The sequence below is a fragment of the Anoplopoma fimbria genome, chromosome 5 (assembly GCF_027596085.1).
Source record: "Anoplopoma fimbria isolate UVic2021 breed Golden Eagle Sablefish chromosome 5, Afim_UVic_2022, whole genome shotgun sequence".
NCBI lineage: Eukaryota > Metazoa > Chordata > Actinopteri > Perciformes > Anoplopomatidae > Anoplopoma > Anoplopoma fimbria.
This window is the reverse complement of record NC_072453.1, coordinates 6,495,096-6,616,991: the sequence shown is the minus strand read 5'-3', so window position 1 is coordinate 6,616,991 and position 121,896 is coordinate 6,495,096. Positions and strand designations below refer to the sequence as shown.

Sequence of the window (121,896 nt, the reverse complement as noted above, 5' to 3'; positions counted from 1 at the left end):
CAATCCATCCAATAGCTGTAGAAACAAGTCATTAAAAAACAAAAATGTGAATCACATGGTGATTCTATCAGAAAAATCAAGGGATTACCAAAGTCAATAGGATTTGTACCCAGGGTACCATAAAAATCATCACAAAATGTCATCGCAATCCATCCAATACTTGTTGAGACATTTCAGTCTGGACCAAAGTGGTTGACAGACATTTGCCTACATTTCATCCTGTGCTAAAATCCATCTATAAAAAGAACTATTTGAAACACAATGATTCTTAAATTCTCTGTTTTACTTCCTCATGCGACTGACGTCATATTATTAAACCCAGACTGAGAGTCTGCTCACTACAAGGAAGCACACCTGTTTTTGGAAGGGCTCTCCAACCCTGCCAATTAAACACAAGGATTATGCTTTTCCTACAAAACCTGTCTGATTTTCTACACAAAGCAGAGAAACCCCCCTGGCAGATCAGTTCAGTTCTTCTCTTCCTACCTGCCAACCACCTCTGTGTTTCTCGCATCTAATCCTGAAAAACTGCCTCCCTTTTTTTTTTCTTCCTGTTATCTTGCTCCTCAGAGAAGTTGTCTTGGGTTACCTCCTCAGGGACATATTGCACTGTGCCTATTGTGCAAATTGTTTATTGAAAGAGGTAGGCTGGAACGAAACTGCCACTCACAGTGGTTTTGTTATGTTACTAGTATCTCTTTCCCATTTTTCTTCTGCAAAACACAGCTTCAAGGCTCGATTTGTCAACAGACACACATGGTGCGCTGTGAAAAACGTGATGTTTTTTAATGGCGCTCACATTATGACACTTGGAAAGATGTTATTTGTTAGTATTAAAGAAAAAGTAAAACATGTGATAAAGAAATGTTTTTATATGATCAATTGGAACACGTATATTGGATTCCTAGTTCTGTCCTGTTTCTCTCAAGCCACTAACTTCTACATAGATTAATAATTTCCTACATTTCCCAGAATTCAGCTGAACAATCGCCAGTGAAAAACAGTGATGTTATTGCTAATCATCAAAGGTAGTTAAATGGGCAAATGCGAAAGATACCAAGCAAACAAACTAACTCATCAACAATGATCCAAATCTTTTACCCAACATGTGTTTAGCTACATTGCATTCGACTCTATTGAGGCAGCTTTTGATGGAAAAAAAATGTCTTTTAGCCAAATGAAACTATTTCAAACTACTTCAAAACTGAACTGGAAATATCTTAAAGGGGCCCACCAGCTAAATAAAAAATTCCAATGTTATTTCTGCGGCCTAGTTAAGTTCAATCAATATTCATGAGGGTGAGTTACTCTCTCTCTCAAAGCCAGAAACCAAAAAAGTAAGTAGCAAACTCAAAAGTCTGGAGCTGCTCCATTTACAATAAATAGGACTGATTTTGTGGACCCACAGAATGTTTGTTTTCTTTTTATACCCAAATGAGTTTTAACTATCGCAGTGTTCTCAGTAGCGGAACTGAAAATGTACCCATATTCTTAACAAGCTGTAACCACTTTAGCATTTTGGGTGAACTGACCCTTAACCAGCGTGAGAGTGTTTAAGGTTGTTTTCTCCTTTTAACATTCTTGAAATAGAACCTTTAAGGAACATACTACTCAAACGGTACAATATGCCGGTGCAATGCCACGGCTTCTAAGAGCAGTTGATCTTGTTGGATCGAGTGAAAGGGAAAAAAAACAAAACAGAGAAACTTGTGAAGCCATTTATGCACCAGACGTGCTGACAGTCAGGCGGCATGTTTATATTCCAACAAAGTGCACTCACACATTGTGCATCAGCCCAGCCGCTGTGGTCTGTCTGATGTGTCAGAAGCTCCTGAGCCTTTCTCTCCCTTCGCTCTACGCTCATTCCAGTGGAACATGTGCGCTGGAATTCTCCCCCAATTAAGACAGGGATTAGCCAGGTCTGCTGTGGGAACCAGCAGAGTGTGGGAAAACAGAGGGTCCGGCCCTCTCTCCTTCCCTCGCTGACACTCAGCCTCATTCTCACTCGCTCTCGTTCAACAAGCTGCCTCCCTCCCCTGTCTTTCTCACCCTTACTGTAATTCTTCCTCCTCCAATTTCTCACCCTATATCCTGTCTTTCCTAAACTTTCTCATTTAATACCTCCCAATGTGTCTCTTTACAGCTCCCTCTGCTTAAGCCCCACTTCCAAAAATAATTTTTCTATTGTTTCCCCTCTCATCTTTATACTCATTTACAATTACCCCTTTTTTTTTTCTTCTTTTCAATCGTTTTCCCCCTCTTTCTAAGCCACCCAGAATCTCCATAGCTTTCAGTCCTGATTCTTCAAGGTTTCCTCAAGTGCACAGTTCTTCTGTGCTTCGCTCTCCTGCCCCTTCCCTCCTCCCTCTTAATGCCTCTCCAGCCTTCATACTGAAAGCTTGTCTGGGTGGGAGCTGGGGACTCTTGCATGAATAGTCTGAGACTGTCAGACTGAAAGAGGGGGTTCGAAAAGACAGCTCATCAGAAAAGAAAAGACAGGTGTCTCAGAAAACAGAGAGTTACATAGTTTATGTTGGCATTTTTGCAGTAGCTCATTAATATCCAGCAAAAAAAAAATGTATTGAACTATTCGTACTTTCGGTTCAGTGCATATACAATCTGCAGCAACCTGAAAAACTATCATGAATCTCATCAGTATCATGGGAGAATTCAAGAAACAATCCATAGAATTTAATTAAGCATTTACTAAATATCCATGGGAACATCCTGGTTGAGGTTCATGCTCAATTTTCCATTGTCGCTAAATTTCTTTCTCATGATCTTGCAATGCTCTCACTATCACACCGGATTCCTCTCCCACTGCCTCCACATTCCTCCTACCCGTTGTCACCTTTTCTTCCTCATTCCCACTCTGCCTCTACTTTCCTTGCGTTCCCATAAATCCTTTCCCTGTGCACTCCTCCACACAAGGCTTGTCCGTTCCAATTACGGCAGGGCCGTCCAGCCCCCCGGCTCACACACTCGGCACACACAGCCCGCTCTCATTAAGCCTGTATCAATTAGGCATTAACCTCCTAAAACAAAGGGCCTCTTGACGAGCGGCCCATCGCAGGCCATGTGAGGTACTTCCTCTGAATCCCTCCACCCTGCTTCCCATCCGCAGGACGAGACATTCATCCAACCTCTTTCCCACTGTGCTGCGCACAAAACAAAATCTGGGCCCAAAGCATCTTCAACAAAAAAGAACAGAGAAAGTGAATAATCAAACATTTACTTGCAGTTTTTGATGTTGAATAGTTGAGGATCTTCAAATAAACCAGAATGTTAATGTTCTATGTAGTTTTTGTTAAAACCGTTCACATTTTTTATGATTTTGTAGATAACAAAAGTATAATTATTGGTGGTTTCATGCGTTTCCTTAAATTTACAGCTCAGCGTTCCCGATGACTATTTTTGCTTTTACTGGACTATAGTATCAACAAGACCGACACTGTATTGTGTAGGTAAAGGTTTTCAATTGCTAATTGTATAACGTAAAACTTAGGTTTGAATTTTAAAAAGTCACATAGTTATTTTATTTCACATTACAAAAAGAGTCATCCATTTTTGTAGTAAAACTAAAAGACAGAAAAGACAATTAGGCAATTACAGCTACTTTTTATTTTTTTTGCCAATAAAAAGTTGATATGAAACAGTTTTGGAGCATTCCAGTGGTTGGAATGGTATCATGGATCCTTTTTGGAGAGTGCTGGACAAGCTCTTTAGAGGCAACATCTGAACATTATTACAGAATGCAATGCAAACATCCTGAAATAAAAACCATCTTTGTGCAGCGTTAAATGCTGCACAAAGTTTAAAATGAATTAAACTGAGGGATTAAAATGCAAAACAAGACATAAAAACATTAAACAATCATTAAATGGCAACTTCTGCAAATAGAAATATTTTATGATAATGTGCTTTTACTTTTACGCAAAATATGTCCACAGACAGACACATAAACACCTGGCAAAGTACTTAAAACAGCATCATCTGTGGTAGTTCTTGCTACAGTAGGTGTCTCCAGGCCCACAATTTTCCATGAAGACACACACAGAGACTCACAGTGCAAAAATGTGACCAGCGTCGCTGTTAGTAAGTAAAGTTCATTTTTGTTTTTAATAGACCAATTGAATACTATCTCATCATTGTAGTGATCAGTGTTTTCATCATAACACATAGTAGTTTAAAATTGAATTTTTCCCAAATGCCTCAAGTTGGGAAGAAAACTTGGCCCTTTGCCTTGGGGACCAGCTGTGCTGCCCCAGACTTCAACCTCTACTCTATGCATTTACAATGTCACAGTTTTTTTACTATTTATTTACTACTTTTCTTGCTTTTTGTTTACTCAGTGTAAACTTTATTTACACACATTTCCAGAAGCTTCTGCAGGCACATCAACTCTCTGTCTTTGTTGGCGAAGCAGCAAAGAGCCAACCTGGTTTTGGTTTTCCCACAGATCTGCCGGTGAGAGGAGTGGTCCCCCGGCACCCAGTGCTTTGGCACAGTGACTATGTTGGCACAGGCCCAAGCTGAACACCCCCAACCCCTTTTCCCAGGGCCCTGGGAGTGTAATACATTACTAACAAAATCCCACTTCCCATTCCTCTCAAACCTTCACACCCCTGCTCCCTCCCTCTCTGGGCTGGCATGCCCCCTGAAAAGGGGATTGGGGTGACATGCGTATGACTCTTTCCATCTCCTCTATGTTTCCCATCATTCCCTATAGTATTTCAGCTTCAAGTTTTATTGTTAAACAATAAACTCAACATACATCTTACTGACATTTTTTAATGAAACTTTTTCCACTTTTAAAGTATATTTCTAGTTTTCCAAAAATAATTTCCCAATGTTAAAGTTATGCCAGCTATGGCTCTATGGCAGGAAACCCAGCTACCAAAACCCACCAGAAAAAAATGCAGACCCTTTCACTGTTAAAGGGATTTAAAGGGAATAGATGACTATTCATGCCAACATTGAGGTTATAAATATGAACCCTCATTCTTGAAAAAAGCCTGGCTTGTTTGCACCACAGTTCCCAGCACGGCATTGAGGGAAAGTATTCACTGGTGTGTATGTGTCTGGGTAACATGTAATGACATTATTCTCACCAGGGTGACCCCTCATTGTCACCACGCTTTCTTCTCCAGAGCTCGTGAAATTGACATAAGCTTTACAAACATTCCAGGCATTTTTTTCTCAAGGCCGGATTTCTTTGGGGCCCTTTCATAGAGAAACCCACCAGTATGAGCAGCACCACCTAGTGATGGTGGAAGTGCACACCACTAGATTTGACCAGATTTATAATAAGTATCCACTTAAAAAATAAATTTGAAGGAACCCAGCTTATAATCATTGGGTTGTGTATGATAACACTTAAATACATGTTTAAAACAACATTTTCATGTTTCATTTTTAGAATTTAAAGTATAAGGTTTAACTTAAAAACTGTGCAATTTGATATTTACTTAAACATGAATAGGGTTTAGAATTTGTTGACATTTTCTTTCAATGGAGTGATGAATTAGCACTTTGGGAGCGCCCAGCCTCCTGGTTCCCATGCAGTCTGCAGAGCTGTGAGATCTCCTCTTTATACCTGCAGGTAGTGGTAAAGCTCAATGTAACTCTATTCAGACAGTGAACAATGTCTGACTTACGAATCCAGTGACTTCCTGACCTGCCCAGGTGGCTGTCGATATAGTCCTGCAACTCCAACACCTGCGCCTCTGCAACTGTTGCCCTGGTGAGGAGAAGGGCGCGCTCCTTCTCAAAGCCCACCTTTTTTCAAAAGGAGATAAAAATCATTTTTATCGAAAAAAAGACTTTAGTTGTTTTTAAGTATTGAATGTTTTTTGTGTGAGGGATGTAATTTGACAATCCAAAGTTTAAGGAGTGAGAGAGTTTTGTTTACCAGTGTTGAGTCTGCGATCTCCCTCAGCTGTTTTCTCATGTCTGACCAGGATTCCTCGCATGCCGGCCTGATAACGATACATTTTTCATACATTTTTATGACACATTCCACAGCTGACCACATTTGTCATTTTTGGAAAATGCAAAAATGACACTCACTCCTGATGGCTTAAATTCTGAAAAGGCATTTTGAGGACTTCCACCTGCAGAAGAAAAGTCAGGGTGAAGGTCTACAATCACCATAAATACATAAATGTATGTAAAACAATGAGGCAATATAAATGAAGATTTGAAGTGTTTGGTAGGACCTGCAGTCCACCTCTGTAGCAGTAAAGCTTTTTGTTGTCATAGGACACAGACTTTGATGCCATTTTGTCCAGTTCACCACCACATACCAAATGTTGTTTGGCTTTATACAGGAAGAACGGACACAAAGAAGAATCCCTACAGGCCAAATACAGGACAAACACCAGACAAAACAAAAGCAGATCATCTTACTTCAAAACAGCCATCTTTCTTTTGCACTACCTGCTCCTGGGCCGCATGCAGCTGACACTCCAGCTTCGCCTTGTCCTGGCGAAGGTGATGGATCTCCTTCTCAGTTTCATCTCTGAGCTCAGTGGGCTCCAGGCTGAAGCTGGCTTCTGGGGGTCCAGGGTCAAGACCGCACTCCATTTTGGCCAAGATCTGGTCCCTCTGAACCCTTAAGATCACAGTGTATCAATGTGGCCAGTTACTCATTATGGATTAACTGGGAATTTGATACTGATGTTTTTTGGATTGAATCACAATAATTTCATTAAAGAAATGAAAAAGAAAATCCTCCTCAGGCCCATAAATTAGATAATCTGAAAAAGTTAAATCACTCTCTTGTTCTCAACTCTTAGATATGCACCGTGTTATGACGGGTCACATGTACAGGGTCAGCAAAAACGGTCGGGTACCACTGTAGCAAGTTTCAGCAGCATGTTTTATGGAATAGGTGTAAACACTGAAAAGCAGGACATAGAAGACACAAACCCATGTCTACACAAACACAAGTCTCACCTGTATGCAATAAGGAGAGCATGATGGGTCTTGGTGATCTTCTGAAGTCTCTTCTTATATGAGCGAGCAGCAGAGGCTAGCTGTTCCTCCCTCACCCTGTAGGATGAACGGACATCCTGGAGCATGCGGTCCACATGTGCCCTCATCTTAGAAGTCTCTGAAGGGTTTCTACTTTCTCCAAGTCCATCAATGTACTCCTAAACAAAAGAGATGAAGATAGATGTTGTGTTAGGACATTGTGTCGCATTACTTTGTAGACATGATTGTGAAACTACTGCAACTCACGGCTAAGTCCTGTAAATAAGACACAAGCCTCGCCCGGTATTGCTCATTCAGCTCTTTGACTTGAAGCTGCAGCTTTGAGTTCTCTTCTTCTACCTCCTTCACTTGGCTCTGAGAGAACATCAGGGCCTTGGACAGAAGAAGAAAGACCAAAAGGATTTGACACATGTTCACCACGTGAACATTAAAGGTCGCAAAACAGGATAATATCAACAATCATTTAAGGATGTTCTTTGAATCAGTATGGGGTATGTTGAATGCTCACCGCACTCTGCTCAGATAGTTCCTGCTGGCGATTATGGATGGCTCTCTTGTTCTCTTGATGCTCTTTACCCATTGCCACCCTGATAACCAAACACAGGCTTAACAACGAAAGAGGAGAGACCAAAACCCACAGACAGCCACATCACAGGGGCAATGCAAAGAGACCACATCACACGGTTTAGAACAAAACTCAAACAGTGGACCACAAGGCAGATGTGTGTGTGGGATGAACACTGGGCCATACATTCTGAGATGGGTTTGGCTGTTTGATGACTGGAAATGGAAAGATAATTATGTTTCATTGTAATCAAGCTTGTGCACGAGTAAATGACAAACATTCACTGGCCCTCACACTTTCTCCTCCAGCGTCTTCTGCTGCTCCTCGTAGCTGTTCTTCATTTTCTCCAGCATGTATTTGATCTCATCTTGGTTTCCAAGTAGCTATGTGAGAGCATATGAACCAAAAGTAAGTTAACTGATGACCATAAAACATATGTGTTGGCCACTGCTACAAAGAATACAATACTTACAGTTTTTTCCATAGTTTTTTGCTCCTTGTCCAAAGCTGCCAGATCCTCAAGCTGTACATGCAATGTTATACAGTTGGAATAAACATTTAACATATAATAATATAAATACAAACAGAAACAATGGCAAGTATAATATTTCAAATGGTTTAACACAAAATTAAAAGGTTTTAGAAGTCAAAAGAAGACATGTTTTATAAATATGGTCTTTCTTTGCCTTCAAAAACACAGTTTGTTGCACGATCAAAGCTTTGTCTTTGTCTGAGAATTACATGGCAAATTATGTGGGAAATATTAGTCTTGCTTACCTAACAGTACAGTTAATCATGTTGCAATGTAAGATGCATGAAATGTTTGAAGAAATGTGAAAAAAAGTATCCTCACAAGGAAATTCTATTTTATAATTTTTTAATCATCAAAAACATAAAGAAGTTCTGCTTATGTCGGAGCTTAAATTATTTTTTTATTTTGGATAACCCAGATGGGACCAACATCATCTGTGTTTGGTTATCCCAAAAAATCTGAGTATTTTCAATAATGACAAAATTTTGATTTTGATGTGGGCATCTACAACAAAAGGCCCAGAAGTTGCAGGAAATCAAACTAGGAACTAAAAGTCTCTTTCACCCGTTCCTATTTGCATTTCCTCCGCATCTGAAGATGAACTGACACACTGTCTCACCTTGACTCTGTTGCGTGTCATGCTGCTGATCAAGGCCCTCACCCGGTCCAGCTCACCATGCAGACCCTGGGTGGTTGTCTTTACACTCTGCTGCTGCTCCTCCAGCTGCTTACGGAGGTCGTCCTGGGCCTGGGCCAGGGCCAGCAGCTCAGTACTCAACTTTTCACTCTGGCTGAGCTCCTCATCATGGGCCTCAGCCAGAGCTAGGTAGTTCTTCTTCAGTGCGGCGTACTCCTCGGTCAGGTCTTGGCCGCTTTTTTCTCCAGTTTTTAGAAGAGCCTCAGCAGACTGGAGTTCCCTGAATAAGTTGTCTCGTTCCATCCCAAGCTGTGTTATTACACCGGCTTGGTTCAATATCTAGAAAGAAGAAAGTGCAGTGCAGACAGCCTCAGTGATTCAGGGTCACACTGAATGCAAAAAATAAGTAATATAAGAAATAAGAAGTAAAATAATAAAAAATAAAACTCAATTTTAACCCATAAAAAAAGGCTTTCCCCAACCTTTTATTTATTATTTTGAATTAAATCTTCTTATCTTAAAGCTTCACTGATGAAATAAAGGATACGTTGCACCCATTTTTTCACAACTATCCCTTTAACCCTCACCTTGTTTTTCAGCTCAAACTTCTCTTCCTCAAACTGCTCTCTGATCTTGTTGGTCTGGATTTTCTCCTCCACAAACTCCTTAGATATCTGAAAGTTCAGACAGATAAATGACATTGATCATTGAACTTGTAGTTCATATATGCTTCACATATCTTATGAACTCTACCTTGAGTTTCTCCTCTTCGCTCCGGACCAGCCTGCAGGACAGATCAGTGTTGGAGCTGGCCAGGTGGCCCAGTCTGCTCTCCAGGTAGCCCACTTTGGTGAAAATGCGTTCATTTTTGTCAAGCAGCTGCAACTACAGTGAACATTATCCACCATCAGTATCTCCCACATTGGCTCCATTGTAGCTCGAGTTGCATCTAAAGGAGTTTAGAGGAGTTATAATCCCTGCATATAAAGACTGACCAGAGGAATGTACTTACATTTTCTGCAGTCAGGGCTTGAAGTTGCTCCTGAAGTTCATCTGTAGTTTTGTGGTGGTCCTGTGTGTCCATTTTAATCACTGCCAACCACTGCGTACAGTAACGCACACACTGTATCCACCAACAATGTTGCCATGGCTCGTCAACACAGATACAAACTTGTGGACACAGTTTTTTTTTTTTTGCATACTTTATTTTAATCAAGGAATAGCACCACAACGGCCATTGTAGAAATGTCAACGAGGAAAAAAAAAGATAGCTCTGTTGTCTTTGACTTTCACCATTATTTTCTTTCACCAACTGTATCGGAACCTCTAACAGATACATTCACTTATTGCTTGAATGATTTTGCCGTTTACTGTTAAAACAAGTCAGCCTCTTAAGTTTGAGCCTCTACCACTTTTGGCTTCAGAGGCCGTGTTGGTATATTGTCATTGATAGCAGTGCCATCTTGTGGCTACAGTTAGAAACGACAAGTTGATTGGCCAATATGTCACTCAATAATTCAATAATTGCATCAGTGGTAATAATGAATTCATTTTTAAATTTAAATAATGGGTATTTATTGTCTGACCTGGGAGTTACAGGTTTACATGCTAGGAGATCTTAATAAAAACTGATCAGTAAGCCTTTTTCAGGGAAGACATTTGACTTGTCACTGTGGAAAAGGTCTATCTTGGCCAGCTTCAACTATCTGCATGGTCTATTGCAGTTCAAAACAAATAAATAAATATGAATACCACTACTGGTATAAAACCTTTCAAGCCATAGAGTGCAATTTAATCAGATTTTTGTTTTTATTATAGTAACTTTTCAATAGTATAGGAACAATGAATTGTATTGTAAACCATATTAATTTGCATGTTGGAGTTATCAAAAATAGCTGAAAAATGCTTTACAAAGATATGAATTTTGACACTGAGGGGACATTATTATGATACATTATTTTAGTAAAAAATACATTTCTCTAAATGTATTAAACCACATTATCAGATCTATAACAAACAGCACATTCAGACCCAAACTTAGATTTAAAATTCAGCACAAAGGCGATAATCTGTTTTCATCAATTCTGCAGCTGTAAAATAAATCCAGGATGGCAGGTAGAATAGAAGAGCTGCGTTCAATAATTATATATTTTTTTTACAGATCATACAGGCTAAGGATTACTTGAGTTCACATTTTGAAAAATTGTGTGAAGATTCAGTAGAAGTTTGTAGCGTGTATCTGGATGCACTACCTCTGCATTAGATGTAAAGATTGTACAAATGTATGTGAACATGGCCATTAATAGATCAAAGCTCTACAATAAGAGCCTCCTGTGTTGATTCCTTCACCTCATCCTCAGTCACACTGGAAACCTGAATGTATTGCAGGTAAAAAATATTGTTTTTTAGAGGTAGGGGACATCATCTCATGTCTCAATGATTGTGGAAGATTTTAAATAACCTCATGTGGTCTTGGTTTAGCGTTCTCTCCTCCCATCTCTTGTCTTTGCTCCACAGTGCTGGTCCACTTTGTGTTGATGATGATCAACACACCAATTACTGGGCTCCTTTTTACAAACCTGACTTGTGTTGGTAACTCTGACGCCAACTGCACAGTCGTTCCCGGTCTGAGAAAGTGCAGACTCTTGCATATTCATGTGCTTGAAAATATGAATTCTTCATACACATAAATAGAGAATCCAAATATATGAAAATATATTATATTGTTTCACAAAATAAAAAATAAAATCATCAGTGGGACTTAAGAAACAGTTAAGTCCTCCTCCACTTCATCCTCTTCCTTCACACTGTGCCTGCTGTCACCTCGATCCATGGGTACACCCATCTCTCTTTGCAGGGCCTCAAGGCTGGCCTGGCTCACATAGTACTTGATGTTCTGGGATGGCAGAAGCTTCTGGAGCTCCTCCAGCTTACGGTAGGCCTGGAGAAGAAAGATGGAAAGGAGAGCCTTAAATGTGGAGACATCAACCTAAAATCAATATGAATCGACATTTAACACTATCTTTGACAGAATGCATATTTTTTTCCTATACTAAAGTGTCATTTCTATTAATAAAGAAAAGAAAAAATGATAGTCACCACTTGGTAGTTGCCTTGCTGACAGTGGTGCTCCACCAGAAAACCAAATGCATCTCCTATCCTGACAGCAGGGTCCAACTCTGGCTCCTCCAGCAAGGATTCACATAACCGCACCGCCTCACCAGCATCCTCCGTATACAACCTGCAGACCAAAGTTCACAGTCAGACAATTGACAAAACCTCCAACAAGAAAATGTCTGTTTTGGAATAAAAACAGGAAAAAAAAAGAACAGATATGGGTAATTTTCTTACTGGCGAGCGTTGACGAACTTCTTGATCAGCGTTACTCTATGCTGCAGGTCAGCCAGTCTTACTTCCTGTTGTCCAGATGAAGAGTCCTTTGCTTTGGAGAGGCACTTGAAAGCCTCGGTCAAAGCATCTAGAGCTTTTTCATAGTTCTGGTAATCATCAATCTCCACCTTAACAATGGTAAACATTGTTATTGTAAAATATATATATTTTTTGTCTATATTATTCTCAAATGATTTTACAACTTTAACAAATAACATATCACCAGAAGTAGAATTTCCATATTAAAACTTGATAATTGATTTTCTTGAGGTAACATTTATCCTACAGAATTTATGTTATTTAAGACCACATCTCTAAATCTAACAGATTTCTTCCAAAATATTTGTAGTCAATTCATAACCAGACCAATAAGTACCAATAATAAACATCATGAAATGGCAGATTGCTTTACCTGTGCACAGGCTTCATAGAAGCCAGCCAGCAATTCTGGTGCCCTGCCTTTAGTGTAGAAACCAATGATTGTCTTCAGGATCTCTGGATGTTTGCGCCAGTCCAGAGACTGGAGGTAGTTGGCGGCCATGATGAAAAGATCCTTCTGACGGCAAACATTGGCGAAGAACACTATTTTCTCTGTGTCCCCAGACTTGAGGAGGGCCCTCATGGCCTGAAAAGAAAAGAATACACCCAAACATTAAGGTTTAACACTGCATATTAACTTGCATGTGCATGTGTTTGTGTATGTATTGCTCATGTGCTGACGCCACATGACATCATGACCGGATGGAGATTGTCCTCTCACAGATACCTGTAAGATGTTCTAAGCTTGCAGAGAATATATACAGTGTTTACTACACCCCAAAGTATTACCTTCAGCTTGTTGCCCGCCTGTGTGTATTTCTTGGTGGCCAGGTGATAATTGCCCTGACGCATGCAGCAGTCCGCTATCCTCTCCAGCAGCTCCTTTCGGGCATCTTCAGACAAGTCTTTTGAATCAGTTACAGCCATTCTCTCTACCAGCTCATCTGTGATGGTCAAGCTCTGGTTCACACACAACTCCAGGGCTTCATGGTGCTTTGTTCATGTACATAAAGAAATTAAAGAATGATACATATAAGTACGGGCTCATGAACTGAAATTTCCATGTATGGGTGATGATGTGCCACAAACAGTCACCTTCTTGGCTGCTACCAGTAACTCCACTGCCTTTTCATACTGGGAATGTGTGATGAAGAAGTCAGAGCAGCGTGCCAGGAGGGCTGGGTCAGAGTACTCATTCAGATCCTCAGCGATCAATTGAAGTGCAGAGAACTGCTGGGTGGCAAAGGCCAACTCCAGAGCTTTGGAGACATAACCAGCCTACAGCGGAGGAATCAGCAAAAAAAATAATTAACTGCTATAACAAAAATTGCCCCTGTTCTTTTCGGCCTTCAACATTTTTCAGATTAAATATATGTTACAGTACTGCCCCCTTGTGGAATGATTTAGAATGCATCAACCTGAACATAACCTAAGCCATTCAGAAAAAGCAGGCATTCATGAGGGGACCTTGTGATAGAGTGCGACAGCTCGGTCCATGTGGGTGCCTTTCTCCTCGTAGTAGCAGGCAGCCTCCATCATGTCCTCTGCGTTACTGAGCAGAGCCAGGTTCATCAGCTGGTCATCCAGACTATTCTCCTGTTAAGATATATGTGAAAAACGTGTAGCGTTTAAAGTGCAGCAGCAACAATTAATGAATAAACAATAATATAGAATGTACAGCTTATCTGCCACTGATTTTTATGATCAATAAAAGTCTTGAATCGTAAATACCTGTATTCGGGTATCTACTGAGATTTTATAACTAAGAACGGGCAGAAAAGTACACTGTGGAGTACTTTACCTTACAAAGTCGTATGGCGTTGTTGTAGGCCTGGGCTCGTGTGTAGAAGTGGACAGCCTGTTTGATATCATCATGGCCCTCATAGTGTCTAGCCAAGTGGTATGACGCTGCCCTGTCACCTGTGTCATTGGCTATCTCAGATGCCTGCAAATAATTACATTCTCACATTTATGGACAGCTCACTATTTCAATATTATTATCAAAAAAGCTCCTATTATATATAATATAATAAGATGTGTGCAATACCCAAAATGAGTGAAATGTAATTATTTTCAATAAAATATGATAAATGGTACGTGACACCCGTAATACAAACTGAGTCACCTTCTGAATGTTCCCCATGTAGCAGTGGACTCGAACCAGAGAGAGGTAATCTTGAGCGCATTCATAGAAACGCAGCGCTGAATCCATGTCTGACTGGCTCTCCAGGTACTGGGCCCACCACTTATAGATGTTCCTAGATAGATAAGATGATAGGACTGATGTTAAAATGTTACTTAGTGTCTGCGTACTGTATGAAATGTATTTACCGCCAAGAGAAGCTCTGGACTTACTTGTCTTTCATTTTGTTAACGTAGATCTCTAGAGATGGTGTGTCATCCTGGAGCATTCTGGGTACTTCGACCCTGTGTGTGTCTGATTTCTCATAACTGTAACAACAAGGCTTTCAATCACACTTTGTAATACTTACTACTACAATTAAAAACCACTGTATCTTTGACATAAAACTACAACATATATACTGTCTTACTATGCGAGGGCCAGGGTCTTGTCGCCCATGGACTCCAGGTATTTGGCATAATTGTAATATGTGGTGCGCAGATGTATGCGATCGTGGTTCTCGGCTGTTTCCAAAGCTTGCTGCCATTGGCCAGAAGCCTGGTAGAAATAGTTCAGCAGGTCGTAGCGTTGACAGCCCTTGTACAACTTTTCAGCATCTTCCTATTGAACGACAGGAAAAGATGAGGGAGAGATAAATGCCTTTGGTTCGGAAAGTCCCATGGTCTTTATGTGGTGCACTGTTTCAACCTAAAAAGAGGACATGTTATTTGTAGCCAAAGGATGTGGCATTAGGTTGGATTACAGTTTAGGGGATTTTTTTATAAAGCGAAAAAATATCCTTTGGATTTGTTTTTAGGATCTGGAGTGAGGTGATGGCCTTTCTGATTTTATTGATGACATTGTTTTCTACTGCATTGTCTATATTTTACCCTTTTTCTGTTTTTACTATACGTTTTTAAATTTTCTTACAGAATGCAAATTCCTAAATAAACATTTCATGTCTTTATCCGACATATTTTCAATTTCAAAAGCTGCAATTTAAAATGAAAGAATACCTTATGGCCAAACAAAGAAGAATGAAAAAATTGCATTCCCTTTAAAGTACATGGGGCAGAGAAAAATATGCATGAGCTAATCTATTAGCCTGATCGTGAGTGAGACATGTCTCATATACACTCTTCTTGAATATCTTACCAGCATGCCGAGCTGAATGGCCAACATAGCCACTTGGGCCTCTGGCTCAGGCTCAGTCTCCGCCTCCTTTAGTGCTTTTGCTGCTCTGGCATTTCCCATATTCCCAAGGCACACGCGTGCCACATCCAGCCGGCGGGTTTTCACACACATCCGTGCCATGTTTTCCCATACCGCTTTACTACAGAGGAAAGAGAAATGGCTTGTTTGTAAGGGGAATGTGTTCTCACTGCATTGGTATTTTATTATTCAACTATGAAAACAGTTACCTACGGTTAAATTAGGCTTACATTTGAAGTCATAAACTCTTAGTATGCATGTAAATATAGTGACAAAGCTTTCCAGAAAATGTATAAACCCTTTTTCTCACTGGCCAGACCTCTAGTACAGTAGTCTTATCACAACATATATCAGGATCACAAGAAATGTCCATAAAAGACCTCCTGCACACTCAAAAGCTTATAGCAATAAACATAGAGACACAAGAATGTTTTCAGGACTTTAACACAAAGCGAGAGGAGTGCTTTTCTACCTCTGTCTTCCCTTTGTTTTCCTTTGGTCTTGCTGACGTAAATCAGCCCCTATACCCCCTACGCTTTTGCTTCTATTCCAAATTTAAGATTCCACAGCCATCTGGTCTCTATTTGCGTCCACCTCCCTCCTCCTTTCTTTAGCTGATACAGATGTCGGCTGTTTATTAAAGTTAGGCAACAGGAAATACCCCAAATCTTTAGGGGCCCTGCTATAAGCGAGGGAATGGAGGGAATGGAGAGCAGTAACTGTAACTGCCAAAATCTATCTCTATATGGTCACAGAAAACCAACCCTGGAAATGAAATGTGAGATACTTGGACTGCTAGAATACTACAGAGCTAGCTGCACACAGGGCGGCAAGATCTAGAGAGACAGAAAAGGAAAGACAAGAGAAGGAACAGGTCCACATTTGGCCCCTCTTCCCATCCTCTTTTCCTCTCAGGAAACACATCCTGTTGCTGGCTGACTGCGGCGGCCAATATGTTTGTTGCACACGAGAGAGAGGACTTTAGCGAACGCCCCCTGGGCTCCAGACAAAAGAATACACAACAGTGACGTCTAAGAGGGGGTCTTTGGGACATTCTCTCACACAAACACACTGACACACACACATTTAAAGTGGCCATGAAGGAGGGAGCTGTCTGTTTGAAGCTTGCTACAGTTGCGAACTGATGTCTTGGATTATGCCGAACAGCAACTCCCCCACATATCAACTCTGACCTCAAGGATTTGCAGGGAATCAGTGAGCAAGGGAGAGAGGGAAAGACAGAAAGAAGCAAAAGGAGGTGGGTTAAAGGACTTCATGTTCCAGTCAGGCAGTGTGGGATTTTCTAGTCGAGAGACAGTACTGGTAAAGCCACTGACGAGTCAGCTCCGAGCAACTCTGTTAGAGTCTATACTTTTTTGCATTTGTACTCTTCCAAAGGCTATGTGAAGTGCTGAAGAAAAAAGAAATCTTCTGCCTACACAGAGAATCCAGCTGCACACACAGAAGTCAGACCAGTGCAATAAGCAACGCACTGTAGAAGGAAAAGGAGAAGATAAAAGTAGAAAGGGAAAAAAGGGAGAAAAGGGAGAAAATCAAGCAAGGAGCAAGATCTAAGAGTCAAGCTGCAGCCAGCCGGAGCCAGTGGAATGGACCAAGGTGCCAGTTGGATTAATCCCAGCGTACCCGCAGTGCTGTCTGAGGAAGAGGGCTGAGGGTCTGCTGCATCAACAACCAAGTCCTGAATGAGGATGAATGGAGATGTTCTTTAGCCAAGCCTCAAGATAAAACTCTTGCCGATTCCACCTCCGTGTGAGCTGGGACAACACTCGCTAACAGCTGGAGGAGGAGGCGGTGGTGGTGACGGAGGAGGTGGAGAGGAGCCAGGGGGCCCAGAGCACTGCTGGTGCTGCTGCCCCAGAGGAGAGGCAAGGGAGCGGGCAGGACACCGCGGAGGATCAAGGGTCGGTGGGGGAACACGAGGGAGGGGGAGAGGTGGCGGGCGTCCGGCGCCGCATGGCCGTGCAGAGGCTAGTGGCGGCAGCGGTGGCAGTAGCCCTGCTGTCACTGGTCCTAAACAATGTTGCAGCCTTCACCCCCAGCTGGGTCCTGCAGGCCCTGGAGGACGGACGCAAAAGGAGTGTGGGACTATGGAGGATGTGTCCCACGGGTGGGGAACGGGGCCGCGAATATCTGCAGGCTGGGAGAAGGGGACAGGGGACACAGAGGCAGTGCGAAGGCCTGGGATGGGGCTCTGATTATGCAGGTTACCAAGAATCCCGCAGCACTGTCAGATGTAAGTTTTTACGCTAGTTTTGATTTAAAGTAAACAATGTCATAACAATGTGTCAAAGTGACTCATCTCTTTCTCATCAGACTGGCTGATTAATTGGTTGGTATCCTAGATGTAACAGTTGTTCTGCAGTTTTCAGTAATTCTGTGACTGGTGTCGGGTTGTAGTAGATATTTTGTTATTTTACAGATGAAACAAAACTGCAGAAGGAGAAGAGAGCTTACGATTGGTCAGAGATGATTAACTAGATGTCAAAACCCATAACCACCCCTTTAACTCACTGGGTTACAAATGATGTACATTAGGAATAAACCCAATCCAAGCACTTTGCTTTCGGACAATGGCAGTCTGATGTATTAGTGTAAACAGCAGCACATGGCAGCCAGCCATTCATTTATAGTATGTAATTCATTTTAAAGCCAATTCCATCTCTTTAATGGGCAATCCTGTTGCTGGCATGATTGAGAATAAACACTATCTGGATGAGTTTTCAGTCAGAGTCCAAGATGCGCTGCTTTTCTAAAATAAGCTCCATTGAGAAATTTCCATTCAAGAAAAAGTTTGGGCACAATGGGCAGCGCTGCCAACTAACGTTAGACAAAGACGTGGTGACCATTCATGATAAAACTTTAATCGTTTCAATGTCACCATGCTGCAGATGTATACTGTATTACCCCATAAAGATCAAGACCTCTGATTTAGACCAACCTAACTTTATCATGCAGGTCCAGTTAATGCAGGAAAAATGACACGGCTCTTCTTCTTCTCTCTTAAGTGCAGTTTGACATGATGCGGGCATGTAACCTGATGGCTACGGTGGCCTTGACTGCCGGTCAGCTAATCTTCCTTCTTGGCCTGATGGAGCTGCCCTTCATCTCACAGGAATCCCAGTGGTGGGAGGAGGCCATTGCTGCACTCTTCCAGCTAGCCAGTGAGTACCAGCGTTTCTACAACTTGTCCGTTTGCATCAACAGGAAAACAAACCTCAGAAAAGCACGCCTGATGGTAATGCTAAATATCATTCTATGCAACAAACTATGCACACAACATCACAATGAAAGAGAGAAATCCAGATGCTGCAGGGCAAGGTTCACTTTCTTTCTGGTAGAGTGCCAAAGAGAGGGGACAAAAGCACAGGGGGAGCTAGACTGGCTGACTGTCTAACGCTAAAGACCAGCAGAAAGACACTGTGAAAACTTTCAGACAAAAGCAAAAGGCAGCACACCTCTTGCTTTGAGTTTACTCATTAAAAAATAAACCATGGATTTTAGCGGAAATGGCTGCTCGACAATCTGTTTACTTAATGTAAGTCCACATCCATGGTAAATGTAGATAATGTGGGTAAAATGTGACAGCAGGGTTTCTGATTTAGGTGCACAGAGAAAGAAGTATAAATAAACTAAATAAAACAACTGACCAGCAGAAGGATGTTAGAAAATAGATAGGGGAAACTAGGAAACCAGAGAACAGAAAGGGGGCCCATCCTCACAATTAATTATCATGGGAAATAACTTAACGCAGTCATGGCAACAAACCCCCTCCTCCCCACCCAGTACCCATCTATCCTTCCAACTGTGCCACATCAAGATCTGGCTGGTATGGCCTGTACCAGTGCCCCTGCTGAGGAAGAGTGTTGTTTTGTGTGCAGTGATCGCTCAGCTGGTTGGTAGCTTTATGGCAGAGTGGCATGAAGGGGGTCTGGGTCTAAATTTAGTCCTAGTCCCGGAGTCCATGGGCCAGAGCTGCAGTGAGCCAGGGAGCGACTGTCGGGCGCCAGGATATCCCTGCTCAGGACGAGGAAATGTCTGTGACTACCTGTTATGCAAACCCCAGAGCCGAAGAAGGAAAACGAGGGGAGGGGGGAATGGACGGGAAAGACAGTTTCAACAGGGACTGCGTGTTTGTGTGTGCACTGGCAGGAGGGATTGTGTGCATGTAGGTCTGTGTGTTGGTGGTGTGATTGTGTGTTTATAGTGTGTTTTGGTACAGAAATGTCCTATGGTACACACGACAGCAGGGTGGGAATTGCCTCTGTCTAGATAAGCTGGCCTGGCTTTTATGTCGGTGTTTACAAAATGTCTTAGATCAGCGGCAAATAAAGAATCTCCTCTTTATAGTTAGCGTCTTCGGCACACGTGACAGCAGGGTTGAGGGCTTTTATCTGAAGACCTTGGCAAGAGGATTGAAACCCACCCAGCTTTGCAGTATTTTCCAATATTAGACAAGACCACCACCCAAATCTCAGGGACCGGTGATCTCACCAAATCTTGATTAGCTAAGACAATGGCAAATTAAACATAAATCATTATCACCAACATGTTTCTAGCTGTTAAGATAACATGACCTATGATTACCTTTGAGACTGTCTGAAAATCTTGGCGTTAGTAACAATAGTGACAAAGTCTAAAAAGCAATACACAGAACACTCCTATTTCCCTGACATCTAAAAATAGTAAAGTTCCCTGGAAAAGCGGCATCAAACAAATCTTACTCTCTTTTACCATATATGGCCAATAAAGCTTATGAGTCATAAGATGACATGTATCACCAACAGAATACTCAGGAGACGAGTATAATTAGGAGTTCAAAAGATAAAAAAATATATTCGGCAATATGTGGACAATCTGAGAGGAATGAGTGAAAATAAGTCTTATGTCATTTCGTTCCTATGCTTGTCATTGTGGTGTCTCTATATATTTAACTTTGATATTATTTGGGAGTTTTAATAAAATACAGACGTATGCAAGAATAGAGAAAACTATTTATACTCAAGGGCCATTAACTAGGACTTTTTACCATAACAGGCAGTTTTCATCAGAAATGAGCACATATTTTTTTCTAAAGGCAAGACTGACAAACTAAGGTAAACATGAATTTAGAAGATTAATTTAAAACTATTAGTGAATTATTCAATTAAGTCAATCATCAAAATAATAATTTGCAACTGTTTTAATAACTGATGATTCTAAAGTCACACTAACGGCTTTGAGAGAAAACCAAAGAATTGGACAAATACATTTTTACCCTGGTGATTGAAGTAGATGATAAGTTATTACACATCATATATGCCTGGGTTAGTTTCTTGGCAAATAATCCCATAGATTTTAAGACATTTCTCTCAAAAAAAGGTCAACTCCATGGTGGTGCTAGATGAAAAGTCAGGGGATCACAAAAGGCATCGCAATTAATTCTTTGGACACCATGAATAACTATATAAAATTTTATGGAATTCTATCCAATAGTTATAATGGATAGATATTTATTTCTAGGAGAAAGTGGTGGACTAACAGACTGACATTGCCGTCTCTAGAGACAAATCTAGATTGGTTAATAACACTGCCAGCTTCTCACATGTGCTGTTTTCTTTGTCTCATGTCTTTCTTTGTCTTTGACTGATAGTAAACTGAATATTTTGTTGTCGGACAATACAACATGACTTAGGCTTTTGAAAAAAATATTTTACTATTTAAAAATGTATCGATTAATAGAACAAATAATGTCACTTTCATCAATAATTGAAGTTAGTAGTCGTCTTAAATAAGGAAAAAATGATTTTTAAAAGAACCTGGGCTGCAGAAATAAGTTAATAATGCCTTTCCTTTACTAAATATCCAAGTAAAGGAGCCTCATTTTCCAAATGTAGACAGTTTCTTTTCACCATTCAGTCAATTTATACCCCATTCCTACTTTCAACCTCCCCCACGGAGTCAGTGAATGGGCTTTAGCTCTGAATGAATGGAGATATTTTACCAATCCATCTCTTTCTCTTTCTCAGGAATGTTTTCATTTCAGACGTGCCAAAATTCTCAGCTATTGCAAGCAGACTGTGGAATAACGAAATCCAGCTCCATTCACTTTGGAATGTGTTTTCTGAATGGACACAGCTCTAACATGTCAAAAGTCATGGCAGCAGGTCATGTCCCTCTGAGACACACATTATCATTTCTTTTGATTTTGAGGAATGGCAACTGTTGGGCTCATTTCGGATCTTGTTAAATCAGGAAGAAATCACACCTTTCCCTGAAATTTGTGTCTCAATAGACTCATGATGATAAGGGAGTGATAAAGGTTTGAGCAAGACTCACAGGCAGACTAATAGCTTTAATCAAGTATGTCCCTTTAAGAATAAACCAAGACATGTCTATATGGATGGAAAGCAAACCAGCTAAATGAATGTCCACAACCTGGCCTTAAGATAAGACTTTCTCTGTGACAGATCATGTCAAATGTCTAGCAAATATATCAACCGCGAAGCTTCGGGTGTGGAGAGGAGGGAAGGAAGGAAGGATGGAAAGAGGAAGAAGGGGAAGGAAGTTTGAGAGATAAGTCTCTGCCAAAAAAAGAGGTTCACACAGCCCACCCTGGCTGGAACCTGGACAGGAGATTATTCATTTTCTTGGATCCAGACGGGTTGAACATGAACACATTGAGCAAACAGTTGCATTCTTATGTGTATATGCGGTGGTAGACACGCAATGATACACAGACACCATTATCCACATCCTGAAAATAAAACAATGACAGCCATCTCACCGTAGACGTAGAACAAGAAATACAAATGAACTCCCCCCTTTGTGCTGCTGATTCTTTCAGGAAACTGACTGATTCATATCCTAAAGCACCAACATCCATATTTCCAGTGATTATTTTTGGTGCCTGTATTTATACCACTGTGAATGGGGCAGGTTTTCAGATACCTATTATTGTTGAACTATTGGATCATGGCTTCAGACCATACTTGAATGCGGTAAATGAGGGATTGACTTAAGGATACTTGAATAGCACCGATTGTTGTGGGCTTTCATACACACCTTTAAAGAATGAGAAAAAGGTGTGGGCTTTAGAGACAATGAATACCTTTCCAAAGATAACGCTGATAAAAAACAAAGTAAAGAACAATGAAACAGCATGGAATTGAAGGCTGTGGCTTTTTTACCTTCGCATGCAAACAGCAGTTCCTCATTGCATGAGTCACTGTGAATCAAAGAAATCAGGAGATAAAACATCTCAAAGGCTTTTCCGCACATATATTCATGCTCTGATATTTTTAAGCCATTGAGAACTTTGATCTCGAGATCTCAGAAGTTCTTCCTTGGAGGAAGCAGATTTTCAAATTCAAAGGCCCCACACAGAGCTCCCGCTGAACTGTGAAATACAAGGCTACAGGGATGGAAGTCCACATTTGAGCATGTGGGATTTCAAAAAGACACTTTAGGTTTACCGTCCACACACTCTTTCCGAATATCAAAAAAATACTAAATTAAAACGAGTTAAGTACATACATAGTGAAAGAAAAGAGATTATTATTCAGAACATTTTATACTTGCTCTGCCTAAGAGTGCCTGAGGAACATTTTCTTTTCTGTGGCCAAACATTCAATAAATACATTTAACTGGAACCCCACTTTAAAACGACATGTTGCTAAATGAGAATGGGAGTGCGTTTTTACTAACCGAAGCCTTTTTTCTCGATGCTACAGGTTTTGTGCTGGTGATTGGACTTGTGACCTTCTACAGGATCGGGCCCTACACACACCTGTCCTACTCCTGCTACTTGGATATTGCTGCTTGCCTGCTGGCCACGATGGCTGCAGCCATGCTCATCTGGAACATTTTACATCGCCGCGATGACTGCCTTGCACCTCGAGTTATAATCATCAGTCGCTCACTGGCATCACCTTTCCATCCACGCCTGGACAACGACTACGTGGAGTCACCTTGTTGAGCCACTACAAAGACTGTGCTCTAAACTTTTTCATGTTTTACTCCAGCTAGGAGCCTCCAGTGGGACTCTCAAGAAAGAAGGGCATTCCTGTGGCTCTAAAAGCTGGACTAACATGTACTGCAATTGTAAAACTATTTTTCTCCAAACATAAACAATGATATCAGAATTATAATGCTGCTCAGGGCACAAAGTCAAATTGATGTATTAAGTCAACCCTAAGCTTCCAAACATATTCAAAAATGTATGATGATTCATTTATTCATGCTAGAGTGAGCTCATTTGTGGCGAAATATGAATTTTGGACGAGGGATGTCTTAAATCAAACAACCTGCTCATGAAAAGATCAAGCTGGAACTTGACCTATTTTATTATATGTGCACTTATTAAATGGCCTCCTGTATAATTATAAATTGGAAATTATGAAAGATGTTGAAAATGTATTACCGGAATACCTCATATTTGTTTTCATCCTTTTAAAGCTTATTATAGATTTAATACATATGAATATTAATGATATATGTTGCAAGTAAGTAGGTAAACTAACAAGGTAAAAGCAGAAGAGTCTGTCAAACATTTTTGATTTGGCTTACCCAAATCAGTGACAATATTTAATTTTAAAACAGACAATGTGGTGAGGTAATATTCTTACTCTCTCTGAATGTGTCACATTCAAATTTTTACGTTTGAAGAATGGAAGATATAAAAATACAAACTAACTCCCAATGAATCTATTGAAGTGATTTTTTTAAGCAGTATTTGTTAAATTGATGGTAACCAATGTTTTGGCAAAGTGCACTGCATTTTGAAATGACATGCAGATATCAAAGCGCATTTTGAAATGATGCCTTCCATACAAAACTCTGCTCGCTTGTGGTACATACTGTATACTAAAATTAATATAATATGTTGGTATAAGGAATAGTGCTATCATTAGTAGTAGTATTATTGTGACCATATCATACTTCTGCAAAGAGCTCCAGGCTATCAGCGGGTCTTCCATATCGCCATACATAGGGGCACATTAAAATAGTAATATATCATTTAAATTCAATAAATTTATTGGTAAATATTCAAACACATTGGTTGTTGTTGTTTCTGCTGTTTGGTGTCCAACACCACACCTGACAAATGGACAACACAGAACTTAATTAATTTGAAAATTTGTAATGACAGATATTTAATACTTATTTGTATAAATTTAACCTTAAGCAACATAATTGTATCTGTGATATTCTTAACTCAAGGTTCACTTACTAACTTTCTTTCTGGAGCGTTTGACCATATATTACAGACTTATTCAGCGACTAGAATTTGCTCAGGTGTTATTATGTGACCTAAGTACAGTACTATGTACAGAACTTATGTCACATGATAACAAGTGGATTACATATATTCCCCCGAAGAGGGCTGTGAGATATGACTGAAAGCTCAAGAAAATAGTAGTGAGTGAGCAAGGTAAAAAATGAACCTCCCTCAAGATTTGTTAAGAGATCATATGACCATAAATCACATCATCTATAGCACAGTAAAGTATAAGAAAAAGTGCTGCACATACTGTATATTGCTTTAGGTTTTGTGTTTTACCGCTAGAACACTAGAATAATCATCAGTAATCATCTGGGATTAGACTGGTAAAATAAAATAAAATTCCATTACCAAAAATGAAAAACTGACCCAAACCTGTCGGGTTAAGGATGACAGAAACACTCCTATCCTCTGTGAAGATAAATATAGTTATCTACTTTTTGTACAATTCAAATTCTAGTGTTTGCTTCAGGGAACGGGAATAACTTCTTAGAAGAATGACAGACTAACAGTGGTGAAGAACCGTAATGGGTTCATGCAGTGAGTTACATTTCCTATGACAAATGGCATAAACTGAGAGCATGAGGGTCACATGTTCCTCAGTTAATTATGATCCATCGGTCTCTGCTTCACTCCTGAATACTTCCTTGGGTGTTTTTGTTCCTGATGGAAAGGGGGTGTTTTGCTTTCAAATGGCAAATACAGTGTCAAATAGACAGTTCGAGAAGGCTTGCATTCATGTAGCAGATAACCCTGTAGCATGTCACCTAAAGTCAAGGACAACATGAATGAGAGGAAGTAGCACAGTCTGGACTGAATAAAGACATTCCAACCTATCTGACATGTTGTTTTGGGAGGCAGAGGGACTTTCATGCTGAGATGATGTGTTTTGAATTAAGTGACTTATTACTTAGATCATTTTCCTACTTGATTCAAAACATCTATGGATGAGGCTCCATGTATTCGATGAAATAAACTTGACTCCTGGATGGCGAGCCGGTCTCTGACTCAAGTATGAGAGTCTTTGTCAATTCAAAGATCGGCATCATTGAGACAAGTCCCAGAAGGTACAGGTTTTTGCTGCAGGAAATGCATATTCCTGTGGGTGGAGATATACGGGAATCAAGCACAATGCCGATCTTTAAAAAAGAAAAAGAAGCAGCAGTAAAAATAGCCATCAATGAGGAACTTAGTAAAGCTGTCATCATGCCTATTAAACACTCTGGAATATCCGGCCAGTGTGATATCTTCCCATTTATTTATTTTTAAGCTATTTTCCTATTTGTGTTATATTTGTACGTGCCAAAGCAATACTACAGCAGATTTCAGACAGAGTGCCCTGAATCACGTATTCTGCTAAAGATATTATCAAATCTGTTCTGAAATCACATACGTTTCCCCAACACACACAGGAACAGACACGCACATCCTTTTAGTGACCTGATTCAATGTTTGCAAGAATGGGAAAGGCACTCCTTTTGGACCAAGCTGGCAAGGGGGACCTAATGTGTATGTGTGTGTATGTGGGATTTTGTGTGTGTGTGTAAGTCAGTGTGTTTAGAAAAGTACATCCCCTCTGAACACACCCGCACAGTAACAGAAACAGTCGCATAGCCTATGTACACATTTCAAGAGTTCCTTCCCTAAGCACAGACACAGAAAAAGTCCTTAATCATGTCCTGTGTTTAAAATAATATTTCATGTTCTCTCGATAAACAAATAAAAGTAATTCTCTGGTGGAGCTGATTTGATCATAGCATCATGATATAATACACTGCCGGTTTAATTTGATATATTCTGGAATTCTGCATATACAGTATTTAAATCTGCACACTTTTCCAAAGACAAATACTGTGGTGTCGTAATTTTTTTTTTTCTCCCACCTCACAAGTGCCTGCTTTGTTTGTATTACTTAGGGATAAGACAACACATTTGTGGTAGTTTTCCTCCATGTTGACCTCTACAGTCGAAGGTGTTGAATGACACGAGGGGTGTGGAAAAGCAAGCGGCAACAATGCCACATTCTCAATGTAAGTCAAAAGCAATTAGTTTCAGCTCTCCGACTGCAAACTATTGTAGAGGATTCTGAGAAGAGGCAAGGTTATAGCAACAATGCTATCCCTATGGCCTCTGCTGAGCCTTTGAACTAAAGCTTCTGTGGGAAGGGCTGCAGGGGGAAGTGATTACAGCCATCGAACAAGGGCATGCCATCCTGCACCTCCCCTCTCTTTGAGCCGACACCTTTACACTGATGCCTTACCTCTTGATGAGCTTGATAGATTTGAAGGCTTCGTCCATATCGCCGATGGTCAGGTAGAAGCTGAAGTTGAGCATGGCGTCTCGAGTTGCCTTCTCACAGTTCTCCAGGCCCACAAAGTCTCTGAGAGCTCGTCTGGACACCATATGTGGGAACTGGGAAGCTGAACCACTTGATGGCAGGGTCTGCTGTGGAGGTGCTGATGTTGTGGCTGAAATCTCTGATGGATCTCTCTCACCGGGCTGAGGAAGGGTACACCAGGTGGGAAAACATGGTGTTACGGTTTGGTAAACATGTGATTCACAGCTAGTAAATAAATGTAGAACCCTGTGAGGTATGATCATAACTAGTTAAACAACTTTAAATTGCAAAATGGAGAAACATGGGTTTTGGGAATGGATAAGTAGCAGGGCAAAACCAAACGACAAAGCATCACAGAACAAATCTATACATCAAGACACGGTGGATGGGAACTGGACCCAGCTGATCTTGGAGAGCCAGTACTTAAATATTGTAAGAAATGCAGCACAAACATACACAACCACAGTTGTTGGGAGTCAAAATACGTAAGCTTTCTGAACGAACTGTAAGGGACAGACACTTACTTCTGGTAGAAAGACACCCCCCCTCCGAAATAATAGCTTTGGGTGTGTAAAACCAAACACACAGTGTGAGTTTCAAATAAGATTAGTGATGGTGCAAACAAAAACACAGGGACTTTGATTAAGAAAACTGAAGATTTGAAACAGCCAGTGAACAACTTTCCAGATGCTGCAAGATAAAAAAAACAATCCACTACAGAGACAACAAATGAGCAGAACAGAGTGTTCTCGTTCCTCACCTTGCAGCTGAAATAATAGTAGGGCACATCCAGAGCAAGGAGCGCCTGCAGGCCTGAAGGTTTAGGGTAGCAGTCCTGTAGGAGGAGCCCATGCTCTTGGGTACAGAAGAGTGTCACTACCGACACGTCAGTCTGAGAAAAAAGAAGGGCAAAACACTGTCAAACTACTTAAAATTGACTATGCATTTATTCAAATCATCATCAATCATCTAAGAATGCACAAACATATGCCTTTTGGTATATTCTTTTTTAGCACCAGTAGTCCCGATGGAAGTCAAAACCACCAGTGTGCGCCATGATTTGCTCATAGAGCTGTTCAGGACTATTTCAATGTTAAGGAGCAGTCTTTACCGTATCATAGAAATTAGTTGATGAGGATTCAGAACTGATCGGCACAGTCTCACAAACAAAAAGACGAGGTTCACTCTCATCCCAGAAGTGAGATACAGGGCAGCGACCACTGAGCTCTGTCCCCTGAAACTGTTGCCTGGAACACAGAACAGTCATGTACAATATTAGACAACCAGGAGGAGGAAACTCTACACGGGAATAATCCAAATAAAGTAATAAGCTACATCAGCTACCTTTCACTTTCCTCTGGCTGTGAGATACCACTGGACGGTCGGCCAACGAAGAAGTCAAAGTGTGTCACAGTGTCCATCTCAACGTCATAAAAGTACACTTTGTGATCCGGTCGCCCATTAACCTAAGAGGAAGAGTTACAACCAGTTCAGTTAAGAGAAATATTCACATGAAATGGTCACATTTTAAGATACTGAAAAATTGAATAAGTATTGACTCTCAAAAATAAATATAAAGGAAAGGGTGACTGTTGTTTGTTGGTCATTCACCTGAGAGATTAGAATGCTGACTTGGCTGCCGTTGGCGTTACATTTGACTGATTTGACGGCTCCCAGATTAGCAATCTGGTCCGCCAGGTTCTTAGCACTGCAGTGAGCTTTGGCATCTCTATAAAGACAGATATTAGGATTGCCATTGTTGGACAAAAAAAGTAGTTGGACCATAGAAGTAGTCAATGAACAGAAATGTACAATACATGGAAGTTAACTGGCTTTCTTTTTACTACTTTTTTTATGGAAGTAATACCAACATCCTCATTAACATTAATTACCTTCGTGAGAGGTCAAATACTCTAATGTGTGCTGTGTCTGTGCCCACCACAAGGTAAGACTGACACACACTGAGTAGTACAGGATTGCCCTCCGCCTTGGAAAAAGTCAGCAGTTGCTTTACGGTGCCCTAAAGAAGGGATTTAAAAATATGTCATCGACAAATAACTAGTTTATAGTGACAAACATAACATTCATTTTTCTTTAAGCTCATTTCAAATAAATTCTAATTCAGCAGTAAGACAGCAACACCAAGTTTGCGTTTATAAAATGCACGCTCAAACATTTGTCTCATCTCTGTGTTTAGTGAATATTGGATAGTAGGTTCCAGGGTGGGACAACAGACCTGTGGAGTACGAATCTGGACCCTGTTAGGTTCCACCGTGTAGAGGTTCTCATCATGTACAGCTACGACATGGGAGTCACATGGAAAGGATCCTGGGCAATCAGCAAGAGGGGGGGTGGAAAAAGAAAGTTTTGAAAAATGAAGGAGAAAGGCACAAGTTTAAAAATGAAGGCAGTGAATGAGGAACATCGGAATACGTGCAGTTTCTAAAAAGTCACATCTATGAAATGTAGACTTCAGTCTTGTACCTGTATTGCGAAGAACTGTCCCTGAGAGCTCATACATAGTGACCTGCTTGCCACTCCAGACTGTCACTGAGTCCTGTTGGAATGACAACACCGATCCAGTTACAATAATTTCAATTACATTTTTTACTTTCTCCATGAGAAAACCTTTGTAGATGTACTCATTGTCTTTTCTTAAAAGTCCAATGTGTTGCAAAAAAAAGATCCTATCTGGAGCCAGTGTTTGATTTATCCGTTCCAGGCTAATGTAGAAACATGGCGGACTCCCTGAAGATTTCCTGTATGTAGCTATATAAATTATGATATTATATTCCATTTTTGCCAATAGATCCCCATAAATTCTACATAAGTACAGAGACTTGCCTTAGTAACACAAACTCCTTTGATATGCATTTCAGACTGCAGAGCAAGGTACACTCCTGTGGTGAACATAGTGATGCTGAGCTGGGTTGGAGTGAGCTGCACTGCTGCCACCTGCTGGCTGAAATGGGCTGACATCACATGCTCACACAGAATCCGCACTGTGTTCGAATTGTTGGCCGCCAGCAGATTCAGGCTCGAGCCCCACTGAAATGGAAGATCTGAGTAAACTTTACCAGCGTAATACTAAAAATATATACTTATTTTTATGTGCTGATAAACACTGGACAGTACCTGTAGCTGAACGACATTTCCTTCTATTTCTGTGGGTGTCTGTAGCTTCCACTGGGCCTTGGTATCACCTCTGATGCCACCTAGCTGCACCACCATCTTCCACATTGCTATGCGGCCTTGGCTGGTACCAGCTGCCAAGATTTCTGGGGTGGCCAAAAACATTATACAAAAACAATGAGGTTTTATGAGTTGTACTGTGCATTGTAGTATTAAGGGGATTGATTATGTGTTATTATGAAAAAAAAAATCTTGACTACCACATCCATAGGAATGTGAAGAAAAAACCCAGCACTTTCTACTGTTCCCATAAAGGAAGGAAAATGCAGTTTGTTGTTACCTTTTGCTGCACAGTATGCAACACAGTTGATCATCTCTCCTCTCTCAAACCCCAGAGTCTCGTTGAGGGACAAAACATAGTTATCGTCTCCGTCCAGGTCCCACAACCTAAAAAATGACAGATATTCAAGTTCAAAATTAGAATGTAAAGTTTGTGTGCACAAACAGTATTTGTGTACACTGACCTGATGACCTGTTCCCCTGTTGCTGTGATAAGGAGGCAGTTCTCTGTCCAGACAATGTCTACATTCTGCCCAGTCTTGCTGCTCAACTTCACCTGTCATGAAAAAACATGATTACAAAAGAAACTGACCATAAGGAAAATAAATGGTATCTTGAAAGATTTTTGTATACCTTCATAAATTCCTGGGCTCCTCCCTCGGGTCCAAGAGTGTACTGTGACAACATCAGGGTCTCTGTTATCACAGCAAGTACCTCTCTTTTATCAAGAAAAAGCAGTTTCTTGATTGCGCCCTCCACACTGAGAAGCATGCTCGTCTTACAATGCTCATCCACACTGTGGACCTTACCTATTATACAAGGTACACAGGGTTAAATATTTAAAAAGTAGGATTGCCTCAAAGCACAACATTATTGTATTTTGCAGTTATCTGATGTGATGTTGTTCAAAACAATACTTTGTTATGCATTTAAAAAATGTAACTTTATGGAAAAACTGCTAAAGTGGACGATTTTTTTTCTTGAACTGAAATGCAGCAAATGAGGTTGATATGGCTTAGCTGGAGCACAGTGCTACAAGCAAGTAACCAGCATGGTAAGCCATTCTCACAAAGAGATTATGAGCTGTATTATAGAAAGGTCATTGCTAAAAATCATTGATCACAGATAGAGATTGTAAAAGTCATGAGCTACACATTGTTGCTTTAAGTAAACTAACTCACTGTGGTAGAATAATACTTTATGACAGCAATATACTTAAAATGCTGCACACAAAAGGACAACAAAAACAAACTCTTACCATCTGCAGTGCTGACGTAGAATGCAAGTCCCTCCTGTGGGCCCATCTTGAGAGGTGCTCCCTTCCAGCTGAACATGTCCAGAGCACTCTCATCTCCACTAACTGATGCCCGGGCTAGCTTTGCCACATCGCTGTAACATAAGTTAGGTTCTACTATCAGCATGAAGCATTTAGATCAATGGGGCCTATCGATATCACAATGTTTTCAATATTATCTCACTGCCAAGAAGAATAACTAACTCTGAGCATTGTGTCCTGTTTACTTACTCCCCAGGCGAGGCCGGTCTGAAGATGCAGCAAGTTAGAGGTTTGTTGTACTCATGCTTCACAAGATGGTTTCCTTGAAGTCTCCCTCTAGCATCTACCTTCCAGACTGCTAGCGATCCAGTCTGTCATTAAATAATTACACTATATTTATGTGGTTCTATAGGAACAAATGGGAAGTTTAAATGTTTTCAGATTTCATCTGCACACGCTGTGCCAATTATACCATGTTGGTTATCGGACCCTGGTTACAGTGTTCTCAGAAAAATGCATGTTTATCATGTATGAAAAATCAGGCCTAGCAGGCCATGATTGCAAAAGTATGTTGATATGACATGTACAGTATATATGAACCAAAGTGTCTCTGTATACAGTCAATGCAATACACTCACCTGATCACCAGTTACTAAGCGGCTGCCAGAGCTACTCCACTCCAGAAGTGTGATGCAGGCTGTATGTGTGCTGGGAAGGACTGTTTGATCTCCAGAGGGGTGTGTCAGAAGCACTACCTCTCCATTCTCCCAGCCTAGTGCTAACACTGGCTTTGTTGGATGCCAGCGCAGCACTGTGGTCTGGAGAGGACGCTCTAAATGGCAGCTATCCACATACTCTCCCTGGATACGGACAGGGATAAAGTATACAGACTTTGTTAGGTATGCTGTAATTTAGAATATTCACAGATGGATACAACATTTTTTTCTTCTTTCTGTATCAGTGATCATTAGCAAAGCCCAGTGTTTACCTGCTGCAGGTAGAGGTCTACATTGCCTCCAGTTGTGGGGCTGCTAGAGGCCACAGCCAGTACAGGAAGAGCTGGGTGCCAGGTCAACTTAGAGGGCACATTGCTGCTTTCAGGGGCCTCGATACGGTGGTCAAAATACACCGCCATGTCCCCACTGCTCCTCTCTGAATAACGAAGAAGAAACAGGGGATGGGTCCAACTTTCAATATGGTTATTCAGGTTGTATTGTATTCGATGTTTTAGGTTCAGCTACCTGGCTGTCTGCCTATATCGTGATAGTAGTTAATCACTAGTTAAGTCCTGAACGTAACCTTAAACAGCATCCATTGATCCTCAATGCATATACTATATATGTACCGTTAACCGTGATGTGTGTTGACTTAGCTAGCATTGTATCACTAATGGGGACAGATAAACAACCTAAACTTTAACTTAACTATGAATTCACCAAGACAGATAGCACGAGTAGCTACCATTCATTTTAGTGCCATCATGCGACTAATGATAAAGTTAGCTTTAGCTGCTAACATTAGCTAAGCTAAGTTAGCATTCATTGCTAGCTCTCGCTACTGTAAAGGTTAACCGCTCTGCTACATTATCCTAAGACCAACCTCACTGTTGTTTTCTTTTCGTTAATGTCAGTTTGGGTGTTTAATCTCGAAATGACATGAAGCATAGACCTTCACTTCTAGTCTTGTTGTGTAGCCTCCAGTGTGTGTAAAAAAGCGTCTCCTCCAGTTGCCCCTGACAACCTCAAAGGAGGCGGAGTTACGGACATAAACGAACTCAACCCGAGCTGTCGTCGAACGTCGCGATGACGTCAGTCTTATCTCACCAAAACCACATCATCATCTGGTGTTATTCCCAGTTTTTTGTCAGATAATTTAAATGGATTTAATAAATAAATAAATTGAAACTCACACTGTTTAATCTACAAGCATGTTTAGAGGAACTATTGATATTCAGAGTAGCAAGTTGTTATATTCATCTTAATTTCTGCTGTAGTGATAAAGTCAAAGAAATATCATTCATTATTTAAAATCAAAAGTGAACTTGAGCTATAATGTAATTGTCACAATGCTCACATTCGCCCGGTTTTATCAAAAGGAAAATTGATAACATGCAGATTGTTAAGGTTTGATGTAATGTTTTACCTTGTTGGTATTAAGATGTAGTTGAATATTTCTTAAATAATTTAGTTGTAAGTATGGTTATTTTACATCTGCGTGCAGATGTCCTTTTGATTTTAATATAAACAGTTATTTCCTATTTGTCTTCATGTTTTGTATTAACTGTTTACTACCTGTCAAGGTAAAATCAAACTAAACATTTTCTTCGGTACTTGTTATGTCCCGCTTTACTCTTCGCCTTATTCATTTAAGTATAATTAAAAAGGGCGGGATAGCAGAATAAATACATAAAGTTAACTGTAGTTAACGAAAAAAGGTGGGTGAATCGATGCCGATCATCCTTCTAAATATGCCAAGGTAATCAACTCAAGGACATTACGAATACAACTATAAACAACTGTATATTTCAAAACGTTTCACTGTTTGTTAGCAAACGTTTCATTTTATCACAGGATGAAGTAGTAGTAGTATTTCCATTATTCTTGAATGCGTTCATGCACGTGAGTATTCACAGGATGTCCTTTGCAAACAAACAACCACACAGAAAGATGTGCCAGAACAGGAAAGAGTTTTTAAAAGGATATCCTCATAAGTTACATTTTATTAGCGGACAAAAATGGCATCCTATTCTATCTGGGTCATACAGAATACACAATATGTCCTTCTAAACAATACAGTGTTGAAATGTTTGTGTGTGCATGATTTAGTTATGCAAAAAGACATTGACACACATGTGTAAAGATGCATGCCCTCCTTTTCCGCTGGTTGGCTCTCTGTTGCAGGATATGAAATGTGTCGGCAAATATCCGGAAACATCACTTCCATCAACCTCAGGCTCTTTGAGGACGAGACAGAGGTACAGCCCTACCCAACATCGGAGACACATTCAGTGTTTCATTGTTCATTGTTGATGCAGTGATCATGACTCCACGCTCAGTGCTTGTTGATCTTGTAGCTGTTTCTTTAGGCTCTTATCAAGCAGTACCAAACTCTGTATAGCCAGACTCCGGCAGTCTGCATCAGGGTCTCCTTCAGCCACATCTGTGGACATTAACAACACAAAAAACAACTATAAGCAGCTTCAGCAGTGGTGATAAAGAAAGTCTCCATCTCTCAGTATAATTACAAAAGCAAAATCAATCAAAAGGACATAATCCTGGCATTTTCTTTGCACAATTAACAAGCCTACATGGGAGGAAAAGGTGTCCTTTGTCATTCAGCTCAATGTCGCTCACTGCAATGTGAAACTACTGTTATCCTCAGAGGGATAAAGAAACATCCAGCTGTTGCTGAGCCAGTCACGTCATGGACGGTCCGCATAGTACAGGACATCCTTGTTCCTCATCTACTTCCCAGAAATGCTCAGTCCAGCTGTACATGTGTGTGTTGTGTGTTTTGTGTGTTTGTGTGAGCATGAATGTGTGTCACTGAGGGGACATCCCTGACAGAATTACATTATGCAGGTGCAGCCTCTGACCTTCGTGCATTTACAAGAATTGATGTGTTTTAGAGTAAATCTAATACAAGTAACATATAAACAATGTATTGCTTAAATTATGTGTAAATTATTAAATACATGTATGAAAAGGTGGCCCGGTAATAATAGAACTGGAACAAACGCTTTGCCTGACTTTCACCTCTTGAGGAGAGATTGGAATGACATTTATGTCAAAGTTTCAAGAAGAGGAACCTTTGTTGTCACCAGCAAAGTTTTTTTTATACCTGCCAGCCAAGTTCTGGTCTCAAACAGCTGATCACTGAGGTCCACCAGCAGGTTTTCACTGGGCATGCTCAGAAACACAGAGCAGACAGCAAAGAGGACGCCTCGTCTCACCATCCTTTTAACAGAAAGAATTCAGGTTATAGCTCGGACAGAAATAAGGTGACAAAATAATCCTGTCTGCCCCGACCTTATAGACTCTTGATCGAATGTTATTTTTGTCTGACTTTTTTAGTTCTCCAATATCTATATAAGAAAACATGTTGCTCGGAAGAGCCTACAGCTATAGAGTTACCTGATTAATGTTGAGCCTGGTTAGTAGCAGACATAAAATGTTTAATTGTTGTTTATACCACATTTAGTTTTGATTTCATCAATTAACTGTGTAAAAAACCAACATACTTACTGGTCAACATGGTAGCGCACCGCCCACACAAAGTCCAGTAAAGCACAACCCATCTGTGCAGCAATCTACAAAAAAAAGTAATAGGAATCTCATATTGTATTCCAATATAAATTTGCTAAATGTGACATAGTGATGATTTTTCCTACAGTATCAGAACTACAACTATTCTGCCTGGCCATAAATCCCATTACTTATTTTTCTCTATTATAATAAAATATATATATTGAATGACGGCATCAAGGGCCACACCTAAAATTTGAGTAAAATTATATTTATAAGAAGCAGTACATTGTGATCATGTCTCAGACAGCATGGCAAGATGGATTCAATTACCGGTGCATTGACTGCTAAATGCATGAAGAGGCCCAAGGTGTGGATCAACCTGCCCAGTACGAGATGGTCACCACCCAACAGGTCAAAAGTCACCTGAGGCCTAACAGAAAGGTATTACATTCCAGCTTTAAAACATTCAATGTAAATAAAAAAGTGTTGAGCTTTGAAATCTGCATACAAGAGTAATACTTACTTGTCATAATTGCTGAGCAGAGGAAAAAAGAAGTGTCCAGCAACAGGGGCATAACGGTTAGGGGTGGCCTTAGCTGGAGGTTGTGTGGCACCCTATGCACAAAATACATTATGGTGGAGCTTAGAAGTAAACCTTCACTCAAATACTAAAAAAGTCAGATGAAAATATGGGTAACTACCTTCCTGAGGCGTTTTGTCTTGCTTTGAATCCGCTTCTCCACTACTTGTCGCCAATGAACAGGGTTGTCACCGGGGTACGGAGTCAAATCAGTGCTTTCTGTAATACCCACAGATGGATTTCTCTTTACAGTGATCGGCTTAGAGAGCTCCTGCGCTGCCAGAGTCAGGACCTGATAAACCAGAACAAGAGCAGCCTCATGATTACACTTGTGGCAATAATCAAAAAGAGTTCCAATCAATCACTTAGTTTAGTGAAGTTGAGAAGCTGTTGTCTTCACCTCCAAGATATCGAGCCGCTGGCGAAGACTGTAGTTCAAGGAGTAAAACTCTGTGGTCAAATACTGAGTCACCTATATCGGAAAGCAAAGAGACGTTTTACTTAGATACCAAATGCTTGAAAATGGTTATAAAGCTGTGTGGTAATTAAGATAAATTTGATTTTAAAAGGTAAACCATGTAGAAAATAAGGTGATGAACATACAGAGATGCAGTCTGTGACAATGAGGGCCACCATGGTGTCTGTCTGAGAATCAGGAAGCCATTTATGCTGTATTTGTCCTCCATGTGAAGAAGTACCTTGGTCAGCTGGACACTGACCTGAACAAACAAACAAACATGAACTGTAGTGTGAAAAGTGATCTGTGAGTGGAAAATATTAGAATTGCTGTGCTACAGTCAGTAACAGTAAAGTTAGGAATTACACCATCTGTCACTGGATCAGTTTTATGATATATTGACAAGAATGTTTGTATTGAAAGGCAACAGATATGAACAGTAATTAGAAGTTTTATTTTAGAAATGATTTCTGTTGTGCGTTGCTGTCATACCTCTCTGGTTGCAAAGACGTTCTTCCTCACCAAACCCTCAGTGACTCTCAGACTGAGCTCCACACGCAGCGGGTCCTCAGATGAAATTAAGGCTGGAGAGGTCATTAGATAATAAATATTAGAGATGGAGCTAGCGGCACATAAATTAAATAGGAAGTGATGGGTAACCAAGTAGCCATACTTTCCAAACAGTCTCGTAGGTAACGCGGTGGGGATGCTGTGCTTATTTCCTGATCGGCAGACATATCGTACGGAGTGAGCTCATCGTCGCTGCACAAGTGAAAGACTTGGAGTTAATAAAACACTTCCCACAAATACATTTAGGATAACAGATAAGAGCTAATATTACTTACCTGTCCAGGTCGGAGTCTGGGTCAGTTTTTGACTTATTTTGAGAGGATACATTCTGAGCAGATGGAGTTGTTTCACTGGTCTCTTGAGGAGATTCAACTCTGCAGATGACAGACCTCATCTTAAATACAATCATTGCCTAATATATATACAAATATATATATATACACTGTTTAACGTTAAACTGTTAATCATAGTCGCTAAGTAATTCCAATAGTGGCTGCCAAGATTATATACAGTGTGTCCTTGAGTTAATGTTCTCCATTGCTCTGTCAAAACACTATAAAACAGACAGTTCATAGTTCCTATTAAAGACATATTCTTACAATTTAACCATAAAATACCAGCAACTAAATTAAGCCAAATATAAATGTTTAGCTGTGCATAATGCCCACAACCTATAGAAATAGGGATAGTAATACTTGCTAGTTTATAATGGATAGTTATTTTATGTAAATCTTTCACAAAAATGCCAGACTTTGTTGCGCAACAGTTTCTCATAATTCAACTATACTATACATTTTCATTTTCTAAATATTGAAACAATACTTCTAGAATCCTAAATGTAAGCACAGAGCATTAAAGTGTATTATCAGATGAGAGTGGACTTTATGTTTTCATCAGCTCACAGATATAGTGACCAACATGCCAACCTCACAAATCTTGACGTAACAGTTAACACTAACCCGTTCACATGCTCAGCCTCTGGTTCATCGCCAGTAAAGGGAGTCATCAGAGAAAGCAGCTCCTGAGTTTCCTCGTCCTGATCGTACTACAACACAACACAATACAAACTCAGACACAGGCCATTTAGGCAGACTAGCATTGTATCTTGCAAATAACACAGTGACTGTACCTCAAACTTGAGCTTGGTCTTATTGAAATCCATGCGAGAGCTCAAGCACTCTCCCACCACCATGCCCATACGCCTGATACGCACCACACTGCTGTCTAGATGGCTCTGCATGCCTCCCAGCATACACTGAAGTAACTCTGAGAGAGGAGGCACAACAGGGAGAGGAGAGATACAAGCTTCATTATCCCACTTTTATTCTTACTATTGGTTCACAGAGTGACTTTAGGCATCAAACACTGTCATTTGTACCTGAGCGTAGCTCCAGCAGCTCAGAGTCTTTCAGCAGACAAACACTCAGCAGTAAGGCCTTGCTGACATACAGCTGCTGCTCTAGAGGTGTGTGCTTCACTGCACTGGGGTTAGCCCAGGCCTGGGACACAGACCGTAACACCTGACAACACACAAACACGTCAAAATCATCAATATATATATATAATGTGATATGATTTGGCTACTGAACATCCTAATGCACTCACCTGGGTGAGCAGTGGCCTTCGCTCCCTATCTGCTGCTAAGTAGCCCAGGACAGTTCTCAAGACTTGAGTCTGGGGAAAAAGAACACACATGCTTCATACATTTATAAGATTATATGGTTTACTGTCCGGCTGCAAGGTATCTTCTTACCTCGTACTTGTACTGCAGTAACAGCAGTTTATGAGTGATGACAAACTGGGCCTTTTTATTTGTTAACGCTAGATTCCCAATGATCCTCCCCAAGGCATCAGGTCTGAAAAAAGAGGTGAGACACTGGTGTCATTAAAGGCAGATAGAGCACTGATGGCTAGAGGCTATATAGACTGCTAGCTGTGAAACTGTCTGTTCCAGTCTCCATCTTACCCGCTGACGGCCTGCACCAGTCCAGTGAGCACACTCTCCATCCATCGCAGTGGAACGTTCTCCAGCAGCTTCCAGCAAACCCTCTGCCACACCATGTCTGAGCGCGTGCACACAGACAGCCGCGGAGCCATGACTGCCAGCACCAAACCTGCAGATAATAAAAAAAAAAAAAGGCAGAGGAGGATAAAAGTTATTCTGTGTCACTACAGACCCTGAAATTAATAACTAGGGTTCCATATATTTTCTTTAGAGGTCAAGGTTAAAGGTGAATTGAACTTCATGGATGATAGTTATGCCAATCATACCAATTTAGGATTGTAAGAGCAATTCAAAGCTGCTAATTTCTTTAACTTTATTTTAAATAATACCTGTTGGGAGTAATGATCTTTTTGCTTATTTATCCCATTCTACCAAAAAAATGAAAATCATAATTTCACAGAGCTCAAGATGACATTCAACAAACTAAAGATATTAAACATAATGTGATGTAAAACAGAAAAAGCAACAACATTTGAGAACCATGAACCTGTAACTTGCTTAATAAATTACTCAAACAATTAATTATCAAAACGGTTGGCAATTAATTTCTAATCAACGAATCGTTTAAAAAAAGATATGCTTGGATGTGAATATATAATTAGGCTTGTTGGGAATATTCAAGTGTGTTTTCTACTGTTAGACAACCAACTGTCAGATAACTGTTTGGTAAGTTTTTACTGGACTCACCGCTATGACCCTGGATACAGACTTTTCCAAGTGTCTGAGCCACAAAAGTCAAGGAGCAGTCTGTGCCATCTGTTAAATAAACAGGTCAGACAAATGAGAAATTAGAATTTTGATATCACAACAATGAATATTTGACAAAAGCCCCATGCTGTCGTTATTACAAACGGTTTTAACAGATGTTTCCTCGCCTTTGAGTGCTTGACAGGTCCGCTCCAGGGCAGTGAGCATCTCTCTGGCCAGTAGTGGGTAGTACTGCTGAGGAAGGAAAAGGGGCTTGTTTTTGAGATGTAACCTGTTGGCGGTGACGTCCGGCAGCGCCACAATACGTCCGAGCAGAGTCTCTCGGAGCTGGGGGGAATCAGAGGGACCCGTCTCCAGACAGTAGGACCACAGCAGGTCAGCAAGTCGACCACTCTGAAGGAACTTCTCAGTGATGCTGACCAAGTGGTCCAGATTTGAGCTAGCTCTGCGGTCAGAAGATAATAACAGAGTAATTAGTGAATAGAAAACATAATCAACATGCCTCAGATCTTTTATCCAACACCACCCACTGTAGCTCTCCTATTCCCTCCATCAGCACCAGCAGCGCCTGCTCTGGAGGACCTTTGAGGAACAAGCCGTCCCATAACTCTGTTCGCTGGGCGGCAGTGAGGCCGGCCAACCAGTCAGCCTGGATGTTGCTGACAAGAAATTGAAGGGTGCGGGTGAAGTGAGCTCGTCTGAACTCTGCCCGCTGAACTGAGGTGGTTCTGCTCTCTGGTCCTTCATCCAAGTAAAGGTGAAGTGTCTGAAGGGCGGCGACAATGTCTTTGGTATCTGTGGATGTAGTGAGGGTCCGGAAACACTGGGCCACCGCAAGGCGAACCTCAGTATTTGGGGCAAGGGACTCCATCTTGGAAATGGTAACCTCCTTGTTTTACTTCCTAAACAAAAACATTAAAGGGACATTTCACACTGAAACAATACTGTTTAACTACCAAGGTATGTATCTATCTCTACACAGAAACTAACACCAGCAATTTAACGTTCATAACAAAGTCTGTAGATATAATTATTGAGTGCATTTAACAATTTTCATTATATTATAATGAAGGATAAAGCTACAAGTTGTATCATAACATTACACCAAAACCTTCTGGATGCAAAGCCTTCACACATAATGGTTATAATTAGTGCATTGTTTTTAGGTGAACCCTCCCTTTAACGTTACCTCAGAAGCTAGTTAGTTTCGAAATACAGCAGCTGTCAATGAAGATAGATAAACACACATCTCTACCTTATCTGGAGTGCATTAAGTCACTTAAGTGAGTTAGCTAACTTATAACTGTTAGCCGGTCCAAACTGATACGTACCTGGGCATTTTTATTTAATAAGTCAAAAAATCATATGGCAGGCATTACTTCTAGTCACTGCTGTATCAAAACGTTTATTATCAAGGTGTTTTTTTTGCTGTTCCTACTGTCAGTTCACGTTTTAACATGAATATCCCGCCGTGGCGTTTCGCCTCGCTCTCTGTGTGCTCCGTCAAAATACGTCCGTAGTGAGCAAGGGGGAGAGGGAAGGTTCCGGGGACAGACAGGTGAGGCATTCAAGAAGCCAATGGTTTTTGTAACACTTCTGAACTGCTCGTTATTTCCTAATCAGTTCATCACGTTTAACAACAATTAACAAATTACCAAAACGGTGACCTACTCAATTTGGAAATGTACATAAATAAATACTAATACACTTGTACTAATATACTTGAACAAAATAACGGTATTTAATCATATATATGTGATCATTTTTTCAGTAATAACAAAATAATTGGGTTGAGCTTTTTTTTATAAAAGTCATGAATCGAGTAAGACATGACATAATAATTATGCTACTCTGGTTTATAATAAATTATGATTGTTAACTTATGAACAGTCTGTTTTGGTGATGAGAAAATAGAAACGTCAAGCTTTAACCAATGACAGCTCCTGTAAAGTCCGAGATATTATTGAAAATACAATGACTTAATTTCAATTATTTAACTATTTATTGCCGATTCAATGATTTTGTGTTTTTAATTAGTCAATTGAATTGATTCCTTTCCTATTTACTTTTCTATGTATGAACTTATTTGCACAATTCGTAATTAGTCTGCCAAGTATTGACAATACAAATCAAGTTTTATGATACAAACTTACAGTTGAAAATAAATCTTTATTATTGCACACTTATATCAACCTGTCTTCTGGCAGTTGAAGGAGTTAATACAATGTTGATTACTGGTAAAGGTATTGACAAGATTGTTTTAATACCGTTAACAAAAAGTGCAGTGTGGTTGAGGGCCAATGCAGTACATCCCAACAATCTGCAGGTGGGGCTGGTAGATTGGATGCAGAGACCCGATACCAAGTACCTGGTGACAATCATATGGATCTTGCACATGAATGGGAAAATAATGGGTACTGAAGAGAGTAGAATGAATTGAACTTTTCCACATTATATTTGAACTACATACATTTTTGATAATATGTAACTGGAAATTGAAGTACTTTGAAATACTAACCTGTGGCTTGATCTAATACTTCTAAGAATCACCTTTAATTTATAGTGACTTACCATCTGAGCTGGTAACATGTGAGGACATTTGTTAACATATGGATCTTATTCTGTCAGATTAACAGTGTTACAATATGTATGGTAAAATCAAACCAGTGTTGTATATGTCAAAACGTGTAACAAATGAGGCAACCACACACAGGATCATTTTATTCCATTTATTTTTTCTAATCTTACTTTCACTGCTTACCTTTAAATTGTTCTCTTTTTACAATGACTGAAATTATATTTCCCCAGTAACAATTAGGATTAGATCATTAGGGGATCTTCAAAAATAATATACAGCTGTAACCAATACTGTTATAATTTATACATTTATCTTTGAAAATAGGAATAAATTTAACTTTTACAATTTCTCTTTTCTACAATATTCTCTTTATATCTTCCCATGTCAAATAATGGCAAGCCATGCACTACTCCAGTAGTGATGTTTGTGCCTTGAGCAAACTTTCTTTGGACACTGGAAGTGAGCGTGAGAGAGAGAAAAAATTCACAAAAATGACAATTCATATTTACAGTTTAGGTTTTTTTTATCATTATAATTTAACAAACTGACAGTCACATGGTCAGTGCTTTCCCCAGCGCTCATTGTCAGGTTAGTTTCGAGGCAAAGTTTGAGACACAGAGGCACAGTGTTTAGACTACCAGGCCAGTTTTTAAGTTTCCTTTCAGGGGCAAGCTCAGGGTCTGTCGATTTATTAGAACAGGATGAAGTTTTCAAGAGATCAAGAACCGAGATAGATAAAATTATCAGTTAAAGTTGGAACATCTGTCTTTGGTCATTTTGAAAGCAGGAGTTAAAATGGAGAAATTTGGTGGTTAAAGTGCAGTCGCCTTCAGCTCTGTGGTCTCACTGTCTAGTTATTCTGTTGCCGTTTAGTTAGACGCCAAACTGTCTGCCAAACTTACTAAAATATGAAGCAGGGAGAGAATTAAGAGAAGTATAGACTGCTGTGTTCAAGTGTCGCCCCATTTCCTGTTTGTAATGCCAAAAGGATGCATTACTATAAAGAACAAATAATTAAATCTGTCGAAGCAAACCTTCTGTCAAACTAAAAGACAGGAAGCTGAACTCAGCAAAGCGTTGGTATGAGGTTTAAGGTGTCGTGCGTTGACATTGTGAGGTCTCACAACTTCACTAACGTAAACTATGGATATGATTTGTCAGTCGAAAACGTAGGTCAAACGACTGAATCAGAGATATATAATAAAGATCTGCGTTTTCATGCACGACCTGACTCCATCTGGGAAGACAACAGTAGAAACTGCAGACTCGGCCATATGTCTAAAACCACAACCCTGAGGAGGTCACAGCAATTTCAGCATTATGGAAGAGTGCCACGATCTCAACAAATGACCACACTGTAAGCGGGTCACATTCAAACTTTTCAACACCATGGTCGAGTCACCGAAAGACAATGCTTTGAACATTTCTCTTAATTCAATAATTCTCCCACCGATTCATTCACCGTGAATTAATCTCCCCTCGTGAATTCAAAAATGTACAAAGATATATTCAGCAGAACAGATCACAGAGTGTGAGTTGTCGTTTGTGACAAATGAGGAATAAATATCTGCATGTGATTTCAGACAAGAGAGAAAAAGAAAAACAACGGATACTGTACACGCTACATGCTAGAGAAGACTACAGGCAGCTGTCTCTCAGCATAAGACAAGAAGATGAAATGTTCTTTTTCCTCCAACTATAAAAATACCTAGAATCTAGAATGAGTGTAGAAAAAACTTTACATGTACAAGTCATTTACATCCAAGGCCATTTTTCCATGGAGTGGCAGGTGAAGAAGAGCAGTGTCATAGATGTGAACAGGGTGAAAAATGGGAATTCTTCTTAGCATATTGGTGCAGAATGCCATGCTGTTGGACGAAAACCATTTCCACGAATACCCTTCAACTAGATATCCGTCAAGATGTCTGGTAGCTGTCTTATTCCCAGTTTCTGAGTCCAAAGTCCAAAAGTGACGGCTGTGCGGTACCGATAAGAACGGCATCAGTCCAAAATCAGTCCGTAAATCTTCGAAAAAGCAGATGTTGCTTTAGCAGAGGAAGTAAAGAGCAGATTTGTTTCATCTGCCCTCCACCAATGTCCATTTTCTTGCCAAGCAATTATTGCCACTATTCTGCCATATCTCTTCAGTATTATATATATCTGGTCTGGAAAACAATAAAACTGGCCAATAGCCAGCAAAGAAAGCTCATCTGAACGGCTGATGGCTGATAAAACGATATGTAACTGAAATTTTAACTCATCTTAAGACATGGCTGCAAAATGTAGTTTGTAGTATTCTGGAATATTTCCAATTCAATATGACTTAAAAATCAGACGGGCTTCAAAGCTATTATCATTTTTGATTTGATCCCTTCAGAATAACAGTTTTTTTCATATCAACAAAACAATAATGAAATCAAAACAAAACTTAGTGCAAAGTACAACCATTTGATTATTCACATACAACTTGTCAAATGTCAGTTTTTTTCAGTCTCAATAACATTTTTACCGACAATAAATCAATTGTGCGGCGCAAAAAAAAAAAAAAAAAAAGGGCTGGTTACCTGGATAAGCTTGCTCCCCATTACTTTCACTCAGCAAGAGAACACTGGAGTCAGGTGGGCTGTACTAAAAAAAAAAAACATAACTACAATTCCCAGAATCACTCATCAGTTTCCCTTCATGCTTGGATCAAGTTTCAGTATGAGCAAGTAATTTGTCAGTTAGAGCACCCAGTCTACATTTAGTGAGATCAGCTTGAGTTATTTAATATTTTTGGCCGGGGAGTGATGGGAAATGTATTCTTTCCACTTGAGGTTTCCAGCCCACCTGAGCTCCTGGACCCTGTTTCATTGTAAAAACAAAAAAATGAGATGGAGCAAATTATTAACCGCCCAGTTCCTTCATTTGGGACATTGAAGCTTATATTACTCGTTAGTGTCACCAAGCTTTTTAAAACCTTTTAAGCTACACTGCGCAAAAATAAACAAATCGGAAATGTCAAACACCTCACACACACACACACACACACACACAAAAAACCCTCCGGGCATTTCTCATTCTCGACTCCTAGAAACGTCCCTCACTTGGGTTCACTGGAAAGACAGTTGAACTTGGTTAAATTACAAACTGTTATATGGACTGGTAGGCAGCACCGCAAGCTTTAAACACATTAAAGACTAATTGAAAAGAGGAAACTGCTGCTCCACTCTCCTGCCCAGTGCTTCATACGGCTTTCTCACCTTAGATTGAAACACGATTCAGCCTGGTTCAGGAGATCACAGCCCACATACCGCCACCATCCCAGTAAAATAAAATGGAATACTTGGATCACCTTTCATTTAAGGCCTTTCGGTTCTGTAGAATTGTCTGATTGTGTTTTTTTTTTAGCTCAATCAAACATTGACACTTTGTTTTATTGGGGAAGGGATGGGAAGATTTTTTTTTTTTTTTTTTTTTTTTACTGTTTATGATACTGACCTCTTGCACACATTAACACATTCACTCACTCAACAAGGGAGACTCAGGTCCCTCAAGCCAAATACATGGAGGTCACCAGAACCCAAGTGTATTCAGAAGGGTTAACACATACACTCACAAATAAGCACAGACTCAAGGGATATCTAACTGAAAATTGCTTATTTTCACTGACAGCCATGGACTCCTTCGAAATGTTAAATCCTTGTTTTGGGGGGGAAGCTGGATGAGTTGAGTGCGTTGTTGTTGTTTTTCCTACCAAAATGATTTTCACATCCACTCCTGGTAGTTTTCTTTGAGCCAAGTCTCTGGTATTTTTAACAGCCTTAAGAGTCACTGTGCACGGCCACCTGGCTGCATGTTGTCTATTTGACCTCCAGGATAGAGGGGTTGCACTCCATGATGGCCACGATTATTTTGTCAATGTAGTCCTGGAGTCTGTAGTTGATCTCCTCCTGTTTGTGGACGGCCTCCATCAACTAGAGACAGAGGAACAGAGCAGACAGTGGAGATTAAAGGGAAAACGGAGTCACAGAACAACACTTAGTTGGATCCACAAGGAATATGTTTCACAAATTCTTTCCCGTTTTCCAAAACCTACCTCTACGCGAGACACATTGTTGATCTCAGCTGCCAGGGAGTCCGAGAAGGAGGCCGACATTAAGTTCTTGGCTCCCTGGATGCTCAGGTTGATGATCTGGCCGTTTAACTCATCGTTCTGCTCCTTCAGGCTGCGGTTGTCCTGGAGAGATTAAGTCAAATGTAACAAAAAATAAGAAGAAGCGGTACAGGCCTGATTCTAAATCATTCGTCCATTTCCAAACACGGCGGGATATTGAGCTCACTCAGAATGTGTGTGCTACCTGTTTAAGTCGTTTTATCTCTTGCTCCAGCTCGGCCTCGCGGGTCCGTGTCTGATATTCTTGTAGCCCTGCGCCAGGTGTGCGTCCCCTCTTTGCTTCAGCCTCCAGCTTGTAGAGCTGTAGGTGCTCGAGCTGTTTACGCAAGTCTTCAATGAGCTGTGGGGCAAATAAATCAAGAGACACCAGTTAGTTAAGTTATTAGGGATCTTATAAAATAAGGGGTGACAAAAACACTTGGTTATTTTGGCCAGGAACATTTGACCCATGACAAAAAACTGTGTTGTAATATTTTGTACGCAGAGTGATGTTTATTTTGTATATAGAGAAACCAGTCCCACCTCCTGAGTGCACTCCTTCTCCTTCTGGCTCTGGTGGCGTTCATGGCTCAGCTTGTCAGCCATCTTCCTGCGGGACTCCGTTTCCTCCTGCAACTTGTCAGACATAGCCTCCGTCTCATCCTGCAGCTTCCTCTTCTCCTGGACGATAAAAACAAAAAACAAAAGGTAGGATGAAGAGGAGTGTTAAGACTAGTAAAAAAATGGAATATCAAAGGCAAAACAAACCAATAGATGACTTGGGTATAGATATTGTTGCTCTCACCTCCTCTAGTCTCTCTATGTTGGCTCGCAGACAAGGAACACATGACCTCAGCTCACTGTTCTCCTCGTCCAGCTGCTGCAGCCTGAAAAACAGACACAAATCCACGTCGGAATCCTACATTAGAGGCACAAAGTGAACAGCGACACTGCTTGTTGAGATTAAAGGATGCAATCCCACAGGGAAACAGCTTATATTCAGTGGCAGATTTGTGCCAGAGGGTGGCAGTGTAGAGCCACTGGCGTCACAGTGACCACGTGAGTTTTAAAATAACACACAACAAAAGTACAAACTTCTCACAGTATCAAACAAACACTGACTGATTTTGATGTAAATATCCAGTAAAAATGATCACAACATATCAAAAACATCGAAATAGCTGGTGGCAACTAGATCAGATCTTTTGTTGTATATTTCTATCTCATCAATATAATACACACGTACAAACCTGTGTGCAATTAACCAGGTTGCCTGTGCAGACTTTATACAGGAAAATGAAATCTGTTCAACAGTCAATAAATATATTTAGCCATAGATATTCTAAGACCAGTCTTTTCTCTTCTGCTCACCTGGCCTGCAGGTTTTCCAGCTCCAGCCCCCTCTCCCTCTCGAGCTTGATCAGGGCCTCCTTGTGACGACGCGTCTCCTGCTGCAGTTGCTCGTCAGCCTGGACCTCCTGCTCCTTCAGCTGCTCCTCCAAGGCATTGGCCCGGTGCACCAGGTGAAGGTTCTCCTGGCGCAGCCGCGTATGCTGCTCCCCCGATGACTCCGACTCCTTTTCAAGCTCCGCCACTCGACGCTCAAGGAGGAGCACCTAAGAAAAGTGCACGTTTGAATGTTGGTGACACTGACATCAAAATGTCTTGTAAGAGTAGTCAACTATAATGCATTAACAATACTAATGTATCTGTTTAGTCTGCCATTTTGAAATCATCCTTCTTCCTTTAACAACTACTGTAATCAGGTGGAAACTGGCAGCTCACACGTTTTGAATGTGCGTAACCAGAGGGATATGTAAAAGCAGGTGTTGCTGAAAAAGCTTCATCAGTTCTTTGACAGATGAGCTCACCTTGTCTGTGATGTCGTTATCAGCGAGCTCCAGGATGTCCCGCGTCAAGTCGCTCATGGTATCCAGAGTCATGGAGCTGTTCTGGAGGAGATGTCTGCACATGGACAGGAAAAAATGTCAATCAAACAGTTTTTGTAATATTGCTCTTTAACAATCATAGTAGAAATAAAGACATACTGAAACTAGAGTAACTGTTTGGATTACCTTGCTACTTTCTTGCTGGACAGCCTCTTTCCAGCACTGGATGGGGAGACAGAGCAACAGGGAAAAAGTGTCAGGAAGAGAGAAAGGATAAAGGAAAGAGATAGCATCTCCTGGTATTCGTCCTATCTAACCCCCGACCCTATCTCTGCTGGCAGAGGAGCCCCACAGAAAAAAAGGACATTTTGAAGTGGTGCTTTACTGACAAATCAGTTTTGTTGAAACTAAAGCAACAAGATATTAACACATCACAGCAATCCAACACAAAAACAGCAGCGTTTATTAACAGTCTGACAAGTGCTGATTTAGGATCAGGTTTGACCTGGCAGTGACAGTATTACAGATACTTAAAATAAAACCTAAAATGGGAGTTTTAGGTTTTATTCCTGGAAGTGAATTCTAAAGCTCAGAATAATGCCTTATTGCAAATAGGATCAAATAGGATTTCAGTATTACCAAGTTTCTGTAATAGAGCTACTGGTCAGTACTCATGGATCAGCTCTTTGGAAATCTTTACTCCACTACTAACAATCATTCTGCAACAACTCAAATGGAGTAGGAGGACAATGACATGAAGAGCAGAAAATACTGGACACCACTCACCTGTGATACCTAGGAGTATTATTTCATATTTCTACAATCAAATTATTCAGCTTATTTCCAGATGAGCAAAATGTTTATAATATATATATATATATTTGTACAGATGGTAACAATGAGAATGAGCTGGCTACTGAAATAACTTAAGCAAGTTTTTCCATCAATAAATTCTAAATGTGAAATATTAACACACTGCAACTCACACACATAAGAGAGGTTTGGGAACAGTGGGCTTAAAAAACACCCACAAAATAAACCATAATGAATGTGTGAGAGTATAATCAGTAACAAGCACCATGCCAGTCCAACACAGCATGCACACATTATCATTACATGCATGTTACCAATCAGCACTGCAACACACAGTCACACAGCTTGAAGCCGGAGTGGGTTGTGAATGACGCTTTACCTAGTCATCTCTAGGAAATTGAGGCGTGTGGAGAGGTCCTCGAGACGACTTATTTGTTTGTGACACTGGCTACAGAAAAAGTCCAGCGCCTCCTCCCTGAGGAAGCTCTGAAAGCAGTCAGGGAGAGGAGCAGGTGCACTGGAAAGAGGAAACAGGGAGGAAGAGGAGGAGGAAGTGGTGAGTGAAGGACAAGAAGGGGTGCACTGAAGGTGGGACAGGAACACCTCTGGGGGTGAAGGAGGTGTTAGTGAGATCCACAGGAGAGTTTGAAAGAGTAAAGTGTGAGGAATACAACTGGGAGTGTGACGTGAGAGAGGCTGCAGTGTGGCTTTGATTTTGTTTCTGGGCAGTGTAAGGAGACATAACATTCTCAGAGCAGGAATGTGTTGATCTCTCTTCAGTGCTTGTTTTATCAGCCATAAACCATCTTTGCTGTGAGATTAGAACACCTACAAAATGGTTAAAAAAATCAAAACCACATAAGTTCTCCAGCAAACAAATTAATGAACCACAGAGCTGATTATTTCACTGTTAGGAGTCTGTACCCTCTCCTCACATCACCTCAGCCAGCTGATTGTTCATTCAGGGAGCGAGTCAGGTCTGAATTATGCAACACTGGCAAAGGTTCCTACGTAGGCAGAAACATGGCGTGGCAGACTGTGAGCGAGTGTCACTTGATGGTCGTATGCGCTGTTGTACTGAGCCGTTTACAGAGTGAAGGATGACTTTGTTAAATAATGCTTAGAGGGCTGTGTGTCTTTTTGAAGAACAGACTGAGAGGGCCCCCCCTTAGCAGTGTGTGTATGCGTAGTCAAAGCGCTGTGATATGTAGATAGATACATGTGGGGGTGTGTGTAGGCAGCACTGCTACATGTGCCAACAATGAGCGTGATTGGCTCAAAACACGGTGACGCATTCAGTCTGAGTGGGTGAAGTTTGTGGGATGCAGTTAAAAAAAATGCATTTTATTTTTTTTGCCTAACCTCCACCAACTTGGATGGCATGTAATCGTTCACATACTGCATGTAATTCACTGACTGGATTTCATTAATTATTTATTTTTGGTTCACAACCATAATTTGAGGATTCATGATCAACATCTATTTGTATCCTTTTTTACTTGATGTATCCATAAAATCTAACAAACATATTGCAAAAAATCATTAACAGCAAGGTTGTACCTCTGTTATTACTATTATTGCCACTCCAGTGAAACAAGCTTATTTCCATATTGGTAATGGGCTACAAAAACAGGGCAGCAGTTATTTGTTAAGAGCTTCCTGGCAACGCAAATCAGAGAAATATCACCCAAGTGGGAATTACACCATCATATTATCCGGCTTTTAGTCTCTGATGAAAACAGAGGAGGAGGAGGGAGGAAAAAGATGACTGGGAAAAGGCTAGAAAAACAAATGAGTAGTTCCATAGTGAGAAGTGTGTGTATGTGCAGAAATGTGGCTGTATTTTCATGTTTGTCAAACATGTCCCGCTGTTAAAGTCTACTTGTATCTGTATGACTGCAGCCCGGAGGCAAAGCTTGTTAGATCCTCCGTCTGTACAGTGCAACAAAACATCGACCTGCTATCCGTCCCAGAAGACTTGGCTTACTTAACTTACTTTGTAGGTGCAAAACATTTACTCAGTATTGGATCTCACAAGGCCAAATGAAAGGAGGCACAGTTTAAGAGCAGGATTTAGCCAACAGTGAGAGTAAGTATGACGGAGTGAACTTTGTTTACAGTTCATTTATGTTCCTCCTTCGGCAGGAACGGAGGCAGATAAGGGTGGGAAGGACGTCTCCAGATAGCTCTTATCATTGTTTGACCTCAGTGTCTTTGTTGAAAGAGAAACATTTTCTCTAAGGAACGTAAATAAGGGCTTTAAAACCTGGACAGAACAGCTGAGTATGTATCACTGTCACACCTCTTATCAGGAAGGGGTTATAAAAAGAAACTCTGGCGAAAGTTATATTGATATCCACATTGGTTAAATAATCTTCAGGCAAAATGACTTCATGTTAGAAGTCATTAGAGTTCAACGTGTGAAAAAGTGGAAAATTGTCTTTGTCAGAGGTATTCTGGTCTAGTTGTGTAGGGAAGACAAGCTCATACCTGGGAGAGAGCAGTGAGGAGCCATTGAGCTGCTCAGGTGTCTGCGGGAGAGGGGAGTCGCCCTCCCCCTCCGTCCCCTCTATGCTGCTCTCCAGGAGCAACTCTGAGGTGTTACTTTCCCCAAAGTCCTCGAAGTGCTCTTCCTCTCCACCGATTACCGCCACCAGTGAGTGGTTATGTAGCTCAGAGTTCAGGGAAAATCTGAGGGGCACATAAGAAAGGATTAGTGTTAGTGTGTGTGTTCGCTTGTGTATACAACAACAGCATAGTTAAATAAAGATCGTAGCCAAAAATAGAGGGAAATGTGTCAAGTTTACACAGGATAAAAATGGATATCTAACTGGGTATAAACAGCCACATAGCCATCCATTTACAAAACCACAATGTCAGACAAAACAAACAAGGCTCATCTTTTTGACTTCATTCAAAGAAAACAGACATGCTATGCTACTTGACTAAAATACTGTCTGGATAACAAGTTGTTGGTGTGTTGGACCCTGAAGCCTGGAAATGACTGGAGCCTTCTGTAAATCCCAAACTACAATTAATCTTCCCCCAGGAAGATGCAGCAATCTGGACAAATTCGACGATCACTTGTCTTCAAAAGGTAATCTGTTAATTCAAATTAATCCCAGAGTCTGCTTTGGCTGAAACAAAATGCTTTGTGCCTTGCTGGTGACGCTAAACCATGATGGGGCACATGTGAGAGGAACCCTATGGTAGTTTGTGGGATTATGGGTGAAGCGTAAAATATGTTATTTAGTGTGCTGACAGAAAGGGCTGTATCTATGACTTTTATAATTAGTTGGCTATTTTACATAAATTAACAAAACTCTACTGGGTAGATCTGGAAGATTCAGTAAATACATTCTTTGATACTCATTTTCCAGGAAAGCTGGAAAGCTGGCCTTTCCTGTTGTCCAACAGGATATGTTCGAGTCTGAAGCACACACAGGACGAGGATGTCCAAATCAGCAGAAAAGCTTGCCTTCTCAGCACACAATGACAAAACCCATTTTGCTTGTTTACAAGACAAATGATAGTCATCGGTCCAACTCAGAGCTAAAGCTTCACCTTGATTCACAGTGTTAAAACCTCAAAACATTTACTGTTTCACATAAAAAAGCAGTTTGCTGCAAAGACAATTTGTCATCATCAGCGTCTTCTAAGCAGACAACAATGCAGTTTCAGCTACAGCAGGTCAACTGGTTACATAAACAGCCACATTTTGGAGTCACTTACCCTTTACTCAGGCTCTTACTACTTGGCCCCATATTGAGGTCCCTTACACAGATGGATGGCGAAGAAAGAGAACGCATCTTTGAACGCCCTCCACTGCCCTGGCGTGAACGCCGTGGAGCAACTGGAGTCAAAACACCAGACAACCAAAGTGGAATTCTGAAGTTTTACAGGTTACACCGATTTAAAAACAAAACCACAACTCTCCAGTTTGGAGAAAAACAAAAGGGTCTGCTTTCGGGAAAAATTGCAAAGTCTCTGGTTCTAGTGAGCTGCCAATCAGTGCCACATGACTGATGTTGGATCGTCCGTGCCACCAGAAAGATCTGAGGCTGTACCAGAAAGGGTGGACTGAGATTGGGTTAATCAGATTTGAGGCTAAGTAACGGCCAACAGACAGTCCTGCTGACCGTCCAAGTGTCAAATGTGTGTGGGGACACGGGTAAGACGGAGGAGGGTGGGGGAGGCTAATCCTGTTAGAGCCTTAATCCCCAGTCCAGTGCATATACTCCTACCCTGAATATGGCTAAAGTAAGCCGGGCTAACACATGACAAAATCTCAGTTTACTTATTGACCTTTTTGTTGCATTTACTCATAGTCAACATGGAATCACTGTAAGTAGCACATTTGTTTGTGACTTGGAAAACTCCTTAAAAGTTTGGGCATGAGAAACATGCCCATATTTTTTCATAAAAACTTATCTCCATTAACAGGCAGCTGAGTTAGTGATGAGTCTCCAAATTAATGGCAAACAGAATATAAAAGGTCATAGTGTTGTTGTTCCTGTCAGCAGTGGACAAAGGAGGGCAATGGTATGAATAAGTGGAGGGGAGAGAATGAGTTTTGCCCACAACACAGAGAGAAAAAAAGAGCTAACTCAACACTTCCTGGAATTCAAGGCTCAATCATGGAAAAGGAAGTCAAAACACATCCCTGTCAGGGAGAACACTCTGAGCTGCCACCAAGCCGGACAGACGGGTCACAGCGTCAGCAGATAAGGCCTCAGTTCTCTGCACTTCCTCCCTTGTGTTTGCCCCTAGCACTTTATCAACAAGAACATGCATGTACAGGCACATGGACCTCATCTGCTGCAACTACCTGTATACATATACAATATAACAAAAAAAAATCTGATTTGGGCCACTTTGGGCTGGAGTCTGAACAGAGCCTAATGGATGACAGCTTGATACTGTGTTTCTGGTCCAAAATGACTCACTTATTTGTTATCAAATGTAGTTCACTGTGGTGCTCCTTTGTCTAGTATGGTAGAATTTAAATGGATAAATTACTATTCCAAAGACTCAATACTAAATAATACTCATAATACTGGCAACCCATTTTCAAAGGACTTGTGAAACAGACCGACAGCTGTGTGTCAGTAGGAGAAACTCAATACATCAGACCATTTGGACAATTTTCCTAATGCAGTAGTCAGTAAGCAGGCAGTGCTGGTGTTGATGGGGGCTTGGACAACGAGGGACTTTCCAGTGCAGTTAATTAGATTAACCTCCACTTAACATTATAGGGAAAGAGTAAAATAATCTGACTCTGAGAAATGAAAACCGTTAAAACCATAAGAAGAACCGTTGTGGTTTCTGAAAAACACATCAAGCTGTCCAGGGGTTAATAATATTTCACTCACTGTGATCATGAAAAGTACATGCCATTAACTGAGACTTTAGAGAGGATGAGCAGATCTCTGTCTCTTTTCTGCCAGCACGAATAATGATCCACTCAGACACAAAGACCTGGGCAGAGAATGGTGGAAGGTTTTTCCTGTGTTCAAGGTCTCGGGAGCTCACACTGTCCACATTTCAAGTTATCTCAGAATGAGCTTTCAGACCTCCAGAAAACATGTTTGCCTCAAACTGCCTGTTGCAATACGAGGACATGAGGAGCTGCACTTATTTGAAAAGAACGGAGGAAACAACACACAGAAGAAGAGTAAGATGCAGTATGTTTAACTGACTTTCTACCTACTGGTGTATCTAGAGGTATTTAAGGTAAATATAGTGGTAGCTGCCTATTGCCTCGGTTTAATCTGCCTGTCTGGTGACCTAAATAGAACCAAAGTGATCCAGCGTCGGGCGGTCAACACTCACAAACCACGTGATCTGTGTGAAAGGTCAGTGCAGGGCATCTCCAGGGCTAACCCTTAGCTGGAGATTTGACACACATTTATGGTAAATTCTGTAGCCAGCAGCGATTCGGAACAGCATTATGACGTTGATCTCATGACAAGTAGATTACAACTGATGATGTATCACAAAAGTCATTCAGGGTCACAATTCGCCTTCCCAGCGCCCCACACAGAGCAGAACACTAATATGAATCCAGGACATATGAGCATATTGGCCAAACTTAACTATGTGCAGTGGGATATTGTAATCTTGTGCACACTGGGAAATCTATACCGACCTATTTCCGCCATCTTCAGGGTCGTGCAGCGTGGCCTCAATGCCGCTGTCCGTCTCCACTTCCTCATGCATCTCGGGGGGTACGAGGGCCCCCGTGTCCTCATCGGTGAAGGTCTCACACTCACTGTAAGTGCTCTCGGAGCCCAGGTACGCACTGTCTGTCACCTCATTTTGCTGCATTAACAAAAACAGACAAACAAACACATTACACATTACAGTTTGCGCATCAAGCAGTGAGCAGATTATTTTACTGATCTGAATAATTCACCAAGGTGACAACAGGGCACAAACACAAATAGAGTGTGTATATATACAAACTGTGTTTTCTGATTAAAATAACAGAAAACTTTTCTCCTCTAAAGCAATTCTGCACAGACAATCAAGTAGTGCTCATCAAGCTGTTACCATCATTGTAATGATAACATTTGCATTATGATTACTTCTGTCTCTGGCTCTAAAAAGTCATCAGGTGTATTTCAAATCAGAATACTTTGCAATAATGTGCAGTAAAAAGGCAGCAAGCACAGATACAGGTTAATCAAACAGTGTAAAGAAAACCAGCCATCTCAAAGATGGTCTATTATGAGTCTTCAGGTCTAGCCAGTAGTTACCAACGACAATAACGCCAACCAAACAAATCCCAGAGCACAAATAGACTTAAGAGACAGTTCGCTGTGATTCAGATGGCTGTTCCAAGCAAAACCTGTCGCATCAACACCTCTAAGCAACACGTTCAAATACCAAAAATGCTCAACACAAAACCAACACATGCCAAAAAAGAACATCTGAAGCTATTAGCAACTAGAGACAAATTATGAAATATCAAAGCTGTGAAGCAATAGGCATGACAGGTGAGTCATGTTGGAAAGCATAACGTACCATTATAAATGCAGCATCAAGAGGAGAAGCAGGGCCCAGAGGGCTAGCCACCATGCCCAGAACCATTCTCTCTGCCCGGTCTCACTGACAGGAAGGCCAGCCTGCCATGAGAGCTAATAACTACAAATGCTGGCTAACCTTCACGCACAGAGAGTGCCAGAGAGTACATTTGAAAAAAAAGAAAATGTAACACCTCGTTCAGCTCCACTGGGTGGTCAGAGGGGAGGAGACAGAGACAAAGTCCAAAGAGTAGCAGAAGTCAGCTGTAATGCTCAATCAACCAACTTTCCACTTGGCCGGCCCGTGTTTAAAACACAACACGATCAGCTGAATGACTATTTAATATTTCCTGTCTCCTTGGAGCTTCCCTTTCCTGGCCCAGTGTGACCGTTTAAATCATTTAGCCACGATCTTTATGTTGCAGACTGCACAGTGAATGAGAGCTTTACATCACAACAACCAAAGTTATAACTGTCTGACTGTGTGTCAATAGAAAACTAACATGCTGTTAAGCTATAACGCTCTGTCAGGCAGAGTAGGTGCTTAACCCGTAATACTGTTGACACATAAAGTTGTTATATGGTTCTATTTAAGAATCAAAATGTGAGAGGAAATTATGTGAAATTTAGCAACGGCAGAAAATATTTAGTAAAGGAAAAGAGGGGTGGATGGGGCGTTGCTTTTCTCTTATGCCAGGCCTCAGCTGAACGGCCTTACCTTGCCTGTTTTGAAAGCAAACAGGGCTAGAACAGCACAGCCATTGAGAGAGAGGAAGCCTTTTCTGCCAGAAACTCGGGGGGGAAAAACAAGGACATGGACACAGGTGTGGCGTCTACTTCAAACATAAACACAAACTTCCCCAAAAACTCAGCTTAGGAGTTCCAGTAAACAGCAAAGACACTTTAATACATCCCTGGACATACACATTGTCCGTGGCCATTTTCAGTCCAACTTGTAATATTGGAATAAAACATAAGGAATTTATAGAATGATCATATGTAACTTAACATACCATTGACAATTAGACCTCAATTAAAAAAAATAACCCCGATAGACGCATCATTCGGGAACTATTAGAAAACACTGGAGAGGTAGATCCATTTCTCAGTTTACCATTTAGAACACATGCAATTTTATATACGGATCATTTAACATTTACTGTAACAAAAATGATCTCAATTCCACTATCAACTATCAACTTTCAATATGTGAAAGGTCTCCATTTTACATGTCAAACTACTTTGAACAAGGCATTTATTGTGTTCTTAGTCTAGTCATTAAATACAATAAGACTGTACAATACATGAGGCACTATATAAATGTCTCTTGTATTAAATTTACTAGTCTCAACAAAAATCCTCAGGGATGCAATGTATGTTTTACCAAAATATTTCTGACAAATGCCTGAGTTAATGATGAAATAATAAACTCATGAAGCCAATGAAATGGACTGAAGTGGAGGGAACTCTTTTGTACTCTTTACTATGGTACATGGACCTGCACTTCCAACCCATACCAAGAGAGGGAGCTGATACTGTTCAATGTACAACCACTAAAACAACAGTCATAACCCTGGCAATGTTTAAAGTACACACAATAGCAGAAACATTTCAATTTTGCGGAGCACAGCAACAATGAGGGTTAAATATACAAGCTCCGTGCACAAGAGGAGAACAGGAATCCCAGATATGCTAACCACAACCGTAGAAACACGAGTCCGTTCACATGTAAAAACTCTGGCACATTCCAGCAGATTCAATATTTGTCAAAGAATACTCGAAAGCCTAGCCAGCCAGATGTTATTTAGTGTCAGCCAAACCATGGTGTTTAGCCTGTGGAACGTTCACAGAGTGGTAATGATAGCTCTGCAAGCCACTCGGTGAATTACAGTGGGAAGAGTGAGAGTGCAGAGAGAGTTCAGCCTGTGACCTTCACACTGTGCTGCTGTGTGCACAAACGGGAACTTAAGGCACAACTTGACCACATACACAACTAGAGAGAGGTTAAGCCTCTTGTGCAGCGCCTCACCTCGTCGTACTCCTCCGCACAGCCCACAGCTCCATCCCCTGGACTGTAGTTCACATTGTAGAGCTGTGGCTCTGGACCTGTACACATGAGAGGAAGAAGGCGGGTTTTAATGTGAGCAGAATAAACAGAAAAAGTAAAACAGCAAAGTAAGGCTCAACAAACACAAGACTGGTACGAGTAGTACCCGTGTGTAAACAAACAGCCATTATGAAGAACGAAGGTGTCACAGCAGATTATGGGTGCAGTTTATGAAATGCTATTTCTAATAGACTGCTAGTAATAGACTTGTCTGATATGACAAAATAAATGATCAAATTTCCTTTTGTATCGTGAACCAGTACACAATTAAATTTCCAGGAGCCTGTGGGAATTATTCTGAAGCACACAAAATAAAAATGCAATCTTGGATATTGATTTTGTTCATGCCCCACTTACCAGATACATCTCACACAGTTTAATACTAATATAGTTCTTAATCTAATTTCATTATAACTGAATGTTTTACACATTGTCTGATCTAATAATAGATCAAAATGTGTTTGTGTATTATAACTTTCTAATTTAAATAAAACATGAGTTTACTCTCGTTTTGTCTTAAAGAAACATATGCAGGCATGTTCTTTCTGACAAAGTCTTCCATTTCTCTTTGTTTGGCAAAGGAATAAATGTAACTCCACTCTTAACAGGTTGATGGCAAACTGATATTTCTGCCTGTATTGTTTGCTCAAGTATGCAATCAGCACATTTCAGAGTGTGAGTCCTAACGGCCCTACTCTTACATATTTACAGTCAGCAAACTAAGCAGGTTTGTGACCGTAAACATTATGTAACTTTTACACTCGCATTTCAAGGGCTGTAGAATGTCATGTAATAGGTGTATGGTCAAAATAAAACAATAAAAAGGACGAAAAGCCACCCATATCCGATTCAAATGTGTCAAAACAGGCCTCTGTTAAGAGCACCTGCAGACAAGCGTTGTAACCTGAGACAGACAAGATGGAGCCACAGTGACTCCTGTATCTAGTAAACAGAGCGGTGAATAGCTCCCTACTGAGAGAATAGAACACAAACAGTGTCCTCAATAGCTGCCTGTAGACCAAAAGGGTTTTTGTTCCCCCTTGTGTTATGTAGCCCGTTGCTCTTCGAGACTCGTACACATTGCAGTCTGTTTAAGTGAAATTAGTCTGCCTTGAATGGGGCTGGCTTCTGTTTAAGCAACCCCACTGCAGTCTTTTAGTGTAATGTCTAAATATCAGTGGATGGAGACATTTTCTAGACCCACTTTTGTTGTTCCAGACATGCCATAGCCACTACAGGGGGCAAGGCATTTCCATGGCCTGGGGGCCTGCTTTTATTAAAAGGTATCCCTGCCAATAGCAGAAATTAAATTAAAAAAGAAGGTTGGGGGCTGGAAGAGCAGGTTTTTGCCCTCTGATTACAGCATAGGTGGTGGAGAAACAGTGGTAGAGAACAGGACAAGGTCTTAAAAAACCAAATAAATTAACGAGTCCCTCCACTGCACTCCAACTTTACAAGCATGGTGGAATTCTGTCAGCATCGTGTGAGTGACCCGGGAAGTCTTTTCTTCACACACTAATGGGAAACTGTCTACCAGCAAACAAAATCTGATTCACTCTCCATATTGCTGATTACATTGAAAAAACACAGACCAGATGCAGAAAAGAACAAACAGAGAGTAACGGGATACTTGGGACAATGATCCCTGGCTGGATTCTGACTCATGACATCATGGTAACACAATATTTGAGTTAGCCAAGTTATCCGGCAAAACAAACCAAAAGAACTTCAATGACCCATGACTACAATTCATACAGGACAGAGACCATCATCTACTGTCTATTAAGGTATATATTTCAGATTGCTTATGTTTTTTGGTGATATATAAGCACCGCTTGTGTTTTGTCAATATATGCCAAAACAGGCCGGTCTGTGTAATCTGACTTTACAACACAGCTCTGCAACTAGTGACGCGGGTGAAACAGAGAGGCCAGGACAAAGTAAAACAGGACAGTAAATAATTTAGGTGAATAGGACTCTCTGCCCGAACTCCATCTCTCTGCTACTCCCACTTTGAAACCTTGCCAATGGGCCCATGTGTCTGTGTATCTCATGCTTTCCAGAGCATGGATTATTAATGACAAGAGTAACCGGAGCCGCGCAACCCAGGAGGAGTGGGAAAGAGTGTTTCCAATCAATAGGCTGGGTGGATGGCGGTGACGTCACCACAACCTGTGCAGTGTGTCAACACAACCAGCATGTGCTGTAAACTGCCAAAGGGCCAAAACTATTTATAATGATGTCACTTTAGGGTGTCTAATCCATCATGTACACTTCACTAACGATTATGAACATTGAAAATAGTTGAAATTTAAAGTCAAATCCAGAGATAGATTAGATTAGATTAGATTTACTGCTGAGGTGACCCGGAGACATATACATGTTTTCATTTAAGCAGGGAAATACAATGTATGAGTCTTTACAATTTACAGCATTTTCTTAAGCATGTAAAGTGGGACAGGAAGGCAGTAAAGTGGTTAAAGACAGAATAACAGCATTTTGAGTCCAGTTAGAAAGAATTTGGGTCAGTCTTCTGCCTTTCCTTTCAAAGATCCCTCACGTCAGCTGAGCGATGGATGTGAGCATACTGTGTGGACAACAATATTTGGCGCCATGGGGAATACAGAGAGCTGAAGCCAGATGCTGGAGACTAAATGGAGGTGCAAGAATTTGCTGCTGAGGTTGTTGTTGTTTTTTTTTTTACAGCAGAATTAGGTTATCAGCAGGTTAGTCAAAAATAAAAGAGAGAAATAGAAAAGAAATATGTTGTCACACATGGCAGATAAAATCCCAGCATCATTGCAAATTTCCCCGCTGCGGGACTAATAAAGGATTATCTTATCTTATCTTATCAGTACATAGAACATGGAGTTCACCATGTATCACAGTACTTTCATTTGTGATGCAAGTATTAATATGTCCAATTAAAGCTTACTGCATTTAATACACATGGCAAACACAAGATTTTTTAATGTCACAATATATTTAGTAGGTATGTTTCAGAGATCATTAAATGTTGAACCCCCTAGAGTCTTAACAAGCCAATTCAGTCCTCAAAAAGGGAATACTTTATTAAGAATTTACAGGGAAAACTATTAGACATGCCACTTACTGCATGACATGGCAGGTCTTGAATAGAAGAGTGTTAAAACATGCATCTCATGACTTACCTCCATTGCTGATTGCAGAGATTCCACGGTGGAAGTCCTCAAAGCTGATCACTCCCAGTCCACTGGGGTCCAAAAACTTGGTCAGATCCTTTACCTGAAGGATTAAAGTAACACAACATTCAAAACTTTTCATCATGGCAACGGTAAGAAAAGTCCCTCTCCCATAACCATAATATTAGTTCTGCATAGACGCTTCAAGAGGGGAATTTTCCACTCAAGGGAGGAAATGAGTCGACTGCATTGTTTATACACTGACTACAATGAAAAAACACATACAAAAGAACAAGCCAGTAATTGAGTTACTACTACTACTTCTATTAAGAACTCTTTTACTGAGGTATTTTCACTGACATGACAGTTTTACTGCAGAATTATGTGAACTCCAAAGATTATGATTATAGTAGTAAAACCTCAATAAAAAAGAACTTCTGACCTCCTGAAGGAAATCAGCTTTTGCAGACATCGAGTGTTTCTGACTTTATTGGAATCAGGGCAATAGTGAGTTTAAAAGTGTGCAAAGGGTACAGCCTTTATCTCTTTGCATATGACAAGAAAAGAAGAAGACATGAAAATGTTATCGAAAGCTTTACAGTTTCAGACAAATTGCTTTCACCACATACACTTAAGTAATAAATAAAAGATTGCTTAATCTTAAACGAAACGGACGTTTATTTGAATGCATGCATGTATATATTAATAAAGCAATATAGCCCTTTGTGAACAACAACTTTGCTGTTAGATGGGTTACATAAGTTCACCTACGTGCTGTATATTCCCACAGTCAGTAACTTGGCAACAGGCGGATGTGCACTTCAGTAACTACAGTACATCTGAGCATGAAAAACAACAATGGTGTACCTTGGATCAACATTTTCTTTAGTTTAAAAGTTGACTCCTACTGTATGTCAAATGAAATCTAACCTGACCCAAGCCTGGTCAAATTCCTGTCACATTAAATGGTTACTATTTATTTATCCGGCTCCCAAAGAACTACCCTGGGAACTAGATATGAGCCTGTATCTGCAGAGCTACTGATGCTGCCGTGCAATCAATATCTATTTCCACAAATAATAGAGTGAGTCAAATGTCATCTGTCACAAAATTACAGTAACCCATTATTACAGTAAAATTGAAGGCGTGCTTCACTGACAAAGTTAGCTGGGAGGGAGCCTGAGAGTATGTCGGGCGAGGTTTCTGTGGTTTCAGCTCACTTTATTCCTCGAGAAAGTAAGCACACAATGTGAAACATGGCAATTTCACCAAGACTTCCATTCTTTGTGCGGCTTCTCTTTTCATCACTTTTTATATCGGTTACACATTCAAAACAAGTTGATCTGCTTAGCAACGCTGAGCTGTGACTCAGGAGGCTGAGAGGGCTGAAACTCTTAATAAACTGATTTCGACAAACCCCGCGGCTTATGATCTGGTTTTGGTGAATTAAGCCCAGCTGTACTTAGAGAGAGAGGAGGGGAGTGGCTCATCTGACTGAGTGGCGGTTCACACTGCGATGATAAATTTAGCATGTGGATTCGGGGCTCATCCAACTGCCATCTCTGATATGCTCAACCTTTCCATGCAGTAGATTTGGTTGGTGAGAGACAGAGGGTTTTAACTTGTGAAACTTAACTTGCGTTTGGCTGAGGTCAGTGGTGGGCGTTAGAATACAGCTTTCAGTTTTCCGTTTTTCAATGGAACATCACAGCTCACAGAAAATAATGTTCCGTGAAGCTATTTAGAAGCCCCTCTGCTAGGTGAGGTGAGAAAACTTAGGTGGTTGAGATATGAATCAGGGTCTGACATAACTTCTATAATAAGCTGTGAATTATTATTAGTTATTGCGTCTGCAGTAAGTGGGGCAGTATACAATAGTAACATATGACTTAACAGGCTGGATGAACCAAGGCAACCAGAGCACTACTATGATGTGGAAGCAATCCATGGCCTACATCAGAGTTGTTAAGCCTTTTCAGCAGTGGCAGGTCCCTCGGGTATTGTGAGCAGAGCCTGTTGGCTATTCCTAGGTCTAACCTAAAAACTAGAGGTGAATGTGGTTTCAGTCCAGTTGCATTTCAGCCCCAAGACCCTTGAAAAGCCTTTACACAGATGTTAAACTGGCCCCTTTTTTGACTTGATTAATTTACCTAATTCAATGTTATTGTGTTGCAACGGCACTGTGCACTGGATTATCAATCTGTGGTCTCTTGTTTTTTCTTGTTACTATGTATATTTAACCTGCTGTCTGACTGCCTCCATGGTTTTATTGTATGGGTCTCACAACATGCTATATAATTAGAGTTTACAGGCATGAAGTTTTGGCAAACTAAAAAAAAATACTTCTTAAAACAAGTTTATTATGGTACTTTTTGGGCTTAGTATCTATTTAAATACTTCTTATTGTTCATCACATTGTCTTTTGTTGTTTTGAAAAAAGCCCTACACAGTGTTATAATGTATCATGTAATAATTTGCATTGTTACAGCTAACAAGCACAGCCCTAAGAGATAGTGTTAAGGCAGATAAAAATTAAACTCAAAGGCAACTCTGTCAGCTCCAGTGCTTAGCCGAGTAGTGAAGGCAATGTGTGGTTTTTCTGTTTCCTCTATTTGACTCTAATCAGTGCCGGGGCACGCCTGACTGACTCCACACAGACCGCTGTTGTGCATAACCCCATGGAGAAGAATACCCTTTGGGGAGAGTCTTTCCTGGAGGGGGTTTCACAATAGACCCGAAACAAAACTTTGATAACCACGATCATAAGCCTAGCGGGTTGGCAGCAGATGATGAAAAAAAAAAAAGGCAGCATGATCTTCGGATATATGAAACATTAACACACATACACATAAAAGTGAACTCAAGAGAGGGGACGATTCAGGCCATGGGACATTCCATTGTGGATTAGAGGGGCAGTACATAAAAGCAGCGGGTGTTGGGGAGGGAGGCTGGCCAAAGTGGGGTTGGGAGTGTCGACTGACAAGAGAGACACGAGCACAATGCAGTTCAATACGGCTTTTGTGCAGAATTAGGGTCAAAACCAGTGAGTGAAACCAACGAGTGGTGGTTAGAATTATCTTTTCAACAACTGAATTCGAAGATTTGGCACATGCCAGACGGACATTTTCACGTTTGAGGACAATTTCTTTCTTTCTTTCAACACACTAAAACTGCAGTAAATCAGATGGTTTCATGACACTGACTTGACATTAAAGACTGTACATCAATCTTCTTCTATTATTTGTCAATAATGTAAAATCGGGTCTCCTGAAAAAGATGTCTCACCAAGAAAACTGCTAGAGGCAGCGCTTGTTGCATGATTGCTGTTGAAATGCGTTTAAAAATCTATATACTATAGACTTTATTTCTACATTACATGATGCTCAAATTTAAACAACAATGATGTACTTGTATGTATGCACTTGGTCTTTATCATACCCTGAAATAGTTCTGGAAAAAACATTTGCATGCTTAGCATACAAGCACCAGCCGAACTGCATGCAAATACCTCATGAATACCTTCCTGCTGTGTCTGACAGGTTGCTGGCATATTTGCAAAGTGTTCCACAGTAATACACATGCAAAGTCTGCTCCTAGCCCTCAACTAAACTATGACAATATAAATATTAATGCAAAATATTACTGAAGAACGCCTCTTTTAGACAGGTTCGCCAGAAAACAACTAGAAATAACAAAACCAAACATTGTGTAACACTCAAATAAATAATAATTCCTGCTAAAAAATTCCCTATAATATCCAGACTGTAAGCAGTAACAAGACTTCGACTTGGCCTACATCCCCACTAGCAATTCAAACTTCTTATTGTTTTAAAGTGTTATTTATGGATGTCCTTATGAGATTAAATGACCTATTTCTGCGTGGTTTTCTCAACCACACTGCTAAAATACCTTTATTACCACCATGGTCCAAAGTATATTACACTAGTCTGCATGCGTGGAAGTTATTCAAACCACTTTTACCTCCAGAGGACCGAACTACAAGGACATATCAGGGCAAAGCTTATTCAAATATGAAAAGCACACATGTATTGCAAACTGATATGAGAATGGGAAACCATTTGCTACCTCAGCAAAGAAACAATCAGCAATCTGACTTTGGCTGCATGTCGGCCTTGTTAGATCAGACCTGACTTTCCCACTGGTCCTTGAGTTCAACTAATGAATGCCAAATCCACTGGAAGGGTACATGCATTATATAACATTCCACAAATTCTGCAGATAAGTCTGTCTGCTGCATGCTAACCTATTGTAAATGAGAAAGGCAAACATGCCAAGCCTCTGTCTCTCTCTCTCTGATCACGAAAGGAGGGAAATCTGAGAGGAGTTTTCAGCAAGGGCACAAATTAGCTCTTGCAAACCAGATATCCAATAGCAGAAAAAAATAAAAAGGCACAAGGTCATCAATCAACACAATCCAGTTAGCAGTCCACAGAAAACCATTAAGAAACAGAGATCCAAAGGAATCTGCTGGAATCTAGATGGGGGGGGGGGGGGGGTAGCAGAACTCCACCAGAAACCAAACAGTATGGTGTAACGGTAAAACAGTTCGCACCCATGAAAAAAATAAATTCCCAGTGTCATGTCTCACCTTTAGCACTGCCTAGCAAAACAACAGGTGGAAATGATTTACATTAAACTGACATGACAAAAGCGCTGCTCCTCTTTCCCTAAAACAAGGTCATGGGCAGTTGGTGGACGGCACCCAAACCATGGCCTCCCTCTGACTCAGGAAAATACATTTTACTCTTAATCCTTCACAATTCCCTGCCTGGAGAGCCACATATAGCTACGGCCATACATGGGACAGATCAGGGGCACCAGAGGTGCTTTGAACTGGGAGAGAAGGGATTATATAGCATTAGTGAGCCAGCGTCACACTCTGTGTGTGTGTGTGTGTGTGTGTGTGTGTGTGTGTGTGTGTGTGTGTGTGTGTGTGTGTGTGTGTGTGTGTGTGTGTGTGTGTGTGGAGTACCAACAACTAAACATCATCACCCAAAGTCCTTGTTCAAAGTACATAAAAAGAGTTTAAATTAAGCTGGTGAATATATTATTCAATTATATATGTTGCCTGAATCAGCCCCACGTCTAAAATCAACATTTAAAAAACGAATAAAAGGGACACATTTTCAAATGAATTATAAATACTGCAAGTGACACTAGATTAGTCTTATTGCTTCATGAAAAAATAGAGATCAATAAATTATTTGAAAAATATATTTCACACATGTTCATCAGGGCACAGTACTGTTGAGCTAGTTTACATCCTTGTTTGCGTCCAACCTTTCACTGTTATTTGCAAATGGTGTGATCACTTCCTGAAGCTCAGTCTGATAGTGTAAACAATCAGACAGGCATACAGACAAGCATGTTGGACATCATGTGAGACCCTCGTAAAATGTTTACACTCTGGATTAAATTTACTCTTGAAGACTAGACCAACACCTGAGCCTAAAAAAGGATCTGGGTTATGCAGTTTAGTCAATAACTTTACACAGATTAAATAATGACAAATTATAATTAAGCAAACAGCCTCTCTTCTCTTCTCTTTGCTGATATAAAGAAATGCTGATCAATTAAAATTCAATCAATTTAAGTCATTTTGTGACATCTAATAATTTAGTACGTTTCAATTTTAGGAGTTGTGCTTAACTTGCAAGTAACTGTGAAACTACTTTGACAAAAGGGCCACGAGTAACAAATGGGTGGGGGTCAAACGGCAGGCTATGCAAATGTGACGATGAGTGCTTTTCTTTGGACATATGGAGGAGTGCCGGGCCGGAGAGAATTAATTACAGCCAATATGCTTGACAGATTTATTTGGATGATAACCCAAATCCTGACTCTTGGACACTTACCAAATATACATGAACAACTAATCCTGGCATGGTTTAAATAATATGCAGGGGTATTAATCAAATCTATTACATTGAATGTTAGGAGCTGCTTTGTAGGAAACACACAAGCACCAAAGCAGGGAACGAAAACCTGATGTAGTTCATTAAAACGTTAAAACTCATAATCAGGGTCCAGTTTTAGAAACAACATACTGTGTGTGTATACACTATATATATATATATATGAATATATATATATACAGTATGTTGTTTCTAAAACTAGAAACAACATACTGTATATACAGTACCAGTCAAAAGTTTGGATACACCTTCTCAATCAATGGTTTTTCTTTATTTTTTTTCTACATTGTAGATTAATATTGAAGACATCCAAACTATGAATGAACACATATGGAATTATGTGGTAAACAAACAAATGCTCAACAAACCAGAATATGTTTTATATTTTAGATTCTTCAAAGTAGTTGAATGAGAAGGTGTGTCCAAACTTTTTACTGGTACTGTGTGTATATATATATATATATATATATATATATATATGTATATATATACACACACAGTATGTGGTTTCTAAAACTGGACCCTGTGTGTGTGTGTTGTGTGTGTGTGTGTGTGTGTGTGTGTGTGTGTGTGTGTGTGTGTATACACACACACACACACACACACACACACACAAGTATATATATATAAAAATTGTACCACATTTACTCACTCTACTAAAAATAGATTAAGATCCTAAACAACTTGAAATGCTGATAGCAAAGTGACATCGCCCCGGATGGATTTCAGTTCATTGAATTAAGCAGGCTTTTTCCAAGGAGCTCTCTGAGGTTCAGCAGAAAAAAATCAATAATAAATCATTTAGGTTTATGGAGCTTTATATGGTTTTACACAGAGCGTCACTCAGCATGCATTACCCAGTAGCTGAAAGCTCAAAACAAGGGCATCAACAGAAAAAAATAAAAAGGCATCTCACCTGATCGGCCCCATAGGCGGCAGCAAACTCCATAAACTCCTCAATACGAACAAAGCCATCCCCATCTTGGTCTAAAGCATCGAACACAGCTTTTAGTGGGGAGACATCTTCCTCCCTCGTATTCACAGCTGAGACAATTGGCAGTGAGTCATCCACCACCATCTTGGAGAGAGACATTGTCTCCACAGTCTGCTCACTAGTCCATCCCGTCTCGGGAGAAGACGTGTGTAAATCCTGAACCGAAAAATCAAAAGAAGCCACTTCATGACAACCCGATCCTTCGAGCTGGTGACTGTCCGTTAAACCCTCATCTTCCCTCTGTTCGGTTGTTGGATCGGGAACACTTTCATTCTGGACGCCCACCCGAGGTTTCGAGTCCCAAGTTTCCTCGTCGTGTACCCCGTCAGCAGGCAAGCATAGATCCAACGCCATTTCCTCACACCCTTGATTTTTGCCTTTAGAACAAATATTGTCCTCCATCAAATCCTTAGAATCATTTTCCACAGAGCAACTCTCAGTGGTGAAGTCACTCTGGATGAAGACATCTTCAGCCAGAGGCACTGTCAGCGCTGAAGGTTCAGCTGACAAAGTCAGAGCGAATGAGTCATTCTCACCTTGTTGCTCTGAAGTCTCACTTCTATTTACAGTAGCTCCTGCATGTCCCACCTCCGACTCCTCTGTTGATAGATCAAACGGCACACCAGTGCAGATAACAGAGGGAGGACTTGGAGGACTTGGAGGACTGGCAGGACGCAGGCTCAGACTGCTGTCACAATCTGGAACCTCTAAATCCAACAAAGGCACAGATCCTTCGAGACTCTCCAGCGGTTTGTGGACTTTGTTAGGTGGGAGGCAGTTCTCAGGTAAACCTTGCAGGGTAGAGCTCCAGTTTAGAGGCAGATCAGTCACTTGATCAGGGGATAAACCTTTGTCTCTGGTTTCAAGTGACAAAGTCTCCCTGCTCTGTGAGGGAGGGAGACCTGCCTCCTCCTCCTCCTCTAGTGACAGGTCTACCAGCTCCTCAGTGACACCCTGTGGGCTCAAGTCACCTGGGGACTCTGGGGGGAGACATGAGGGTCCATTTGAGAAGAGGTCTACCAACAAAAATTGATCCCCTGCGTTGGTTTCCGAATGCCTGTGGGAAATTTTCGATGGAGAAACAGGTACACTGATGCTTGTTAGCTCAGCCTGACTACCGAGTTCATTTGAGGTCTCCAGAGGGCCCTCCTGCGTCAGACTCAGTTCCTCATGGGCAGAGCTTTTTCCAACCACATCTGTGAGTTTGGGAGAAAACAGCCATGACAAAGTGAAGTCAGTCAGTTCATCAGGTTGCTTTTCTGTAAAGGACTCTATATGAGAAGTACCATGGAGAGGAGCTTTGGAAATATGGGACTGATCTCCCTCGAACTGCAAATCTCCACAGGAAAAATCCGCAATATTTATTAGGTTGTCCAACTCTACCGGCTTGTCCTGGAGAGTAGTTTCCTCTTCACTTTGTTGTGATGTTTGATCATGGTCGCCGTTTCTGAAATCCAAACCTGTCTGGCCACCCTTGTTTTGACAGAGCTCTCCTCCATTGTCTGAATCCAGTGGGTGAAATCCGAGAGGAAATGGATGTTCTGACTCCCACTGTGTGAGCCCCAAAGGGCCAGACAGGACGGTCGGTTCCATTTATATTGAGACACTTCACAAAGCTGGTGTATTATCTCACTTCTGTCGTCGAGATCCAGTTCTTCACCTTTAATGCCATGCTCCTAAACGGCACTGCGCACCTCTATTGACATGTCGAAATAAATGTGTCATTATCCAACGTTAGCTCTGACATTTAAAAAATGCACCTGTTTTTTTTGTTGTTTTTTTTAAAATAATAGTACAAGGTGGTAGAGACAGTGTCAGTCGGGACACGGGTTAACAGATAGTTGTTTTAACCTCAGTAGCTGCCATCCACATCTCGGCATCAAGACAACCTAAACTCAGAACTCATTCTTATTTCTCAGCCTCACTGCTGTGGACGTGTTTCCACCCACTGTGCTGCTCTGCTCCGTCAGGACAGACCCACGTCTGCTTGTTGCCCCAAAGCTTCAGGTTCAACTTCAGCACATCCGACGTCAACATCATCATTCACCTCGGCCGGTGAGATGACAGATCGCCGCAAAGTTTGTCAACACACGGTCATCCACTCGCATCCATCGCTGAGCTAATTTGCCGAAGAGCTGAAAAGGATGTCGCCTCAACCTCCACCCCTAGATCTATAATGTTAAATATCCCATTACAACGCTAGCAGCCAGACCTCCCACTGAATCCATGCTAGCAGCCAGCGTTAACTCCTCCTCCGAGCATCCCACTTCGTCCGGCCAGAGACGCTGCTAACTCACTAGCTAGCGAAATTAGCCTATTAGCTAGCTAACGCGCCAGCCGGTCCAGCGTCTCCCCACCGACACCTCCCGACTAAACGTCACCGATGTTCTGCTGTTTAACAACCAAACCACGTGACCTGTGGCCTCTGTGATGGTCCCGAGATTACGTCTTCATTTCGATGCAGTTTTTCCAGCCACAATCCACCTGTGTCGGTCCCCAACACAGGCCACACGAGAGACGAGGCGCTCCTCCTCAGATTCCTCTTTTATCTTCGTCTCAAACACACATCAGTCACGGCGACCCTCTTCCAAGCCAGTGGTGAAACAAAAAGGGGTGTGCAGTTAGTTATTAAAAAAAGAAAAGAAAAAAGAAAAGCTGCATCGTTTGGCAGACAGTCCACCTATGTTGATCACAGACACAGAAAGCTCTCGCATCAGCATCAGCAGTGTCCCATCCTCCTCCTCCTCCTCCTCCTCCTCCAGCCGCATACACAGCACTGACGTTTCACGCAAGCGTACAAAATACCCCGCAGTATCTGGCTTCATAGCAGCTTTCAACTGCTGCTTATATCGGTGGTTTAATCCGAAACATTGTCCTGAACTCATATTGAAAGCATTTTAAGTAAGCACCCTTTCACACAGGTTAGCTAGAGGAGTTTGTTCAATGACATTTCAGCAGGGAAGATGTTTGCAAAGGAAAAGTTTCTGTAAGCATGAACTATTCAGCAGTTGATATCAAAACATATAAACCAATATGAGATAGTTTTAGAGCTCAAGTGAACAGAGATTTATTTTTTGAGAAAATAGTGGCTGTTAAATGGTTGCAATTGTAATGTTTTGGCGCCCCCCTCCGACCTACAGCTTCAAGTTTGCAATTGCTGTATCTCATTTTGGTCATATAATCTCGCATAACACATTATAATCAACGTAAGTATATGTCACAAGAAATGACAAAAAACACTGGTCATTGTTAATGTATATTTTTTATCCAATAACTTTTTCACCCCTCAGATGTTGGGGTCCTGACACATAGGTAGGTAGGAACCACTAATTCAATCTAATGGATTTGCTTTACAAACAGTCTGCTCCTCTGTACATTTTGCAATCTAAGGGATAGTGATAAAGTAAAATGCATCCAAGACAGATAAAATTGTATGTACATTAGCAGAAAACAATTGACATGCAATAGTAAACTGAAACAGTCACAGTTAACTGTAATTATAAATGTTTTATTAATACATGAGAGGTACTGAAAAATCACATTAAATGGAATGTGATTAACATCACTAGACATGAAATGCATTATGACAATACACAGCGGTATTGTGATAAATTGATCCATTACTAAGATTGTAAACACATATAATACAGTAAGTATACAGTCTGTTAGTGTTCAACTCCTCCTGCCACTTACCAATACACTCTTGAAGCAATAGTGGGTCAGATAAACCCCAAATACTTTACAGGTAGCATAATCAGTACTACAGGTGGCCTAAATTACTCTTTTGTTTTCAGAATTTACTTGTTTATTTTCTTTTCAGATGACCAATAACCTGAAAGAAAATTAGAGAGACAAGTGAATTAATAAAAAGTCATACAGTTTTCCTGTCACTTAAATAATCTCTTTGACTTGAACTCTATAAATCAGGCACAACACAATGCAGAGCACGACCACATTCTCAGTCATATTGTCTTTCGACATGGACCTCAAGCTGCACCTCCTCCTACACACCTGGGTCAGGAGGAGGACAAAAGAGCCCCTGTTCAGAGTTTAGCAGATTTAGAGGAGGCTATACCCATCAGCATGGAGACGTCGTTGGGTGAGGTCAGCCACGACCCGCCGTCCGCCACCAAGATGGCTCCGGTCACATAGGAGGAGGCCCGGCTGGCCAAGAACAGAGTGCAGTGGGCCATCTCTGTCTTGTTGCCGGCTCGCTGCAAAGGAATGGACTGGAACGCACCAGCAGCCTCAACTGTGTGACCACCTGAGGCATTCAAAGAAAAAGACAATTCATGCTGTTACACTGTTACACATTCTTTGGCTGACCCTGACAGGCCTGTCTAATGAACACAAGTTTCATTAGCACCACACGTCATGTTCCAAATATGTCCTTATGAAGGGAATATAACTATACGTTATTTAAAACTACTAATTATAGAAAAGTGGTAATTGTTACTTTTTTTTAAATCACACATTTGAACTGTCATGTCATTGTTATGTTTTCATTCGTACAACTACCACTTTGAGAGGTAGCTGGACGTCTCAAGTTACCATTTCGTCATTACTTTTAGCTAACATTTAAACTGCTTATCAATTACTATTAGCTAACAATTTCAACTTTTTATTAATTCGATTTCATTTCCTTTTCTTGGCTTGTTTGCTTATTGCTATTTTTTTTCAGTTGAGATATTTCATAATGAGTTTACATAATGATATAATAGTGTTACAAAAGCCATGTGACAAATATGTGATTTTGGTATTATCAGCTGATAACAATAGTCCAAAAAGGTAAGTTTCTGGACAACCTCCCATACGTTTCTTAGGGTTGTGTGTTTGATTGTTTCTTACTGTAAAGAGATCAAACCGTTGTTTATAATAAAAGACTGCTTGTTAAGTGTATAAGCTATAAATTAGCCACTTTGTCAATATTTAGTTGCTTCTTTACCCAGTCTGCGGAAGCCCTCCGTGCCAGATACAGGACCTGGAGCCACAGTATTGACTCTCACCCCACTGGGCCCCCACTCCACAGCCAGGTGCTTGGTCATGGCATCTGGGGAAAGCAGAGGCAAGATTAAGTCATCAATTCTATTTTTTGATATAATTATCTAACAGTATGAAAGCTCTTACCATTTGCAGCTTTAGCAGAGCCAGCATGCACCTGGAGGCCCTGTCCCCTGTATCCAAGTGTTGCAGAGATATTTACTATGTTGCCACCATGAGCCTGCATACAAACATGATGGCAGAATCAAAGTAAATGCAATGGGTTAATAATCAAATCTGTGCTTTTAGAGGGCAGAGGCAGCAGTTAAAATCCCATTTAGAAACAAAGTATTTAGTGTTCTCTGATCTTTACTGCCCTCTTGTGGTGACCAGAGTGACTTGCAGAGAGTTAATCCTAATGAAAATGATTGACTCCTTTAGCTTGTTTTATCGTCATTTCAGCTCAACGAGGTATCAAAAAGAGTACTTATAACTCCCTCACATTGAACTGGAGACATATTGTGTCACACTGACAGGAAATGTACTGTACCTGGAACCACTTCTCATAAACCACCTTGCTGGTGTTGAATGTACCCATAGTGTCTATCTCCATTACTGTCTTGAAGGCATTGAAGGAGAGTGAGGCAGCTGGGCAGAGGAAGTTTCCAGCAGCATCTGTCAACGACAGCAACAGGGACTTTAAGCAAAGCCATAAAACATGTTTTTATAGATGCATTAATCATGTAGTACATGTACAGTACATGTTATTTAGTGACGTAACAGTTTGTAGATGGGACTAGGGTACAAAGATAGAAGATAAAAAAGGTAGATACAGCATCAGGATAGTTGATGATTAAACTAAAATCCTTCACACTTGACCTTGTGTTCAAAGTGCATTTGCGCATATTTGCCCTACAGACAAAATTATTTTACACCTAATTTGGCAGGATGCATTATATAATGACAAAGAGTGGGAGAGACTGTGTGCAGGACAGCTCCCACCACAAACACAGTTATCAGCAGTACAAAAAGTTTTAGGCAGGTTACTAAGAGGTCACATACTGTTAATGAGGATGTCTATGCGTCCTAACTCTTTCAGTGTATCATCCACAGCAGCTGCGATGCTCTCAGGCCGCCTCACATCCAGACACAAAGGGAGGCAGCGGCGTCCTGACGCTGCCGACAGCTTTTTAGCTGCCTATGGAAGACAAACAATCATTTCCCAATAAGGAAAATACATTAATATCTATTTACGGTTCAAGGTACATTACATTACAGTCATTTAGCAGACGCTTTTATCCAACGCGACTTACAATCAGTAGTATATTACATATCATTCACACACTGATGACAGGCTACCATGCAAGGTGCCACCATCAAGACTCTAACTAACATTCATGCAACATCCAGTCCACACCGATGGCAAGCCTTCGGGAGCAACTTGGGGTTAACTGTCTTGCCCAAGGACACATCGACTGCTGAAGCCAGGTATCGAACCACGGACCCTCTGATTGGAGAACTACCTTGCTCTCCACTACGCCACAGCCGCCCCATTTAGGATTGTGATATGTATTTAAGAAGAATCACCTCTTTGAGCTTGTCCAAGTTCCTGCTTGCAATCACTGTGTCACAGCCATGCCTGAAAGAAAATAAAGAAATATTACAACAATAACATTACTAATGGCCGCATGCTGTATTGTGATGATTAGAACATGAATATGTAATACTTGCTATAATAAGGCTGATACAGAGAGAGAGAGGGAATAACTTATGCCAAACCAGTAGGATAGAGGATTGGGGACAGGAGACAATGAATGCAAGGTTAAAAATGTGATGAAATCCCGCAGGCACCCATATTGTGAGATGAGGTTAATGTTCAAGTCAAGAACAGTAGCCTCTTCTTGGGGTTAATCTCACTGCTGGCTAACTAGACAGCCAGGACAACAACAGATGCAATAACAATGTGTGTTGCTGATTTCTATAAAAGATCATGAATTTCTTCCACATGAGTCAATCATTGAACTATGTCAACTTTGTCACACAAGCGAAATGTGTTAATTTTGTTATCTGACTGTCAGATAACAAAACCAGGAGGTTTAAAGTACACCTACATAATATTTCCCTCACACGTTTGACTGTGTTAGAGTAATAGTAATGAAATTATGGTGAAAGAGCATTAATTGTACATGAATATATTCTTCTGCTATACATGCACCATTAATGTATGTGAATGTAAGGAGTGAAATTTGACTAAATATAGTATGATATTTCTGCATGATCTGGGCTTGTTATGGAGAAACAATCAGGTAATCCTCTCACCTCATGAAGATTTCAGCTATCCTGAGTCCGATGCCAGATCCACCACCTGTTATAAAAGCAACCTGATCTCTGAAAAATAAAGTGCAAACCCTCAAAGGTTACTTAATGTGGTTATTACAGTAGCAAGCATATCAACAACATTTATTTCACTCACTCTAAAATCACACTAGGCAATGGGAACTATATTTAAAAGCATGTTTCCATACGTACTTTAGTAAATCTGGACTGTAGATGTGTGTGTATGAAGTCAGGCAGTCATCTGTGCCAACATCTTCAGGCAGCAGCTCTCCTTTTCTCTGTGGCTCTGCCATTCTGATAAATAATGCATGTTAATTAGATTCAATCAAAGCGCCATTACCATACCCACAATGCAGTAAATGACTGGTCTGTAATTGAAGGCATTGCACATTCACCTTACGATAGAATAGTACTTTGAAGTAGTTTGATGAAGCTAATAATTGTTGTCAGGTTAGTCAGAAATTTAAAAAAGGGTTGTTTTTACTGTCTTTCAATCTTAGAAAAAGTCTTCTTAATACTATGTTATGCTTTTAATTTGATGAATTTGTGTGTTTTGTCATTTAACCCGTTCAAATTTTCAAAATAAAGCAGAGGTGCATTTGACAGCAATTTTACTGCAATCGTGTTAATAAACAACAGGTGAGTTTTCAAGGCACTAAACTTACAGTCATGTTTCAGATAACTGCCTCACAACAGTGCACCTTTAAAAACTGACTGTGTCAAATAAACTGACACTACTGTAACTATTGAACCTGTCTCCTGCTTCCTACAGTTGTGTAACATCAGCCTTTAACTCTGAGGATTGCGAAATGACCTTCTTATATTACCTTCTGAGAGAAACAACCTAGTTCTGTCACGGTGTAGAGAAGTACCGTCCAGCTCCTCGTAGACGAAGCAGCTAACTAACTTGGACAAGCCGCCTTACATTTATGCTTCACCCGTTACTTGTTTCTTTTCAGCAGGAACTATTTGTACCTTGGACGTAAACTTTTTCGCCATCCTTTTGCGATGCATTATGGGCAATATGTCCCGTCGAGTTGTGTTCAAGAGCACAAATATCTTTCATTCCTAACTTATTCTCGTTTATTTAATAAAGCATTTATTATTGTAGCAAAACTATGCATACATCGGGGTTAAAAAAGTCAGAAAATACTGTGAGCACTCGACTTTAGAGGTCAGGATTGGATTTGATTCATGCCAGAAAGAGAAACTATATATCGGACAGAATCTTGCTCTAGGGATTGTAAGGTCTTTGACAATCTGGAGAGCAAAGGATAACTCAGTGATTCTGTTGCTCATCTACAATAACATCATCCACTAGGATGGTAAACCAACACTGAAATAAACGATCCATGGTTTACAGTTTCAGGGCTGATGCTCATCAGTGTGCATTAGTCTAAGAGTGGCCCTTATTGATCTGTACTTTGGGATTTACTGTTGGAAAAAGCCCTGTGCAATGGATCCCTCTAATACTGTTGGGATGGATATTGGTATTTTACACTGAGAGGTCTGAGCGTATCAGAATTGAAAGATGAGTGCTTTAGTAACTTGATTTGTTTTTCAAGAGGCAGTAGTAAACAGCAAAAGCAGAACAGTATAACAGATATTGGATGCTTGTGCTTTTTACACCATAGAAGGTTTTAACAGGGTGGGTTAACCTTAAATTAAATTCCAGTGTTCTGACATTCTTCAAAGCATATCCCTGTTTTGGATGTGTTTGTCTACCTTCTTGATATAAGCTTATGTGAATGAAGTATATTATAGTACACACATCACATGATGAAAATACATTTGCATTGTCTGTTTTCATAAACTTTATTTCATTTATTTGCAGTGCATTTCAGTCTAATGCAATCTGCATTGGATTACCATGCAACATTAACACAAATAAGATTTTTCTTTAAGCAGATAATGTTTCTATGATTGATTATCAAACTGACTTTCTAACCAGGTTTAAATAAAGTAAATCAAAGGCTTCCAGGATACAGAAAAAACATTCACAAGCTTGAAACACATTGGGATAAATGGTCAGCAGTTACACATGATTTGTATGAAAAATGTCAAAAATGTGTCACAACAGTCTGTAATTTGATGCCAACAGCCAGATGGCGCCATTTGTCTCTCAATATGAACCTGAAGTAAACGTGTGAGAATGCCTCTCTCTGCAAACAATATGTAATAATATATAATATACATAATAATATATAATAAATAAACAGAAATGGTTCAATTTACTAAAACTTGATTTACTCGTTTTCCTGGTGTCTGTGTAGATAAATGTTGAATACTGTCTGTGAAATGTTCCAACAGGCATAAAAACAACAATGGCTCCATTGTTTCATGGTGGAGATTTTACATTTTCAGGTTTTTTTTTAAATTTTACAATAAAACTTGATATGATGAAGGCACTTGTAAATTACATGGTATTACAAAATGCAAACAATACTTTGGCGTTTCATTTTTACCTCTTTACTTAAGATTATTTATGCAGCACTGTTTATACCATTTTCCCAATGTGTTTGAACAAATACAAATAACTTAAAGTAAGAATATGAAACTTATTCAATGGTAAATGCTAAAAACCTTCTTTAACAGTAGCACAAGTAGAGTAGGGTCATAAAGTCAACCAAACAAACAAACAAACTGACTTCTTATTGTCAAAGGTTGCAAGCGTTAGCTAACATTGGCCACTATAAGCTACTGGTCATACCAGACCAAGGGAGGCTGTAGCAGCAAAACCCCTGAGTCTACTGAAGTGAGTAAGTGTGTGTCGATATTTGTTAGGAAACAAGTGTTCTTTAAAATGATACATAGTCTTGCTCTTCCAAAAAAGAGTCCTTTGTCAAAGTCTGCTTGTTAAAAATGTTTGAAAGAAAATATCCTGATGCAGGAACATCAATGCATGTACAAAATACTTTATTCAGACAACCAGACTAATTAACTCCGACAGTTAATTGCTCCAATGAGCCAGACACAGCTCAAGCAATAAAGGTCCATTATCCCCTACCGGCCCAGAGGCCAGAGCAGGTCTACAGCCCCACAGCACTGACAGGGCTCTGTCCGTGTCTCTGGTCTTGGACAGTCTGTGCAGCTTTGCTCTGGACTTCTGTCGGTGGGTTTGACTTTTCTGATTGTTCTTTCTCCTCCAGACCAACCAGCCTGCTGCTGACCTCCCACAGCTTGCGAGCTACCTCCTCATCCAGGGCTTGGGGCGCCGGTTCCTTTTCTGTCATCACTTCATAGTACCTTCCCGTCACCCCTTCCATCTCCTCGGACACTGCCAGGTAGATGCTGGGCTGGGCCCCCAGCTCTGGGCTCTTTACCAACAGATAGAAAAAGGGACCTGTAGGGGGTTTGGTGGAGACCACAGGTTTGCTGGTTAAAACTCAGCAGGAATAACATGTTTTAACTTTCAGATCCTATCCTTTATTAAATTAATCGGCCAATTTTAAGTTACAATCCCAGAACTAACTGGATTCATGTTGTCTGTGGTATATGACGAATTGAAACACTTACACGAGTGTTCAACAATAATGTTTTTACTTATCCGAATGTGGCCCAAGTTGCACTGTGGATTTTTATTATCTTTTAAATGATATCAATAAAAAACACAGTTCTCCTGTGGAAAGCATTTGTATTACCTTTGAGTGCATGCAATTAAAAAAAAAAAATTCATTGCACTATAAAAAAAAAGGTATGGTAGTAAAAACGGTCAGGATCACAATTTATAGATAAGTCCCACTGTGAATTAACTTATTTATAATTAATTTTATTCATTTTGAAAAGGGGGTCCCCAGAAAAAAGTTTGGGAAACACTGATGTAGAACATTGTAGCTATAATATGCTTGTGTACTGGTTGATAAAAAAGAAGCTCAAATCTTTGAATTTATGAAGCAAAAATCTGTTGTGGAATGTCATAATTTGGAATACTGAAGTATTTCAATTACATTTCACTTTATACTTATAGTTCACTTCAATTCAAAAGGGACATATTTTAATCTTTTACTTAAAAAGGAAAATTTGCCACCTTAAATGTGATTATCCGTCTTGATGATAAATGTAGTCATAACTGACAAAACCTCCCACAGTGTCAATGCAGCCGCGGCCTCTGCCTCTATCCGCTGCATTTCTTCAGCTTTATACTCTGGATCGCATAAATACATCTGAATATCCCAGAAAGTTTAAAAAATCCAAACTAAAATAGGTAGCCTTTTCTTGCATCCAACTGTCACGCCAAATGAAAGTGCTGGATGCAAAAAGAACAACAGATGTTGCAGCTGTGAACTCAACTTTCTCGGTCCAAATTGCACACATTGAGGAATTTAATGCTTCAATCAACTACATCTACCATTAACACTGATTGGATGTCCACATTAAAAGGTGGCAAATTTTCCCTTTAACTACATTTTTTTGACAGCTACATGAACAAATTACACATTAAGATTTCAATTACAAAACTTATAATGACCTTGTAAAATACAGGACCCTGATGAAACTACCCAAGTTTCATAAGTGTAAGTCACAGGGGCCAGTTTTGAGCACTTTTACTTTTAAATACGTTGTACTATGTCAATTGAGCACCATTTTCATAGTGGCTCATGGAGTATTTCCACAAAGTAGTATTGCTACTTTTACCTTAGTGAAGAATCTGAATACTTTCTCCATTACTGCCTTAAAACCAAGAAGATCATCTTCAACCAAATGTCATGGTCAGAAAGCTAAAATGAATGGTTTTACCGTTCAAATGTTGTGGATAGGAAACTTTTCTTCACAGAAATGCTGTCAGTTTTTCTGTTATATATATATATATATATATATATATATATAGACCAATTATATAAGAATAGAAAATTCACTGATTAGACAAATGCCATGTAGTAGAGCTTATACAGCCCGAGCTAATTGTTGCATGTGCGTTGGGTAAGCATTTATTGATTTTTCTAAATTCAGAATCCAATAAGAAAGCAGGATACTCACTGAGCACAGAGCTCGAGAACTGTGATTGGTGCAGACCGGTGTGCCTCCCGAGCTCTGTGGCAACTACGCCTGGGTGAGCAGCATTCGCTGTGACTCCTGTGCCTGTTACACACACACACACACACACACACACACACACACACACACACACACACACACACACACACACACACACACACACACACACACACACACACACACACACACACACACACACACACACACACACACACACACACACACACACACACACACACAGCATTGTTTAAAAATACATATCCAATGGCCAGTTACAAGAAAGAACATAGGCCATACTCCTTCCCACACATGCCCACATATGCATCAGCCAGTAGACTTGCCTTGTAATCGTTTGGCGAGCTCTCTGGTGAACAGAACATTGGCAAGCTTGCTCTGACAGTACGCCTGCTTGGTATCAAACTTTTTCTTCTCCCAGTTCAAGTCCTCAAAGTCAATCTTTCCAACGAGGTGGGCAAGTGAGGCCAGGTTGATAACTCTGCTGGGGGCGGACTCTTTCAACTTATCTAGCAGAAGATTTGTCAACAAGAAGTGGCCTGGAGGAAGAAGAAACTATCAGGATCAGGTAGGGAACGAGAGAGCGAGGCTTTGTTTGAATTCAAATATAATTTAGATAGATTTTCTCACAGTAAGTTAAAAAAAAACACACACTGGCCGTCTGTCTTCTTTTGCCTGTTTGTTCAGCTAAAGTCAGTACCTAAGTGGTTAACTCCAAACTGCATGTCGAAGCCATCTTCTGTCTTCCCTGCTGGACATCTCATGACTCCAGCATTGTTTATGAGTACATCCACACGTTGCTCCTCTACAAGACAATTCATGTATTATGAAAGAAGCTGTTACTGAGTGGGCTTTATTTTAATAACTGAACACATAACTGGAGAGGTGACAGCGGAATGCTTTGTTTTCTCACCTTGTTTGATTCTCTCTGCAAACTCTCGAATGGATTTCATGGAGGCCAGGTCGAGGTGACACGCGTAAACGTGAGGATTCAGGGTCTTCCCTCTTATTTCCTTTGCAGCCTCCTCACACTTCTCCATGTCCCGACATCCCATAATGATCCGACCCCCTGAAGATGCCGAAATGGGGAAAGGAGTGTGTCATTGAGAGCAAAAGAACCAGTGAAGATTTTATACATTGTGGTTTTTTGCACGAAATCATAGTCATAATTCTTTTCTCCAAACCTCTCTTTGCCAGTTCTCTGGCAGTCGCCTTCCCGATGCCTGTGTTGGCTCCGGTTATCACCACAGTTTTCCCATTAATGGTAGCCTTACTGGGACACGGGCCTCCAGTCACATGGTTCCTATGAGAAGAAATAAAGTTCAGTGCCATCCTATTTAAGCACATAGGGGCTTTAAAAGGGGTCCTGCTGTATTGCTTGGTCATTAAAGGGGTCCTTGTGTCAAAATCTAGTTTTAGGCCGTCGTTATTTTAGTTTGTGTTTATATCTTGACAAAAGAACCCTTTTCATGACCATGTTATGTTTTTATCAAAATGACTAGGAACCCAGAACAGGCATACTGTATACATTTCACAAAGAGAAGGACGAATGGGGGCCAAACAGCTCATGTTTTGACCAATGCCCACCCTCCACGTTAATGTTCCCGCGTCTCCAGTGACACAAAATATGGATTTATTGTTTTTGCTCACGTCTTAGTCTTAATGTTTTGACACTGATTGTCACCAGAACGCATTTGGTCCTGGGCTTGACTTGAAATCAAATGTTTACACGTATAGTTTTGTTTGTGTAGCAAATCCTCTTCCCAGGTTACCTGGTGGAGAGGAGGTTGTGTGGCCAACGCTCTTTCTCTCTGGCTACACCTGGAAACTGCATGACATCCTCCTGGATCCATCTTTTTCATATATGTTCACCGATGGTCAAATTGTAATTTGATAAGGTAAATCTAATCTACACACACAACATCTACTGCACGTCTGTCGGTCCAGGGATCCCTCCCTTTCTCTTAGTTATGTTTCTTCCATTTTTCCCCCGATTAAAGGGGTTTAGTTATGGAGTATTACCTAATACGAAGTGGGGGTTGAAAAGAACAGCCAGTGTCGTATGTCGAACAGATTGTATAGCCTCTGGAGCCAAACTTGTGATATTTGGCTTTTATGAATACAACTGACAAGACTGTTCTAACGCATGGTTTAACAAAGGATTTCCTTAAGTTCACACTAACCTTATTAACTGTGAATGGGCGAACAGAATGTCATAAACACCTTTACAATCTATGCTATACAATACATTCACCCTGTTATAAATAATGCCTTTGTGAAGCATATCAATATGTATAGCTGAGCCAAGGAGGTTGTACTTTGTGGGTTGTTGTACTGGCTATACAGTAAATTAGTAGTTAAGTGTTGTCCCCTCACTATGGGAAAGAAGCAAAATACTAACGTTACTTACTTAATAACTTCATATAATAAGACTACCTTTCAACGCTTTACAACAAGAGCAAGGTTTTGAACCAACACAGACATTACATTAAGTCTGAACTTAACGCTAACAGCGTAACGTCATATGTACAAGCAGCAAATGTGACACATGCAGTGTATAATATACAGTTACATCACGATACAGTGGCCTTATCACTACTCACTTCAGTAAAACAGCAGCTCCAAACACTGTTCCAAAAAAGGAGACTGGGAAAATATATCTGCTCATGTTGACGTCATATAAAGCATCAAAAACTGGTTTTTAACACCGTTTCTTCAATTGGTTTGACAGTACTCAACCGGTGCCACAAGGTTATGCGCGCATGTTTTTAGCGTCATCGAGTGAGCATAAGGCCCAATGGTATTGTGGGAAATGCAGTACAAAATGAATTGTCGATTTAAAACAAGGAATAAACGACTTTTGGGGGTTTTTTTGCATGGAATTTGTAAATAACAAACACAGTTTTAAGAAGTACTGTAAGAATGTGAGAGTTTTTATATATCTAGAGAATTGTTTGTGTGTTTTCTGTTAGTCTTTCAAAAACATCTTTACAATTAATTCTGGTTTGTTTTTCCTTCTGAGATGTATGAACGTTTTGCTAACTCAGGGAATCACTGCAAAGTTAAACCAAGGTAATCCCTCATTTGCATTTACATGTGTCCTTGCCATCACATATTGTAAAAAAAAAAAAAAAAAAAAAAAAAAAAAGTCACTAGAGCAAAATAAAATTGAGGGATTATGGGTTGATTTTGAGTCAGTAGAGAAGGTAAGGACTATGATTCAGGGGGATGTGGTTGTAAATTGCTTTTTCTGTTTTTGGATTGTGAAAAACGATGTGACAAGACTTTGCTGTTCTATCTTTGTGGAGCAAGGTGAGACTGAAGGAGTGAAAGAGGCAGAGGAAGAGAGAGCTGAGAGACAGAAAGGGTCTGCTCACTGCTGTGGAAGATCAGACTAATGCCTGGAGGTATGAGGGCTGGGTTAGAGCTGTGAATGCAGCGTCCTCTAGAATTCAATTCCTAACTTTTCTTTTGCCTATCTTACTCCACATGTTATATAAAGGGAACAAAAAAATCTCTCTTCTTTCAAAGTTTAGCTGTTCAATGTTGCTAAATTAGAGATTAAGCAGATTTTTTTTCTGCACAAAGTGTTTAAGATTTCAAAGTGTTTTTAAAGGATACTGCTCATCTACATCTTTATACACAAGACAATCTACTTTCTTCCTACATTTCCTAATGATGAAATCACCTATGACAATCAAATACTCTCACAGACACATTAAGTGTGGTTTGTAGAGTGCCCTGATAGTTAAAGTTTACTTTCATGATTTTTTGTGTTCTTCTTCACAGGAAGAAGAACACAAAACCTTATTCTTGTTTCTTCCTAACTGATGTAGATATAACCCTGTTCTAAAAACAGTGCGGGGTGAAATAAAAGTTGAATCTAATTGTGGTTCACAAACGGCATAGAAGTCCACAAACTCTAAGACAACCATAGCTTGATGCCCTGTGATAATATCCCTCCAGGATGACAATGCAGTTTCTAGAGCAGCTAGGACACAAAGTAAACTGTGCATGAAGATACATTTGAGAACAGTGAAAAAACAAGGCCACCCCCTTGCAAAAAGACGTGGAGAACTTGAGGTGACACATAAAAAAGTAAAAACTAGGACGTGAGTCTGGTGGCTGAAAAAGGAGAGAGGAGGAGAGAGGAGGAGCAGTCCTGCTCTATTTGTTCACAGCTCAGAGGTGTGTGTCCCTGGAGTGTTTTGACCCTCGATGCTCTCTGCTCTCAGCCTGCAGTGCTTGCCCTTCACTTTGATTTATGACGGCTCTGATGACCCCAAGGAAACTCTTCGCCTCGCTGCCTGTTGACCTAACTCTTCTGTGTGAGACACCTGAATGTCTCAAAGATGTGCTGAATATATCATATTACTCCTGTATTAGCTTCGCTGCACTGGCTTCCTGAAAAATCAAGATCAAATTAAAAATCTCCTCACATACAAAGCCCTAATGGCCCAGGTACCATTATATTTTAAGGAGCTTATATTACCATATTACCCCACTATAGAGATGCGCTCCATGAATGCAGGGTTACTTGTGCTTCCTAGAGTCTCAAAAAGTAAGATGGGAGCCAGAGCCTTCAGCTATCAAGCTCCTCTTCTATGGAACCAGCTTCCAGTTTTATTCCGGAAGGCAGACACACTCATTCACACATTATAGAGTAGGTTTAAGTCTTTCCTTTTTGATTAAGCTTATAGTTAGGCCTGGCTCAGGTTTGCCTTGATCCAGCCCCTAGTTATGCTGCTTTAGGCCTAGACTGCCGGGGGACTTCCTAGGATACACTGAGCTCCTCTCTCTTCTTTTCTTTTTCCTTCTGTATGTATTTAAGTTCCATTAATGCACTTTACTGACTTTGCTTCTTCCCCAGAGTCTTTGAGCTTTCCTGCCTCACAGGTTTCCATGAATCATGGTTATACCTGGAACCTGGTTGTACCTCCTGCCGTGGTCCTGCCTGACACCCACTGCTACTATTATTATTATTATTATAATTATTTCGCACATTACTATTAGCTCTACAGATACCATTACTGCTTTTATTATCATTATCATTCTGCTATATCCACTACTGCTCTTATTATTAGTGGTCGAAATTTTTCCATCATTATTCTGCTTACAGTCTCATTATATGAATCATTTATATCATATGCATTGGATGTGTTGTAACTATATAATGTTGTTCGTTCTGTACACATGACATCTATTGCACATCTGCCCATAGTGGGAGAGGGAGCCCTCTGTTGCTCTCCCATAGGTTTCTTCCTATTTCTTCTCCCCGTTAAAGGTTGATTTTTAAAGGAGTTTTTCCTGTACCGATGTGAGGGCACTGGGACAGAGGATGTCATATGTCTACAGATTGTAAATTGAAGATGCAGTTATTTCACATCCACCATCTCCCCCACTAAAACAAAATGGTCAGAGTCAAATAACTTTGTTTCAGGAAACAGGAAGATCATATTCCCCTTTACTGACTGTTTTTTCTCCAAGGCTTCAATCTTCCTCTCTCTAACCCTTCCCACTGATCTGTATTGCTTGAAAACAGTTTATATTTCACTCTTCTCAGCATGAGCCTGACCCGCATCTCTTCAATGTAAATCTGGGCTGGGAGAACTGAGAAGGCAGAAAAAGGTATATGCATATGTAAAAATCAATAACTCATAGGAATAAAAAGAACCTTCTACCATAACTGTATTAGACGTGATTGCCATTTGAGGGTCTGATGTGAGATCAAGATTAGTAAAATATTTTTCCCTTCATGAGCAGAAGCCATCCACCCATCTGATCAGTGGTGTTTGATGATGATGCATTAAGGTTATCCCTTCTATGTCGATGCTGTTTTCTCAGTCCAATCTGTTTTGCTTGGCAAACTTGTCTGGCAGGAGGCCTGTTGTTAAACATGTACAGTAAAGGGGAGCTGCCAGGGCACTGCATTAATTGAATGTCTTGCCTCGCTGTTACCTAATAAGGACAGTTGGCAAAGTCACCGCGTGAAGAACTCGAGGCCATAAGCTGTTGAATTATGCAAGAGAGGAGCAGCTTGTTGTTGCTCCAAAGCATGAATCTAAAGTAAAAAATCTCGTCGACGCATTGGGGGGTTGGATGGGTACGTTCAGGCGCTAGGACCCGGGACACGGGAGCGTATTAGTTTACCAGAGGGTGGAGACGGCGAACAATGAGGGAGCTGACTGGTAGGACCAGCATAGGAGCGAGATCTGAGACCGACCCCCCTCCTCCTCATCCTCCTCCTCATCCTCCTCCTCCTCATCCTCCTCCTCACCCCCAGAGTCCCGCTGGACCGACGGACTAAAACAGACTGACCGACAGACAGTGAGAGCAAGTCGCAGAGCTGAGTTGAGAGAGAGAGAGAGAGAGAGAGTGGGAACATGTAGATTTGGTCCATGGATGCTGCAGAGAGCAGAGGTTTGAAGAGCCCCCATGCGTGGATGTGAGTGAATGGGTTCGCCTCAGTGTGTGCGTGTGTGTGTGTGTGTGTGTGTGTGTGTGTGTGTGTGTGTGTGTGGTTCTGAACTGGGTCATGCGGACCACTGGAGGAGCGAAAGATAAACACGCACCTTCCTCCCGCTGCTTGGCAGGTTGTGTGATGGTGGGCGCTCAGAGGAGGGATCCCAGCCTGCGGTGTCTTCATCTCAGCCTCCAGCATCACTTGATGCTTTGATTTATTCCTCCTCCTCCTCCTCCGAAGAAGAAAGTCACTAAGTGAAGAGCCTCTCAAGGAGGACAGGGATCTTATTGGGCGGGCAGCAGCCACAGAACAACGGCGAGATCTTGATCCGAGCTTTTTTTCGCCATCCGTGAGATATTTTTTTTTAGGTTTTTCAATGGACCTGCACGTGTTTTCACGCACCTATACCTGATTGATAACTTTCAAGCGAGGAGAGCCATCCATCGGTTTCTCGCAGACATCCGCGGATCAGAGCGCAGCAGCTCGGATGCAGGACCATGGAGGAGAGAGACAGGTCGCCAGCAGGTGAGTGAGTAAACCAGAGGAACCCTAGAGTGCCTGAACCCACAAGCCAAACATAAAGGTTGAACAATGATTGCCTGTTTTGATTTTCATAAAAGATATCATTCAAATTTATATTTCTCAATTTGAATTGTTCTTCTGATGAAGGTGAATAACATTGAACTTGGACTCACTCTCATGGACAATATTCATATAGGAATAATATATTCGTCTACTGCCCGCTGTAGACTATAATAAAACATACATGTCAGCAGTTATACAGCACTACATATGCATGTACCACTAGGATTAACTCTCACTCCAGTTAATGGCTGAGCTGCGTCTAAATTTGCATCCTCACCCCACAATCCTAGTTAAACTTTTTGGATTCGGTCTTTGCTTGATGGATGCAAGGGCATCCGGGGGAATCCACTTTTAATAACCCTTTTATGCTTTGTCCAGCACGGACAGGTGATGGCTCATCGTTAATGCCGTCTAATGCATTTAAATGAGCAGCTGACTTGAAAGAGCAGAGCCTGTAAAAGCAAAGCCTGGAGGCTGGTAATGGACTCTTAAGTGAAAGGCTACAGCAGCTCACACACAGGGATTTGCTTTTGTCACAAACATTGTTTGATTGTGAAGCAGCAGTACTGGCTTGGACCTATAAAGGAATAGTTCATCCCAAAGTCAAAGTTGCTTTACTGGGAGAAAGTATTTTCCCAAAACACTGTAAACACTGTAAATGTATACAGACAGAAACAGTTTAATCATCAGTTATTATACTCAGCGTACCATTCCACCTGAATCAATCATCACAATTAATATACATAATGGTAGAAAATGCTGCACATTCCAAATTCAAACACACCTTAAAGAGCAGACATATAAAAGCCTGGCATCTTAAATAAACATGGAGTCCATTTAAGCCTGCAAAAAGACCAAATCCTCCCTCAAATTATCGACCTTGGATTGATCAAAAACATCCTCGGAGTCATCCCAAACATGACCTGCAGAACTAATAGGGTGTCTGCCTGTACAAACAACAAATAAAAGGACTGCAATCTTACGGCTTAAATAGATCCCAGAGAATGACCCAGTCCAACAGCTGGCACATGCACACCAGCTTAACCCATCAGCGCCAATCACTTAGCCACACAAATCAAAGAAAGGCACAAACAGAGCTTTACAATGAATACTGTCGAAATGGTGTTGAAACAACATCTTACCGACATTTAAATCAGTTCACTAAAAGCAAATTAGACTCAGCAGACACGGTCTGCTATAGGAAAACATGGCTGCTCAGAGAACAGAAATTATACAAACATTGTCAATTGGGACATATAGAGGACTTTTTTTCTGGAGTCTGTGCCTTGCTGGGTGAATTGAAGAAACCAAACATCACATAATATCTGCACATTACATCCTAAGCAGAAATGAATAGTGAGAAAACAGCTGCGTATTGATACTCTACATACTGTGTACATGTATGTTTGTGAGTTCATTGTATGACAATAGTTTTATGCTATTCATAATTAGCATTAATGTTTGCTGTATTTCATGGTTTTCATCTGCTCTTGATAGTCATTAACAATCAAATTTATTGTTTGGTTAATCAGTGTTTGATTTATGAACGGTATGTTCCTGTTTTTAATTATCTTGTACAGTGGGTCCTATACTTGCTATTGCAGCAATGCCTTATTTCCAGTTTTGCAATTAAAGCATAGTAGGATTTGAATTTGAAAGAAAGAGAGAGAGAGAAGGGGGGGGGCGATAATTGCAGCCTCAGCAATCACCATTAGTCTATTGATTGTGTTTAGAGGCTATTCTATGTGAGCGGGATCACAAATCACCATGTACTGTTAGTTTGCCTTGAAGTGGAGGGCGAATTGGTCGGAAAAAAGGAGCAGTGTCCTCCTTAGCGGTGCTCTTACACCATGTAGCCACCCCCCCCCCCCCCCCCCTTTAGACCCCATTTTCTGAGCTCATAATAGAGTCACATTTCCCCATGTATTTGCCATCAAAGGGACAGAGTCTACAGCATGTAGTACAAAGGGAGGGATGCTTCAATTCAGTCACATTCACTTCAACCAATCTTGCTTTCTCTCTCCGTCCCTCTCTCGTGTCACATGAAGCCTCCCTATTGGAACTTGAGGCTACTGGATAGTGAGACAGTGTAGGTTAGGTACAGGATGTTCCCTGGTAGCTTAATACAGTGACATTTCAGTGGGAAAAGATGTTTAAAATGACTATGATGACGGTTCCTACAATATTAGTTTATTCTGCATTGGCATGTTTGTTTTGGATTATCAATGTGCCTGTTTTTTATTATTTTATTTGTTTGTCATTTGTGGTCACTGCACAGAACTAGAGCCGAGTGTCCTTCACCTCCCATGGCTCATTTCCATTCTCGGTCATTGTTTGGATCCCTTTAACCTTGGGTTATTCCCTTTCCAGGCTTTAGTTCAACCCAGCAGGAGGCCAATGGCCGGCGGCGTTTATGCCAGCAGGCAGCAGGGCATGGGATTCAGTAGCAAGAGAGAGAGAGAGGGATGATGGGAAGGAGAGTAGAGGCGAGACAAGTCAGGGACGGGTGAGACAGCACTCGGTCTCAGCATGGATCCTCTTTATGAACAGCCGGGCAAAGCTGAGCGCAAGTGATTTGTCAAAGTGAGTGCCCGTGGCCCAGGCAGCTGGTTCACCTATCACAGCACAGTGGGAGGTTTCCTCAGCCGCGTGTTGACGGAGACACTAAACCCACCAACCCACCAGCTCTGATTTTCTGTGTAAGGAGGGTGATTCGGGTTTTTTTACGCCTGAGTAAGGAACAGAGTGTCCTGACAGCAACACAAGGATGCCCATTTGGTTTTTGATCGAATGACAGATTGTTTTGGATCACAGTCATTTGTTTTGATTGTATGCACACTTAGACAACAAGGAGACGGTCAGACGGATACATCTGTGTGTCTATGCATGCAGTGGTTTTCTCTCAGCCAGTGGAAGAAACCACATCAGTCACATCGTGTTTCACTCACTGTTTTCACTTTGACCCAGAGGCAAGGCACGTTGGGCATTTTGACAGTAAATTGGACACAGGAGATCAGTCTTCACCCATAATGACTCTTCTGCCGAGAGCAAAGCAACTAGTCCATTAGTAATGGAGAGAGGTAGCAACGTGAAACAGGCTCTGCAGCCTATTTATTTCTCTTATTAGTCCCCTATTTAAATTTTCTGGAACAGACAAGAGAGAATGAGGAAAGGAGGAAGGAAGTCACACACTGTGTGTAAAGCATCTGATATATGCTTTGTGTACATTGAAAGACATTTGTTAAAGATTTCGATGCAACTTCAACTCCATTGCCCGATTTTCCATCTTTTCCACAACTACAATTTAGCTCATCTCCTGTATGTGAATCCTCATTTTTGAACTCACCCCTGTAAAGTCTTAATGTGCTAATCAATGTCATGTCACAGCTTATTGCAACTGTATAATTCACATAGTTAACACTGGGAGAACTCACTGAATACACAATTATTGTCCCTAATAAGAGTCACATGATAATACCACATTTATTTGTCCCTCTGCAGGTTTGTGTTTTCCTATATTAATGATTTGAAGTTACAACAGTTAAGATCTGGAGAAACAAATTGCCTCATTATTAAAGACAACATTGAACATAATTAAATATGCATAAAGATAAGAGTCAGTATTTAGGCACAGCGGTGCTTTGAGCTAAATGCCAAATACCGAAGTATCGGCAATAATTCGATTTTTTGCCCGATGGTGGTAGATTTAAGGTTAAGCTATTACAGTTCATCTTGAAAACATGAATGTGTGTATAATACTTAATGACAATCCATTCAATAGTTGATGTGACATTTGACTCAAAACCACAAATGTGAATTTCATGTTGGAACTGAAGGCAAAGGTCAGGGGATCAACAAAGTCAGTGAAATTGATCATGAATTGATCATGTGGGGGAGATAATGAATGTTGACACAAAAATCCATTATCCCAATATTTACATCCAATAGTTGTTGAGATATTTAAGGCTGGACCTAAGTGGTGGACAAATTGACCAATAAGCATAGCAACATTGCCATCATGGCTAAAAAGTTAAGCTTATCTCTCTTACAGTTGAAACTTGTGCAACCTGAAGTCCACATTAAAACCTAAAATCACAAGTGTAACCCTCAGAATTCAGAGACTATAAACAGAGTGGGCAAGGTCCATATCACAGCCTGAGGCTGTTAAGAGACAGTATGTGGCAAGAGAGACCATTTTCAGCTGCATCACAGGATGAAGCTAGGTGTTTTTAGAAGAAAAGGTCAACCGCTTCTGCAGTTTAATCTCATGTGTGACACTTGCAGTCAGCCACAACAGTTTTCCGGACCGGCGGCGTGGTTATTAGGACGTGAAACTGGATGTTTTTCCGGGAACAACCTGGTTTTTAAGAGGGTTATGCTGTGAACGCACTCAGCTCTGTTTGAGTAATTGCTAAATGGAGCGAGATTGCCAATCTGTATATGAGGGGAGATAAGTGACTGGAACACACCTTGCATCTCCACTTTTTAGGAATTCGTCAAATAAACAGTCTTGTTTTCAGTCTGCCTATGTTTTCAGACACGCATGCATTTTTTTGTTTATTTACTGACATTTTTAAACGGTTTTCTAACACTTAACTTTCGTAGGATTTTTCATCACAATTAAAACATGAAAATCACGAATATTAAAGTTTCAAGATCTCACCTGAACAACACAAGATGATACAGGAATAGGTGAGCAGCCCAGGGATGTGTTTGCAAAAGGCACACAGATGATTGACAGTAAGTGCGACTGGCTTACAAAAGACATTAAAATGTGTCTCAAGCCAAATCATCGTCTTCATGTGGAGCGTGTGGCTGTTACATTGTTTTGGCCGCCTGAGAGGACAGGAGAGGATCCTTGGAGATCAGACGGGCATTTGGCTGTGTTTGAGCACGAACGCTGAGTCGTGAAGAGGCTCACAGCTGATCCCTCTCAGAGGTAGGAGCACAAAAGGCCTTTGAGTGTCACTGTGCGACTGATACACCGGACCTCCCTGCCAAATCCCCCTCTTCCTCACAAACACTCACATACAGTCATCTTCCAGAGACCACATAACTTCGTCACTACACACCTCCAGGGCACTACACTGCAGTTTCTGGTTCACATTTACGGCATCATCGCAGCTACGGAGAGCACCGTCTCCCAACCACTCATCACATTTCAGAACTCTTAATTCAGTTCTGCAAAAGGAAATGAGTGCAAAGCATCCTGCACTGTCAGGCAGGTGGGGGTGGTGGAGGGGGGTTGCTTTTGTCTTTGTGGGAGCTGAGTAATGTGATTAAGATCCACGCTGCACATTCTGCCCGTGGAGCTGACTGGAAGAAGTGCCAGTAAACAAGCGCTCCCTTCGCTCTGCTTTAATGTGGCTGACAAAGCCTATGGGGCCATGCAGGGTGGGTTGTCTGAGGGAAATGGGTTTCCAGTCCGTCTGTCTGTCCTGTTTAAATGTTTAATCACCAAACCAGGACCACGGACCGATCTGGATGATGATCAACTTTATTTTTGACTCTCTGAAGGCTACATAGTGGGTACGCGCAGAATGAGTAGGCTACAATATTCATAGTCTCTTATATAAGCATCTTCATAATAAAACCAAGAAGCAAGTGTTAGCTGCAGAGATACATACACAGGGCACTTTCTATTTTCAGAGTTTTCTTGTTCGACAAAGAGTGATGAGCCAAGAACAAGAGGCTGCAAATGGCCGCATCCTGTTTTAGTTTTTCGCTGTTATAGCTATATTTATCACTCTCTTCCCACAAGATAGCTGAGGAACCTCAACTCCTTCAGAACAAAACCTCCTGTGCCATGTTCTCTCCCCCACCCCCCATCCCCCCAACAACTCACACCTGTCGACACAGACACATTTGTGATGCTCTCATTTAAACCGGCGGTGCTAAGAAACTGGCTGCAGGGAGACAAGAACAAAGAGCAAAGCAGTTGCTTTTTGAATGATGGATGAAAAAGACCATCAGCAAAATAGTTTGTGCTAATTTGATGCCCATTAGTGGGCCGGTGTGTGTGTGTGTGTGTGTGTGTGTGTGTGTGTGTGTGTGTGTGTGTGTGTGTGTGTGTGTGTGTGTGTGTGTGTGTGTGTGTGTGTGTGTGTGTGTGTGTGCTTGCTGCGCACGATTGGATGATTAGATTTGATTTTGTGTGTATGGAGAGAGGTTGAAGCGAGACAATGGGTAAGATCATTAGTGTGATCCACTTCATTTCCTTAAGGTCCATTCCGTAGAGTTTGCTTAAAAGTTTTATTGTTGGCTCCATCGCTGTGACAGAAGCTCTCCTGCACAGTCACTCATCTCGGATTTTTAATTTGTTGTCAGTTGGTACATTTAGTGTGCAGCTGTATTTTCCCTCCTAGGATCAGTTTGACCTATTTCAAACTTGGCACTTCTGAAAATCAGCAGTAACTTTTCTTTTGCAATCTTCCTTTTTTTTTGGGCTTCAGCAATTTGACTGAAATACAGACTGTAGAGTAACCGCTGTGCAAACCAAATGTGTTTATAAGCAACTTCTTTCCTCACAGCACAACTGACTGTATCTACTTTTGGAAAATGTGTATGTAGCTGTAGCTCAGAGTGGTCACAGATGATCTATGGCATGCCTTACCAGCCTGTGTATATCATGGCGCTGTCAGCTCTCTCCATTTGTTTCCATTTATTTGTCCTTCTACCTGGTCGTATTGATTTTCCCATAGCTGTCTGCCAGTAAGTGCTGTCTGAGACCAGCCATACCTGAAAGCTGGCCAGAGTGATCTAGAGGGACAGCAGGGAGTCCAATACATTTACTGAAAGCACTTCCCATGTTGATGCCTTTCCTGAATTGATTGTATGTAAATGAGGGTCTGTTAAAGCCTTACTGATATAACCACCCTTTGGGACACAATGTGCAGACAAGAATATATGGATGTGCGCCAACTTATATAAAAATACTTGAGAGGATTCTGTCATAAACACATTCAGGCACACATTGCCTGTAATCACTTTTAGTTTTTTATTATTTGTATATTATTGTCGCATTTTGTTTAACAAATTAAATTGCTTCTATATGCAAAATAATAACAATAATAATAAAGATAATAATAATGATAAAATACCAAAAAAACACAGAAATCAAATAAATATTCCAACATTAATCTGCACAATTATCTAATATAACGTGCCATCATCATAGCAGATGAAAACCTGACTCTAAATCTTTCTTGTTCCTTTTCATATAGTCTGCCCCACAGCGTCAAGGCGAGCCTGTCTCTTTCTCCATCTGGGCCAGGACGGGTGGGCAGTGGAGGGGGCTCCCCTACGTCCAAGATGGGCTACTGTGGAGGGGTGCCTGTGGAGGACATGCAGGCTTTGGCCATCACCTCTCTGTCGGCAGCAGATGTAGCCAAACAGTATGAGCACATCCGTGAGCTGGGGAAGGGCACGTACGGCAAGGTGGACCTGGTGGCACACCGGACACAGGGTGAGTTGGTTAATATCTTAACCCCTTTATCCTTTGTATTAGTGTTTCTTGAGCAATGGTCATCTTATAAAACATAAATACAAAAAAGACATTTTGGACAACAGATTGTTCAGATCTCCACATTGTGCCAGCATTTCTTACAGCTAAAGATAACCAGCTAAGGCAGATTAGCACGTTGTAAAGTCTTAGGCACAGTGTAGAGACATTAATTTCGGCAGTTAAAAGGGTTTGTTAAGGATTTTTAGGGCTACTGTTTAATCCGTGGTTGTAAGAAATTCAAGGTTAGAGAGCTGGTTCAGTCTGAAAGGGGTATAACGAAGCATTGTATTACAGGGTGAGGCGGAGAGGCTGAGAGGGGCGGCAGAGATTTGAAGTGCTTGAAAGAGCCACTAGTTCTGCAGCTGTGATCACGAACAGCTGGTTATATGTGTGTAAGGGAGATAAGCTTCATTCACTGTACATGTTTATATGAATGAATGTAGCAGCTGTCATTAACACAGGGATTGGCAGTTGGAAACCTCTCCACTCCCTTAGAGTGTCAGGTGACATTTCCAAATTCCCTTTAGATGCTTTGCAAAACACTTGTTTTGGATAGTAAAATGTTGGCAGTAGTTATTTGATGTACAGGTTTGATAAACCAGAGATTAACTTTGTCCATCTTCATGTTTTTATCTGATTTTTTCCTTTTTTAGGCTCCAAAATGGCGCTCAAGTTTGTTACCAAGAACAAGACGAAGCTCAAGAGTTTCCTGCGGGAGTACAGTCTAACAGGCTCACTTAGCTGCAGCCCTTTCATTATCAAAGTGCTGGACGTCCTCTTTGAGACGGAGGACAGCTATGTGTTTGGACAGGAATATGCCCCCGCCGGGGACCTTTTCGACATCATCCCCCCACAGGTAAAGAAATCATTCTTCCTTCCGTCAATCCCCATCCTCACTCGGCCAGAGCTGCTCCAATCAGCCGCCATGTTCAAACATGGCACTTTTAACAAGCTCTCCTGGGATTGGAGCCTTGTATTCATCCCAGGTTTCATTCTCAAACTCTCACTTTGCTTTAGTGCTATTCCAGTTGATGTAATGGGAGTGCTTGACTTCAAGTTTCTTCTAAAGACTCATTAAAAATGGTTGCAGCGGAACTCAAAACTTAGACTCTTTTGTTTCAGTTCTTCTTTTGGGATCGCATCACTTATCGCCCTGTTCTTTCATCCCACCACACAATATAAGCATCACCTACTCTTTTCAATATGTACTGTAACCTACTCACCACGAAGCTCTTTTCTGGTACCACCTCTCATAGTCTCACCTCCTACACAATGTACTGTATCTATTAGACTGCTTTAATCCAAATCTCTATTTTACTTCCTTCGTTTCTCCAACTCTTTCTCCTTTCCTTCACTCTCTCTCTTTTCTCAGGTGGGTCTGCCAGAGGAAATGGTCAAACGCTGCATGCAGCAACTGGGCCTGGCTCTGGACTTCATGCACAGTAAAAACCTGGTGCATCGGGACGTCAAGCCTGAGAATGTGCTCCTATTTGACCGGGAGTGCCGCCGCATCAAACTGGCTGACTTTGGCATGACCAGACGCGTGGGATGCCGTGTGAAACGGGTGAGTGGCACCATCCCCTATACGGCGCCAGAGGTGTGCCGCGCCAGCCGTTCTGAGGGTTTCCTTGTGACCACCAGTCTGGACGTTTGGGCGTTTGGCGTTCTGGTCTTCTGTATGCTGACAGGTAATTTCCCCTGGGAGGCAGCGCTGGCGGCTGATGCCTTCTATGAGGAGTTTCGACGCTGGCAAAAAGCAGGGTGCCCTGTGGGGACCTACCCGTCTCAGTGGCGCCGCTTCACTGATGATGCCCTGCGCATGTTTCAGCGGCTGCTTGCTTCCGAGCCGGAAAAACGCTGCGGAGTCAAGGACGTCTTCTGCTTTGTCAAGTACGAGCTTGTCAGCGAGCTCAGACGCAGAGCATCCTGCCGAGCCAAGAGAGGCGAGAGGTCAAGCTCGGGAGTGTGCACCGGCAGTTGCACTCCCTCCTCGACCTCCACTTCATCACGTTCCTCGCACAGACACCCTGAGCCCTCCACCCCTCCAGGAACAACATGCCTCCGCCCAGCACCACTCAAACGCAGTGTCCTGTCCGACCCGCTGTCTCCCAGAGAGGAGTCTGGACAGCACCAGTCTCCAGGCCGAGACAAGAACAAAAGCCAGATGGTAATGGCAACTGCCATCGAAATCTGTGTGTGACCACGCTAACTTTGGCACTGGAGACTAGATGGCTTTTCACAGTAATAACAAGCTGTGAAGACGTGTTAATGACTGCCACAGAAGACTCCAGTACTACTTCTACTTTAACCATCAAAGAGAAGCTCAGGATCACATCCTCCAGCTGTGGAAATGGACACCATCCATCACTGGCACATGCCGTTGTTGTTTTGATTTGTGACCAAAGACTGCTTCCAAAGCTAAGAAGCTGTTTAAGAGTCCCATGGTGTTGCTCCTCTCAGCAGCTCATCCTGCCATCCAGACATTTGTGTTTTCTGCCCATACACTGTGGTGGTGCTAATGATTCTATAATTAGATATTTCATAAAAAATGCATTCTGTCTTTTCTCACTCACCACTCAGTGTCACTTTACTTGTGTTTATGTTATTTCTCTTCATCAGTGTTTATTTATCTCAGAGTATAAGCTCTGGGGAGGCCAAAATTTCATCTGATCTGGCGATGCCGGTCAGTGTGAGGCCGGTGATCCGAGGGCAATCTACGCAACCTGCCATTTCTCAGACTTCCTGCCAACTTCCAATGCATACAAATTTGTCTTTTTCAAGAGAAAGTGTTATAAAGAGAAAAAGAAGAAAAAAATGAATAAACCTTTATGTAGCAGTTTGTATGAGATGTCTTCTTCATGTAGGTGTCTAGACTTAGAGACAGATTCTCAGAGATAGGCATCACCTCAGGACACTTCAGTGGGTCACTTCCTGATTTATTATTAATGGTAATCCATTGACTGGCTGAAACACTCATCTGTCTCTTTTGAACTGCGCTCAATGAGATTAATTTCCAGTGTAACAAAACAGAATACAGGGATTGCACATTTCATGGGTGAAAAAAGGTGGTCAACAACGAACAAAGAAAAGGAGTAGAAGTGTCTTTTATTGTTTCTTTTCTACCTGCCTCATGTGTTTGGATGTGTATGCGTGTGTTTCAAATCCTAAAGCACAAGATTTTTGTAAAGGAGGAGAACATTTAGTTAAAACTACGACTATATTGTAAATAATTTGATATTTCTAGGAGTGCACCATATTATCAGGTAGTTCAACTATGTAGCGGTACTAATTTTCTACGATTGGGAAGGGGTATTAGGGTTTTACAGTATCTGTCGGGGCAATGCATTGTATGTAGCAACAAATTATGACATAATGTACAGTATATCACAACAAATTAAATATATATATATATAATAATGATCAATAGCCTTTCACAATGTATAACATGGTAGCAGCAACACTTTGTCTTTTAATGTTTCTGGGTTTATTGTCTGAATTGAATAGACACCACTCATTTCTTCACTTTCCTGTCATATACCTTTATCATGAGCAACATCCATTTCCTGTGTGTAAAAGCATCGTGCTTCCTGGATGTTAATGAGTAGAGCCCATTCTTCTTATTCCATCCAGTCTTATTCAATCAGAGAGAAGCTGCTTTACAGGTTAACACCTTAACAAATTAATTTGCCATCATCACAAAAGGTGTTCCAATATTTGATTATCAACATGCAACATTAACACACTGCTCAGAATATGTTGTTGCACCTCGTATGCTCACCTTTAATTTAATCTGGCCCTCTCTCTGGGAATTCATCCAAATGTATCCCTTGAATAGCAGAGCCCAGGTGTTTGTTGTCTGGAGGGATGACCTCTGTGTCAGCTATAGACGTTCTGCGAGCTGATGATAGACGATGACAAGCATTCTTCTTCTGGTTCCAAAGAGATACTGCTGATTACAAAAGCATCTAAAAAAGCAGCTTATTTTCAATGTTAGTGCTTCAATGCATGCTCATGATCATTATTTTTCGGGTTTGTGTGTGTGCGAGTGAATGTGTGCTCTTCTCTTTCCTTATTTTCCCTACTCCTCCCATGACAGCCCATCAGCTCTGTCGCCATAGTGACAGTGCCAGTGCTTCCCTGATTCGCCTTCTGTCCTCTTCTTGAAAATCAAGTCTAATTGAGCTCAAATTAAACAACTGGTCACCAACCCCCTCTCCCAGTCACCCACAGCTCCTCATGACAGTTGCTTAGCTTATTATACTGGATGACACATTTCTACTGTTACACATTTTCCTGTATTTTGTGGGCCAATTCACAGACCAAAGTCGTTATCTAGTCTCATAAGGCATAATCTAAGCTGTTGTTGGTCCCTATCATTTTCTTTGTCTCTTTCCATCCTTAATGTTGATTCTGCAAAGGTATCAGATTGAGGCTGAAGACTTTTCAAAGGGATGTAATGTATGCTGAGATGTTGGCTGCCTCATACGATCTGTCATAAGGTTTTCCATCAGTATATTGTGGTGGAATAGGAATAAGCCCTGCCCTACATCTTGCAATTCTGTTTGAGTGATAACGTAGGATTTACATAGTAGAAAAAGACAGGGATTAGATGGCAGTGTGAAAAAGGTAATATAAAGTAACGCATCTCAACGTAACACAACTCAATGCCACCCAAGTAAACATAGCCCAATTCAATATAACTTGATGCAACTTAAAGAATTTTAATGTAACGTGGCGTAACATACTGCAAAACATTATGAAAAGCATCATGACATGACAAATCAGTGACCCATCATAACATGACGTTTCAAGACACAACATAACATGTAGCGACATAACATGACGCAACATAACATGATGCTACATTACTTGATGCGACATAAGATAAGGCGACATAACATGAAGCGACATAACATGACGCGACATAACATGACGCGACATAACATGACGCGACATAACATGACGCGACATAACATGACGCGACATAACTTGACGCGACATAACTTGACACGACATAACTTGACACGACATAACTTGACATAAGATGACGGGACATTACTTGACGATATATAACATAAGGCGACATAACTTGACGTGACATAACTTGACGTGACATAACTTGACGCGACATAACTTGACACGACATAACTTGACGGGACATAACTTGACGTGACATAACTTGACGATATATAACATAAGGCGACATAACTTGACGCGACATAACTTAAGGCGACATAACTTGACACGACATAACTTGACGCGACATAACTTGACACGACATAACTTGACGTGACATAACTTGACGTGACATAACTTGATGTGACATAACTTGACGTGACATAACTTGATGTGACATAACTTGACATAACATGATGTGACATAACTTGACACGACATAACTTGACGCGTCATAACTGGACGCGTCATAACATGACGGGACATAACTTGACATAACATGATGTGACATAACATGACGGGACATAACATGACGGGTCATAACTTGACACGACATAACATGAGGCAACATAACATGAGGCAACATAACATGAGGCAACTTAACATGACGGGACATGGTATTCCGATGTGAGCAGCTGTGGCTTTGTTAAACATCGTATCCATTAACATCTTACACTACAATCAGTTGTTGCAATGTGCTTTGCTGTTTCTCATGGACTGTTATGACAAGAATTGTCGAGTTTAATCATGAGGTGTCAAATTATATAAAGTTTTTGCTGAAGTGCTAGAGTATCCTTCCGTTTACCCAGTTTATCCTGATCCAATGATCAATGAACTGTTTTCTGCCAGCAAGTGTTGTTGTAGAATCTAATGTAAATACTGTATGTACTGTGTCTTTAACAAAATAGAAATGGATTAAACAAAGTATTCATATGTTTAAATAAATTTATGCACCACATCCTATGGCTTCAGGGTATTTCTGTGGGTATTTAGAAAAACACATCCATGCACAGTAAAAACCTGGTGCATCGGGACGTCAAGCCTGAGAATGTGCTCCTATTTGACCGCGAGTGCCGCCGCATCAAACTGGCTGGAAAAGCACATTCAGCCCAGCTTTGTATGGTCCCCAGACTCCACATTAGATGAAGGTCAGCTTGATTCACATGTGATTTCCCGAGGCTTTGGTCTGGTTTCGCCAGCGAGCCCCCAGACTATTTTAATATGCTGACTTCTTTCTGAAAGCCCAATTAACACATCTGTATATAGGAGTTATCTGCAGCCCTCAAAGAGCAAATGAGTTCAAGGGCGGTTAGAATATAAACACTAAAGGCGAGAGCAGAGATCAGCCCACCAGCCCTTCATACTCTGCTGTTGTGAAGAGTTTGTTCAAGTTGTTATCAGACTGAGTTAGGACAGTGGTGGTAAGCTGTAGTGTGTCTGCCACTGAGAAATCTAATCAGTTCAGACAATGCAAGAGAAAGGAAAGGTCAACCATGACACAAAGGGCTTGTGTAGCGAGTGGAAGCTTCTCTTTTGCAATAGCCTGTTCTCTGCCCTTAAAGGGCTACAGCAGTCTAGTGTCAGTGTAAGAGTCCTAATTGTGTTAGCTAAAACGCACATCTGAGAAGATGGAAAAGGATGAAAAATGGAGGCATTTAGTGGAGGCTACAGTTTTATTTAAAGGGTGAGCTCACCCAAATCACAACAACACATTTATCCCATTTATCCCTAGTGATATCTACTATTTTGCGTTATAGCAACTTTTCTTTCCAGAAACAATGTCCTTTTTCTCAGGATAATCTAGAAACACATTGTCTCCATGGATATACCAATAGGGTTAAGAAGGAAAATATGTTGTTTTTTTCCTCCAAATGGGTTGAAATTACCCTGTAAAGGTTAATTTAGCTGCAGCTTGTAAAATGCCATCAGCTGAGCCAAATTGGTTCCCAGGACTGGAGGAATTTGGACGTTAAGCCTTTAGTAGGTGTTCCAGGAGCATGGACTGCTAGGAAAGGGATCTCCCTAGGTGCAGCTCGCTTCATGAGATCAAGTTTTAAATCCTCATCAGTTATGCTCTCTCAGCAGGGGCTAATGTTGGTAACATGAAGTGACTGTGTGACTGACGATCTACCATCCACTGTCCTGACTCATGTCACCATGATCTCTATGATGTATCGCTTGGACAAATATGACAACATTTCAAGTAAGTTCCCCAAAAAATCCCACTCAGTTTGTTGTTTTCTCAGCATAAAATATTTGACAGAAAGAAGAGGTTATCAAATCCGATTCGCCGGAGTATAAAAAAATCAAAGTGAACTCAAAGAAAAATAAATAATTCAGGTGTTCTTGCAGCTTGAGCTCCAAGGGTAGCAGAATTGTTTAACATTTTAAAGACATTCTTAATGAAACAAATTCATTTTCAAATTCCCATGTAACTTTTGACCTTGTTCAGCTCTGTGGATGTACTGTAGCTCACAATCTCCCAATTTTGCCAGGCAAGACTTGAAATACTGTACGTCTTTTCCAAAGCTCTTTCACACATGAAGACGAGGAAGATGTGTAAACAGAGGCATGTAATTACTGAACATTTCTGTCTTGCTGGTGAACAATTAAAATATGCAACTGCTGTGTGCTTAACATACACCAACTAATTTGGTTGGCTTCAATAGAAATTCAGCTGTGTAAGTGGACAAACATGTATAGGCGAAGCAATCTTTGGAGGCTGAATGCATAGTAAACAAAGAACGATATATTTAAGTTTTCTAAGTTGCTGCAGAGGAATGCTATTTTCTGCAAATTTTAACACCACAGGGAACATACTGTACAGTATTAAACCTCCTGCGTCACCTCAGCTTCCTGCCTCTGCACCTACAGATGAATCACTCTGAAACCATCGAATGCACCATGAACTATTCCTCTGTCCCTGATGTATTTTGCAAAACAGCTGCAGGCATGACGCTGGAAATGCAGCCGAAGAGTTGAAAGGAACTCGCATAGTGATGGTGATCTCAGCGGGGGTCGACTGTGGAGGGATGTTCCCCGCTCCCTCAGATGTAGAATCACGCATCATGCGAAATAGTGTCTGTCTCAGCAGGAGAGCTGAAAAAGAGAAAGGAAAAGAGAGGCGTGTGTGTCAAGTGGGACAAACGTGTTTCTGTGTGTCTGTTAGAGAGGGAGTCACACAAGGACAAAGACAGTGTACACCAAATATTCAGAACAGCGGAGTTATTGGAAAATAACCTTGTGTATACTGAATGTGCTCTGTTTTTAGGTCGCTGAAAACTTGTATTCCATCAGAAACCCTTTTTTGTGTTTGTACTGCCTGAGGTATGACACTAAATTTTGTCAGTGCAAGACATAAACTCTCAGACAGTGTGTGGTCATCTGCCAGCATTGCTATAGCAACTGAGGAAATCTCATAGAAGAGCTCTGAAAATCTTGTTTTAGAAACAGGCACTGTATTCCTATGAGCACTTACTGAGTATTTGATTGTGTATTTCTGGTGTGCAGAAACATTTTGTCCTTTATGTTGGAGTGGGTGTTCTGTCTCCAGCATGGATGGCTCATTAAGTTGGAGGATGCCTGCTTGGCTGTATTTTCATCATATCTCAAAAAACAACTGGCTACATCTGCACAATACAGTGCTGTATGTGCATATTTCAAAATGCAACAACAAGTCATCCTCCAAGCATGTTTAATTTAATTTTAACAACGATTTTTCAAAACACCTAGATAACCTCTGAGCAGCTCACCACATGGAATATACATTTACTCCCAGTGTGGGATACACAATGAATCTACTGATCCTGTGACCTTCCCTCTAGCACCACTTTAACTGCCATTTTTTTCTAATTTGCTGTGGACATTCGTGGTCCATTGAGTAGTATGGATGAATCATAGTGTTTTTGTTGACTTCCTGATCCGTCCTCTAGTGCCACAATCAAATATGTAAAGAATAATTGAAATTGTATTGGAAGATTGCCATACATTTTGCAGAATAACATTCATGCTCTCCCAAAGCTCAAACCTTTGTATCTTCTATCATCATTTATGAACTTTCCTCTTGTGCCACCCTCAGGCCAAACATTTAATTAAACATACAACATTTTAATTTAACATACACAATATCATAATGTATCACAAATGTATGGGCAGATTGCAGATTGTGTGTGTTTATTATAATTTCAGATGAATTTTAGATGCACTCTGGATGCTAACTGGTGTGTAATTAAAGGAGTCAAGAAATAAGCAGAACCATCCATCCATCCATCCATTTCCTTCCGCTTATCCGGGGCCGGGTCACGGGGGCAGCAAGCTAAGGAGGGTCCTCCAGACGTCCTTCTCCCCAGCAACACTTTCCAGCTCCTCCTGGGGAACCCCGAGGCGTTCCCAGGCCAGACGAGATATATAATCTCTCCAGCGTGTTCTGGGTCTACCCCGGGGCCTCTTACCAGTTGGACGTGCCTGGAAAACCTCTAAAGGGAGGCGTCCAGGAGGCATCCTGATCAGATGCCCGAGCCACCTCAGCTGGCCCCTTTCGACGCGAAGGAGCAGCGGCTCTACTCCGAGCTCCCTCCGGATGTCTGAGCTCCTCACCCTATTTTCTGAGTAGCAGCTGTTTATGTGAGCCAAGAGACAAAATATTGGAAGATATAAAGGTAATTTTAAGAGGCTGGTGCGCTTAGTAAAAATGTCACGTTATATGCTTAGATATTTTTTTGCTTGAATTCAGAAGTCACATTTGTATCCCGTCAATCATGAAAAATCCTGTTGGAGACTGTTGTGGCTCCAGATGAATCATGACCCCAGGAAACATGTCATTCATTTATATTCATACTATCACCACTCAGGGCAGAAATGATCCCTACATTTTTAAAGCCTGAATGTGTACTGTCGACTTCCATGAGACCTGTGTGTGCCACCCACCAACATCTGTCATCTCCCATGCTTCAATTCTTCCTGGTTTTCACCTCCTGCTTAAAAGACAGATCCACCACCTTGTTATGTATCACCAATCTGTTTTGTGAGGAATAATGCTATTTCTCTACCAGCAAAGTATGATGACAGGTCGTGAAATAGTCACAAAATGCAATCTTTTGCTTTTGTGTACATGAATTGTAAAAATAAATGTGTCACTCAAAACAATGCAAAAGAAAAGTGAATAATGATCCTTTTTCGTGTTGGATACACAACATAAATGCATGCAGCTAGTGACGTAGTATAAATTATTGAAAAGACACTTAAGGTGGGTGGATGGGTCCAACAAACAAAGAAATATTTAAATGCATAGGTGAAACTGAATGAGGGAAAGACAAATTTGACAAATAGAGATATGAAAGCAAACAAAAATACCATATTAAAACAACAACAACAATGGAGATGGAGCTTTTGTATCTTTGTTTCCTTTGAAGAAAAACCTTTGAGATTAAAGAAGATTTAACACAGGAGGGGAATACAAGTTTTTAATCATTGAAGTATTAGAAGTCTTTTTTGTCTCAGTTAGAAAGTCCTAGAAACATTCAAAACAACGTCAAATAGATGGAATTAAGTGTTTTGTCAATAATAATCTCACAACATAAAGTAGGCTATAAAGTTTTGTGAATTATTTTTATAATCCTTACCTGTCAATCTGATGATACTAGGCAAATTAAACTGGATTTGGGTACAGGATACAATAAAGCAAAAGCAAAGTTGGAAAGATATTTACATACTAATAGTAAGACCTCAAATAATACATGTTTTAATGCATTATTTTGTGTTAAAAATTGAAAGAGAGAGAGAGAGAGAGAGAGAGAGAGAGAGAGAGAGAGAGAGAGAGAGAGAGATTAATAAATGTGCCACTTGAGAAAAAGTAAATGACGCTCTTGAGGCAGAATTGCATTATGAGCCACTGAGGCAGAATTAAGATGATGTACCTGCCTCTTAGATGGATTTCTCACTAAATGATTGTTGAATGAGGAAGTTATTGCCGTTTGATTCTGGGAGACTGACATCAAAACCACTCACTTCTGCTAACTAGTTCATGTTAGCTAATACACCTCCCTATGTGGACTCAAGTGGCAATTATGGGATCATGGTAGCCTAAATGTTAAAATATACACACATTAATGTCAGTTACACAGCGAATTCTGTGTCAAGTTGTACTGAACTGCTTATAAGTTTTACTTCCATCTGTAAGATAATTAATTTACTTTTTCTTCTTTGAGAAAATTACATGGTATCAATATAAAACAAAAGTTCAACATACATTTCTTGATGAGAGTTAGATGAGAACCACTCTGTTTCTTTCCATAAATATTAGGCTACTAGCGGCCTGCTGGCTTATCTTAGCTTGGCTTAATTAAGCATAGTTTCATTTAGCTTAGTTTAATTCAGCTTATTTTAGCTAGATTTAGTGTAAAGACTAAACAACAATTGAGAAAACAGCTATATCTGCTCTGTCTAAAGGTAACAACAGGTTTTTCAGTTTTGGACTTTGCCAGACCAGCGATTTGCCCCAATTCCAGTTTTATTTGCTAAGCTAAGCTAACTGATTGTAGCTTCAAATCAAGGCTACCCTATAGATATGAAAGTTATATCAATTTTCTTATCTCACTCTCGGCAAGAAAGGGAATAACTGCATTTTAAAGTTTTTAATTTATTATATATATTGTGTATAATATTATATAATATTTATGGCTAAATATTCCTTTAAACATTTGAGCTTTTATGCTGAAAATATTGACAAATCAAATTGACCCCAGAAACTTATGTCAGTCTTCCAAAGGTATCAAAATAGGCCTTAAATAGGCCTATGGTACGTTTTCTATTTAATTTCTTCAACTCAAATAGTTTTTCAGACAAGGGAGAAGGCAACCCCGTAGCTCATCTTGGAGGTCATCATTGGTGACATTGAGACAGACATGCTAAAACACAACATAATTATTAATCACAATCCCAAACTTTTTTTTTCTTGCCTGTTAACAGCACAACTCCCTTTTGGGTAGTGGTAGACAATAGCATCATCCGCATGTCATTGCCACCTTGTAAATTGCAAAGACCCCTGGGATTCTTCTCAAGCGCTTCTCATAATCAGTGTCGTTACTTTCAATTATCCACTAATGAGTTTCGGTAACAAGTGGGGAAACAAGAGGTGCAGCTGTGACGGAAGAATTACAGCTTGCGGCTCGGCAGAGATGATTCATGTGCACCACCATTCCCTGTTTGCAGGAAAGCAAACCGCCATCTCCGGCTGGAGACAGGGAATGATCTCCTGCATTGTCTTGACTGGATGATTTAAATGGCTTCTTATTTGGCAAAGACAAGCAGAGATTAATCATTTTCCCTGATTATAAACGGACCTGAGCAGGATTTACTTTCTGTAAAGAAGCCAATACTTGCGCTGCCCATCTCAATGTGACATTTAAGGGAAAAGTATAGGAAACACTTTCCATCAATGCTTTCAGTGGCAGCCTTGTTCAGTGTCTCCCCTAGTCTGAGGGGTATTTAAGACAACTGTCGTGATATGGATTTTGTATTATTGAGAAAATAGCCTGTTGGACAGGATCGTCCCCCTCGATGAGGTCCCCTCCATGCATGCTGTAGTTAAAGAGTACTTAAATTCTGGGAGGCTGTAAATGCACCTGTAGAGAAAAAAAACACCACAGCAGTTTACTCTCCCACTCTACGATCAGACTTGACGGCCTTTTTTGTCCAAGCACTGGACTCTTATTCTAAAACAATAACATTTAACTGTAAAAGATATCTTTCATTTGTAAAAAACAATATGATTACCCCAAAGTTGCTCACAATCCTGAGTGGCCACATATTTAAGCCTTTGACCTTGAGAAAGTATTAAATGTGGTTTGTTTTTCCTGAGCTGGATGAAATACAGAAGCAACATTTTTCACCAAGAGGGAGAAACCTGACTTGATTTTGCTCATAATTCAGGTTGAATCTAGGTTAACACATAATACATCTTTTGGATCTCAGTGTTTGTGTTGCCTGAAGGGCCAACAGTGAATCAAAGGATGAAGCTGCAGTGATCGGGGTCGGTAGAAGGAAGTCTGCCTTCTCTGCTCGAACACATTTATCCGTCTGCCCTCTTTTTTCGCCCCGTATCAAATAACCACAGTATATCCTGTCCCTGCAGGTTTTTTGAAAATTAGGGGCTGGTTGATGAAGCTTGCTGCCCTGCTGAACTGACAGATAATGAAGAATCCTGTGCGTTGACGTCACACACTAGACTTGCTCACCTCAAGACCCGCCGCTCCACCATCAGCTGTGGACGAGTGCGCACCAGAGACACTCTCTGGGAATACAGCCTCTATACACTCTTCTGTCTGCAATGGATGATTCAGCCAGCGGTGACCCAGCACTGCCAGTGAGAGAATGAATCTATTTCAGCTCCTGTGTGACATACTTATGGAAGGAGATTAGAGCCAGGAGAGATGGAGCTGGTATTTCATAAATGTGAATTTGTCACGCTCATATCGAGTGGGTAAATAAATAAAACATTTTTAATGATTTTATGAGGCACAGCTTGTAATTAAAATGCAGCAGTCTGACGTCCACTTATTTCAGATTCACTTTTCTCAATTTAAGTTCAAGTTCTTATTATACATACACTTGCCGGTGATTCTGTAGTAACTAAGTACATTTACCTGAGTACTGTACTTCAGTAATATTTTGAGGTTCTTGTTCTTTACTTAGGTATTTCTGCACAAGTAACTATTTTATTTATTTTAACAGAGTTTCTGAATTTCTTCAGAATAAATTCATCCTAATTTCTTAGGAGGTTTCCTAGAGAATATGTAAAATTGTTATCAATTAAGCAATAAGTAGGATACAATAGCTGACAATACTGGTGACATTTTATGGGTTTGAAATTTCTGTCCTTAATTGGAAAAAATCCAGTTATTCACTATATAAGTTTTGATCAGGGCACAGAAGGTGGGGCGAACATGCTAAAAATGGACATTTCTATACAATCAACATAAATAAAGTTTCCAATAAAAATATGATAATTTGTGAATATATGAGTTCAAATGGGTGTTTCAGGTTATTTTCTCTGGAAATCAACAACTGCACATAAAGTCAATGAAAATAACTCATTTCTAAATAGAATAACAGAAATGTCCTTTACCACTGCTTACAGTACTGTATAAAGTGAAGGCAAATTCTTATGTAGCTGATAATAGAAAATAGTTGAAAAAAGAAAGTTGTGTTTATGTGCTGCAGGTCCAGGCCTGAGTGAGTCATACTGTACACCCCTGTGAATGAATAATAATAATAATAATAAATTCTTTATTAGTCGCACAGCAGGGAAATTTACAATTCTCTGCATTTAACCCATCCCGGAGAAGCAGTGGGCTGCTAAGAAGCACCCAGGGAGCAACTTGGGGTTAGAGGTGTCTCGCTCAAGGACACCTCGGCATGTTGACTGTATAGGCTGGGGTTTGAACCACCAACCTTGTGGTTGCAGGACAAGCGCTCTACCTCGTGAGACTGAAGAAGTGAATCACACTCACTACCGGCAGTCTCATGTTGCTCTGAATCTCTTGTCACAACCTGTGGTCTCAGTGCTGCTTCTTATGCTCAGACAAAGTTTGATTGGGCCCGACAACACACGCTGCTGGTTTCCAAGAGGTGATTAAAACAAGTCCCATGCAGTCTGAAGTGGTTGCTTTGCATCTGGCGTAAACACGCCCACCCATGTTGCCAGGGTAATCTCAATTTATCACCATGGTGGGTAACAGGATATGACTTGATGCTTGCTGTTTGTCATTAAACGGCAGCGGGGAGAAGCTTTTATGAAGCAAACAGCAACCCCTCCTGAGACAGCTATCCAATTCTTGTAAAACACATAACACATCATGAAAAAAGATGAGATGCATTGGAAAAGCAGCAGCTTGAAGGATTTCTTATTTGACTGTGAGACCTGAGTATTTTGTGTAAATGAAAGAAAATGAAAGGACTTCACACTCAAAGCAGAAGAAGAAAGACACAATAGCTCTCCAGTATATCTCATTAACTGCATTAACAGTAAAAATACGAGGCTGCATAGACTACCTCATTAATTATCTCATTGTATTAAATGTAATTGAGACAGCTCTGCTGGCACTTCAATTTTAACACATCATTAAAGCGAGCTGAGGGTCTGCTCCAGTGCACAGGATATGGCTGATGAGGTCACCAAGCAGTTGAGGGTCAAACTGATATAAGAGCAGAGACATTAAAAGCAGTATTTGTCAAAACGTGAAGTTTTTGGGTGAGCAGAGAAACTCACTGCTTCTCACCAAACCGCGGATAAAAGCAAACTGTCATATCTGTGATATTCAGGCCAAGGAGGAAGGCAATTTCTGGTCCTCTTCTTGATTGTCAGATTGTCAGATAGCCTGCTTTGCGCTTGATTCAGAGCGACATGAATAATTACATTTGGATATCAACACAGAGTGAAACAATACTTATCAAAGAAAGAGTGTGGCCAGATAATTACTTCTCATATTCTGACAGATTCTGAAAGAATATATTTATGTCTGAGCAGTGGAGTGTTTTAAAAAAAGGGGGTGGGTGAATTTATAAATGAAATCAAATAAATTAAACCACCTGCCTGTCTACCTGCATTAACTCTACACGTGTACTCATTGAGTGAAACGAAGTCTTCCACAAGCTGCAATCTTGACAGCTGTAGGTGCCAACAACAGCCATGTTTATTGTTTACTTTCTTTCATGATGATAATTTGGGGGGATTGGCTTTGGAGGGAGGCCTGAAGGGAAGGGCTGTCAGTGATGCCGATTTGGCCTCTTTCATGCTAGATTTAGCGACTTTTGGATCAAGTGCTGCTCGCTACTTTCGTTGGATAAGAGCTGGCAACACTGGGTTGGGTTTTTTTGCTGGTATAATTTTTAATCTAGTTTACCCTTACTGGTATCTCAAGATTACTAACTGTAGCTTTAAGTCCTAAATCTTAAATCTTGGTTTGAGAACAAAAAGAAGAAGAAGCATGAAGTGAATTACAGCTGTTTCTCTTTCGTTAAGCATTCCCACAATTCTCCTATGTTTTAAGCTTGATAAACCATTAAGAAAATATTGAATTATAGCAAAATAAATCACAAAGATAAAACAGGGTTCATTAAGTTGACATTTTGGAGGATTTAAAGGATAGCGGCGAAATGCAGGTTTATTGTTCAAATAAAAATAAAATTATAAATGATTTTTGGCACCACAACTGTAACCTGTTTGATTATGTGTCAATACTTACTGACTTATTTGAGTTCAGGAAGAGAACACTCTGAAGTTGTCCTTGCATCAACGACCAGCTGTGACTCAGTCTTCACCCTGAGATGTATTAGCATTGAGCACATCAGAAGCCCAAGAAGGGAAGGTATTTGAACCATTTAAAATTAGGCCCCAAGGGTCCACATCTTTTTTCTATGACCTCACATTAATCATCTTACGACCCTCCATATTTGTCTTGTGATCCTTTAGAAGGGCACTTAATTTTAATGGAGGATTTATATATTGTTATTGATAATTTTACTGAAGTGAAAAATCTGAATATTTTCCACCCCTGTTTTCTGGGTTTAACCTCATCTGTAAAGAGTATTCAACCTCAATATTCTACACTTTAAACCTGTTAGCAGCTTATCGGTATACACAATATGCAGTATGTATATGGAGTGATAACCTCTGTCAAACATTTTGACCTCATCAAGGTGTGGCTGGGTTTAAAAAAATGTCTTCTCATATTTAAATTGTGTGCAGATGTAACTTATTTAACAGTGGCTTAAAAGTTCTTAAATGACCGCTTGTGGAATGTGACATTGTCTTCTTATATATTAAGATATTTCCAGCTACACTTTGCTTTCAATGTTGAAGAATAATGAGAAAATCATGGCCCTCACCAATTGATTATGTAAGTACCACTGGGCTGAATTCATATGAGAATTTGTCTGTCTAAACTCCTGACAGTTACATCAGAAAAATCAGCTCCGTAATGTAATATAAATGACCCATAATGTCTTCTATATCGGGATCAGGTGTTCAAGATATTATTACAATATGTTCTGGGCTTCTGGTTTAAGCTTGTGACGCAACACACTCAGTGGTTGATTAAATTCTGTCACCTTACGTAAGCATTTCTTGAAAGCTGGGTTGCCGATGCCATACAGTGGCAGGCAACAGGAAGAGAATTCAAACTTTAATCAATCTTAAAGTATTTTGGCCTGTCTGACTGAACCGACTGAGTCTTTGGTAGGTTGGCCCAAATCAAATCATTAAAATTTCAGGCAAGTGAATGTTTGTCATTGTGAAACTCCCAGACACAAAGTTAAGCTTTGGAGTAAAATGGATAAACATGCTGGCAACCACCACACACACACACACACACACACACACACACACAACACACACACACACACACACAACACACACACACACACACACACACACACACACACACACACACACACACACACACACACACACACACACACACTTCTGCCAATAAACAGCTTTAAAGTTGAGGTTGCCTAGCAGCGAACAAAATGAAGCCGACAAGGCTCCTCTATCTCTCTCTGCTCTTCTCAGCAAACCCTCTGTGCAGCTGAGAGCATCTCTGTTTTCGATAAATTACTGCGATGAATAGTATCAGAAGTCTACAGCGAGCCTATTCCGTTTTGTTCTGCACAAATCTCTTCATTTCATTGCGGTCGTAATAATCCAGAGAGCATTGTCGACTGTGATTAGGGTGCCTGGGTGATATAACTCTTAGCATAATCACAGAAAATAACACCCTTATTTGATGGTTTCCACGGTTTGCTTTATTTGATTTTTCTTGTCTGGTTAAGAAGAGAAAAGTTTGCTAATTAGCTGGAATTACCTAAGAGTCTGCATTAAACACATTTTCAGCCCTTTTGAGATTATTTTGTCTTTTTTATTCAATGCAATTATTCAGCCAGTGAAATCATGACGATTACAAACCAACACTGTGTATACGAGCTAAATTTAATTTGCATTTTTGCATTAGTCGTTGTAATGCACAGTACTATTATACCGTGCATTTGTTTTCTTCTCATTTAAATACAGGCTTTCAAAGAGAAAGAATTAAGCAGCAAGAATACTTCAGCATCCTCTACGTCCCCTTCTTCATACATTTTTCCTCATCCCCTTCATTTTTATGCATGACGGTTTTATTCCCAGCTGTCACTCTAACAAGCCGTAATACAAAGCACAGTAATGCATAACTTTTGTACTTGACTGATTAGCCCGGGACTGTTGGCACACTTCAGAAATATGACAATTCAGTTTTTTATGCCGTCCTGATGAGTCTGCTACACTCGAGCACTGCTGCGCTTTGTACCCTGCTGCAATCATCCTCTTCATCATCAGCTTAATATGTTAAATAAGTTGGTGTTACACATGTGAGTGTTCACATCCCCAAAAGGAACAGCTCGGCACACACACAGCGGTTTTGTTTACGCGTGTGAGAGATTGCATTGTGCAATTAACAATGTACACATGTTGGATATTTTATAGGCCACAAATTCCAGCACTTAAGATTCTGGTTGTCAAAATTGTACTATTTTTAGGACAATAAAAATATATTTTTATTTTTTTCCTTGTTATGTGGAGAAGGCAACATTTATACTTTCATATGGGTAATTCAAATTTACAGAAAACGTAATTCAACAGCTCACTATATAATTATATATTTAGGGTATCCTGCTGAAAGAATAACTGTCAGACATCAAATGTCCTCAGTTAAAGTAAATATCACATGGTGGAAAACACTGTTAAAGGCATGTGCTCATACACACACACAAATACACACACACAGTGGCACTACGCACACACATTATAATCAGCTGTCATGGATATATATCCTATTATGTGCACAGGCACGTTCTCTATTAGAGTGCTCTACCTGTTTTGTTTTTCATTTACACTGGTTGAGCTTTAAATGCTGTTTCCATTGAAAATGATTGAAATGTAATTCACTACAGGATGCGTATCATGGAAAAGCGATTGAACAGGCGATTTTCTTGAGCATGCTGCACTCTCTTGAACAAGGAGGTGTCACTTGTAACTAATGAGACCTTTGACGGTTGTAAATTCAACATGCATGACATTTAAAGTGGCTTATGTCGTCTATATTTATAACAACAACGTATCAAATGACAAACACAAGGGATTGGTCGTATGAAGTTACTGAGAATTATCACCTGAATCTGCAGCTCCTCTTGGCTGAGTGTTTATAGTGAGTCTGAGCTAATTGTTGAGCTGTCCAACCGACAACTTTAATGTTTTGGTTTGCTCACACTGCTCTGATAGCTTTGTTTTTAGTGGAAAATTCAATGTAAATTACCCGCTCAGACAAACACTGATGGAGACTAGCTGGTAAACATGGTGGAGCATTTTGCCGCTAAACAGCCAGTTATTTCCATCAAGTGTTGGTGAAGACCAAAATAAGAGCTAAAAGAGGTAGAATTATAGACTTAAATTCATCAGCTGGCCATAAACACAACTTCAAATAAATGATAAAGTTGCTCTGTAACAGCTGTATGTTTAAATAAGCACCCGCTTGCTTATAAGTTCACCATATCCGCTTAAAACATGATTATATGTCAGTGTTGTGTTCGCAAATGGCCCCCCAAAAAAATAATTGCAGGCTCAAAAAGGGACTAATTCTAAATAAGAACACAAAAACCACAGAACTTCCTGCAGAATCCTGTCTGCAGAGCTCAAAAGCTTTCCATATGCAGGAGATTGCTATTCAGCTCCTGTGATACATCTGAAGTTAAGTGTAACTCTGCATACATAAACTTGTAGCTGTTATGTGGATACAGTGCAATACACAGTGTTTTTGGCGATGTGCAACTAAACACTCTTGAGTAATGGTTAAATAATTTGTTGAGTTTATTTTGGTTTCAGGTGAGTTTATTTTAAATCTCCACTCTGGAGGGATGTGAAGATGAAAACAAGGGGGAGCAATGAATCCAAAGCGAATCCCCCCTCCAGCCTCTCTCTCAACATCACTTCAATTTGAAACACTCGCTTGTTGTAGTAAATTGGCATTTGCTCCGTGCAAACGTTCATTCATCAATCTGTCCCCTCTCACATTCCCCCTCTTCATCTGTCTCCCTCAGTTGCCTCCCTTTCCTTGTCTCTTTCCATTTCTCGCCCCTTCTCCCTGCCTTCTTGCTCGGCCCCCTGTTTCCCTTTTCCTCTTCCCCCCTCTGTCTATTCTTCTTCTGTGGAATACACCATGGCAATGCGTCATTCTACACATGCAACTACGTCAGATCTACTTAACGATCCTGGGGGGAAGAATGTTTTTTTGTTATGTACCCTCATCCACTAAGACGAGTATGTGCTGTATGGAGGAAGGAAATTATTATTGGATGAGGCTAATGTGGGAATAAAGGGAGAGGAAGTTAGAGGGAAGGATGGATGGCAGAGAGAGAGGGGAAAAAATTTGGGAAAGGAGAACAATGGGGTGCATAGATGAGTGTTAGGAGGATGGCTCTGCTTGATCATGTTGAAACTGTGTGTGCACTCTGGAGTTATGATATGATATGATATGATGGTACACATAGTGTGTCTGATATTTCTCAAGTTTTTGGAGGGCATGGTGGAAATTTTGTCACAGCTGGTGTTCTCAAAGCAAGGAAACTGAGGATTTGAAATGGATCAGGCTTTATAAAGCTGACACAAAATGTTCTGTATCTGGTGTGCAAGAGAGATGGGTGAATATATTTACCACTAGTATTTTTTTTTAAATGTGCTATTTGTATACCTACAATAATTAAATCTGCATGTCACAACTATCCATAGCAGAGGCAAAGCAGTTTCTGTTATCATCATGATTTATCACAGAATAGGACCATATGGAGCGAATGCTATATAAACTGTGTGTTTTTAACCCAATATCTTACTTTGAGTTTTCATGCATAACACTTTGTTAAGCTATTTGCAGTTTGTTGTGTGTGTTTTGTTGTTTATAATAAATCTAATACAACCAAATATTCAAATCTAAAGCAAAGACTAAAGATGAGCTTCAAGTGACAGCTTGAACGAAGATTTTCGTTATCCAAAATATTATGGTCCTCACTGTGCTCTCTGCAACTTATATTATCATTCCAAATCCTCTTCAGGGGGGATTGCATTCATATCTCTACAGACTTGCCATAACGATGAGTTCCTCACAGTCATAGCCCACTGAAGCTCTTACGTCATCATCAGCGTCAGAGATGCCCCCGTCTGGATTGCCAAAGATAAATCACGTCTAAACTGGCAGTTATTAAAAGAAGACCAAAAATACTCCACCCTGCACACTTGCCAGGAAATGTAAGCAGGGTATCGGAAATTCAGTTAACCGAGGAAACATCTCACAGAGGTGAATTTGTCAGTAAACAGAAACGTTTTTTCTTTTCTGCTTTACAGTGTGTTACAGTGTTACAAGTTGCATACACCAAATATATTCCCTTTATCTTGTGCTTTTTTTTTACAGCCTTGTTCATTCTCTCCTCAGTCTGTGCTCTTTATGCCATGCTCTTTATTGGAAAAAAAGCCATGGTGGCTTACAGGGGAAGTGCCATCTGTCCTTGGCAGACTTGATCCTGGCGCTGATTATGACGAGCTACTATAAATAATCAGGACATATGCGATGGAAACCCATACGTCTTTAGAGATTATATATAGAGTGGCTGACGTGATCGTGTTATGTTTCATAACAATTGTCAATATTGACAGCCCATTTTTAGGGTCCAGATGCAAATGCAGTGTTTGTTGCATTTAAAAACATTTTTGTTAATTAATACAATTGATTTTGCAAGCTTAAGTAACAGAAGAGGATGATTAAGAGATGATCAAGAAGGTGAGCAAGCTATAACAGACACTTTCACTGCCTGCCTGTTAAACACTAACCCCCCCCCCCAACAAACACACACAGACCCCACCCAACACTCCTCCCTCAGGTTCATCAGATCTTCATCTGCAGCTCAGTGTTATTCTTCTGGACGATTGATTTCCCTGACGCACTGAGCAGCCTCCTCCCTCCGCGCAGGAGCGTGTGTGTGTTTGCATCTGCATGTTGGAGCAGCAAGCTGAGGCCAGCTGTATGCTTTCCTCTGTCCCTCTTTGCTGTCTCTGTCTGACCCATTTTCCTCAGAAGGCTGAGGACAGCAGAGAGACCACATGTGAGGAGGAGTTGATGAAGCAAAGTGATGATCCGCGGTGAGGATTAAAATGATTCATGGGGGACAGTTCATGCATCAAACACAATAACACTGATGTTGCAGTGAGAAGTAATTGTAGTCGTTGCAGTCGTAGCTTTAATAGCTTAGTCTTCTCGATTAATATTACAGTACCAGACCTTGGCTATTGAGCTGCAGTGGCCAGTAACTATCTTTACTAGACTCCTCACTGTTTACAATTTTCGATTTGGTCGTCATTCTGAACTTCCTCTATGGGTGCAAAGTCAATATAACACCTAAAGGATGGTCGAGGTTTGTCTTCCTTTGGTGCAAACAGTGAGGAGGACACCTTGAACACGGCGGGAGACTACAGTACTCCAGGTGGCCTGGGACCATTTCCGTTCTCCCAGGAGGGAGCCGAACGATGTTGCTGGGGAAAAGGACACCTGGGTGGCTCCGATCACCCTGTTGTCATGGCAACCCAGTACAGGATAAATGTTGAAGAAATGGATGGATTAGAAGAAAGTTTGAGTGCAAAAAATTATTTTGCACTGACTGGAATGACATTTGGGCTGAAAACAAAATGCATGTAATCCAAAAATCACATTTTTGTTGACATTGGTATAAGAACAAATTTGTCCATTCTCATGACACCACGCATCATGCACTTTAGCATTTATACAAACATGAAGACAAATACACAACAAGCAGCCTGTGTTCATTGAGGATTTTTTAGCACACCTTTAAACAGATTAACAGCACCACCATGCAGCAATAAATGTTAGAATAGTCTTGTATATTAAGGGTTTGATTAACAAAACATGAACAACATGACAGCAAGTTTGCAGTGAGTATATTTTAAGAAAAAAACAAATACATATGGTGAGAAAACTCTTACTGCAGGCAAGTCAGGATGTTAGGTCATCTCTATGTCTTGAGATAAACGTCAGCATAGAAACAACAGCTTAGTGATGCTCGTCACAGTAGTAAAAGGGGTGCACAGAATAAAGTGAACGGCAAATGTGGTTAAAAGATCACTGCAACTAATGGATAAGCCTTGTGTGGCTGACAGTGAGGAAATGGGCCCCTGTCCTTCTCGCACTCTAATGAGGAACTGGTGGTGACCTAAACAATCCTCTACATGATTGAATTTGTACAACTCATTAGGCAGCAGTGATTGAATATGCAGACTTATAACCGGTGAGGTCCATGCGCCTGTGACCTTGCAGACTGGGAACACACACATGGAAAAGCACCCTTTAACATTCTTAAAATTGCCTGTGATCATTTCTCAGCACAGCCAGCAGCAACCGACTCTAACTGCAGCTCTGAACGATATTCCCAGGGTGGTGACCAATCAGGACTCCTCATCAGAGCAGTACAGTCAGACTTAACAATGGATTCATTTCTGCTGATAGCCTGAAGCCTGGGGTAAGAGTCCTGTTAAAGCAATAGAGGACTAACCTTCAGGTTTTCATGTAAAAAAGATACTTTGGTGGCCGTGGGTGATTGAATGTGCCGAAATAGAATCGCACCTTCGCAGTCTATATTTGTTATGAGTCATACTTTTAGCATATGCAGCTTTTCTGAGAAAATGAATACAGTGTTGTAGTCTTCTCGAACAGTTAATAAATAGATATAGGTAATCACTAGATAACACTTATTCTCCTCAGCGCTGAGATACTGAGGTTGATAATTGCCATAACCTAGATGAGAAAAGTTAGCACACATGCTGTACTGTACGGATGTCATATCCACAGTTTTAATGTCATTGCAAAGGTTTTAAAAGAATGAACTGTGTGAGAGGCTTGCATGTGTTGTTGGGGAGCACTGTGTTTGGGCACAGTGTGTGAAACAAAAGCTTCCTCTTCATGCTCAGGAAGTAATTATGGCAGGAGGCGAGAAGGGTCCAACTGGATTTTTCCATAACAAACGGCGAGGTACTTAAAATGGGGAATAACAAAAAGTACTGCACATTTTGTCTGTAGCAGCCTATATGAATAAATGTCTGAATGTGTTTGAGGATTGCGACTACCGCATAAACAACTCTATTTATGCATGCAGAAATGAACTCTAAGTCACTGATATCTATTAATCACACTGTACTTGCAAGTGTGAGGAGGCACATCTCCTGCACTGTCAGAACGTATGTGAATAAAAAACACAATGACAACCGTGGGAAAAACAACGTGACTAGGCATGGAGGAAAAGCTCCTAAATGAAAGGAGACATTTCAACGTGATTAATCCGGATGCCAAGTCAACCAGTTCGTCTTCAGCTCAGGGTAAAAACACAAAGGGCTTTCAATAAAGAAGGTTGTCGTCCTTTTTTTTCTGAAGAATTCATCACTAGTGAGCAGTCAAAAATAGCTTGCTCGTGTTGCAAATGGGGAGATGAAAGTGCAAAAAAGGCACTTTGGGGAGAGAGAAGGTTTCTCAGGCTAATTGTGGTAGCTTCTCATACATAGTGTATCAGAAAGCACGTGGATGTGTCTGTCGACTTTGTGCCAGCAGAAACAGTCTCCTGTGGGCAGCTGTGAGGAAATGAACTGTGTCTAAAATGAAAACAAATTGTACCCAGCATTTATTTTAAAAGGGACACTTGAATGCACTTCTGTTATAAGGTGTACCTGTTAGATAGAGGCCAGAGTGCACAGACATTGAAATGCATAGGTAGAAAGTCTACATGTTTACAGTCCATGTATGTACGTTTATTTGGAGCAAGATCTTAAAGTGGACTGGCTGACAAAGTGACGTCTCATGCTGTTTGTGCTGTGTGACGCCCAAAGTGTGATGTATTATCTTACATAATTTCCCCCATTCCCATTCCGGAAAACCATTAAAAATTAATGAACCCTCAGAAATGGTTGCTCTCCAGACTATAAATTCCATTTTTAATTATTATGACGCATTCAGGCAGAAAGATTCCCAGGGCCTCATGTAGCTGAACTGCACGAGATATGAAATCTGTTCCTAGAAGAAGAGATAGCAAAGGTGAAGATGTGCAATTATAGCGCAACAACCACAAGAAATACTGTTGCTCACACTTGGGAGGAAAAATATGACTCGCCATGTGCATCAAGTATGACTTTCAGGAGTTTGATAAGTTTTGGTTTAAAGCCATGTCCAAGGCATTGAAATAAATGGAAATGTTATTTGATTTGTGGTCTGAACTCGCAGGAGTTTGGCACATTCCCCACCCACAGAAATTGCTCTATTATCATGCACTTGGATCTCATTTTTTTCCTTTTGTCTTCTCTTGTCTCAGCAAAGATTAAGAGAAGAAGCTCTCTGTAAACAAAATGCAGACCGTTTTATCTGCAGCTGCTGTGCTTTGTAGAGAATAGTGAGCAACCTGCTTTGGACAAAAGAAGCAAGTTATGGACAGTTTGTGCTCCACATCATATCACTCTAACATGAATGAACTTGACAAGGTCATGTGACTGTATTGTACTGAAGTGCACACTCATCTCCACTCTGGCTTTCCAATCAGTGCAGCACAGTTTGTACAGAGCCAGATGGTAGTTTTTTTCTATATAAGATCATCTAAGTGCTTTACAAATAGTCCTGCTTTTATCACAAATCTGTGAAAAGAGACAATCATTAGGTGTATTTTTTCTCCTGGCCTAATTCTCAGCACAACGGCTGTTAATAGAAGTTGATCTGAGTTCTGTATCTTCATGTATTTTTTCCCCAGGAGACTTGAACTTGGCTCACTCTTTCCCTCTTCTAAATGATGAATAGAAATGAGATGGAAAAGAGGTCCAAGAAAGATTTTTGTGAAAGACGGACCAATAGAGTATTATCAATGAAGTGAGTGATAAATTGCATATTCTGGTCCTCATGTGGCATGTAGATATACTGTAATGAGTTGCCATTATTGAAGCCCTTCATTATTCATGAAGTTATATATATTATAAGATATGAATAATTGTAGTAGGCTAGACATACAGTATAAATGTTACATGAATATATAGAAACTGCCACTCACAGTTAAAGAGTAAATTCAAACTTAAATATGTTTTTAAGCTAAAAGCTAAATTATATAAACCATAGATTATATTGCATGCTTGAAGAAGGATCTACACTAACTATAACCTC

General features: G+C 40.7%; 8 protein-coding genes across 9 annotated transcripts; 2 read left to right on the top strand and 6 right to left on the bottom strand.

Moving 5' to 3' along the window:
* Window positions 1–5,173: 5,173 nt before the first annotated feature.
* ccdc78 (coiled-coil domain containing 78) lies at window positions 5,174–9,814 on the bottom strand. The gene is given in 16 exon segments (XM_054598671.1): window positions 5,174–5,239; window positions 5,241–5,260; window positions 5,532–5,596; window positions 5,678–5,778; window positions 5,912–5,978; window positions 6,070–6,113; window positions 6,439–6,613; window positions 6,958–7,154; window positions 7,243–7,368; window positions 7,505–7,583; window positions 7,856–7,944; window positions 8,034–8,084; window positions 8,713–9,069; window positions 9,318–9,404; window positions 9,484–9,615; window positions 9,743–9,814. Coding segments are annotated over 16 exon segments (1,728 nt in total).
* A 147-nt stretch (window positions 9,815–9,961) lies between these two features.
* On the bottom strand, window positions 9,962–32,720 carry ift140 (intraflagellar transport 140 homolog (Chlamydomonas)). The gene is made up of 29 exons (XM_054598668.1): window positions 32,568–32,720; window positions 32,218–32,439; window positions 31,829–31,950; window positions 31,562–31,692; window positions 30,937–31,112; window positions 30,768–30,859; window positions 30,584–30,690; window positions 30,247–30,389; window positions 29,956–30,159; window positions 29,596–29,668; window positions 29,348–29,439; window positions 29,004–29,131; window positions 28,723–28,840; window positions 28,456–28,577; window positions 28,223–28,358; window positions 27,872–28,003; window positions 27,034–27,272; window positions 15,437–15,614; window positions 14,712–14,902; window positions 14,515–14,610; window positions 14,285–14,417; window positions 13,961–14,104; window positions 13,627–13,755; window positions 13,255–13,437; window positions 12,949–13,152; window positions 12,533–12,745; window positions 12,082–12,248; window positions 11,830–11,971; window positions 9,962–11,671 (listed from the first exon to the last, which is right to left on the bottom strand). The coding sequence occupies exons 1-29, from the start codon at window positions 32,712–32,714 to the stop codon at window positions 11,492–11,494; spliced, it is 4,344 nt and encodes a 1,447-aa protein (XP_054454643.1). The 5' UTR covers window positions 32,715–32,720; the 3' UTR covers window positions 9,962–11,491.
* Window positions 16,555–25,785, top strand: tmem204 (transmembrane protein 204). The gene is made up of 3 exons (XM_054598675.1): window positions 16,555–17,747; window positions 18,520–18,675; window positions 23,224–25,785. The coding sequence occupies exons 1-3, from the start codon at window positions 17,468–17,470 to the stop codon at window positions 23,466–23,468; spliced, it is 681 nt and encodes a 226-aa protein (XP_054454650.1). The 5' UTR covers window positions 16,555–17,467; the 3' UTR covers window positions 23,469–25,785.
* Window positions 32,721–34,286: 1,566 nt separating the features above from the next.
* On the bottom strand, window positions 34,287–41,660 carry telo2 (TEL2, telomere maintenance 2, homolog (S. cerevisiae)). The gene is given in 22 exon segments (XM_054598670.1): window positions 34,287–34,738; window positions 35,420–35,535; window positions 35,824–35,888; window positions 36,157–36,256; window positions 36,350–36,441; window positions 36,528–36,698; window positions 36,807–36,878; window positions 37,010–37,047; window positions 37,050–37,125; window positions 37,356–37,447; window positions 37,537–37,625; window positions 37,709–37,807; window positions 38,393–38,478; window positions 38,563–38,699; window positions 38,812–38,953; window positions 39,039–39,107; window positions 39,187–39,289; window positions 39,400–39,547; window positions 40,126–40,194; window positions 40,314–40,591; window positions 40,677–41,048; window positions 41,478–41,660. Coding segments are annotated over 21 exon segments (2,505 nt in total). The 5' UTR covers window positions 41,018–41,048; window positions 41,478–41,660; the 3' UTR covers window positions 34,287–34,616.
* Window positions 41,661–42,886: 1,226 nt separating this feature from the next.
* On the bottom strand, window positions 42,887–56,715 carry rab11fip3 (RAB11 family interacting protein 3 (class II)). Its single transcript, XM_054598672.1, has 11 exons — window positions 56,588–56,715; window positions 55,710–55,882; window positions 52,052–52,252; window positions 48,935–48,970; window positions 48,731–48,824; window positions 48,231–48,475; window positions 47,665–47,746; window positions 47,403–47,540; window positions 47,065–47,220; window positions 46,803–46,943; window positions 42,887–46,680 (listed from the first exon to the last, which is right to left on the bottom strand). The coding sequence occupies exons 1-11, from the start codon at window positions 56,651–56,653 to the stop codon at window positions 46,567–46,569; spliced, it is 1,446 nt and encodes a 481-aa protein (XP_054454647.1). The 5' UTR covers window positions 56,654–56,715; the 3' UTR covers window positions 42,887–46,566.
* Window positions 56,716–72,046: 15,331 nt separating this feature from the next.
* Window positions 72,047–77,100, bottom strand: decr2 (2,4-dienoyl CoA reductase 2, peroxisomal). 2 transcript variants are annotated; one of them, XM_054599091.1, is made up of 10 exons: window positions 76,929–77,100; window positions 76,294–76,395; window positions 76,084–76,152; window positions 75,352–75,403; window positions 74,827–74,962; window positions 74,315–74,439; window positions 73,912–74,005; window positions 73,730–73,834; window positions 72,796–73,048; window positions 72,047–72,616 (listed from the first exon to the last, which is right to left on the bottom strand). In XM_054599091.1, exons 2-9 carry the CDS (start codon window positions 76,392–76,394, stop codon window positions 72,828–72,830), a joined length of 903 nt encoding a protein of 300 aa, XP_054455066.1. In that variant the 5' UTR covers window position 76,395; window positions 76,929–77,100; the 3' UTR covers window positions 72,047–72,616; window positions 72,796–72,827. The 2 variants fall into 2 exon arrangements, with proteins under 2 accessions (XP_054455066.1, XP_054455065.1); XM_054599090.1 differs by having other exon boundaries at window positions 72,860–73,048.
* An 842-nt stretch (window positions 77,101–77,942) lies between these two features.
* LOC129090975 (retinol dehydrogenase 13-like) lies at window positions 77,943–83,867 on the bottom strand. The gene is made up of 7 exons (XM_054598374.1): window positions 83,715–83,867; window positions 82,296–82,414; window positions 82,025–82,180; window positions 81,812–81,916; window positions 81,438–81,650; window positions 81,079–81,180; window positions 77,943–79,444 (listed from the first exon to the last, which is right to left on the bottom strand). Exons 1-7 carry the CDS (start codon window positions 83,777–83,779, stop codon window positions 79,131–79,133), a joined length of 1,074 nt encoding a protein of 357 aa, XP_054454349.1. The 5' UTR covers window positions 83,780–83,867; the 3' UTR covers window positions 77,943–79,130.
* A 4,194-nt stretch (window positions 83,868–88,061) lies between these two features.
* On the top strand, window positions 88,062–97,863 carry sbk1 (SH3 domain binding kinase 1). Its single transcript, XM_054598373.1, has 4 exons — window positions 88,062–88,099; window positions 95,383–95,624; window positions 96,317–96,519; window positions 97,036–97,863. Exons 1-4 carry the CDS (start codon window positions 88,062–88,064, stop codon window positions 97,861–97,863), a joined length of 1,311 nt encoding a protein of 436 aa, XP_054454348.1.
* The last annotated feature ends 24,033 nt before the right edge of the window (window positions 97,864–121,896 follow it).

Bases quoted from the DNA above. Each gene is read 5' to 3' on its own strand.
- tmem204 (XM_054598675.1), top strand. From the start codon at position 17,468: ATGGCCGTGCAGAGGCTAGTGGCGGCAGCGGTGGCAGTAGCCCTGCTG. The intron at 17,748-18,519 runs GTAAGTTTTTAC...TTCTCTCTTAAG, and splicing joins ATCCCGCAGCACTGTCAGAT to TGCAGTTTGACATGATGCGG. The intron at 18,676-23,223 runs GTGAGTACCAGC...TCGATGCTACAG, and splicing joins TGCACTCTTCCAGCTAGCCA to GTTTTGTGCTGGTGATTGGA.
- ift140 (XM_054598668.1), bottom strand. From the start codon at position 32,714: ATGGCGGTGTATTTTGACCACCGTATCGAGGCCCCTGAAAGCAGCAAT. The intron at 31,693-31,828 runs GTAAGTAAACAG...CTTATGTTACAG, and splicing joins AGACCGGCCTCGCCTGGGGA to CGATGTGGCAAAGCTAGCCC. The intron at 29,440-29,595 runs GTACAAGACTGA...CTGATTGCCCAG, and splicing joins GACAGTTCTTCGCAATACAG to GATCCTTTCCATGTGACTCC.
- rab11fip3 (XM_054598672.1), bottom strand. From the start codon at position 56,653: ATGGTTCTGGGCATGGTGGCTAGCCCTCTGGGCCCTGCTTCTCCTCTT. The intron at 52,253-55,709 runs GTCGGTATAGAT...TGTGCCCCTCAG, and splicing joins CCTGAAGATGGCGGAAATAG to ATTTTCCCTGAACTCTGAGC. The intron at 46,681-46,802 runs GTAGGTTTTGGA...CTCTGTCTCTAG, and splicing joins ACAATGTGTCTCGCGTAGAG to TTGATGGAGGCCGTCCACAA.
- decr2 (XM_054599090.1), bottom strand. From the start codon at position 76,394: ATGGCAGAGCCACAGAGAAAAGGAGAGCTGCTGCCTGAAGATGTTGGC. The intron at 76,153-76,293 runs GTACGTATGGAA...TTTATTTTTCAG, and splicing joins TACAGTCCAGATTTACTAAA to AGATCAGGTTGCTTTTATAA. The intron at 72,617-72,859 runs GTATAGCCTCCT...ATTTTCTTTCAG, and splicing joins CGACGTCTCCATGCTGATGG to GTTATTGGTCATCTGAAAAG.
- LOC129090975 (XM_054598374.1), bottom strand. From the start codon at position 83,779: ATGAGCAGATATATTTTCCCAGTCTCCTTTTTTGGAACAGTGTTTGGA. The intron at 81,917-82,024 runs GTGAGAAAACAA...ATTGTCTTGTAG, and splicing joins TGCAGAGAGAATCAAACAAG to AGGAGCAACGTGTGGATGTA. The intron at 81,181-81,437 runs GCAAGTCTACTG...TGTGTGTAACAG, and splicing joins GCTCGCCAAACGATTACAAG to GCACAGGAGTCACAGCGAAT.
- sbk1 (XM_054598373.1), top strand. From the start codon at position 88,062: ATGCAGGACCATGGAGGAGAGAGACAGGTCGCCAGCAG. The intron at 88,100-95,382 runs GTGAGTGAGTAA...CTTTTCATATAG, and splicing joins GAGAGACAGGTCGCCAGCAG to TCTGCCCCACAGCGTCAAGG. The intron at 96,520-97,035 runs GTAAAGAAATCA...CTCTTTTCTCAG, and splicing joins TCGACATCATCCCCCCACAG to GTGGGTCTGCCAGAGGAAAT.